The following is a 144,179-nucleotide window of genomic DNA, read 5'->3' on the forward strand; positions in this document are numbered from 1 at the left end:
ACTGTTCCGCCTGCGCTTACAGAGAGAAGCACCACACGGGGTACTCAAATCGGACCAAGAGCACTTCAGAAGATGCAACATTTAATTTAGTTGTGCATGCTAAGGCAGACGTCAGCACAGCGATCCATTGAACCATTTCCATACAGACATAAATCATATCATATACAGTATGTGTTTAGGTGGGCTGTTACTTTTCTAAATGATCAGACCAGAACACCCTAACAACCTTGTGTCCCACAACACTTTAACATCAACATGGCACAAAATGCTAATCTATAGCTGTAAATAAAAGTAGGTACAGAGTGATTTACATATATGCATTCTTTGCAGCGCACGGCAATGATGGACAGTGATGACTTTGTCCTTTAAGCAGTGGATACGGGTCACATGAAGACCACCCGAGCTGTTCACAGATTCACTGAATCATCAGATTGAGGCGCCACAGTCATTATGGTGCAAGGTGAGCCCTGAGCGAGTCAGTGAGCCTCGCTGGTTTTAATGAATTCAAGTTAAATCTATAGTCTGGCCCCCGGCGTGAGCCCAGAACTGGTTGACTTGTTTTAACCCGGGCCTCAGCTTTATTTCTAAACAGCCCGTCTGCAAGTAAACAGCCGCATGATGCAGCACATAAACAAGAAGACTGATTACTTACATCCAAAAGAGATGCAATACATACGAAACCCAAAATCGGTTTCTTATATCATCAGAATAAGATACTTGCCTTATATGTTTCAGTAATGAAAAATGAATATATAGAGGAAGATATATGCAGCTTGGCTCGGGGTGTGTCCCGGGATGAAGGAGGGGGAGGCTGTGACCCATCAGAGTTATGAAAGCATGCCTGAGGGTGCCAGCGACATTTTATTCATGCTATTTTGCCACACTGTGAATACGTGGCTTGTTTTCAGCTTGGCCCTCTCTCTTCCTGACACTTCACCCCTGTAAAGTGCATCTCATCACGGTTACAGCTGGTTTCTTCAGACACTCTTATTGGTAACGTGTCTGCTGTCTATCAGCGCTAAGTAGCATCACAACCAAACAAGTGTCAGAGTGCTAATGTGCAAGAACGGACCAAAAAGCAAGCCATTATATTTTATATATGCATACTTTTACAAATATGGAGAAAACCCTATTTAAACGCAAATGTTTAAGCTGAGATTTTAAGGCCTTAACTTTTGTGTAAGGTTGAATCTTGCATCACCCAGAAACACACTAAATAGTATTTTGCATTAAAAGATTAGGATTTCGGTCCAACGTGTTTTTTATGACCAATGAATAATGTGTTACAACATTTCTGTTTTGAGTTTGCTTGCATTTTTCGTCTTGTTCTCCGTAAAAGTAATAAACAAGACACATTGTTTCTCTGAAAAAAACTCACAATGTTATGCGTTTATGCTTAAAGCAAGAAACAATGTCCAACAAGATACGAAGGTATTCAGTAAATTTGATTTAAGTTTATTTACTCTTAGTTTGGGTATTTATTCTAGTTTTTAAGCATAGACAGAAAGTAAATGTATCTTGATCTAGGACATTTTTGATATTTGTTCTGGAAAACAAGAAAATAATATATAAGAAATTATTTGATTGTATTTTTTATTTTATTTAATTTTTTATCTAATTAAATTTGGGTTTGGTTTAGTTTTTTATTAGTTTTACTATGGAAGTATTTTAATGACATTAGTCTTTGAAGCAAAAAAGGTTGTATTTTAAAACAAGTAGAATTTTTGGAATGAAATTTAAAAGGTGAATTTTGATTATTGAATTTATAAACGGTGAAACTGTTTCAATTAGAAATATTCACATCTTTATTGTACAACCATATTGAATTGCAGACTCTAAACATCCAAGCGCTGGTAATGCAACAGGTTTATTTTTTATAAGGGGTCATTCAACATGCTTTTTGCTTCAAAGACTAATGTCATTCAAATTCTTCCATATTATTCCAGCGTACACTTCTGCAAAACACTTGTGTTCTCAATATGTATTAACTATTTAGATTTTTTAAATGTATTACTAAATGTTAAAAACTTATTATAAAGTCTCACATATCTGTTGTATGTTTTGGGACACAATTTGACCTGAATATGTTCTTGACAGTCTTTATGAATTGCTACGGTAAAACATCAATAGAACATAGTGCATTGTGATGAAAGTCCTCTGTGCTGCCCTCTACTCTAAATAGCGTCATATGCTGGGATAGGGAACCAGCGCTCAAGTGAACGTATGTAAGATAAACGGTATAGAACATTTTGGGGATAGTTACATTTCATTTTCAGTGTCAGTCCAATGACATACCACACCTGCATTTGGTTCTTAAAGACATGACACCAGCACCAAAAATATCATTTCAGCAAAATAAATGAATGCATGAAAAACAGCTCTGCACGTTTGATATTAATATATTTTTAGGTGGCATGCACAGGCAGAGCCAGTACAGCAGAGGACTCAGTAGGTATGCTTATTGCCAGTGTTTCATAAAAGGACACAAGCTCTTGAGACTACCAGCATACAATTCAAGCAAAAAAGAACAGTGTCTATCTCCCCAATGTTGAAGAAATCCATCTTTGTACGGAATTGGAATTAGATACACACAAACACATCAAAGCTATGATGATTGAGCTGGTTCGTCTCCCAGAAGATAAGTGTGGGAAAGGCAGGAAGTATAATTTCAGATGTGAATTAGTTTCACAGTTACTTTGAAACCAGCTATTGCGCGATATCTTGGGAAATGACAAAAGTGAGCTGCATAAGCACAATACGAAATGGGTTTTTTTGTTTGATTTTAAGAATGTATAGTTTTTTGTCTTTCATTTGCGACCGTGAGCAGTGTCTTGTTCTCTTTGTCAAGCGAGTAACCACGTAATACCTAAAAAAGGTCTCGTCGGTTCAGTAAACATTCAGTTGGGCTTTTTGTGCGCGCTGATGTTAAATGTGCTTCATTTTCCTTCCGGCATTCTTATTCATCTCTGAGGGGAATTCTCCTCTGCGGCCAATGGCTCTCATTGGAAATCAATGTGAATAAAGCATGAGGGAATTGAGAGGGATCAATGATTTCAAAAATGTGTTTGGTGTGAGGTCATTGTGGTTGGGTTTTCTAATTTTGCTAATCAGTCTTAACCCACGGCACATACAGTACAATGTGTTGTACTCAAGCCCACTCTTTCCTTCATTTGTTCAGACTTCAGAGAGAAATTATTGTGTTCTCAGAGGAGAAAAACAGCGAAGCAGCTGGCTTGGAAGCGTATTAGTGTGTTTGGCATTGTGCTTGTTCTGACAGCTGTTTGTGTTTTCCTAAATTAAAGCTGGCTTCAATATAGGCCGAGCCTCTAAAACATACGTATAATGTCACATTTTTTATGTTGATTCCCAGAGGACTATTTTATTGCTTGGAGGGTTGTTCTGGCATAGCTTACTCTGTAAAAAATGTTGAGTTGTTATGTAAAATCTGAGTAAACCCAGCTGTTGGGTTTAAATGAACAAGGCTGGGTCAAATATGGACAGTTTCTACATTAGCGTTGGTGTTTTTGCCATATTTCTGTTATTCCTTTTTTTTCTATTTACAATTTTTTTTTATGCAATAATTCCTTTGTTTCTGTGTGTTTCATAAATTCCCATTTTCTTTAATGTCTGCATTATTTCTTATAAAGACTATGAATTCCACATTGTTGCAACAAAAAAAGTGAAATTTTAATAAGGTTATCTTATATATGTTGCTTTAACTATTGATCACATACATTTCTTGTATGTGATATTTTCTATTTTTTCTTCAAGAGAAACATCGGAGAAGCAGATTAAATGTCCATTTAATCCAGTCACTGACTAGGCCAAACAGGTAGGATATTTGTGACATCTCAAACAACTGGGATGAATAAGATCTCATCTGTGACTTGTCTTTCTTAAGTGTAGCCAGATGTAAAGGTCTAAAACTGATATATGATTCCTCCAAACACACATCGACGCAGTACACAGCAGATCATTTTTTTGTGCAAATTAACGTAATGTTCTCCATAATGGGAGCTCTTGAGGTTTATTTTTGATGATGGGCTGTCAGGACCTGAGGGTAAACAGGACCTTAGACGGCTTGCCTATAGGTCAGGCAGAATGTCACAACATCACAGATGCCACATCGATGACAGTCCTTTATTAATGGACAAGTACAACAAATGTCTGACAAAATCAGGCCACCAGAGAATTAAACCAAGTAGGCTAATGGGTTTGGAATTCGTATCACGCTGGAAATTCTGCGTTTTCTTGTTAATTCAGTCATGTATAGGTTTGTTTTTTGATATCATGTGTCAGAGGCTTGAGAGAGATGAAACACCGCAACCTATCATTATATATACGGTGTATACCCTGTCAAACCAGAGCACAGGCAGAATTCAAGCACAGGTGCACTGCAGATGGATGTTAAAGACATTTGGCAGAGGACCACCTGCTACTACAACGGAAAACATTTGGTTTCCAAATTAGATTCGAGGCATCCAGGATAATTAAGTTGATCCAAAGTGACGGATTTCTGACCTCATTTATAGCACGGGTTGAAAATGTTGACCTGTGGGAATTTTCTAACCTTTTAATGACACGTAAAACTGCTGCTTAATAGTAAAATCCTGCTTTTTTTCAGCTACGTTCTTTAGCTAAAGTAAAATCTATTTTATCTTTTAATTACTTTGAAAGAATAATTTATAAATTTTATAGTTATTTTCTGTAAGGATAAAGAATTGTTAATGTTTAATGATCATTTAACTTATAGCAAACTGTTGCCAGTAAATTACATAAATGTAAATCTTGTGATCACGCCTCCCTCATCAGAGCACAGATTCCCCAGTTCACAATCACCTGAGTACTGATTACACCGTCACCTGCACTTACGTTTTAAGTTTCGCTATCCAGAGTCAATAAACCTCTTTACTGGAACTCCGTGGTGTTCTCATCTGTCCGATCGCAAAGTGTTACAGAATAATCAACCCACCAACATGACCACATCTCAGAGTACCAGCACCCTCCTGCAAACCCGGACCCCTTCACAGAACTGGTACAGGCACTTCTGACCCACCTTACTCCTCCCACCTCCGGATTATGCTCTAGGCTTCCGCACCCTGGCCACATCCATCTGATGGAATAAATCTACCTTAAACTCAGTCTACCGACCAGGTTTGCAAAGTGGTATCCGCTCTTAGATGGCCATCTATGATGATACCATGATGAGGCCCTCATTCAAAGATCTGTCCGAATCTCTCAGCGCCTCTTTGCTTGTAACCCCCGCCGACCCGCTGCATCTCCTTGGTCAGCCTCGGGAGATCGTTTCACAGCCCCTCCAGAGCCCGCACCGATGCAACCTGAAGAAAGGGCTCGTAGATGGTCTCAGAATCTCGGTTTGTACTGTGGGGGCATCACATTGCCATCTTTTTCAAAGATTGATGGTCCCATACGCCCAGCACTGACCTCGGTGAGTTCCATTCGATTACCTGACGCAATGTCTTCTTTGGCCCACACTGATGTAGTTATTTCTGACATGAATTCGTCTCTTTATCACACTTATGAACTCAGGAGGCATGGGAAATTGGATCCCTCTTGGATGTACTGGGAATCAAATGGATTTGTTGTTACAGGAACATTCACATACAGAACATTCCGGGTAAACCATTGGGCCGTGGTAGGATTGGATTTCACTCACCACTGGTAACCCTGCAGATCACGTCGAATAAATTACATTTACATTACACATCCGTCATGTCAGTACGGTATTAAAAAGACTCCGAAAATTTTACCTCTACCCCAAGCTTGAAAAGTGTCAATTCCACCAACACACAGTTCAGTTCCTGGGCTATGTCATATCCCAATACAGGGTAACCATGGATCAGAGGAAGGTGGAAGCAGTCCGCAGTTGGTCCCAACCTAAAACCCTCAAGGTGGTGCAACGCTTCCTGGGATTTGCGAACTTTTACTGCCGCTTCATTGCAGGTTTCAGTTCTATAGCGGCACCCCTGACAGCGACGTTTGTTCCCCCTGACCTGACACCCAGGCAGTCAGCTGACCCTCTCGTCATTTCCACTCATAACTGGTGGCCAGGTATGACCCAGGATACCTTCCGTTTTGTCAAGGAATGCTTCATCTGTGCCATATCCAAGACCCCACGACCCCAAGGGTAAGCTTATGCCCTTGCCAATTCCCAATCACCCTTTGTCCCACCTAGCCATAGACTTAATCACGGATCTTCCTCCATCTGACATGTTCACCTGCATTACTGTGGCCATAGATCGCTTCTCCAAAGCCTGCAGACTAATCCCCTTGCCTCGTCTTCCCACAGCATTGGAGACCGCTGAGGCCCTCTTCACTCCCGTGTCTGGAAGGCTTTCTTCTCACTCCTGCAAGTCCCTGTGAACCTAACCTCCGGATATCATCCTCAGTCCAACGGCCAGGCGGAGCGTAAGATCTCTCTCACCAACACAGCTGGCATCATTACCTAACTTGGGCCGAGCCCTTTCAGTGCGTGCTCGGGTACCAACCTCCTCTGTATCTTTGGTAAGGTGAACCCTCGTCTGTGCCAGCTGTGGACCACTGATTTCGAGAGAGCGAGAGGGTCTGGAACTCAGCCCATCAACATCTCCAGCAGGCTGTCAGCCCTGCCGTAAACTGAGTCCCAAATATACTGGACCCTTTCCCATCAACCGCTAAATCACCCTGTCACGTAAAGCCTTCAACTGCCCCCACATTACCGGATCTCCATCTTATTCCATGTCTCACTCCTTAATCCTTACTCTCATCCTGTTTCTGTTTCTCCCTCAGGGTCGGGTTTGACTACCGATGTGCCTCCTCCTTCACCTCCGTTAGTTGTCTCTCAACAGATTTATCGGGTAGATCCTGAACTCCCGGAGGCCACATCCCCGATGTTGGCCTCCTCGTTTCATTAGGTTCGCTGGAGCGGTCCTTGGAGGAGGGGGGTACTGTAACCACGCCTCCCTCATCAGAGCACAGATTCCTCCGTTCACAATTACCCGAGTACTGATTACACCGTCACCTGCACCCAATTCCCCAAGGACTATATATAGTCTTTTGTTTTACCACCACCTTGTTGATTATTGTATTTCAGTAAATGTTCTAGTGTTTCTTGCCTGTTATCTTGGAATATTTCAGTATCTGTTTTTGGATGTTTTTGCGATCTCAAAATTATTGACTTTTTAGCTTATTTACTCTGGTTGAGTTTTCGCTATCCAGAGTCAATAAACCTCTTCACTGGAACTCGGTGGTGTTCTCATCTGTCCGGTCGCAAAGCGTTACAGAATAATTGACCAACCAACATGACCACACCACAGAGTACCAGCTCCCCGACTCCTGCAAACCTGGACCCCTTCACAGATCTGGTGGTGTTCTCATCTGTCCGGTCGCAAAGCGTTACAAATCTACAGTAAATTACTGGCAAACTGCTGCCAGTCATACTTTAATTTCTACAGAAATTTTTACAGTGCAGATTATGGAATGCATTACCCACTGCTATCAGATTTGCCTCGTCCATATCTGTTTTTAAATCAAAGTTAAAACCTACATTTTCGAGCTGGCGTTTTGTAAATTATTATTTTTATTGTTTTTAACATGCTATAGGTGCTGGTGTCATTTGTATATTTATACACATGTGTATATACAGTATATAATAATATATTGTATATTATTTTTGAATGCATTTTTTCTTTCTTTTTTTAATTGCCTTTGATTATGTTGTAAAGCACATTGGTCAACTGCTGTTGTTTTTAATTATGCAATAGAAATAAATTGACATTGACTTCATCACAATCCACTGATATTTAGGTTGGTCCTGCACTGCAGGGTGTTTTGTAACACACACATAGAACTGTACAATTATGGTTTTACATATACAGCCGCAGAAAAATAAAGAAAAAAATATTTTCATGTATGAAAATGTTAAGGTAAAATTATCGTATTTGTTTCATTCTGTGATCTACTTAACAATATATCTTCCACATTTCAAATAAAAATATTGTTTCTGTTTGCATTTATTTGCTGAAAATGAAAACTAGAGGAACAGATAAAAATGACAAAGTTAAAGAAATATTTTTATGTGATAACCTGGGTGACTTTGTCACTTCTGAGGTTTGATTTTGTTGAAAAGACACTGGACTGGAATGACCACAATACAGTACATTTTAATTTTTCAATGGCTGTATTTTTACAGTTATATTTATGCAGTTATCAGACACTGGACACAGTTATCCAATGACTTACAAATAAGGGGGAATTTAACATTTTGTTTTAGAAGCCAAGATTAAGCACAGTCAACCGTTTAATTTAACTTCAAATTTATTTAGATATGATTTTTTGGAAGTCATCTAAACAGATAACACAAAGGGAACAAAGATAATTATTTTGAAATAAATAAATTTCAAAATAAATAAAACGATTTGTTGTATTTTTCGCATCTTCAATGTTATCACCTTTTGCCTAAAATTAGCAGAAAGGTTCTCTTGGAGAAACATGCTTCTTGGGGTTTAACCCTGAGATACTTGTAAAATCACATTGATATATTCTGCCATTTCAAAGTCATTTCTGTTAAATACAATTTTAGTTTGTTATAAACATTATTGTCATTCAAGGATCAAAATCTTTTTAAGAAAAGGAAAAACATTTCACTCAAGTATTCTAAGACTTTCAACTGGTATAGAAAGATAGGCCTATAGAAAATTGACCAAACAAATAATTGAATTCCACCGTATTTGGTCTCTTCGCTGCATTGACATTCATTGTTGATCTCTGTGCTCTTGATAATAATACAATAAAATAGTTTAATGTAATACTGGTTCAAGCTATAGGTATACTCCAGTAAATTGTTTTTGCTGAGTGAGGAAAGGAAGTGTAGCCCACATGTGGGTGGACAGTTTTGATAAATGCCATCTCTCAGAAATAATGGCAGGAAACAAAAGCCATATAATCAGCTCATGAATAATTGATGGCGTGTAATGGAAGCCTATGAACGCCCATAAACCCCCATAAACCCATTCCCACAGAACTCAGATGACCTTATTACTTTAGTGCGGAGAAAACACAGATCTGAATGAGTGATTGAAAACAAAACAATAACATAAATAAAAACTTAAGTAAACTTAAATGATTAAAATAAGGTTATTTAGAGTCAATGGTCGACAGGTTTAAAGAGGAAATCTGGTAGAATCGGATGGTTGTGTATAAACTACTAAACTACTCCCTCTGCTGGCCAAGTCCAAAAAATGTCTCTGATTATAGTAAATCTACGCTGCAGTTTTTTCACCCATCAAAGCTCACATCAACCACAGTGACACGTTGAGCTGCTTTGTTAGGTTGTTAACATTCCTATCATTCATCTACGTGAAAATACAGCGTATCAAACATGTACAAAATAATCAGGCTCTTGAAAGGTCTCGAAAGAATCAGGAAAACATATTCTGCAGCCTCACGAACCAAATAAAAGATTCATCATGCGCCCTTAAAAATGAAAGTGCATGTCCTGAACTTGTGCAAAAGGCAGATGAATAATTAAACAGTGAGATGTTAACGGGACTTGGGGATTTCAGAGATGCGTGAAACGTAAATCCCATTGACTCAAAACACATTTCATTGCGACGTAAACCAGCCAATTATTCATGATCTCATTAATGCAACGAGAAATCTCATCACCTGTCAAGTCAAAGATTTTTTCTCAATAATCTCTGTATGTCACGTCGTATATATTTATGAATGATTTAAACAACTAACAAGCAATTTCAACAATCAAAAAGTTAAAGTCAAAACGTGCGTGAACGATAAAGCAATGCCACGTTGAAAACATTTAACAACCACAAGAGGGCGCTAGTGTTACACGGACTAAACGATGAGAGACACATTTATAACTAAGAGTGACGCAGTTTTATAACTTTTTCAACTTAATGCATTTGTATACAGTTGTTTATGTGCCCATCAGCCATGTTGTACAGTATGCATTATGTGCATTATATTATACACGAGCAATACAATGTTCAAACGTGTGTAATGAACTTTTTCAAAGTGTTTGTAATGTTTGTACAGTTGCAAACGAACTGCTCAGTGCTCTCATAAATCTTTCTTGCTGTCGCACAATCTCAGTCGTTGAAAGTGTAAGATTGACCCCTGGACGAGTTTAAAGCGGCTCCCTTCATCTTCTGGCTTTAGATCAAGGTCTGTATTTAATCGCGAATAAAGCCGAGCGTTCATATCCACGGCACATCGCGTCAAACAAGGTGCGATCACGTGCTACCTCGTCCGATCGTAGTGTCACACGTTTCCGTCCGTCATTCGTGCATATGTCATCGGACATCCGATTTAACGACGCATGCATACGGTAAATATTATTACGTTATAATGTGTAAGGTATGACCATCGTGTCTGACTGTACACCTTTTTTTGATACACAAAGAATTATACATTTACATTTCAATCACGAGAACAGTAACATTACTTTAGAAAATAAATGACAAACGGGTTGTAAAAAATAAATACAAAACAAAACACAAAAACAAAAAAGTGTCTACACCTGTTTACATGTGGGCGGAGTGCAACGTCATGCGCAGCGCAGGTGTTGACGGAAGTACAAAGTCACCTCGCGCTATTAGAAAGCGTATCAAATGAGATCATAAAGTGTCCGCGCGGTATTTATGACTATAGCAATTCTCGAAATTCAAACGATAATGCGAGTGATGATCGCGTTAAGTGAGCTCGTGATGTTTGACAGGTGAGCACCGGGAGCGTAAGCTCGTGCCTGTGTGATGGAGGATCTGGCAGCGCTCGACCTGTTGCAGTGTCCTCTATGTACGAAGCCTTTACACGCATCTGCCAAGGTTTTGTCGTGCCAGCACACATTCTGTAAAACGTGCCTCCAGCAGCACGAGGCATCGGTTCCTCAGCTGATGTGCTGCCCTGAATGCAGAGCTGCTGCTCCTGGATCAGCGGAGGAGCTGCCCACTAACCCTCTGTTGGTTAGACTACTAGACAGCCTCCAGGACGGGGGTCCTCTGGGCACACCCAGGGACAGATCGGTGAGATACGTGAGCTCGGGGGACGAAGAGGAACTTTTGTGCCGTTACATTCAGGATTTGCACCTCCAGTTGCCCAAAGAAGGCCAGAACACAAGGGGGGTAAGAAGAACTTCATGTTTTGTGCAGTAGACCGTGAGTAATGATATGAAATCTTCAGACCAGACACCTTTTTATGATTTGACTTTATTTAACAAGGAAGGTCCCATTGAGATATAATATCTCTTCCACCGGTGAGTCCTGGTCAAGATAGTCAGCAAAGGACATAGATTACAAACAAAAACACATCACTAAAAAACTAAAAATATTGTGGTTAACTGTTAAAACACGTGCACTTTTGCCTGAAAACTGATTTTAAATGGTTTTTAAACAAAGGAGATGGTGTAGATCCTGGAGATATGTAAGAACCTTTGACACACAATCCACACATAAGGGGCATCATTGGAAGAAGCAGATTTACCTAGTTCTGTGCGAGGGATTGGCACCATACGCAAAAAGTTGTCTGTTGACCTAGAATTATACATTTTTGTACAATATGTCAACAAGTTGGATATATAATGTGGTAATTTTACCCAACAACGCTTTTAAAATAAAATCAACATATATTCTTAAGCACAATGAAGTCCATTCTTTCGTTTCATATCATTTACAGTGACGTGTACGCACACTTACACCAGTAACAAACCGTAAAGCAGCATGAGAAACTACATCCGTTTTTTTCAATGCATATAGATTATATCACCATAGTCCAGGATTGACATCAAAGTGCTGTCCACTAAACGCTTCCGTACAAAAAAGGAGACTTTTTTTTAAAGGAAAATAAAAACCTATCCTTGGTCTGAGTTGTTTGAAAAGGCTATCAATATGAGAATGACCTTTGTCATCGTTCAAAGTTGCTCTTAGTTTTTTAGCAGGCTGTCTTCTCTTTTAGGGGTTATGATGTAATATAGTGTCGTTATTATTATGCCGCAATTGTGCTGAAGCTTCAAAAAAGGGCTAAAAGTGTCCAGCTGTATCAGATGTCGTTGCGTCTATACATCAAACAGAACTAGATGTTTGTTCTTGAGTCATTTCTACAATGGAAACACAAACCAGCATAGCAAGTATTAACAAACTGTTTATATTTTCAAATTGTTATATTCCAAGATTATATCAGTAGGATTTTTTGTATTGTCCTATATACTAAGATAACTACCAGTAGTAATGTGTAATATAATTGTTCTTTGCCATTTAAAGGAATCCTGTGTCCAGTTAAGTTTGATAAATTCCCATTGAAACGAACTGGGTCGGGGTTTGGCTAAAGTAGGTCGGTGGCTTTGAGTTTCAGTGGATTAAAAGGCTTTGCAGTTGCAGTAACAAACAGTAGCTCTGTTTAAAAGTTAGGGATGCTTTTGAGCACTAGGGAGACCACATGATGGTTGTGTAATAGTACATTTCCATTAAACAACCGGCATGTAGATTAATTGCTTGAATATAATAAAACTGTCACAAAGCAAAAATATCCTGATAATGCAGTTTTATGCGATTTCGTTTTTATACATTTGACATTTGTTTTTATCTTTTAGGTGCAGGCTCAAGCTTTATATGACTTTCAGGGTAATGCTCCTGGGGAGCTCACAGTGAAGTCAGGCGATGTGGTTTATCTGCGCTGGAAACTCGATGATAACTGGTATTATGGGGAAGCCGGTGAGAGCTGCGGTCTGGTTCCAGTCAGTGTGGTTCAGGTCATCGGTGAGTGGCCGCAGCCTTTGGCTCTCTGCAGAGCTCTGAGTGACTTCAATGCTAACAATCTCCATCCTGACGACAGCAAGGAATGTTTGACCTTCTTCAAGGTTAATCTCTCAGTCTTCTTATTTTATTATATTTACCTTCTCTTAAGGAACACACCATAACATTTCTATGCAAAGTAAACTTATAATACAGAATTTTGGAAAACTGAGGACTCGAAAGAGCATTTGAAAGTAAAAAGCTATTTTCTAATATGATGTGCAAAGAAAGGTTGCTTTGGGCTCTTTAATGTAGCTTCACTATTATTACTTAGCCTGCAGAACTTGAATTATATAACCGTTTTGACTCGGGCACAATGTTCATTAAAGTGCATTCCAGTGGAGTGGGTTTCTTTTGGTGAGCAGATGGCCCAAATGGGTCCGAAGCGAGTTTTGGGCCTGCAGTCACAAAGGATTGATGCCTGCAACTCTGAATCATATGAGCCATGTAAAACTCTTCAGGAACGTCTGTATACACAGCCTTACGTGTGCTTATCTCTCTCGCCCCACAGGGAGACAGCATTACTCTTATTAAACAAGTGGATGAAAACTGGGTCGAGGGAAAACTTAGAGACAAAGTTGGGATATTTCCCTTGCAGTTTACAGAGGTAAGAGGCTTTTCACTAATTGCTAAACATCTTACAACTTGGTAATGTCTTTGAGAAATGTGCAAATCCTAGTGTATTACACCACACAATAAAAAATAACATTGTTAACGGAACAGTTCACTCAAAAATGAATCATCATTTACTTCACTTTACTCTAGTTTTTCCAAATCTGAATGTATTTCTTTGTTCTGATGAACACAAAATTTGATATTTTGAAGAATGCTGGACAGCAAACAGTTCTGGGGCACTTTTGACTTCCATTGTCATTTTTCCTACTATGGTAGTCAATGGTGGCCAACAACTGTTTGGTTCCAAGCATTCATCCAAATATATTTTTCTGTGTTCATCTGAACAAATACATGTATACGGATTTACATTTGGAACTGCTCGAGGGTGAGTAAATTTACTTTTTGGGTGAACTGCCCCTTTAAGCAGTATTTTGTTTTGGAAACCTCTTTGAAGTCTATTCTAATTTGTTTCCATTGTGAAGTTATTGTAATGGCTATTGAACAAGTTTACGTTTATTTCTTTAGCAGAAACTTTACTATAATTCCCATGAGAATGTGAAATGTGAAATCTCATATTTACATTACTTTAATACATTTATTCTGTCCAGATCGAGTTATCTGAAAGTACTTAAATCAAGTAATTTGGTAAGTTTATGGTTATAAAACCATGAAGATATGCCGATGGGCCAAGAAAAATAAACTTGAGTTGATTCAAATTTAAGTTGATTATTATTACCCTATTGGAGGTTGTTTTGTTTTAAAAACAAACTTAATTCTTATTTTTTTTTCATAAAACAAGACAAAATATCTTAGGCCACTATACTTGTTAAGTAAATGATAAGAACTTGTAGATATTTGTACTACCAAGCAATCGTAAGAAATTCATTTTCTGCACTTGACAAATCGTTTTTGCGTTTCAAATGTGAATTTCTTGACATTTTTTGTGTTTGCCAGGGGTTTATAGATCACTTTGCAAGATGTAAACTCTGGTCCAGAGGCACTTCCTGTTTCATTTTTATTGAATCATTTTGTTAAATCTCACGTACATATATTTGTTTAACATTTTGATTCAGTTTGTTGGTTGTATTATGTTCAAACGTTTGTGTAGTGTAACTGAAACAGGAAGTTCCTCTGTACCAGCGCTAAACCAGCGTTTATGTGATCTGAAGTGGTCTATACCATAACGATAATCTGAGATTGCATCGAAAATTACTTTGGTGATGAATTCAGCATTATTTAGGATCATTATTTATTTCTCATAATCTTTTCTTTAATGTCACCGTTAAATTGAGAACAGAAGGACTTCGTCTCTTAACGCTCAGGGTGTCATTAGCTACTCACGATACGTGATGACGAGCTTTAAGATGTTGCCGCAGAGCGTGCCGCTGGAATCCAGTGGCTGACGTGCATTGTTCTGCTGCTGCTCTTCCTGCAAACAGCACGTGCAAGATAAGTAAACTCCGGATGGGAATGTTTTGTACTAGCTCATATCTGAGGTTAGTTTGATAAAACAGCCAGCTTCCCTCTCAGCACTTGACTCGGCCCCACTCTGGAATCCTAAAGCTGACCAGCCAGGCGTGAAGAAACAGTAACGGTGGCCGAGCAGCACAGGATGGGGAGGGATTGGGTCACCGGGGAGGGAGGGGTCACCGGTCCTTCTAAAACGCTGTGCTCCTCAGACCAGCAGCTACGCCTGCCACTTTCACTCAGATAAGAAATTTGGCGCAGCAGGTGGGATTAAAACCTCTGAGTTGCCACTTGTTTTGCTGCCGGAGACGCAGCGGGTGAAGAGTTTCAGGCAGGAAAACCCCTCTAATAGGCTTTGTGTCTCCCGCCGTAGCCCAATCCAGCGGCGCACAAGCTTCTGGAAAAACGCAGAAGGAGGTACTCGGTGGAATCACACCCACGGATCGGCGGTTGGGTTAACACGGACGCTCGTGCCCACAGGCGGCTCTCTGGACCATCTTACAAGTCAACCAGGCCTCCTAATGTCAGTCTCCTGAACAGCCTGAACTATCCTCCCCGCAGCCAGAGCCAGCGGCCGCCTCACTTCAGCTCCAGCGCACACTCCGCCTCCAACAAGACGCCACATCTCGGCACATTTAACAAGCCACATTTGAGGAGCTCTCGCAGAAATTTGCCTAAGGTGCGTGCATCTGTCTTTGCCTTGCAATTGTTTGTATGGGAACAATGGTTGTTTGTTCATCTTAGAGACTTGTTTGTCGTGCATGTGTTTTTTTATGCAATGTTATGATTTGGCGACAATTGGTGATGAGTCAGAGATTGTAATTTTGGTACGCCAAGAGTTTGTTTATGATACAGTGTGTGTGGTTTTCTGGTTAGAAAAGCAACTAGGAATCTCTCTGTCGAAACATTCTCGCTTGAATCTCATCATTAACAAGAAGTGTGTTCTTGCCAAAAAGCAAACATAATGTTTTTTGAAATCCTTGTTAATGTGCGTGATTCACAACTTTTTTGTCTGTTTTTACTGAATGATTTTTGCCTGTATGCATTTTCACAAAAGAGTTCTCTGTCTGTATAAGCTTGTTTTCATCTTGAGAGGGAGTTGGTGTAGCTCCAGAGTTAAAAATGCCCCATTCTCTGTCGCTGCTTAAAAGCTCATGACTCATGGGTTACATAACACTTTTCTCTTATCTGGTTGAAACGCTCATTCCCCTCCACCGAGCAGTGACTCTCCCACTCTCTATCTCTCCTCCTGCCATCTGATGTGTCATTAATAGAAGGCAAGGGGAACGTCACATGATGGAGTGAGGGGTCACGGTGCCATCTGCCCGGGGCTAGTTAAAACACTGGATGTTTGGATTGTTTGTTTTTTCAGGTGAAGTCATAGGAAATATGCCCACTGTTTCTGACTCAGTCTGCGTGTTAAGCAGGAAAATATAAAAAGCAGCAGTTTACACAAATGGAAACGGCATTTTCTCTCTTCTGTAGCCTAGTTTTGTCAGGTTCGGCGTTAATGACAATTTATGGGTATCTGTTTAATGCACCGATATGTCCCAATTTAATCATTCACTCTTGGCATTTCAAACTTGTTTGACTTTCTTCCACAGTACACAAATGAAGATATTTTGGAGAATATTGTTACTGGCACACATTCACTTGAACTGATTTGTCAGTACAATAGAAGTGAATGTGTGCCGGCGCTGTTTGGTTACCATCTTACTTCAACATATCTTGTTTTGTGTTCTGCGGAAGACAGAAAGTCATACAGGTTTGAAATGACAAGAGGGTGAGTAAATGTTGAATGAATCATTTCGACCAAAGACCAAACACCAAATAATAAAAAATTTTCACAATGTGTGAGATTAGCTTTCATCACTCGACAGAATAGTGTAGCACTCTCATGCTAAAACAATATTTATCCGCACAAGAATTGCATTAACAGATTTTGGTCCTTTTAGAAATGGTGCCATGTGAAAGCAAACTAAACCAGGAAGAAAATGGAAATTCGGACCGATTGGATATGTTTAAATTAAATAGTTTGCCTTTCAGTCGCCATCTTTGTTTGTAACATGAAAATACAGGTCATATGAAGTCAAAAGGCTGAAATTATAAATGATTTCTTCAAGTTTACCATTTTGCATTAGGGTAAGGTAAGGTTACATGTTTGACATTTTTATGTACTTGCACAGTAACGGATTTATGTTTATATTTAACCACCAAAAGTTACAGATTCCTCTAAAATGCCATCTGAACAATTTAATTCCATAGTCTCTATTGTTCTGTAATCACATGTACTCTCTTAGAAAAGTGTAAGCGAGACATGGAGATTGTCCAAAAAATATATGGCTCTCTTGTTTCATCATGCTTTCGTGATGCTCTAATATTAGATTGGATTTCAGTTTGTTCAAGATTAATGTGTGCACTTCTCCATCAGCCCACCTCTGTCTTTTCGTGGCCAATGATCGCAATCTTTGTGGTTTGTTTTCAGACTTCTCTTGTCTGTCTGAGTCAGCTCTGCATTGAATGTCAGAGATGTTTAATTTGGTATGATGTAAGAGAGCTACCAAACTAACTCTTGAATTAACCTCGAAACTTCATCTTAATTTATGGGACTGTCAACTTGTAAATGCAAAACAGCAAGAGAGTCTCAGGCTTTACGCTTATAGGTGATTAAAAGGTGAAAGCGCTTGACTGACTGTGGCAGTGTAATTACTCATATGTATAAATCCTTATATTAAAACGGTATTAAAGTCGCACAACACTGAAATGTTGAGGGGCATAACCAACAAGTCTTACTTTACTTTCATTACTTTCTACCCATTTTCTGAACTGTTTTCAAGGTTATACAATTTTTATGTACAAATACGATTCCATTTACACTAAAAACAGTAAATACCAAGTTAAATACAGTCAATTTAAAGTTAACTTGAATAAGTAATGTACTATAATTTTACAGTGTTTATTCATCTTAATTAACAATTAACTAACATGAATGAACATTAAAAATTGTGTTTACAATCTATAAAGATGAATACATTCTGTAAAAAACATTGTTTATTGTTATTTTGTGTAACAAATGTTAATGCACAAGACCTTATTGTATGGCGTCAACTTTTTGGTTTGTCTTACAAATATAATGCTTTTTTAAATAATTTTTATAAGTTTGAAGTTTTATAACTTCAAACTGCTATAGTAGTTACGATTACATAATGTTGTATAATAGCTATTTAGTTTATTGCTTGATTATTTAATAAGCAGTGTGTAATGTTATAATTAACCACAATGACATCGGTTCATGAAAGATTACCTACAATTGTTTGTAAGAACCTTGTTTGGATATGAGCCTGTTTTAAAGCAGCAAAATACACCGTGTTGTCACACACGGTAAATGCGTTGGGACTTTAAAAAAGCGTATGCAGTATTGTATTTCCACTCACTAGCATTTAGAAGATTACATGTTGTCTGCAGACAGGAAAATTACCACTTTCTTTCTCACTATAACAGAGAGACAAAAAAATGAACGGTGAAAGTCCACCATCCATCACCATGGCTCTGATTAACCCCCAGACCCCCCTCACGCCCTCTGAGAGCAAGATGTCTCCCACCCAGCAGCTCTCCATCAGTGTGTGAGTGTGGCACAGTAAAAAAAAACTAATCAAATATTTGCTATGGACCAAAGACATTAGTCAGAAAATGAATTTATGCATGTCATACGGCTTTTAACCTGGTGATGTGGGGTCGTGTTCAGGTGTGCGGCGCTGTATTCCTACACGCCCCATCACGCCGAAGAGCTGGAGTTGAGGAAGGGCGAAATGGTGGGGGTTTATGGGAAATTCAAAGAAGGTTGGCTGCGTGGACTGTCCCTCAGAACAGGCAAAGTAGGCATCCTGCCAGTCAACTTTGTCACACCTGTGCTCAGGTGAGGAGATATCTGTATATCCATGTTGTTTTTTCAGATCAGTGACTTTGAAAATGTGTCATACCTAGAAATATGTGATATAGTAAAGAAAGGGGGATGCGTAGATGTAGTTTTTCCATTCATTTTTGGTTATCATGTGTTAGTGGAACATGTGCATAGTCATTGTGACAACCACTTGTGGTTACTCTGAGAGGTCACCTGTGGGAACTTCAGGGGAAATGGTTTAAGCAAAAACCAGCAAACGTCACTGCTGACGTATGTGGACAGTACTAAGAAAACTTCTAGTTTTATTCATGTGTGGTTGTCACTTATTGCGATAATATGTGTGTGATGCACAGTACCCTCTTGCTTAAGCCCAACGAGGTTTCCCATATATGGTGAGCCCCACTTGCAAAAGGCCTTGGACAATTTTCCTGGTTGTCTCTAATGTGATCTAATGCAATTTTATGTCTATGAATAGTTTTAGGGTCACTGTAGATGTCTTGTTAATAGTATTTCCTGAAGTTTTATGTTTTAAGGCAGTCCTGTTTAAATCTCAAGGTTACAATAATAATGTAATGATTTTCTCTCAGAACATCTGCAAGGTTTCTTGAACAAGCCAAACCTGCCATTCCTAACACAAGCACAGTTTCAACAAAAAGACACACCCCACACAAGCCCCAGGCTGTTGTCCTGGCCCTAGACAAAGTAAACGCTGACGCCCCTTCAGCTACAATGACTGTGAGTTCATCTGCCGGGGCCGGGAGAGCACCGCAGATGGGCGGGAAGCAGGGTTGGACCACAGTAAGACGTGCCCTCCACACTTCACACAGAGGTGAGAAACAACAAGCCTCAGCACGCTGCATCTGTTCTATCGTGGGAAGCCGATGAGGTTTCCTCAAGATGGCACAGTTTATTTGAGGCCCGGTTTCACAGACACGATTTACGTTCAGCCGGACTATTCCTTAGTTGAATTAAGATATTTATGTCGCTTTTATAAAAATGCCTTAGAAGAAAACATTACTGGTGTGCATCGGTATACTTAACAATGGCACTGATATATTAAGGTATTTCAGGGCAAGTTATATTCAGTTAAGACAGGTCAAACATTCATTTTAGTCTGGGATTAGCCTTAAGCCTTGTCTGTGAAACCGGTCCTAAGTGTTTTTATGTAACACTTTTACTGTGTTTGTTTTTTGAGTCCTTATATATAAATACAAAAGTTAGGGGTTTCTCCTTATTCCCATGTGTTATTAGAACGTCTATTTATTATCATTCCTATAAAATAATAACTATTCCTATTTAAAATAATGGACAGTTCTACAAATAAAAACTAGTAATACCATCATATTTTTTAAAGCTAATGCTCTCTCTGTCCATTACATAGATAATTTGAATATGACTTAAATACAGTTTTACACTTTTGTTTTTATTTATATGTTACATAGAGTTATCAATTTGAACAACATAGAAAAAGTAAAGGGGCTGATGATGTTAACATGACCCTTGAAACAGTTTATTAAAGCACAAATGTAATTTCACATGCTTCACGCATAATTTGATATATTCCAACATACAGTATGATACAATTTAACTGAAAATTGAAATTCAGGATACAAAATAATTCCTTTTCTCTGATGTTCTTGACGTCTGTTTTTTAGGGTTGCCTCACCATGGAAGCTACAATTCAAGTTCCATCCATAGTCTTCACCCCCCTCCTCAGGATCTGGGGACGATCTATACTTTCGGACGTTCACCCGTTCTACCCAAAAAGAGAAATGGTTTGTTCTCAAACCCCGTCAAGACGCAGCATTGGACACATGAAGGTACAGCACCCTCAGGTGGTGGATATCAAACAGGAACCAGAGATCCCGTCGAGAAAGAAGCTAACAATGGTCCTCAGTCTATTCTGGTTAAACCAGATGCTCACAAACACAATCCGGAGAAGGTAAAAATAAGTGTATTAGGAGGAAGTGTCACTCTTTGTAAAGATAAATGTTTAACATTCTTCCATTCCATCACATATGCCTTATTTTGAATATGGGTGCGGTTTCGTTCTTTGTTTTTTAGTTTGTAAAATCAGTGCGGTTCCTGGATGCTCGGGCCACTACTCATGCAACATCGAAGATGACACATTCAGGACCAGGAATGTCGGCTGGACATTACGTTCCCACTTCTCAGCCTGGCATTTCAGGTCTGGAACACTGGAATCCCTCTGCTATTTTGGGTCGGGATGGAAGTACTTTAGTTCTTAAGGACACAAAAACACTTCCAACCAGGAAGAGCACAGGGCAAGATCATACCGCAATGGACTTCCACTCACTAAATATGAAACCAGTACTTATAAACCACCAGTCCAGCACTAATAGGTGAGTTTTCTTTAAATGCCATAAAGAGGAAGTATTGCATTATCTGATCAAATGTGCTCTTTTGTGACTTTCCCCTCGCATCTGAAATTTAGCAGCAGATATTGATAGAGATTTAATGAGCTATAGGCAATGACTAAGTGTTTTAAACAGAAACACATTTCCTTTCACAATTCGCAGAATACTGGCGATGCTTCAGGGCAGCACATCCTGGTGTTTGATGCAGTCTGATTGACTAATATTGTTTTCTCCAGATACAGGGTTACGAAGGGGTATAATGCGAAGACGGATGCAGAGCTCACGTTGACGGAAGGAGAGATAGTGATCGCTCAAAGACCACGTCCAGACAGAAGGGTTCTCATAACCCAGGAGATCAGTGGAAAAACAGGCCTTTTCCACTACAACATACTGGAGATAATGGACAAAGTCCTTTGAGTGTGCCAAAGTCTTTCTTTTGTGTAAATGTTATTTGGTCAGTGCTGTGTTTAGACTTGCACCAGCTTATCCTGTTGTGTAATAAATATTTTTAAAAAACGACGTAATGGTTGGGGATTCTACGGATTCAGTTTGGCCTGTTGTTGTGTATTCACATTGTGTCTCATCCACATCCTGACACAAAGATCTTCATCATCGGTCATCTCTGACAAGACGATTGTGCCTTTTTGTATGACTGTTGGACTTTCCCCCCTTATGATGATTTAAGTACCCAAGGTTGTCTTTTACCGCACAAAATCATATATCAAACTCAATATGTGGAATTGTTTCTTCGTGTTAAACCTCAGCAGCTCTTTCCTGAAAATGAAATTCCAAGTAACCATTTTATTTTTGAACTATGTGAAATTATTTAATGTATAATAGTAATAATGGACTGAAAGGATTCCAGTATATCTTTATTTATGCGTTTTAATTCAACAGGACAGTTTAAACAAAGAAAGCAGAGGGACAATGTTATTTTGTGACACGATGCCTGCTAGATTTATTCATTCTTATGAATGTGAATTAAAATATAATACAAAAGTATATTTGTTCATTCTCTGCTTACTCCAGCTTTAATCTTCTTTGTATCATGGCCTTGTAAACGAATGGTACTGTTTAGGATGCTGACAATATGTTTATCTGCTTTGCTGCTTGTATTGACAATGACACAGGACAAAAGCTTAAAAAATAATAGAAAATAGATGCTGTTAAACGTGAATGTCCACAGATATGTTGTTACGTGACGAATGAAATCAGGAGCGTGCCAACGCGCATGCCCAGTAAACACAGTAGCGCACAGTCTGGGATGGGCGCCTGTGCTGTGGGAACACAACATCTAACCGAATGATCTCATCCATTGCCACTGCACGGGTCAACACTCCTTTATTTCACCCTAAATAAGAGCCAAGTATCCAAATCTGAAAATGCCGGTAAGATTGTTGTCTCTTATCATTTATCAGCGCGTGTAATCAGTGTGTTGTTATGCCCCACCTTCCCATCATTCCATTGCTTTACGACCGGAATAGCACGCAAATATTTACTGTTATTTGATATTTGCCCATTATCGTGTCATGCTTGTCATATATTTAGTTATTACGCGATGACTGGTGTCCGTTAAATGGACACGGTGGCTCTGTGCACGTCAGGCTAGCCGATTAGCATCACGTCGGGTTTAACGACCGTTGAGGTTTATAACGATCAACTTCACGATATGATAAGAAATCACTTTACGACCCGCCGTAAATAGAAAACAAGCTATGTTATGTGTGTAAAAATAAGCAGTGACGTTAGCTTTTGGTAATTTGATTAGCTGTTAGCTTGATACAGGCCGAGCGGTCATATCCGCTGCCTAGCAACAGCGTTGCGTTCCCATCACCCCTTTCACACCCATAAAACGCGCTTGAAACATTTGCATTAAACACAGTAGAAGCTAAATATTTCACAGAAAATAATGGAAAATGTGTTATTTCTACAAACAAAGTTGCATTTGAACTACCATGGGGGTGAATAATTTATATTCATGTTAATCTGTGTATTAACCTAATGAGATCTGTATCATTTGTGGTTGTCATAGGCATTTTAGCACACCATAATGTATCCCTGGTGCTTCCGTGCAAACTAAGTTTTTTTGTCCGGTTCGATTTGTGACAGAGTAATAAGATGGATAAACCAGAAAGGATGGAGGTGAGTGATAATGTGAAGGTGGTGGTCCGGTGTCGACCCCTCAACGAGAAGGAGAAGATGATGGCGCACAAGCTAGCCGTCACTGTGGATGAGATCAGAGGCACCATTACTGTAAACAAACTTGAGACAATCAGCGAGCCGCCGAAGACGTTCACCTTTGACACAGTGTTCAGTCCAGAAAGCAAACAGCTGGATGTGTATAATTTAACAGCTCGACCCATCGTTGACTCGGTATTAGAGGGTTACAATGGTAATTAAAAGTAAACGTTTCAAAGAGTTTGATACACAATTATAGATTTATTACTGTGTTTACAATGTTGCGTTTTCCACAGGTACCATATTTGCATACGGTCAGACAGGCACAGGTAAAACATTCACGATGGAGGGCGTCCGGGCAGTACCTGAACTCAGAGGCATCATTCCTAATTCATTTGCTCATGTATTTGGTCACATCGCAAAAGCAGAAGGAGACACTAGGTAAGATTAGTTTTCATATTAGTCTGGTGGTCTATAGAGGTGGATCATGACTTGTCATGCCACTTAAGAGACACCTCAGCTTCCTCAGCAGCATGCCCAATATTAAAATAAACTGATGACGTGTCTAACCACAGGTTTCTGGTAAGAGTTTCTTATCTGGAAATTTACAACGAAGAAGTGAGGGACCTGTTAGGAAAAGACCAGATGCAGAGGCTGGAGGTGAGAAACATATATCGCAATAACCCAAAGGCCAAACGTCAAGGTGTCAGTGTCACTCAAACCTGCTCCTCTGGGTTCCCCTGTGTTTTTACTTGTCTTACTAGGGATGCACAACAAATGATCGGTCATATCGGTATCGGCAGATAAATGGTCATTTTTTATATTATCGTATCGGGTTGATAATACAATTTATGCTAAAATATTATAGCCGATAAATCATAAATCATTGCCTATGGTAATACTTCTTCAGCTGCTTGCTGCTCACAGTTAAAATACTGTACAGTATTGTCTTTCTGTCGTGATCATTCACTTAATAAAAATTACGAGTGATACATCCCTCTTAAACATACTCAAAACGCCAGAGTACTTTGCCAAGCCCTCTTAGCCCTCAAACCTTACACTAAGGAAATGCTTTGCCACGCCAGATTTAAAAGCAGGTAAAGAGGGGGCTGATCAAATGGCTAGCGGTAGGTTATTCCATACACGTGGCCCGGCTATTGAGAAGGCCCGATCACCTTTCCGCTTAAGTCTGGTCAACGGAACCTGGAGCAGTAATTTATCAGCTTTCTGTCTTGAGACCTGTTAGATGTGTGGCTTCTGCAGATATACATCAGATATATCGTTTATTATAATATACTGTGCAACGTGTCATGCTGAGCCATTCTGAATTGTAAACTGCAAATATGTGAATGATAAATACTAAAAATGTATTACAGGTGAAGGAGAGACCCGATGTAGGAGTTTATATCAAGGATCTTTCTGGTTATGTGGTAAACAATGCTGACGACATGGACCGGATTATGACCCTCGGCAATAAAAACCGTAAGTGTATTGTCATGATTTTATTAAGTGAATATGTAGAAGCCTGCATTCCTATGTGTACACATTACACAATATTAGTAAAATACGGGGGCACACCTACTTTTTTTGGTCACATTTTAGTATTAATGGCGAAGTACTAAGTAACACAAACAGGTTTCAAAGTGCAAGTTTTTGAAAACCACGTCTTTCTCATTTCCGTGTAAACCCCGCAGTACGCAAGAATGAGAAAATGACATCGTGCGCATGCGTATTAGGTGTGGGGGTGTGGTATACTTGTGTACACCCAAACACAACGAAGAAGAAGATTTTTTGTGCTGCGCAATAGTTTGTTTACTACACCAGTGCTAGAACCACCAGCAGGCACTAATTATTTACCTACAGCAAAATCTTAACACTCATTCACGGCGACGAAGGGTTTTTAAACGGCTCTCTTGGATCAGACTCGGGAGGACGAGAAGATGGAAGGAAAACTTTTGAATGTCCTTACTTTTCGGCATCTTGTTTGTTTGTTTGTATATGTGTGCACGCTTCTCTTCACTATAAATGAGGAGAAATGCAGCGCTCTGTATTGTATGGTCTCTTTAGCGATGAAAGTCCGCCTTCAAATAAACCGTCAAAAGTGACATCAAAGTGATGTTCTCTAAACAGGTCAAGAAACAGTTAACCCACATGTCATTTCTCCTTGTCCAGGTTCTGTTGGTGCGACCAATATGAATGAACACAGTTCTCGCTCTCATGCAATCTTCACCATAACTATTGAGTGCAGTGAGAAGGGCGTAGACGGGGATCAACACGTGCGCATGGGCAAACTACATCTGGTTGACCTTGCGGTAAGCAGGCGAGTCACGAGGAAGACTTTTACTTGAGCTTTAGTCTTTTTTCTATTATTGAGGATAATGTTTTGTTGCTCAGGGGTCGGAAAGGCAAGGGAAAACGGGAGCTACGGGTCAACGTCTTAAAGAAGCCACAAAAATCAACCTGTCCCTGTCTACACTGGGAAATGTTATCTCTGCACTAGTCGATGGCAAAAGCACCCATGTGCCCTACAGGAACTCAAAACTCACCCGACTTTTACAGGACTCCCTGGGAGGAAACTCCAAAACTATGATGGTACGTTCCCATCTTCTGATCAAAGACTTTTCATCAGTGTAGCACACAACTTATTCAAATGTAAACCCTAAAAGAACTGTTAGCAGTTGCTTTAGATGAAACCCTCAACTGAATACATGAAAATTAAAATCTTATGTATTTTCATATACTTCTGTTTTATAATTTCTTGCAGTGTGCAAACATTGGACCGGCAGATTACAACTACGATGAGACCATCAGTACTCTCCGTTATGCCAACCGTGCCAAAAACATCAAGAATAAGGCCAGAATTAATGAGGACCCGAAGGATGCGCTATTGCGGCAATTCCAGAAAGAAATTGAAGATCTCAAGAAAAAGCTGGAAGAAGGTACTTTACTTCATTTTGAGCTATGGGATGTCTAAGGATTATGATGAATCGAGTCTAGATGTGGTTAGAACTGTGATTGCTCCTGTTCAGGTGAGGAGATCTCTGGCTCTGATGGCAGTGGATCTGATGACATGGATGAGGGTGAAGATGAAGTGGGAGCTGATGGGGAGAGATGCAGGAGACGCAGAGGTAGGACCTTATACTTGTTTACCACTCGTGAGAGAAATGATCAAATCAAAGTCGCTGAAGTATTTGCAAGAAAGTGTGCCACATTCTACAGACGTTTAGCCGATATGTATAATTGTATAATGTATAATTGAATGAACAAATTTAGAAACAAATTCTTGACCAACTAAGTTGTAAGGTAAACTTACAGATTACATTGAAATAAATCAACCGCAAAAACCTTTTGATCTGTACATGTCCGTAAGGACAACATCAAGTCTCGCCCTACATTCTTTTTTGCATTCCAGACGTTGTATCACTGAGATGTACTTCACGATAGGGAAGACAAAACAAGGAGTTAGCAAGAGTTTGGCATTGTTTCTAAAACTCCAGCGCTGCATGATACAGCTGTTCTTGTTTGTGATGAAAATACCTGCTGCTCATCACCGCTGCTAATAACATCATCCAATGACATAAAATCGAATTATTGACAAGCAAGCCGTGTTGGTTAATATTCAAACGTTTATTAACCAACAGATGTACAGCATGTAGCTCTTATTATTATACACTTATTAAGTTAACATATGCTTGTAAACAGTGACAGAGCAGAAGTGGAATATAGGATGCATTTGCTCTGACATGAATTCCACAAATGGCTCACTTCTGTATCTGATTACATCACGGTTAACCGGTCCATCTGACAGAATCCATCTGCATCACCTTACTGTTCGGCGTCTGCTGTCTCATTTCACACTGACCCCATTATATATACGTATATTACTGCTATGTAGCTACATGTATTTAGATTTATGTAAACTTTGTCACTTGTTGTATGTACAGAATATGTGTTTTTGTACAAGTGTGTCTTTGAGGGTGCGTTAAAAGTTCCACAAGTGGGTTATACCTTGTCTTGATGTCTACCGCATGGGGTGCCATATCTCGACTTTCTTTGAGGGTGCGTTAGAAGTTCTACATTGGAGTTATACCCAGCATTTGCGACTAACATCTAGCCAAAAAGCAGATATTTTTGTAGCATTTTGGAGTTATTGACCCCTGAAGTTGGCATATTTCACAGTACTCTTCAATGGGCCGTTGCACTTATGGGACATTTTGAGGTGCTACATCTCGAAAACTTTTAAGGGTGCGTTAAAAGTTCTACATATAGGTTATACCCAGTATCCTTGACTACCACCTGGCCAAAAAACAGACAATTTTACTGTAGAATTTCAGAGTTATGGACCCCTGAAGTTGGCATATTTCACAGTACTCTTCAATGGGCCGTTGCACTTATGGGACATTTTGAGGTGCTACATCTCGAAAACCTTTAAGGGTGCGTTAAAAGTTCTACATATAGGTTATATCCAGTATTATTGACTACCACCTGGACAAAAAAACAGACATTTTTACTGTAGCATTTTGGAGTTATGGACCCCTGAAGTTGGCATATTTCACAGTACTCTTCAATGGGCCGCTGCACTTATGGGACATTTTGAGGTGCTACATCTCAAAAACCTTTAAGGGTGCGTTAAAAGTTCCACATAGTGGTTATACCCTGTATCCTTGACTACCACCTGGCCAAAAAACAGACAATTTTACTGTAGCATTTTTGAGTTATTGACCCCTGAAGTTGGCATATTTCACAGTACTCTTCAATGGGCCGTTGCACTTATGGGACATTTTAGGTGCTACATCTCGAAAACCTTTAAGGGTGCGTTAAAAGTTCTACATATAGGTTATACCCAGTATCCTTGACTACCACCTGGCCAAAAAACAGACATTTTTACTGTAATCAGTGTCCAGAAAGGGGCGCACAAGCGGTCTCTTGCACGAGTAGTATGTTTAAGAAGGTGTTATGCGCATATATCTATATATATGCATGTGCGCGGATTACTTTTCTCACGCATTACAAAGATTTAACGGCACTAACACAACATCCGTTTTTTCTGTAATCATTGTCAAGCACTACATTATACAAGGTTTACTGTAGCTCAGTGGTAAGATCATCGCGTTAACAACGCAAGGTTGTGGGTTGGAACCCAGGGGGATTGCACATACCTATGTATATAGGATAAAGCAAGTTAAGACACTTTGGAAAAAAGCGTCTGCCAACTACATACATTTTAATGTAATCACGCATTTATTCATATAAAGGTCTTTAAACTATTAAGGAGAGATTGAAAAATGGTTGCATTGACACGTCCAGTATGTTGACAGTTTCTGGCTGTGGGTAGCAGTTCCGTCTGGTAAACTAAAGGCTGCGTCAGAATCTTTCAGACAGCGCACCAGTATTAACTTCTCTTTCATCCTTGAATGAACAAAACAGGCAAGATTATACCAGAAAGCACATTTTGTATTCTGAAGTATTAAATGAATACAAAGAGTTATGAAAATAGGAAGCACATTAGACTTGCTTATGGCGGCAGTTCTTAAAGGGGCCGTATTGTTAAACCTACTGTTAAGTCACTAATGTTAAAATAAAAAAAGGGAATCAATGTGATTTAGATGCTTAAAGAGTATTCTACCACCTTTTTATATATTTAGAAATAAAGACTGTAAAGTGTTTAAGAACTTAATTGTGACCCTGGACAACAAAACCAGTCTTATGGGTAAATGTCTTGTTTTACAAATTACGCCTTAAATTAATGTATGGTTGTTAGGATAGGACAATATCTGGCTGAGAAACTTTATTTGTGAATAATGATATTACCAGAATAAATGTAATTGATATTGCCTTTTTAAGGCATTCTAATTCTTAATAGGCATTTCAGCACCTTGGGCATTGATAGAAATCACCATATCCCCTGTACACTGAACACTAAAACTAAAAGTCTGCTTTCTGGCATGTTGGTAGACAAAGAGACATGGTATAACACAGCTCTTTAACATTTATCCTCAAAGACAGTTGAGATATGGCACCCCAAAATGTGCTAAAAGTGCAACCACCATTGTACCGTTTTGTGAGATATGCCAACTTCAGGGGTCCATAACTCCAAAATACTACAGTAAAATTGTCTATTTCTTGGCCAGGTGGTAGTCAAGGATACTGGGTATAACCTATATGTAGAACTTTTAACGCACCCTTAAACGTTTTTGAGATGTAGCACCTCAAAATGTCCCATAAGTGCAACGGCCCATTGAAGAGTACTGTGAAATATGCCAACTTCAGGGGTCCATAACTCCAAAATGCTACAGTAAAAAGATCTGCTTTTTGGCAAGATGTTAGTCGCAAATGCTGGGTATAACTCCAATGTAGAACTTCTAACGCACCCTCAAAGAAAGTCGAGATATGGCACCCCATGCGGTAGACATCAAGACAAGGTATAACCCTCCTGTTGAACTTTTAACGCACCCTCAAAGACATACTTGTACAAAAACACATATTCTGTACATACAACAAGTGACAAAGTTTACATAAATCTAAATACATGTAACTACATAGCAGTAATATACGCACTGGCTAAGACCAACAAGAGTATAATAAATTGTATAAGAGCAGTGGATCAGAAGAAAATTCGAATAAGCTTTATTTTCCAATTGTGCACACACAGACAAGCAACGTGTTGTGCTTTCAGGAGCTCAGAAAGAAAAAATACAGTATAGAAAAACACAGGAAATGGAAATATATATATATTAGATAGATTAGATTAGATTCAACTTTATTGTCATTACACATATACAAGTACAGTGTAACGAAATGTAGTTTAGGTCTAACCAGAAGTGCAGTTAGCAAGTGCAGGATATACAGTTAGAATAAATACAGAATACAATAAGAGAATATAATACAGTGGGCATGGACTAGTACAGTGGGCATGGACTATATATATATAGAATAACAATAAAATACATCAATGATGAAAATAATTAATTTACATTAGATGTACAGTTAATTATAAATATGCAAAGTATTACAAAACGTCGTATACTATGCTTTTTACAAATATACACATCATTTACTTAATTATGCATAAACCGTATTGCAGGCTCTGCACTAGAATATTGCACTTACAAACATGTAGGTACTTTTGGATACGATTAATATTCTGAGGCTGCCTAAAAAACGGTCCTATCAAAGTAATATATAGAATGGTAGGGGGAGTGGGTGATGGAGGGTCCACGTGAAGTTCACGTTCATCCAAGGGGCATTCAGCATGTCATGACTTAGACAGCAAGCAGCATCCCATCCTCTGTGCACTCTCTCAAACACGCGCACGCAAAAAAGTTTTTATTTTAAAAACGTAAAAGAAGAGAAACGCGAGATGATCCCTAAGCTAAGCGTGAATAAGAAACTGGAAAAGCGGATTGCTTCGCGTTTTTAAGGTGGAACGGATAGCGTCAATAAGAAACTGCGAATAAGAAGCTGGATTCAGCCTCGTATCAAAACATGCCAACTGCAGTTTGATTGATAGAATGCACAATAAAACATGAATTTCGAAAACGCAGTTATCTGTATTTGCAAATGAATTTGTCAATTGTTGCATTGGTTCTGTAGAAAACCCATTCATTTTTATGTAGTAACTAACACTTTCCCAAATGTTAAGGGAGGAAGAAGGTGTCCCCGCATAAGATGGTGGAGATGCAGGCAAAGATCGAGGAGGAACGGAAGGCACTGGAGGCCAAATTGGACATGGAGGAGGAAGAGAGGAACAAAGCACGTGCTGAACTGGAGAAGAGAGAAAAGGACCTTCTCAAAGCCCAGTAAGATATCATATAATACCAGAACAAGCTAAAGCAAACTTAACGGTTTCTTTTATACACTGTAAAGATGAAGAAAGGGGTAATGTTTTCCATCTCCATCTCAGACAGGAGCACCATTTATTACTAGACAAGCTGTCTGCTCTAGAGAAGAGGGTTATCGTCGGTGGGGTTGATTTACTGGCTAAGGCTGAGGAGCAAGAGAAACTTCTGGAGGAATCTAACAATGAGCTGGAGGAGCGCAGGAAGAGAGCCGAGCAGCTCCGAAGAGAGCTGGAAGAAAAGGAGGTAGAACTAACGCACGCTGAATGAGGAGATTTACTCGTTTTGTCATAGCCCACGAATCATGCGTGTAAATGTGTTTTAAACAGCAAGAGCGCTTGGACATTGAGGAGAAATACACCAGTTTACAAGAGGAGGCTCAAGGCAAGACCAAAAAGTTGAAGAAAGTGTGGACCATGCTGATGGCCGCAAAGTCTGAGGTGCGATGAAGTGCACGCTGCTTACTAAACATACAAGAGCCTGTTTCAGGGTCACACACGTTAACATATCCTATCTGTTTCAGATGGCTGATCTGCAGCAGGAACATCACAGAGAGATCGAAGGCCTGCTGGAGAACATCCGACAGCTGAGCAGAGAACTCCGTCTGCAGATGCTCATCATTGATAATTTCATTCCTCAGGAATATCAGGTCTGTGTGTATTTCTGTGCACAAACACTGGCAGTAAACCGACCGCAGTGGGATGTGACATGACATTTAAAACAGCTAGTGTGTTATGACACCAGATAATAAACCAACATGCAGATTAAGTGCTCGGCAACTTACTGTATCAGATATTGGCTTTGTCATAGGAAGCCACAGTTTGTTTTTGTCCACAGCTTTTTAGCTTTTACGCAAACACTCTTTAGATGAAGAAACTTCATCGGAGGTCACAAGGAACAAAGTCAGTCCAATCTTAACGTTTTTACTACACCATTAACGTAATTTTCTACAGACTTGCATTTGGAAATGACAGCATTATCTACTGCATCTCGTTCACCCAAAAAAGTTTTTTGTCTTTTCCTTTTGTGATTCATCAGATATTTTTACTGATATTATGAATGTGTGAACCGCTCCAATCGCAAACTAAAAATGTAAAAATTGAGCTGGCAATAAACACTAAAGTCCTCATGATTTCCCAAACCGATTATTGTAATAAATGGTTATATTAATAAGTTTAGTATCTGCAAAAGGCACAAGTACCTAAATAAATCACTTATATCACTTATCGTTGACCTTTTTATACTACAAGTAGATTTAAATGAAACCAGAATGTAATTTCTTTCATCCCTCCCTTTTATTCTGCACAGGAGATGATCGAGAACTATGTGCACTGGAATGAAGACATTGGAGAGTGGCAGTTGGTGAGCTTTTCACTATTTCCATCTCACAAATCTCTTCAATCTCAGACGTGTTTGATACTTAGGCCTCATTTAAAAACTGTCATGTTTTCAGAAATGTGTGGCATACACAGGCAACAACATGAGAAAACAGACACCCATATCAGACAAGAAAGAAAAAGATGTAAGTATCCATTTAAAAGGCACATTCATCCAAAAATAAGAAATCTGTCTTTATTTTGGTTACCAAATGTAACCAAAAAGATGTGTTATCTTTAGTTTCCCCACATTCTTAAAAACAAATCTTCTTTTGTGCTCAACACAAGATTTTCATAAAGTTTTGTAACAACTTGAGGACGAGTAATTTTTTTATTTAAGGATGTTTTTGAGAGCCACTTATATTTGTCTGTTTCAGTGTGTTCACTTGCCATGTATTTATCTGTTTTTACATCTCAGCCATTTGAAGTGGATCTTTCTCATGTTTACCTGGCCTACACGGAGGAAAGTATGAGACAGTCTCTTATGAAACTAGAAAGGCCTCGAACGTCGAAGAGCGGGAAGTCCAGGCCTAAAACCGGCCGTAGGTGAGGTCTTTCTCATAAGTTCTTTTCGTTTTATGCATTTGCAGATACAAACAACGTATTTGAATCGGAGGCGCAGTCATAGTGTAAATACATATAAATAGTTTGTCGTAAGATATTGCTGTGTGATTTTGCATGTAGCAACGGTAAACTTTTGAAATGATGTTATCGTTTATAATATATATAAATCGCCTCGCATGTAGATCTGTCATTGCCTCGAGGTCTTAGAACTTGTAAAACAACCTGCTTTTTTATCATTTTTTTAGGAAACGCTCTTCCAAACCAGAGGCTGCTATCGAATCCCTGCTGCAATGAGGCATTTGTCTGATAAGGACCAGATTTATGAATTTGCAAAGCCCACTGTATGTCTTAGGAAGTATTAAGAGTAATCCAGGTGATCTAAGGGCAGTTTGACATACTGTACATCACACGTTTATGCAGGAACTTCACAGCTCCATAGCTAGATTTAGGTGGGGATACATCAACATGTTATGATAGTACTCCACAAGGCACCTTTAAACAAAACACTGTTTCTGTATATTTGACTTTACATTAATGGATATGCTGGCTGCCTCCATCAGGCAAAATGAAATGAATCCACTCTGTTGTTTAACATAATTGGCAGCGTGCAATTGCTTTAGCTCAATGTACACAGGCTATGCTATTCATTTTTATATACTGAGAATGTGCATGCCATTAGCTCAGTTCAATTATAATATGTATTTCCAGTGCACTGTAGTAAAACCGTATTTAAAAATGTTTACATTTTACTGTGTTTTGTCTTGTACTCTACTTAAATTATTAAATTATTTTACAAGGTATAATATAGTGGTGGGTTTATTGTACTGAAATTCCAAACTACGTTTTCTTTTGACAATACTTTATTGATAAATACTTCAAACGTTTCTATAAATATGAGACAACCAGTTATTCTAACAAATGCATGCTTGCAATAGGACATCTAGCGAGGTTTCTTTTGTCGTAAGAGGTTTTGGCAGCAGCGTTTTAAGTTTGACAGGAGATATGGCATGAAGTATTCATCTGCATTTTGCACGGTGCAGTTCTGGTGCTGTGGAGAAACACAGTCAAAAATGTTATATTGAATTTACAAATTAACAAGAGAGTAAGTTGTAACTCTTCCATTTTTGGGTGAACTACCTCTTTAAGGAGGTTACGACGTAAAGTAACATTATCAAGTTGCTAAATGTGTCTAAAGAAATGATTTGATGCTTTACCCCTATATAGGCTGAATAGGAATATAGTCGTCGTCGTAGCATGTTTAGTTCATTGTTTCGACGTGCATCTTTAAGAACTACTGCTGCTCGGCAAAGGCTTCCCTCCTATGTTGTCATAGAAATAAGACTTGTTTGTATTAAAACTGAATAAATGAGATCATTCCGAAAGTATTTTGTTTAAACATCACAAATTGGTGATTATATAATCTGATAAAAATATCAACAGAATTGGACTTACTGAGCAGGCTTGGTTTTTAAACACGTCTCTTACATTCTGGTGAAGAATCTGTAAAAAATAACGTTTGAAATATTGTTAACTAGTGTAAATAAACACATTTCCAAATTTTCTAGAGCGGTAAAAAATGAAGATAAACAAAAATAGACCATTCTTACCGCTTCCGAAGAGTTTTTTAGAATGCTATTTATGCTGTCTATACTTTCCTTCAAGAGAATGGTCTTGACATCCTCCGCTTTTGATTCTGTAACAGCTACACACGCAAGTGCAAAAAGCACGAAGCTCCTCATGTTTGTTAACTATTATTGAGGTGTCCAGATGATCAGGCGCACGTCTCTAACTACATTCAACTTCAGCACTGACACATCAATCTACTTATAGTCTTGAGAAAGGCTGTTGAAAGGTACTCCCCAGATAACAGATAAACTGATAAACATCAAATAACTCTCAAATACACCCCCATTCATCATAAGTGTGTAGTGTGTTGAAAGATGTGAATTACCCTTCAAAATTGAGTAGGGAGGACAATGATAATTCAAAGTTTGGCTAATAAATAGTGTTTAACTGCACATAATTCTTTCCATGTGGAGTGGGACGAGGTTCCATTAATGCAATGTCTTTACATCCTTTACGTTGTGTAAAGGCAATATTCATTGCAGGCCCACGTGGAATCTGCCTGACATTCAATGAACGCCCCACCTATTGTGTGTTTGTGTATTTGATATTTTGTTTTAACTGGTTATGCTTCCAGCTATAAATCAGTTTTTTTTTCTTATTGTTGTATTGAACACATACAGTACGAATAAGACCCAGAAATAAGTTGACCTTTTCGTATTGGGGCATGTTGTCACAAGTAAACCCGCCATTACATAGTATTACATTTATGACAAACTATGAAACAAAATTCCAAAAGCTTTTACATGAGTTTTGATTACATTTATGCATTTGGCAGACAAGCAACTCGCATTGCATTATACTACGCATATGTTTTTGAGTATCTGCAAGCCCTTGGATTGAACCCATGTCCTTGGCGTTGCTTGCACCATGCTCCAACCACAGAGCTACATACTAACTAACGAAATGTGTAAAAAGGATTCATTTTTGGGATCGTAAAGCAACATCACTTGACAGGGAGTGCTATCGATTCAGAAGGGCTTGGACTGGTTTCTGAAAATCTGGAGGGTAATGTCTGCCCTAGTCCCTCCCTAGATCCGGTGTGTTGCCGAAATTGATCTCCCTGTGAGATTTTGACTTCCCTACTTCTCATGGGGAGTCAGATTTTGATACTACACCGACCCTGGTTTTATATATGACTGGCTCACTTCTAAACAGACAGCAGGAGCTTAGGAAGCATCTGACCACTAATGGATGTCAGCAAATCACACAATATTTTGGGCCCTAAATGACACGGGGGCAGTTTCTTAAACCTAGTCTCAGACTAACTTAAATGTTAGAGATGTCCTGATTGAAAACGACTTGCACTGACATATCTTAAAACGTTATGTGCCATAATTTTGTCTCAAGATGCACACCAGTATTGTTTTTTTGTAAAGTATGTATTTGTTTATAACCTGGACCTTAATATAATCATTTCAGTTCAACGTTCATGAAATATGTTTGTATTGTTTTCAACGTAATCATCCGTTACAAAACCTGCAAAACTTTACCGTTATTACGGCATAAAGCTATGAGACATAACAAAGACAATCGTTTCGAGAAATCTGATCATCGATTGCACTTCATTGGACAAATGCAAATGCACTTTATACTGGATTTCTTTTTAATGCAAAATCTACCAATCTTCAAATCGATCTTTTATATGCAGGGGGCGCTGTTGCCTGATAGATGGTGTGTGTTACTATAAATGCATTATGGATGTATTATAAAAAATATGTTTTAATGTATACGTTTTATTTGTAATAATTATATTTTATAATCAAATCATTTTATTTCACTTCAATATCGGATGCTTTATTTTCATACTTCTGAAATTTTTGAACTTGTTTGAATCATTCTTCTTCAGGTTTATGGCCTTTTTTATTGCATTATATCCATGTAAATCGTTTTAATTAATGTATTGGGCATACACACATGCCTGATGCATTTATCTAACATGTACTGTGTAATGTGGTTTTCTAAATACATAAAAAAATATGGTTTTGAATTTTAAAAAGTTTGTTTTAACGGTTCACAAGCAAAGTATTGTTTCACAAGTTTCACAAGAAAATCCAAATAAATGATGTTTGCCTCATAAATATGTAAAAGCACAAGTTAAGCTTAACACACTTTAGCCATGTGCTTCTCTCACCTGCAAGATCTCTGGGGAACTTTTAGAGAAACTAGAGATTATGAGATCTGTTCAAATGAAGGATAACACAAAAACAACTGTATTCTTAATTAAAATGACAGTAAGAATAAATATAGAAATATGAAATGGTGTTACAACCACGTTGCTATTTCAATAAACATGGATATGAATGTAGCTCTGCAAAAACATTTGGTAATCGGAAAAAACTGTCAATCTCATCAAAGTCAATCATGCTTAAGCATTTTTAGTCAGATGAGTAGTACAGCTCTTGCTCAGATGTGGCTTTGTTTTGTGATTCTTATCACTGTTTCTAGAAATGCTCTCTGCAGTTTCCTGTGTGATCAGTCTGTCAGTTTAGCTGTCTGCCTAATACCCAGTAGTGAAACTGTTAATGTTCAGTTATTGAATCTAAACAGCTCTTATACTCGCAATGTTATGTAAATAAATCATTATATGACCAGCCGTAATCAATAAAGTATTAATAACAAATACTAACAACAATTAATCGGAAATGAATTTGAATGTGTGTCACTAAAGCCTCTTGGGTATGTGGTAGAAAAAACTTTTGCCACAGAGAACGACATCTTTTTTGACCAGTTGACCAGATTAAATCTATTGAATTTAGACTAGTCTCACTTCAAAGGCATTCAGGAGATGAGAGAACTGTAAGGTGGAAATAAATTAGCCTCTTAGATCTTGACTAAACAGCGCTATCTGGTGGAACCTTTAGAAAGCTTCAAGTGCATTGGTGTTTTAAGAGATTACCACAAACCACTTTCTATTTAAACCTTATTTGTTTATCTGAGTGACATGCTCAAGCAAACACAATCACCTGGAGCTGAAACATCAGATATAAACACAGGAGTTCTCCATGATAGCGTTAATGTTTTAAGTTTAGCGTTTACTCTTCAAAAAACAACTTTCTGCCAGGTTCACTTCCAGGAATTGGCAATTAGCATACAGTTTAGATTGGTGGTATGGTTCTGTTCTGGGCAAAACTCCCTGCCCATCCATACAGCCAGCACGAATAAGAGAAGGGAGCGCAGCGATAAACTACCTTAGGGTAAACAAACAGAACAAGCAGATTTCACTAGTTTTAAAGACATTTAAGCGTAACACATCAATTAAAATGTAGCTGAGTCGTATGAAAAGGAATAACAGAAGTCGAGTCCGGATGTAAATGTGAGGTGGAGCTGGGGATGGAGGAGGGTAATTTGCTCCTGAGCAACGGGATAAGCTGCTATTATCTGAATGAATTTTAAAACGGAAGCTGTGATTGCGTCGTATTTCGGTAACACTTTACATTAAGGTACCCTTTATGAAGCATTTATAAATGTGTTCATTAATGATACATAAGTCATTTACAAATGCATTATGAAGCAGTTATAACTGCATGAATAAAAAGAGGGATTCTTACCTGCCAAATAGTGAGCCATGTTCAACTCACATGTTATAAATGCTTAATACATTTATTTATTTATCATTTATTTGACTGGAAAGCATATTCATTATCTTGATGATGTTTGCAATATAGGCTGTCAGACTGGACGCTGTAGGGTGTTCTGTTGTTTTTCTTATACCTGCTCACTATTTGGCATTAAAACTGCTTTATAATGCATTTGTAAATTACTTATTAACACATTTATAAATGCTTCATAAAGGGTACCTTAATGTAAAGTGTAACCCGTATTTCTATAGAAGAGGCAAGGTGATGCAAGTGTGACTTGCGTGACTTGCCAGAAGTCTAAGGGTTATACGCTTGATTTCAGTAAAGGAACAGTTGATCCAAAAAAGAAAATTCTGTGTTTATTCACTTACCCTTTAGTTGTTTCAAATCTATGTACATTTATTTGTTCAATTAAACACAAAATGAGATATTTTAAAGAATGTTGGAAAGCAAATAGTTCTGGGGCACTTTTAACTACAATTGTCTTTTTCCTACAATGGTAGTCAAGAACTGTTTGGTTACAACCGATCTTCAAAATATTTCTCTCTGTGAGAAGAGCAAGAACAAAGAAATGTATTCAGACGGTGATGTCCATTTTTGGGTGAACTGTCCTTTTAAGCTAGTAGAAAGGGCGGGGTTAACCTTGTTACCATGAATGATGTCACCAAGCTATGCCAACAGTGATTGGCTGATAGGGGATGGGTATCTGTCAGTGACTTATGCTGCGTTCCATACACCTGGGATTTGAGTTATTTCCCACCTCAAACCCGAAAATAACAGCTAGTAACATTACAGGTATTTAGAAGCCTTAAAACGGCATCATTACAGAAATGATTTCCGGGTAAGGTTTAAAATATCCCAAATCGGAGGTGCAGCAAGTAGAAATATTGTAGAACTGGGTTTTATGTTTCCGTATTCAAGTAAAGACCTAAATATATAAAAGTGGCCATATTCTAATAAAGATGTTAAACTAAAAATGTAAAGTATAAAGTTACCATTTAAGATTTTAAAACGTAGTCCAAGTGTCACCAGTTTAACAAGTATAGCATATTTATATTCAGTTAATTGCAGATATTGGCAGTTTTTTATGATCAGACTAAAAGAAGATACTTTCAGAAATGTTTCAGTGTGTCTATACAATGAATTTAATGGAGTCTACATTGTTTGGTTGCCAGCCTTGATCCTTATATCCTCCATTAAGCAATTCCCATTAAAATTTACAAGAGGTTAGGTAAATGATCAACCCTTTATCAGGCAAAATATAACAATTTACACCCTAAAATTTGGTAAAAAGAAGTATATACGCTTTAGATGTCTAGGCACAACTGTCAAACCAAGAGTTCATTAAATGACACAAACACTCAGCAAAAATATAACAACAAAAATGTCTACAGAGAAGAATCGACAGATTTGTATGTAGTATATTAGGTACATGCCTGATAACGCAATCAATCACAGCGGTACCAAGAGCTGGCGTCTGAATCCAAAATAGGATTAACAAAAAGTGTTGCATCCTCACCAGATTCTTAGCCTTCCTGTCGTCTCTTTTCGGACTGTGAATAGCTCACACCTGCACACTAAATAATGTTGGGTTAAAAATAACCCAACTATGGATTGGTATAGTACCTTCCCAACTATGGGAATGAATTGGGTAAAAAAGCAATTGGGTTACAAGTAACCAAACAGTTGAGTTTACTGTACATTTTTATTTATGACATCATTTTATAAATACAGCATACATTTCAAATTCTGATTGTTTATTTGTACAATTTGTTTAAAACAATACAATGTACTCAATTTTGGTGGGGTTGGCATTTCATATATGTCTAAAACGTTCAAAATACACTAATTAAAAATAAAAACGTACACAGGACATAATAAACGAAAACATACATTACATTTGGAACACATGTGCATTTACAAATCACACAAGTACCAAATGTGCAGAAACTACGTACGCATTCAAATCACAAATGTGTACATACTGTACAACAATTCGGAACACAAATGTGCATTTACCTAACACAAATTCAAACAAAGTGCACATATATTAAGAACAAATGTGCACGTACCATAAACACATTAAAATCACAAACGTGTACATACACTGCACAAATTCAGAACATGTGCATATAATATACACAAACGCAAAACACAAAATATGCACATACCTTACACAAATTCAGAAGGCAAAATCTGTCTACACAGAGGACATACTGTATACAAAAAAAGCATACAATAATAAGCACTTTACAAAGTATGCATTGTGTCAGACACCTTCACCTTTATGCCTGCGGGCAACTGGAACTACTCACTGAATACAACGTGTTGAAGGAACTCCTCCAGGAAAATTATAGACTGAATGCTACAAGAACTCCCATATGGAAGCAGAGGGCATGGATACGTTATGTCATAGATGTAGAACATTTTGAAGCATCCACTGCTTTGAGTAAGTTCTCCTGTTCAACTGCCTCGCCTTAGAAAATGGTGAAAACCTGGGAGGAATTCTCTTTGTCCCCATGCACCAAGATATGTGGATCCTGGCATATTCGTTCCAACCTTAAGAGAAAAAAGAAACTACATTTCATGCTAACAATATAAACAGTGTTACACTGTCTTAAAGTAACACAGAAGCAGCACTGCAGAATCACAGAGTTTATGTACACAGAGCAGTGCAACAGCTGGCCCATGTTATTCCTTTTTGATTTGACCTACCCTTTGGGTAGTAATATAGCTGTTTGTGCATACAAAGAATCTGCAATTAAAGGCCACAAATAAAGGACTTTATATCCAACAAATCTGTTCCTGAAACACGTTATTTATAGTCCTGTCATTCTGTCACTGAGTAATATACAGTGGTTCTCAACTCCGGCCCGCAAGATCCACTCATGGAGAGTTGTGCCCCAATCACGATAAAACGCACCTGAACTTCTCGCTAAATCTATTGTGGTGTCTGACTGCTGCAACATGTAACTTGCTGGTCCGAGCGTCCGGCGTTACTCACTGTAAACCCGAATGTTCAAAGTAATGAAATAGTTAAAGTAATGTAAACTAATTTTATGTCTAAAAATGTACTAACTTCAATATTTTGAGTTCCTGTAACTAATTCTTACTTTTGAGTTAGTTTAACTTAGTTTAAATAAGTTAATTCAAGACGATTTGTGGAGAATGAATTTCAGAATGAATTTTCATTTTTTTAGAAAGCTAATGATGAATGTTCATCTTGGATATTTAGAAGAGTTTGTTGTATTTATTACTTTTGGAGTTACATCATTCAGAAGAGTGGCGCTTATACTCGCGATGTGGGAGGTGCCATAGCAGTCATGTGTGTTACATCACTCTCTGTGAAGACACTTTGTTAGTTGTTAAAGTAGCTGAAATGTTTAGGTTATCTTTCTTTTATTTAACTGTACATTTCTATGGTGTTCAAAATTAAAAGTATTTAGTACAACAACTACAAATTTTTGTTTTTTTTTGTTTTCCCAACTTATTAGGATTAACAGTGTAGTTGAGTGATTTTTGTGATGTACTTCCTGTATCGGTACACATTTCACCAGGCATTTTTATTAACATTGGTAACTGGTTAGAGAAGTGTTGCTTATAGTCTTTCTGGTAATGTTTTATCAATGCTAGCCAGCACCACTTGGGCAAACTTGGGTAACGTGAACTAGTATTATAGTCGGAAGTCGGAGGAAGAGAAAACTGACTAAAGATCACAACAAGCAAATAGCTATAGCAAAATTTAGGACATATTTGACGTTTCGATCAGTAACGTTACACATTAATGTTATAACAGTAATACACATTATAAAACGATAGTGCTTACCTTTCGTAATCATGCTGCTGTTGTTGTCTGTTGCCCAAATATTCCAATTGCATAAAAATGACCCCCGAAAATTTTAGACCGCAACCACATTTTCATTGGTTGGAGATTTTATTTTTTATAAATCCAACAAATTTGCCATCGCTGTAAGCCACTCCTTCCCGAGACGATTGTAAACTCCGGCCTCAGTTGTCAGTGAAAGTAACCCAACCTGTAACCCAGCGAACTTGGTTCCACAAAAAATAGCCAACGCTTAGATAATAACCAGATAAAATGCATTCCCATTCTGCTCAGCACAGCGAATGGGTAGAAAAAATAACCCAACTTTTTATCTGGCCTATTTTCCTGCTACTTTCTACTGTGGTTCACATCATATATTTACTTGTATGCTAATATAGAGAGCCGACACAGATCCTAGTATATCCACTTAACAGTGAACCATGAATGGCGACCTTATAGTCATCCCAACATATTAAGCTGGGGTGAGGGAGAGTGTTTTAGTAGAATAAGAAGAATTAAACACGTCCTCCTACCTAAATTTACTGACGCAAGTCTTTGCTGCTTCCTGACCTCTATTTCTGGAAAGTTAGTCTAAAGCACATAATCCTGAAACCGAAAATTATTCTCTCGGTTAATCTCCACCTTTTGACCTACTTTAAAAATTGTATTCGAAACATGACTGACTGTATCTGGTGTTTCACTTGCACAACGCTTTGGATTAAAATATTTAATGTTGTCTGCTGACATATGAATATGTTAATAGATTGTTTACATTTTTCATTCTTTATGCATCTTCAAGTCATTTCAAATGACTTTCTTCTGCAGAACACAAAAGATGATATTTTTCAAGAACAACATTGGCCCCCTTCACTTCCATTGTATGAACACAAAACCTCTGAAGCATTTCTCAAAATATCATCTTTTGCGTTCCACAGAAACTCACAGGTGTTGAGCTACATGAGGGGATAATCAATAACCAAATTGTTATGTGAACTATCTCTATTTCATATGACTTTATATATCTGCTGACCTCAATCGACCTCCAAACGCATCACACTCACAAAAGGTCTAGATCTGATCTCCACACCGCATCAAACTATAAATAATATCTTTTAATACTTCTCTTCATACGTCTGACCATATGTCTGACCCAGTCAGTGTTTCTTCCCCTGAACTCTCACCACCCACTCATGCCCCTGTGTCTTTCCATCATAATGGTAAACGTTATACTCTTTTACTTGTCATCCCCCCCCAAACTCAATTTTTAAGAAGTGACCCACATCCTGTCTTGAAAACCCTTTCACCTACAGGTCAGCATGTGCAACACTCTGCAGCCTTTGGCCTGCTGCAGAAACCATAACGTGACAAGCTAAAAAGATCAATATTTCTGTGGACCACTTCAACTACGACATCCCAAGTATAAATACATGTTATCTCACTCCCGAGGTTTACCTTTGTTGAAATTCGACAGACAATAGACTGGAATGGCCACAATACATTTAAAATGCTGATTAAATGACAATGTAGCGCAAAGGTCCTACATCACGTTTATAGGTATAGTTGTTGTCCAAATCTACAAAAGCTAATACTTTGAATAGAACATTAAGTAATAACCTCTGCTATTTATGACCAGGTTTTAAGACATTTTACCTGGTGGCCAGATCTGTGACTCATAAAACCGTGTATGAACACATTTTAATAAATATAAATGAAGGGTAATTCTTCACAGTACATTTCTCGTGTGAGTCATGTTTTAGTCTCAAGAGATACTGGTGGTAAGCTATTTTCTCCCCAATGTGGAGAAGCAGCGCAGCGTTAGAAACTAGGGTTGAAATTTCCTCTATTTCACATATCACCACACCATCTCTGTCAAGTATGCAGAAATATACACCCCCTCCCCTCCATCTTCAGAGATTGGGGCAACTCTCATGCTCGTCGCCTTTGGCCGCAAAGTCTTCTGGGGTTGGAGAAAGTAAATCTGGGGAAGTTCATCTGGTTCGGTACGGTTGAGTAATGTTAAATGGAAGGATCTATGGATTTTGGAAATTACCACACTGACATCAAGACGTGTCAATGAGGCCGAGTGACTTCAATGACTCTTCATCAAAAAAAGACACATAGGTGTAATGGTTTCGACAAACCAAATGTGTGAAACTCAAGATGAACGATGCACGAATGAGGAAACGTTTGTGATTGTATAGCAGTACTACTCTAATAAAGAAGGTTAAGCATGTAAAGCGCTGTTTTCGTTCTTGTCATTCGTAAAATCATAGAAAATTTAAAATCTTATTAAGCACTCATACATGTGTGCCTCAAAGTCACAGCAATGAAAATAACATTAAGGTAAATTCCACTGAATAGAGATTGTGGGTTGACAGAGGTATACCTCTTTATTTAACAGCTGATGGTGTTAAGACAAGACAAATGCTAGAAATGTTGAGTTATCACATTGTTGACATGAAATGAGTCATGACACGAACGTTTTCTAAATTCACTGGTATTTGCACCTTTGTAGCATGACATGCAAAAATGTGCACACTTAGCTATGACATTTAAAATTCATATCAAAAATATATGATTTACTCACTGGAAGCATTTTCCTGAGGTTGGGTTGATTGATATGTCCGAATGCATTCATTGTATGTAGATTTGAACACATAATAAGGTATAATCTGCACATGATATGTCAGGACTGTAAAATAGTGCAAATACTGCGTAGGAATTTAAACACATTATTACTCGTCCACCTCACATGACCCAGTTTTTATTTGGAGGGACACAGGAAAAATTGTGTTTTGCTTAAAAGTTATCATTTGTTTGAATTTCTTTACATCTATGACACTCCCTTGAGTAATAACCGTTCATTTTACTGTCCGTCACACCTGAGTGGCTTTTTGCAAAAGAACGGTTCATCCCAAAATAAAACTTGTCTGACAAGTGAAGCAATACGAATAGTTAAGAGTCACAGTGCATAAAACTAAATATCTTCACAATACACTGAAATTCAATAATCCAATATTACTAAAATACTACAAAGATTTACAGAATGTGCAAATGAGTAATATATTTTAAATGTTCATATACAGTTGCACTTTATATAACAGTATGCACACTTTCAGTGTACTTCTACAACAAAAAACTGCTCTAACTACAAGTACTACAGGTTATGTTTAGGTGCAAGATGGTTCTGGATGAGAACGTAGGAATTACAGTCACACAGGAAGTAAATAGTATGTACATGGGTAACAGGACTGTAAAACAAAGTGCTACCTTTTCTCGAAACATATTGTTCTGTAGCAGCTGTTTTCAAAGAAGCATGCCATAATGACAATGTAATATAATAATATGTGAAGTAGGACTGGGAACTACCTGTCGAAGGCCTCCTCTTTGGCACATATTTACACAAATGTATATAATGAACTGTTTCTTCCCAATTATATGCAGTTAGCGCGGCATAGGTTTGAGATGACTCTTGGTCTCATGTGTGTGATTATTCAACTGCACTGTTTTGGATGGGGTTTCAGTGAGAGACGCTCACCTACAAGGTTTGTGGTTGAGACTGGTGCAGTGGTGCAAGATGCTCTCTAATTTGCAGGTGTAGAACAAGCTGTTTGTGCATCGGCTCATCCCAAACTTCCCCAGACTCTTTTGCTTCTGTACATGTGACATTCACAGAGGAACGTGGAGCTACTGACCTTCTTCTCCGATCTTTACTGATCTTTTGTTGTCAGTTTGGCAGTGGTTCCCTTCTGAATTGAACCACTAGCCTATTACATTTATTGACTTTAAAGCAGTTAGTAATGAGTCATCATTTCAGGGGTCATGGTTGACATGGTTGTTTTTGTGTAGCTGGGGCTTCAACTAATAATTATTCTTAGCTCATCGACGGATTTCCCTCTGTGTGGCCTGAGAAACTGTTAGTACGTGCAAGCCTACAACTTCCTGATAAGCTTTTTTTAGCTGCAGCTAATTCCTCAATTGACGGGAAATAGACTATTACAAAATTTGAGTTTCAATTACACTTCACATATGCACAATATAGCACTGCTGATTATGTGTTCTCGTTTGAATAGAGAAGGTGGTGCTGACCTTATAGAGAAGGTGGTGCTGACATCACGCTGTGTTGCATGCTGGGTGTCGCGGCCATATTTGTAGGTGGTAGCGGCAAGTCGCACAGTCATTTAGGACAGAAACTAGACAACGGAATACGATCTTTTTGTTTTCCGACTTGTAAACAACACGAAGGAAATCACAGAGGATCACGTATCAGTTGCTATTAAACAACCTCTGAAGATGGCGGCGCCGCATGTGCAACGCGCCGTGATTGACAATAAAGTAATTTGTATGGCCAGTTAGACTTAACGTAATAATTTAAGGCAGCATTTGAGCCAAAGTTTTGATGTTAGAATGGGTGGACATTTTTAAAGTGTAGTCAATCTTACTAGCTCTGAGACAGAATCATGCATACACACATGGGTGTAGAATACGCGGGGGACATGCCCCCTCACTTTAAGGTCAAGATTTTTCTGTCCCCCGCACTATTTGACATACCGCTGCCACCATTCTCGCCCTCGTTCTCTGGTTTGTTATGTAAGGGATAATGTACCAGCAGCTGGTTGTTATAGCAGAAATAAGCCACCTGTGATCAGGTCTTGAATCACGCTGAACAGGTTTATTTCGTGATAGCAGCCTGCTGCTTGTACGTCATCCCGCTTATTACACACTTAGCAGTTGAAATTTTAGCCAATAATACATTTTTATGTTATTTCTCATACATATCCTGGCTATTGTTATCTTTTGAATGCTGCTCTGGTGAAATAGAGTCGCAATGTCCTGATGAAAGAGCAAAATCTACATTCTTCCACTATATACATATACAGGGTAAATGGGTTCACCCATATCCTAATTTGTAAACTGAAACCAACTGCGTAATTCATAAACATCTGCGCTTTGACCTTTTAATATTACTATAAAAAGGTGTCAATTTGTCAGTTCCACACTGAGAAAAAACAAACGACTCTGAAAAGCAAAATAACGTGACAGTTTAACAAGATAAAATCTCACCCGAAACCTTATCATCACTTGCGGACAGGAGACACCATTAAATGTGACCCCATGCATGTGGAGAAAACTGATCAAATAGTAGATTACATTTAGGTACATGATGTATATCACATTTTCTGATTTTTAAAGAATTTATTTTTGCAAATTATGGTGGAAAATAATTATTTGGTCAATAGCAACAGTTCATCTCAATACTTTGTTATATACCCTTTGTTGGCAATGACAGAGGTCAAACGTTTTCTGTAAGTCTCCACAAGGTTTTTACACACTATTGCTGGTAGTTTGGCTCATTCCTCCATTTAGAGTAAGATTATCAGTGGTCTTGTATGTCTTCCATTTTCTAATAATTGCTCCCACAGTTGATTTCTTCACACCAAACTGCTTATCTATTGCAGATTCAGTCTTCCTAGCCTGGTGCAGGTCTAAAAATTTATTTCTGGTGTCCTTTGACAGCTCTTTGGTCTTGGCCATAGTGGAGTTTAGAGTCTGACTGTTTGAGGTTGTGGGCAGGTTTATTTAATACTGACAGAGGAGCCTCTTAAAGAACAAGTTACAGGTCAGTGAGAGCCAGAAATCTTGCTTTTTTGTAGGTGACCAAATACTTATTTTCCACCATAGTTTGATTTTATAAAATTCACAATTGTGATTTCTGGATTTTTTTCTCATTCTGTTTATCATTCTGATGAAAATTACAGGCCTCTCTCATCTTTTTAAGTGGGAGAACTTGCACAATTGGTGGCTGACTAAATACTTGTTTGCCCCACTGTATATATATCTGTATATATATATATATATATATAAAATGTTAATACATATATTTAATATATAGAAGAAATTTATCATATAATATATAGTCCACAAAAAGGTAACTATTAAGACAAACAATACACTTGCTATTGTGGTAGTTATTACTGCAAAATATTTTAAATTAATTCAGGTTTGTGATTGATTTGAATAAAATAGTTTGAACAAAATATGATTGATAGTGTAAGAAGGAATGTGTAAACATAAAATGAAAGTGTGGGTTATAGCGAATTCGTACAAATTAGTCAAATACGAATCGCAAAAACATATAAAAACTCCTACCCCAACTCTCTAACCGTCACTGGCACAAAAGCAGATCATGTGACATGGCCAGCTTGTAAAATATCTGGTGTTAAATCGGGTCATGTAAACTAATCTTAATGTACTAAAGGTCAAACAGACATTATGCGGATCTAGACAGTTTCAGAGGCAAACACATGGGCTTTTTTAATTGTCATGTCTACAAAAACTAGGGATGCAACAATACAGCTCACCCAAGGTTTCGACTCAACTTGTACAAATTCCTGGCATATTGAATAAATGTAAAGATTTACACTGGCAGCTCACAGCAGTTTTTGGTTTACTGTTCATCAACATGCCAGTAAAATAAGCTTCTTGAAGAGGTTTTGCACATCAGAGTATTTAACTTTAATTAAACTTGCGATTGCTGTAATGGAAGTAAACGTTTGGTGCGTGTTTATCACTGCCGACACTAGCGCTCAATGGGAAAGGCCAAAGATAATATAGCAACAAGGTGCGCACTGCCATTGCAATAAATTGGAAGAAGCTGCAATGACCTAAATAGATGTCCGAAAGTCAGCCGAGTGGCATGACTGTCATTAAACGGACTTTGGGATGGTGCTATAGATGCTCTTTCTTCATGTGCTGGGTGAGAGCAACGCGAATGTGCTGGTTTCGTATGAGGTGTAAAAATACATTCTTGATGAGACAAAATTCTGTCATTATCACCTGGGCATACACTTTAAGCCACCCCGTCTCTGTTCATCAGCATTATACTCAACAGCATATTACTCGTGGGGATGGGTTTATCTTTCTCAGCGCACAGACATACAAACAAACAAACACAGAGCCAGTTCAGAGTGTAAAGAAGCTCACAGAAATAATTTAAACGCAAAACTGCAATTCACTTGGACGTATTGAACCATGGAGGTCGTACCGAATGGTTCAATATTACATTGAGAATGGTGGCATCGCTAGAATTTAACTGTGCCCTCACTGTCTCTTTTAGACAGATATCAACAGTTATATGAGTTATACTTTTAAATAATGTTAAAAATGACTGTCAATGTTATTGGTGCTGTGTTCTTGTTTTATTAGCTTTTACATCTCATCATGACGTCTGTTTCTGAAAACCATTGCTCAATTAAGAAACATAGCAAGACAGCTGGCATATTGAACCTCAATCTCCAAACAATTCACACAGGCAATATTACCATAATTTAAAGTTGCTATTGTTTTCCAAGTGGGCAGTAAGATGCTCAATGAAACCCCTGGTATTTCCCCCTGAAAAATCTATTTAGGAACTATCAGCTTACATCATGGCTATATTTGAGGTGTGATCGCATGCATGTATGTGGTATATACTTCCTGCTTTAAGGCCTATATAAATGCTAGAGTGCAGAACAAGATCATTATCTCTAGAAAGCATCCCTTTCAATAACATGAAAGTACTCATTCTTGTCATTCTGTTCACCATGTGCTCTGCACACGAAGACTTCTTCAACACAATTCTAAGAGAACTGGAAGGTCTTAGTAAAGCGACTCATTTCATGGTGAGTAAACTACATACATTTTGCAAACAAATACAGGAGAATATGAAACAGATTATTGAAGGATGTGTCATCATAGTGATGAGAAATGGCTGAACAAATGTGGTGCCTTCTTATATTGGATTACATTAATGGACTTGTTCTCAATTTGCAGACAGTCAATGACACTCAGCTCCACTCAATTTCATTGAATCATGTAAGTGCTTTACATTATTCTCTCATGGAAAATTGAATATTATAGAAGTTTAAATTGAATAACGTTTTGTTCTTTTGTGTTCTTTTCGAACAGTGTAAATGTGAGGAGACATTTGTTCAAAACCTTAATGAATCTATCAAGTTAATAAACAGTACAACCCATAAGGACCATTTGTATAACATCATAGACATGTTGAACTCCCAACGTCCTTCGCCTAACACTGTAAGTCCTGTTATATTACAGTATTATATTTTGGCTCAGCATTTTATTCAACTACATTATTTAGATACATTTTTGGCCATCTTCATATTTAGATTAATCGCTGATGATAAGTCTTACAGGTGCAATGCATAGGAACGATTTAAAGCGTATTTATTAAAAGACCCTTTAGTATTTAAATGTTTCTGTTCAGATAAAGGAAAATGATATTTTCAACTTGACTGCACTGTAAACAATTACTTTAACTATTTATTTGACTCTTCTAGGAGAAGCCAATGAACAACTGTGAGAAAAAAATCATCAGAAAACGAAGATTCTCTAGGGACCCGGTCAAGTCTTATATAACCTCTAGCATCACTTTTATCAAAAAGTGGAACAAGGCCAACTGCAAACTGAACAGTATATACAGCGTTCATCATAAACTGTAACTAATTAGAAATCTATTGGAATGTTACCTGATGTGAATGACAAGTTTATTTATTTATTTAAATGAGATGTCACTTGTTTTTGTACTTAATTTATTTGTCAAGCAATTTATTTATTTATGACGCTTTTATTCATTATTTATTATTGTTAATTTATTTAATCAGTGTGTTGGCTGTTTGTTGGTACACGTTTTAAAGGTTAAAATGTTAACGTTATTATCTTCATCGCTAGAAGAAAATCATTACCAACACTAGACTTTTTTCTTTTTTAAAGGTTTAGACTTTTATTGTAACAATATAAACATCATGTTACACTAGAAATAAATGTCATATTTTGAAGTCAACTTATTTAATGGTGCCGTGTTCATTATTAGCTCATGTCCCTTTATTGATTTTTGTTTCCAATCTACATTGATCTCTCCAAAATTGATTTTACACCATTTAAAAGCATTTAACAAATACAAAATGCTTAAAATAAATCCTTTGTTAATTTTGCATGCTTAGACAAACCGTCTGCTCTTCAATTAATAAATACTAATCTGATAAAACACAAACCAATGTACAGTGGTAAATGGTTAATGCTCATTTTTGGAGTTCACATGAACATTTAATCAGATATGCTGTATTTATCTTGCCGTCTGAGGGAAGGGCTCAGAGCTCAAATTTGACCAGAACCCAGAGTACTCTGCCAGTCTTTGACTATGATAAGTACCTGCCAAGTGTGAGGAGATGCAAGGCAGGCGAGGAGATGCAAGGCAGGCAAAGCGATGGTGCAAAGTGGAGGGGTAGATATAAATGCACCTGTTCTCGAGGCGATTGGTTGGATTATCTGAACTTGCCATTAACCGGTATGGGCCGATAAAAGCTATCGAGCATTGGGCCTTATTCTGTCCATCAATGATTATGCTACAGCGATATCTCTATCAGCATTGGCAGATATCACTATGAATAGACAAATATCAGGCAAATATCGTATTCTGTTTATGTGAGGATAAATGGGGACGAGATGGGAGGTTCTGCTGAAACATGCTCTATACTTGAATTTTTTGCTTGAGATAAAATCTATCAAAAGCCTCAATTGGTCAAACTATGATGACTGGCATTTTGAAAGAAATTATCCGCAAACAAGAGCAGCTGTAGGTTGTGTAAGCTTTTGTGGTCTTTGGTGTATAGTGTGCTTTGAAGCTGTGATTCATGCTCCTGCTTGCCACATCTATACAGTCATACATCAGTGTATCGTTGATTATTTCTAAAGTGTCCACATTCAATGTGTCAACCTGAGAAACCAGTAAATGTCTGCATTGATCTAGATCTGACCTCAAAGGACCATAAAAGGAAATATGGACATGTGAGAAGACCTTCTATGGCCATGTGCATGGTAAACCACATCCATTGGTAAACCCGTCCTGTGAAGTTTCTATTATTATTTGAGTTGGTCTAATATAGAATTCCCCGCTCAAACAATTTGAGAAAAGGTATCTATTTTTGACACGTTATTTGTATAACAATTGGATGGATAAGGTACAAACAGTGAGACACATAACAATAAATGTGTGTTTATAAATGGACTGTTATTTCACAATGAATTCATACTACACAAATAGTACTTTATTATTATCAAATATTTATGTAAAAAACACTATGTGAACATTCAGTGCTCAGTTGGAGTCTTTCGAAGCACTGCAAGATGAGCCAAGTTATAATAATGAGGTCGATTTCAATTCAGCTTTAATTTCATTGTAATGCATGCTTATTATTTGAAGCTTTGGTGCATCACACCCACCAACAATATATGGGTGACATGCCTTTATAATTTCTTGTATGTTCAGTTCCACTAACATGTTTTTGAGTATTTTAAGAGCAGACCTCTTTCGATGCAATTGTTCAATAGAGGAAGAACATAAAATACACCCGAATCGTCCTTTCACCCTTAGGCTTTTATTGCAACATCTGCTTTACATACAACGTCATGTCATTGGCTATCAAAACTATTAGAAATGTATGTTTATTTTATTTAAACGTATTGGTAAACACCGTGACTGCCCATTAGGGGGAGTCGTGGACTTGATTTAGAAGATTGAACCTTAAACCATCTAAATATGGGAGTTGTGTGACATTTTATTTTAATACTTTATTTTATAAACGCCTTTATAAAATGTTTTTATCCAGCCACACTTAAATTAAAAATGAGCAATTCATTAGTATAAGGAAAGTAGGCCTATAGCCTCACCATATACAAGAACCAAATATGTATCCAAATACAAAAAGCAATACAGACTATCAAACAAAGCATTGCGCTTAGTAGTCTGACCATAAAATACAAATTAAATGAAGATGAAAGCATCACGAATCGCAATAGTTGTGAGCACACGCGCACAAATGTATTCTTCTGTATTCACCACATGTGGTCACGTCTTTTATAACACCTATTGCAAGAACGGACACCCTACAGTTAGAGTCATTTCTCGTGAAGCCCCTCGGACACGACACGACTCGGTGTGAAGTGGGATTGTCATGTCTTTTGCTTTGGAGCGCGACGGCGCGCTCTTGTCTCCAGAAGGTCCTGCTGCGCTCACATGCCCTCCTGTCTCCAGATGGAGTAACACCTTCATTTCGACCAGATGAAACGAGTCATTTATCCACGACATACGCGTAAACTGAAGAGGACACTATAAACAAAACCGTACAGGGATCGATTCATGAAGTTTTTTCCTCTCTTGAAATGATTCGTGATACGAGGAATGCTCGAAACACGTGCGACATTTCGGTTGGAATAAGTGCAGAATACAGCTTTTATGACAGAGAAGTAAACGATGTTTTCTAACTTGAACGGATGAACAGTTATTGTAAATGTATGTAGCGCGGAAGCGGTGTTGTCTTATTGATTGTCTTATAATATAAGTTTCGTCCCTTGTTTTACGAAGTAACATGCAAAAACGGGAAATGCACAAACTAAATGCTATTGCGCGCGGCGATCCACGACCCTCATGTCACATAAGGACACGTAAATGCCTAAATGATCACCCGAAATACCTGAAATGTTTAAGGAGACGTTAACTGGGTGAGTAAACATCGTAGCTATACAGAATGGGCTACTGACTCCATTTCCATAATCACTGAATATGTTAGTAGTATAATGTTTAAACTTCAGTATTTAACTTGTTCTGAAAAAATACAATGCAGGACAATTTAATGTGCATGGGAACCTCTGACGTGACAAACTGGAAAAATGAAAGCATGACTTATTTTTGTTTTGGAGGAAGCCACAAACAACCAAAAAATAGACTTTTCCTTCCTTAGCGGACATTTATTTTGTCGCACGTAATGGCAGTGATGGATCTGAACCTGACAACTGTCATAGACAGCGGCTTGATGGAAAGTGACAAATCCACACGAATTCTCACAGGTTGCTTTCTATCTCTTCTGATTCTTTCCACCTTACTGGGGAACACGTTGGTTTGTGCAGCGGTCACAAAGTTTCGCCACCTGCGGTCTAAAGTCACCAACTTTTTTGTCATCTCGCTGGCGGTGTCGGACCTGCTGGTGGCCATCCTGGTCATGCCCTGGAAGGCTGTGGCAGAGGTGGCTGGCTTTTGGCCCTTCGGTTCGTTCTGTGACGTTTGGGTTGCTTTCGACATCATGTGCTCCACAGCTTCAATACTGAACCTCTGCATTATTAGCGTGGACCGATACTGGGCCATTTCCAGCCCGTTCCGCTACGAGAGGAAGATGACTCCCAGGGTGGCCTTCGTGATGATCAGTGTGGCATGGACGCTATCCGTGCTCATCTCATTTATCCCGGTGCAGTTAAAATGGCACAAGGCACAGCCGACAAGCCTTTCCGAAGTGAACGCTTCACACAGGGCGCCGCTGATGGACAACTGTGATTCTAGCCTCAACAGGACATATGCTATATCCTCCTCGCTCATTAGCTTCTACATTCCCGTCGCCATCATGATCGTGACATACACGCAGATTTATAGAATCGCCCAGAAGCAGATCAAAAGGATCTCCGCCCTGGAACGGGCCGCTGAGAGCGCTCAGATCCGCCACGACAGCATGGGAAGCGCTTCCAATGTGGATTCGGAGAGCTCTTTTAAACTGTCGTTCAAAAGGGAAACAAAAGTGTTAAAAACTCTGTCTGTCATAATGGGAGTGTTTGTTTGCTGCTGGTTGCCCTTTTTCATCCTGAACTGCATGGTGCCGTTTTGCAAGCACGATGTGAAAAGCAGTGACACCCTTCTGCCCTGCATCAGTCCAAAAACGTTTGATGTTTTCGTGTGGTTCGGATGGGCCAATTCCTCGCTCAACCCCATCATATATGCCTTCAATGCAGACTTTCGCAGGGCTTTCGCTATCCTTCTGGGATGCCAAAGATTCTGTCCGGGAAGCAATAGCATGGAGACACCCAGCCTGAACAAAAACTGAAAAGCACCCTATTTCATGGAGACATGAGGGAACCCCCAGCGTGCGAACGGATTGGCCATGTGAGCCTATGAAACAAGAAATAAGGCTGTTGAAAAGGGGGAAGGGATTTGGATTAGACTCCGGGGGGAAAAAGACCACTTGCTGTGTAAGAGAGCAAAGACAGCAGGTCTGATGTTCATTGAGCAAGGATATACATTCCAAAAAATTATGCATGGATTGCATCCGTGTTCCCAATTATCCACAGGCTATCCAGAAAAAATTGACTTTCCAGAGAAAGCGACTTGAGGAACATGTCAAATGAAGAATTATCACAAATAAACAAAATCTTCATGAGAAAAATTCACATTCAGTGAGAAACTGAACTGCTGGGGATAAATGCAATACATGTTATTTGTTGTTTTTGCTAGTGAGTGGAGAATGAGCTGGTAATGTATTATTCCATGAATATTTAAAGCATCACCAAATAACTGACAATTTCAGCCATTTACAATAAAATTTAGTTAGTCTAATTCATCGCCGCTTGATAAACATTGATGTCATCCTCTCCATCCATTTTTGAGTGTCCTTCACATCTTGCCTTATTCACAAGACTTTTTTCCAAAACAAGAGGGCAGATGGTCAGTCATGAAACGGCCGTCCCATTATTGCCATAATGAACATGTATGTTGTTATCCGGTACTTGTTCTCTTTAAAACACCTCATCCATTATTAAACTGTGAAAACCAAGCACCAAGACGAACCGAACAGATGGTCATAAAATAAAAATGCTGATGTGGGAATAGGCAATGAAGTGTCACTTACGGTTAACAAGTAATAGATCCGTTATTGTTGAGATTGTAATTATGTTCGAGTAGTCTGGGACCCTCATTCCCGCTACGAAGTAACACTGGATTGTTATTGTGTTGATGGATGTGATGCAATGTGCCATGTGGTGATCAAACACCAAGTGGTTGAAGTCTGCAGCAAACTGAATGTCATTAAATGTGATGAATCTGTTAATTGTGATATGATCAATTTCACAACATGTGCTGCTTTTACTTGTATTTACACAGTAGTGCTTTTCTTGTTGTGGTGTTTAGTAGTACACGGATTCAGTGATGACTGTGTTAAAGAACTAAATGTTATATATTTCACTAATAATTGATCAATCATGGGAAAGTGAACATGTGAACATTACGTGGTGTTATACTTTCATTCCATCGGCCTTTGCTACATTAAAACGTCTTCATTTGTTTTTTGTGTCTATTGTGTTTGTTTTAAAACTGGAGCGGCCTTTAAAAATGTAGATTTTGCTATCAGCGGGAGAGCTTTCTGTCTTGAAAAATTATTCAAATCCATCTCCGTATCCGTAATTCCTCTGCACTCCTGCTCATTCTTCAGCTGATGAAACTTGAATAGAAAACAACAACACGCAGAAGGAATCACGGCTCTCGGCCTCTTAAAGTTTTATTTGTTACTGTCAAGCTATCTTGACACCGAGCAAAGGCGGCATGAATAGAGATAATAAGCTCAAGCCCTGCTCAGACTAACTGGGAGTCGAATTGTTTTTCTTGCCAGCTTCCAAGAGTGAGAGTCAACCTCTCACAGCGGGGCCCTCAAAGCTGACATTACCACTCACCCTCAAATTCCAAACTCTCATATCACACACAATAGGAAGCATATTGGATGAGTAATTAAACACTAGATGCTGTGATCCAGAAACGGTCACGGTCACTTGATGCTGTACTCTACGTTGTGTTTGGTACGTGTCAGAGGACATGAAACAGTGGGAAGACCGTGTAATTAGTCTAATGAACAGAATTAGTGTTGTATAGCGCACTTGTGCATATTTCATGGGTGGATACCGGAGGAGTGTACATTCATTTTACCGGGTTCCTTTAAATTAACTCTACCTTTGCTACTTTTCCACAAACATGTTATGTAAGTTAAACAGCGGCCCAAAAAAGAATCTCCATCACATAAAAAAAGCACTTTGGTGTATTAGAAGCCATGATATCAAATTGCTCGAAGCATCTTTAAAGGGATACAGGGAAAACAACAATTCTGTCATCATTTACTCGCCCTCTTGTCATTTCAAATACGTATGATTTTCTTTCTTCTGCGGAACACAAAAGAAGATATTTTGAAGAATGTTGGTAACAGAACAACGGTAGTACTCATTGACGTGGATTGGTTTCGTGTCCATACAATAAAATTGTACATTCTTCAAAATATCTTCTTTTGTCTTTTGCTGAAGTCATACAGGTTTGAAATAACAAGAGGGTGACTGTGATGACAGAAGTTTCATTTTTGGGTGAACTATCCCTTTAAGATGTGCTCTCAGAACTGAGTTGAAGTGTAACATACTCTCAGAGAGACAACTATAATGTAGGCCACATATACGGTAGTCATGTGGCCAAATGTGACACCCAAAAAGCTTCCAGGTACCTTTTGACTTCATCTAGAACAGTGTATCCATTGTTTTAACTCAAACCGTACAAAGTGCATTGCAAAATGTTATGCCACCTTTAGTTGTCATATTGTTTGATATATTTTTCAGTATAAGATTTTCATATTTCTTAAACGTCCAAACACGTTGTGTGGCAACACATAAGAAAATCGGACAAATAGAGCTGTCCAAGACTGCAATAAACATACAAATTCAGAGCTTTGGCTTAGGTCTCCTGCTTCTTGCCTAGTACTTCTCATGATGGAAGTGCAATCAAACCTTTTCGATTAACTCTCTCCCCTCTCATTTAAAATGTATAGGTTAAATCACAACCAATACTGTATGCCTTACCCAAACTAATGCATTTCTAGCTCACGTACGATCGCTGTGACAGATTAATAAGTAAAGGGTCGGGAACTACGAGGGGCGCAGCGGTGAAGCATCAACAGATCCTCATGTCGACTGACAGCGCTGCACGTTTCATCTCGGCGCGCACCGTGACTGCTCTACATGCTGATATCTTAATGCCAAAGCACGGGTAAGCGATGTCTTTAACCATTTAACTTGTCAATGATGCTCTGTCGCTCAGTTTCAAGTCTGTTACGTGAGGATTAGATCCATGAGGTAGAAACAGGCACATACCAGCGTTAAGCATTACTCAAAACGTGTTGCTCCGAACATCCTGCATCCACGCTGTTCAGGCTGCAATAACACATTGTGCTACGATAAATCTCAGCGGACATCAGGCAAATTTCCCATTTAATCCGATTCCATCCTAATCCTTGTAGTCCATTCACATGTCAGGCCCAAATGTTGCAAACACTCTGCCAGAGAAGCCCCTGGGTGGCATGAGCAAAGTCCACTCCAGGAGGGAAAGGTTGCTTTAGATGTTTAAGATCTAGAGACATTATGGGGCTTATTCATGAAACGTATGACATAGTGATGAAGAGATATTGAACAAACAGTTAAAGCATAATGGTTAGATGAACTAAATATCTTAGTATCTTTAAACCTGTGTGACTTTCTTCCGCGGAACACAAAAGAAAATATTTTGAAGAAAGTTTGTAACCGAAAAGCACTGGACCCCATTCACTTCTACTGTAGGGCCACAAAACCAATGCAAGCGAATGGGGTCCAGTGAACAACAGAAAGAAAGTGATTTAAGTATATTTCCGAAAAGTACAATAAACTGAAAATATAAGTACATATGCTCATTAGCACACTAGAAAAATATATTTTTTGTGGGGGTAAGTTGATTGATCAGCTGCATGGTGCTAAGTGTGAGAATGTAGAATCAAGGCAGGCAGAACAAACGTAACGTAGAGGTTGATGCTTTGGCCTTTCAAAAATATGAATCCTGTGCCCATTGAAGGACAGTGTCAGGGAAAGCTGTGTCATGTTTGAATGGATGCAATGCACTGCCCTTTAGGCCTGTTTTTGAAGTGGGGCCTGTCCAATCTGACTAATCTCATCACATCACTGCCATTCCCAGACAGATGCCCTCTATCAACCACACAAGACAGTCACACTCCGAGGATGAGAGACTGAAGAACTTGGATAAACGAAAGCGAGGGGGAAAATTGGTTTTCTCTGCCCTCCCTCCTGGAAAACGCAAGCGTCTTGGTAGAATTGAAGAGCAGCTCAAACAAGGCGAATGGTACTAATTCCCAGATCGTGTAAGACCTTGTTACCTCTGGTTTGGTTTGGATGATGTTCAAAACCATGCAGCACAATGCAAGCGTGAGATTCCTACTCGCTGCCAACATTCAGACCTCCAACAAGGACACTGAGCTCTCACATGATGCTGCGGCACTTCCTTTGCATCGGCTCACCTTAGGGAACACCTGAATTCCAAAACCCATCTCCATGAGTCATACACAGCACAAAACAGATGCAAATAACAAAGAGCACAACAAAGCAAGATAGTATAGGGTTATAGAGTTCCCCCTGGTTATTGGATAGTGTGCCTAGATCTCCTATTCAAAATTGTGTAACTTGTTTTTATGGGATAATATTAAACCAGCATGTACAAGTGCAGCAAGCCTTTCCTTTGTGGTCGAGAATAAAGGACGAGATTTGAGCTGCCGAGATTCGAGGCGTCGCCACAGAAACAAACAGCGCATGCGAATGGACAGAAAAGCCTAATATAACATTGCACCGGGTGCCTTTTTACAAGTGCTTCTGTAGAAATTCCAGATTCACAATGGACGCAGCAAATAGCAGGCTAAATATGGCCCTGTTTAAAAAAATGCTTGTGTCAGATGGGTTTCTGTGAGCCAGCCGGCCCCCTCCGAAAAGGAAGAGTCGAATAAACTGTGTCAGGGTAGGCACATTGCATCCTGAATGTGTCCCATGTCCCAACATAATCCAGTAAATACAACTTAATTTATATCAACATGAGTAATATTAAAGCCTTCTTCCCTTTTACCCTGTAAGAGATGCTTTGACAAACAAAACAACTTGCCATCAATGCAATGTATTCCAAAATAAATGCATATAAAATGCTGATGCCATATTTACGCAGTGGAACCAAACTAAAAATTCATTATTTAAACATGATATACAACCCTGGACCACTTCAGGAGATGTCAACAACACTGGTCTGGAAGAACTTAAAAAATAAAAGAAACAACATTTATAACCAAATTGAAATGTTAAACGAATATATTTAAGATTTAATTATATATGTAAGATAATTTGATTACAATAAATAATATAAAATCAAATAAAATTTTCTTAAAATTAAATTGATAAAAAAATATTCAAATTTAATAAAAACTGAAACCTGAAGTGCTTCAGGATCAGTGTTGCAACATCTTGCAAAATGGCCTATAAAGTGCAGCATTATTTGCAAAAATTACAAAATCTTATTGCAATTCGTAGTTATTTGTAAAAAGTGGCTTTTGCTTTGAATTTGTTTGTGTTATGAATTCAAATCTGCTTTCGCCCCATTGACTTTCAGTGAAGGAGTGGGGCTTCATTGTTGCTTTTTTGCTAATAACTGTACAGCTTTGGATGATTCAAATCGTATGAAACATTTGAAATCGCCCTTTCGTAAAACAGCTGTTTCTATGGAAATTAGATGGAAAATCTCAATGTCCACTGCAATGCCGTTTCACAATTATCACTAACCTAAATCCTACAATCTGGGCTGTTCTCTTATTATATAACCTTATTTGAAAGAGCTGTTTAGGTTTCTCCAAATTCACTAACCCTCGTGTGGTGTTCAGATCTCGAAGACCCGTTTTAAATATCTACTTAAACTGTATATTTATCTAAGATAAACAACCTTATTTTAGTACATTGTTTACAAAAGCAAATAGCACCCTTATATATAAATGTGATAAAATAAAAATAAATAATATAAACCACATGCTCTCTGCGTTGTAAAGCTATTTTGCAAAAATGACAAGCATGAACTTCTATGGCTGAATTAAAAATAGTTTATTAATAAAAATAATGCTGTGGGTGAGAACAGTGGCTGAGTAACAAACAGGAGCATCTTACAAAGGTTAAAGGTCAAGTTTATCCCAAAATCAAATGTGTGTGTTTTTTTTCTCACCCACATGACATTAAACATGTTTTGAGGCCTCCCGGCGTCTTCGGAGCACAAATAAAGATATTTAGGTGACATGATCAGAGATATTTCCAAGGTCTCCTCATCATGGTTATAGTTGCTGTCAAGGTCCAGAAAAGTAAATAAGACATCTTAAAATTGGTCCATCCGCTTTTTTTGAAGCGACGACAATACTTGGTGTGAAAAGCAAACCAAAATAACGACTTTAATTGATAAATTCTCCTCTGTCTTGTCAGTCTATGGTGAGCATTCACGGGAGCACGCATGCGCATTCGGTAAGGGCAGGCGCTGGCGTTCTAACTGACAACCCGGAAGCGCAACTGTGTTTACAAGCAGATGCACGCTGTATATAAGTGAATCTTCGCAAAATGTCTGATGATTTCGATATTGAGGAACAATTGCACTTTTTTGCCTAAACGAATGCGCATACAAATTAGATTTCAGAATGAACTTACCCTTTAAGTGATTTGTGTAGTGTTTGCAACAAAACTTTTTGTTGTTCTGCCATGCTCATCAAGCTAGAAACACCGCCATTGTGAAAGAGATTGCTCTTTGGTTAAAGGAAGGAAAGGGGCTAAATCTTTGCATGTCACATGTGCCATAGAGTTCAGGTTAGTAATTGATGATTCACTCAAATGAGCAGCAACACTTTTTGTGCATAAATTCAAGAAAGCATTGATTCTATAACATACACAAATCAATGATTACCATAAGACGCTATAACATACACATGTTGAAGTCAATGATTACAGTAGAATGCATGGCCTAACACTACTTGCAGTGGCCTCTGATCAATGCAGTTTTATCCCATCAGTATTCACTGGATGTCACTTACAGTAACTGATACACATCTTCAAGCGGATGCTGTGGTATACAAAATGTCCCAGAGCATTCCCACAGTCATCAAATTCAATGTGCTGTACAAACACTGCCCTACAGAGAGGACAAAACACTATTATTATTCTGACCTCAAAGCACAGGCAACAAACCCTTGGGGACACATTTTGTTTGTATACATTGAATCTCCCTTAAAAACATGTGTCTTACGAGAGCTCGGTAAACTGCGTGTCTGAAAAAAAAGGTGTTTTATTGTGCATGAACTGATTTTGAGGACTGTGCACTTGGAATTACTTGCGATAGCGCGTCAGTAGACAGCGTCACGTGGGGTTGCCTGGAGTATCTTTGACTTAATTGACGACAGGTTGCAAAAGGAAAGGTTAGGCAGAAAGCCCTAATATGGAGATGGACTGGGTGTATTTTATGCAAATGACTTAACTTATGCATGCGGCCGTTCATTTAGAATAATCCAAATTCACTAACATTAGGGCTGTGTCCAGATACCCCCACTTGTGGTCTTGGCCACTTGAGAGCGCATGCATGCGACAGGAAGATAAGCGCAAGTCTGTCCAATCTCTTACAAACGCCAAATTGCTGTGGCCTTAACACACACTATCTTGAATACCGCTTCTGAGCGGTATTCAGGGCTAAGTGTATCCTATTATGCATCACGTTCTGGATGTAGCATGAGACATTTTACCCGGGTCTCACGAGATGTTGTGTAAAGCATTTCCAGTTGTGTAAAGCATTTCCAGTGTATATGTATATAATCCACACTCTCAAAGTCACTCTTAATTTTTTAACACTGGCAATTTTGCTGTGTAGTTGTATAATTTACACTGGAAACACTTTACACATCTCGTGAGACCCGGGTAAAACGGCTCACGATGCATCCAGAACCTGATGCATAACGGGATACACTTAGCCCTGAATACCGCTGGCTACAGCTGCTTTGATACAATTCAAATAAAGTGCTATAAAAATTTAATAGACTATATCATTAGATATTACATATTTCGTAGTAAAACGTAGTGTTGCACATTTATTGGCGAAAACTTAAGAGTTATGCATTTTGTAAAACTGCTTTTTGTCACATAATCAGAAATACCACAGTAATAAATGTTAGCATTTAGCAGGAGCTAGGTGTGTCCAATCGGTTAGAAATACTATATGCTCACTTGGGATCTTCATGCCCACTAGAACACATGGGACAAAAACAGGAAATACATCATGAAAGTTGTCAAGTGCAAAGACCGCAAGTTGGTTTTTTGGATGCAGCCAATGACAAGATTAAGAATAAATGAATGTGCGTACGCACGTGTTGTGAATAAGGCAGAGAGTTAAAATTTGGACATAAATACGAAAAATCTATGCAATTATTAGTGAACGAGACCAATGTGTTCTTCTGCGGTGCTGTGGTATATTAAGGTGCAACTAAAACCGCAGTTCATGGTTGAGGTTATTTAAAGCTGCTGTATTTTTAGCTCACTGGCTTTTTTCCTTTATCACTTTTAGCATTGAAATATTTATAATAGTACCGGGCTCTAAGCTAAGACCTCTTAACCTTGCACATACAGAAAAAAGCTGCACATGAGAACAAATCCAGCCCCGAGATCAAAGTCACTGAAGTGCAAGCTCTCGTTCAGAAAAACAATGCCCACACCATGCCACCATTGGCATTAGAAGGCTGTAGCTGGATTGTTCTACATCCTGTGATGGGGCGTTGTAGGCAGGCAATATAACATTCTTAGACAGCAATAGCCATGGGGGAAGTGCTGTGATCTGCGGCGTGCTGGACGAGCGGGTGCTGTCTCCAAATCTGACACACCTCAGCCGAAGGGAGTGCGTCTCAATTGGCTTGGCTCCAGGACCTATTTTATATCGGTGACTAGCATGGTACCAGAATGACTTCTTGCACTAAAGTAAACAAAAACACGTAACATCAAGCTTTCAAATGCATCAGTTTAATTGTTGGTTGTTAATATATTATAATATATCAATATAGAGATATCTTCTGAATTGTGAAGTTCAATTCAGTTTTTTTCGCGTGTTGCAAGTAGCTGTGTAATACGAGGGATGTCGGTTGTTATCGCAGAAATAAGCCTTCAGTGTAATACAAGACCCTCTGCATCGCGTCAGGTCATGATCACATTGTCCTGGCTTATTTCTGCAACAACAACCGGCCGCCTGTACATTATCCCTCACTTATCTTGTGTAGTTTTGTTCTTTTTAACAATTTCATTTAAAGTATATAGATCTTTCTATACCAAGTGCATCAACACACGACAAGTCATACACTAAATTTTTTTATTGTAGTGAACTAAACTTACTGCTCTGTAACCTATAAACTGCATTAACTCATCTTCTGGACTGCAACCTATTAACTGCATTAACTCGTATACTCCACCGTAACTTTAATAACTGCATTAACTCATCCACTGCACTGTAACTTCAACAACTGCATTAACTCACCTATTGCACTGCAACTTTAATGGCCAATGTCAATAATTTATGCATACCTAAGTCACTTGCACTATTTTAGTCTAAATTATTATCTGTTCATATCCACCTGTACATTAATGTTCATAGTATATAGCCATCTGTATATATTGTTCATAGTATATACCTACTGTCATATTTTCATAGAACATTCCTACTGCAAAATATTTTTATAGTCCATGCCCACTGTATTATATTCTCTCATATTGTATTCTGTATTTATTTTAACTGTATATCCTGCACTTGCTAACTGCACTTCTGGTTAGACCTAAACTACATTTCGTTACACTGTACTTGTATATGTGTAATGACAGTAAAGTTGAATCTAATCTAATCTAATCTAATCTAAACTTCAAAAGTTCTCTAAAATGAAAATTCTGTCATCATTATTTACTCCCCTTTTGGTCATTTAAAACCTGTGTGACTTTCTTAAAAAGTTGTTAAACGAACAGCAACGGGACCCATCACTTCTATTGTACGGACACAAAACCAATGCAAGTGAATGAGTTGGGGAGAGTGGGGTGGTTTGTGCCGGGGGGGAAGTAGTTCCACCCCTTGTTTCTGGAAAACCATAGAAGAAATTGGTCATGTGACCACATCATTTTCCTTTCAAAGTAAAATTTCAATGATCAAGGATTTTTATTGTAGTGTCAATAAAAAACTAATTTAGAAACAAATTTAGAAAAACATTTAACACGTTTAAGTGCCTTAGCAGGCTACACAATGAGTATATGCCGTTAGCATGATGTTAGCTCTTAACCGCTGGATCATGCTAGTTTTTCAAACTTGTGGGTGTGGGTTGATTTGTGCCAAAGGGGCCTGGGTTAAGTTGTGCCAGTGGCACAACTCGCTCCACTTACACTCATATTATTAATTTGTAATTGTACATTGTACTCTTACATTTTAGCACTTAAACTATGTGACATACACACACAACAGAGAAAATAATAGGGCTGAAAAACAGAAAATGAATGAAAATAAGAAGAGAGGTGCTCTGAAAGTGTCCAAACCCAAAAAGAAAGCGACTGTCAGTAGAGAGTGACATCTCCATTCCACTTAACGACACCTCTGATTGTGAGAGTTCAGATTGTCCAGAATGATGATGATGATGGTGACAAGGATCTGTCTGTTGGTGACTTTGTCATTGTGAGCTTTGCAGGTAAAAGCAAATCCTATAACTACATTGGATTGGTGGAGAAGGCTGAGGGTGGAGACATCAGCACAAAGCTTTTAAGGAAAAGTTGTAAGAAGTCTGTGGACGGAAAGCCCATCTTTACATTAAAAGAAAATGAAGGAGTCATCTCTAGAGGTGATGTGTTCAAGAAACTACCCACACCCCATAAACTCGGTAGTACAGCCAGAAGGGAGCAGAAGTTTATATTCCCCCAGCAGCATTGAGAAGTGGGATGTTAGCCAAGATCCAAACCACCTAGACGTACATACCCACAAGGGATAATCTGGAGAAGTGAGGAGATGGGCATGCCTCATCAGTGTTTGACTTACCTGCCATTTGTTTAATTTAGCTAACAGTTATAACAGTTAACAGTCTTATTAAAGAGACAAAAGATTATTACATACTTGACAGACAGCGTTCTATGCATGTCAACAGGCATCTATTGCCAAAGCCTTTTTGCCTGAAATGATTCACAAATAGCATATACAATTTTTTTGTGTTTTCCCAAAAACTACAAAATGTGATTTATTCCAACAGTTTAATAGGGTGACAATATCTAAATAAACCTTGAATGAGAAATGTTATATTTCATTTGTCTTTCTTTCATATAGCACTACAGGTCATAACATTAAAATGTTCTGTTTTACTTCAGAAATCACTGGCACAACTTACCCCGCATTAGGGTCAAGTTGTGCGACAAGACCACTTTTTCCCCAAAAGCTATATTTCTTAAACAATTGATTTCAGATCAAAAGTTATTGTTCTCAGGGGTGCACCACATCCTGAAAAATATGCACATTCTTAAGTTGAAGGCATTACAATCGTGGCCTCACTTTAAAGTCACTTTGAGTAAAAACTGGCACAACTCACCCCACTTTCCCCTACCGTTGATGTTTGCTTAACAGCATTTTTCAAATATCTTTGTTTTGTGGAAAAAAACTGTGATACAGGTTTGAAATTCCAAGCGGGTGAGTAAATGATGACAGAAAGTTAACTTTTGGGTGAACTTTCAAATCTATTAGTTTTGACAAAGTTATTTAAACTTTTGGGAGTCAGCACAACTCGATAAGATCCATGCAAAAAAGTAACTTATAAAATAGCTACAAAAAACTTCATCTTTTTGATGTACTCATATAAGTTTGTACGATCCCATATGTACATTTCAGTATGATTTGAATTATAAAGTAGTTAAGTCCCTTGTAATAAGGCTGAAATACTGGTGACTTTCATTGTATGCACAATGATATCCTTGACAAATGATATTGGGCTGCAAAACTTCAATTTGATGGAAATTTACTACTTTTTAAAATGCTGATGAAATTGTGAAATTACAGATATAAACTGCAAATGTACAAGGTGGTTGTATAACATGAAAAACGTGATATTACAGGATGCCAGAATACTACCGTTCTTTTTTACTATGCAACTTTCCCTTCATTTTTAAAGGTAATAAACATATATGTGCTATACATGTGCTAGCACAGTTATTGTAAAATTCACTGTATTCTTTTTTATTTTCAACAAGTACTTATTACTTATGTAATGTATTGTATTTTCCCCAAGCTTGCCCTGTTGGAATCCATCCTCGGCTCGATTCTGGGAGCATTTGCAGCTGGATGTATTTCAATTTCTTTAAGCATTTGACTTAGTAAGATTGAATAAAATGACAGTATTTGTGTCATAACATCAACATCACAGAGACATCTTCCAGGAGGACTGTTTTAGATGCTCTTATTCCCCAGCTGATAAGAGAGTGAATAAAGTGATTGTTTCATACAACACCTGCCCAAGTGCTTTGAAGGCGAGATAAAGGGATTTCCCATAATGACACCATCTGAAATAAAACGACTGCTTCACTCCAGCCTCCAGAGAACTGAAGTCACTGGCGGCACAAATATGACTCCTTTTGTGTTGCGTTTTAGCTGACAAATGGATTTCCTTGGTGTAAACATGTTCTCCATCATAACGTGTTGTTTATTCTTATTCGGGATAGTTAAAATGTGTGGTCTCGCCACACTGACGCAAAGCAGAAGAGAAAACATCAGTTTACATTCATGTGCATGACTTGATATATTTTAGAAATATTCTCACAGTTACTGATCAATAGTTTTTTTTTATCGTACGGTGCTTTTCATTTTCAATGCAACATTCAGATTCAACCAGCCTCTCATTTTGAGTAAACATGTTTTTGTAAACCTTTGTGAAGAGATAAATGCAAAGGCTGAAGTTTGTTTCTCTCACAATGGTTTTGCTCTACGCTCTGCTGAGCAGAGATTGCCGAGCCACTGGTCATGTTGGCAGGTGTGTGGAGCTCAACGCAGCGGCATCGGCTGGCTTCTCTTCCTCCCCATCAGAGCCATTGTGCTCATTGTCAATCATTTCTGCTTTGAACATTTACTGCTGTTTATCGCACTTCAGGCTTACCTCGCATATTCTCTGTAAACACTGCGGATTAAGGTTTTGTTCCTCTGATGGAAGTCCATTAAACAACTACAGGTATACAGGTGAGTGGTAGGCAGACGTAGCCTTGAGCATCTGCACGAGATCTAGTCGAGTGATTATAAATACATCTGGGGTCGATGGCATTGTGTTCATATTTCTTTGTCAGATTTCCCCCCCAATTATTTTAGTTTATAAAATGAAAAAATAAATCTGTGCAGGGCTTGTCACGTTTGGAAATTAGGCTACTGTACCCAGTGTTATATAATGTTTAAAATAGTTGCTTTAAATAGGTTTAAAAACATTATTAAAAAATGAATTTGATTCATGTCTCAGATTTGTTTGTTGTTACTACAGGTGGGGGCTGTGCAATTCATTTGAAAATTAATTGTAATCGTCAACTTTGGCCTCCATTTTGGAAGGATCCTCTCTTTTCTTGTAGTGTAAATTCACACCGTACACAGTTCCTTTACATCTGTTCAGCAGTGACATTTCTTTACATTTACTTTTTCAGTTTAAAAGTGTTTTTATTGTCTATGTTGTTTTAAAGGTTAATGAGTAATCGTGTTAAATAATCGGGATCTCAATATTGGCCAAAATAATCTAATCTAGCAGCCCTACTACAGGTGTGTTATAAATGGACTGCTTGACTTTATTTTCTTAAGAAATTGCTACATCTAGTGGACATGGTCAGCATATCAACACTGCAGGATCAACAGTGCAGTTGTGTCCCTTATTTTTGTCCACAAGGTCCTCAAGACCAACAAAACACCTACACATAGGATTTACCAGATAAACCATAGGATTTACAAATGAAATGAAATCAGCTTTAAAGCATTATTGACCTTCAGCGGCTGCTGCTTCCAGATTTTCAAAGTACAGTGTTTTTCAGAAGTGGAACTTTAAATACAGACAAAGTTTATAATTTTGGTCTTGGTTTTTCAGTCACAGACTATTGACTACTGTCATTAACACAGACTTCAAAGAAATTGTGTATCTGGAAAACACCTTATCTAATGTTACCAGACATGCTTAGATTGTCAAATAAAAACAAAATCAAGCAAAGTGACTGCTGAAATGTATTTACCATTACTGTATGTTGATAATATATTTCAAAGGATAAAAAAGTATTTACGGTCAGTGAGAGGCAATTTAATGACTCTGATTTTCTCCTTCAGAGGCTCAGTTCTAAAGTGCTGAATTTGGATGAATAAAAACAATCATAAAAAAGAAAAAATAGTCAAACCACCTTTGTAGACCTCCCCAGCTGCAGTCACGAAGGATTAAAGCTTTCCACTAAGTGGAAAAACTTGGCATGAAGATCTTTCAGTTTCAACTAAGGAGTCAAACTGCTCGCTTGAGCCAGAAGTAAATTATTGTACTACAAAAGATCTGTTATCAAACTAATGTTGCAGTTTGTTTTAAAAACAAAGGAATTGTAATGGAGTGTGAAATAACTCCTAATTGTTATGTAGTTGAAGAGAAACGAGAAGTCAGTGCCAAACAATGTTCCAGTCAAGTTAGCAAAAGAAGGTGAAGCCAGTCATGTAATGTTATGTGCATGTGTGTTCAGCATACACCATTTCACACTGGTGGAGTTAAACTAAGCTATGGACGATTAGGAAAGGGTCCGGTTGACATAGAGCTTGGCATTCGACATCAGTTAAAGCTCTGATTCACATCACAATACAAAGGCAATGGTATTTTTTAAAAGGGGTAGACAAGGCAGGGAAGGCAAACCCCTCTCTGTTAACTGTAACAGAAAAGCAAAGGACATTCGAAGAATATGCGATTTATCATATCGGGCTATTTTTTATTTGTTAACAAACTAGATGGTTTAATGAACCGCTAGCTGTACATCAAACACTGAAATCAATCATAAACTTGACAAAATACTGGACTAAGATCATTAGAGAATGCAACAGGTCAACACATTCCTCTGTTGTAGCACACAGAGAGATTTAAGAACCGACATGGCTGACCCGGTGTTTTCATGCGTCATGTAATGACACTCTTTAATTAACTTTCCCGGGACCACCAGCATGAAGAGCCACACAGGTCAACCTGAACATTTCCACTGATTATAAGCATGGACGCTTAAAAGCCTCTTTTCAAGAGCTCAATTTAAAAAGCATTAGCCATGCGGGAGGTTTAATTGTGAGCCAATCTCATTCCCTATAAATTTTCCCTAAAACAACCACATCTCACAAATCCAAGCAAAATTGTTTAACTTAATAGTTTTTTCTAAAATTTTAATTAGGTTATAGATTGTTATAGATAATTGGCCTTAATCATAGCTTAGTGTATATTACTCTGTTTATAAGGTTTTATAAATCATTTACATTTATTGTTTTTACATTGCCAAAATGTACAAAGCGCAAATTTTTGATTATACAGTCACTAACCCAATGCAAGGTTTATTAGAGAGAAACAAGGCTATGCTGATCACAGAGCAGTACGTCTCACTGTTATTCCCAGAGACTGCCCTCAGCCATGGTTTCTCTTTATCCTCAAACCATTTGAACAAAAACTTGCATTTCTCCGTTAGTCAACGATGTTGTTTAACAATCGGGTGTAAATGGACCTCCCACCTTTCGCCTACGCAATTATTAAATTCAGGCAAACTTTAGCATTTGACCTCTTAGGACGAATACGAAAAGATGATACAAAATGTAATACCTTGAAAAATGGAATTTAAGAGTTTTTAATTCTTTTTAAGGGCCTTAATTTTCTTAAAAATGATTAAATGTAGATAAATCAATTTTAAGACCATGTGGACACCCTGATATTGTGCTTAAAGTTATATTGTAACACATACATTTTGTACTTAATATACTAAAAATATAGTTGCACTCGTGTTCATTGCGTCTCAAAATAGCACAGTTGAGAACACTTGGATATTCTTTAGTTTATCTTAAAGGGGTCATAAGGTGCCACAGACCGCCCGAATGCGAAGTCGGCGTACTTGTCATCACAATAGCTTTGCTCCCAAATTCGACCAATCAATACGCACTGGTTAACTGGCCAATCATAGCACACCTTGCTTTTCAGAGAGATGAGATAAATAAAAAATCTGCGTGTTACAGAGAGGCGGGTACAAAAAAAGATGCAAACATGCCTGGTATTAACCTTAAATTATGTATACACATTGCATTTCATCTAAAACAAACGCTAATATTTGTTTTAGCATTGTCATACGACCCCTAAAATACTATATTTTTAGTATTTCAAGTACAAAAGTGGTGAATATAAATAGAGCGCTTTAAGAACATTTACGTGATTTATAGTGCACTTTTTTTTAAACCTGGGTTGACAAGATAAAAAATAGTGAAATGACTGGAACAAAAATGTCCAAAACACTCTCCTTTGCCTCCAAAGCACACTGTTTGCATTTGAAACTATAAACTAACTATAATCATATATATTTTAAAAATTATCTTTACACCGCAGTCTCCACCATTTAACATTTAGAAAATGTCAGTATGTCCAGCTGATGAACCAGGGGAATTTCCATGCTAGAATAATTAATGTCAATATTACCGAAGATCCTCTAGACGGGACCCATCTTTTAAGAGATTGCACATACTGTAGCCCACTGGTGTTGAGTATATTCCAACAGGTGGAATGGGCAGCATATGTCTGTGTAATGGAAATGACTGTCCACAGAACAGTGCTGCCGTCTGGGCTTGCGTACAAAGTTGGAATGGCAGAGTGAGGCCGGGATGCAAAATAGGTTTGGAGGTCATTTTGAGCTTTTCAAGCTCTGCTTCCTGCAGTCGCTTGGCCTTCGCCCTGCGGTTCTGGAACCAGATCTTCACCTGCGTCTCCGTCAGGCTGAGAGAACTGGAAAATTCAGCACGCTCTGCTATAGACAGGTATTGCTTCTGACGAAACCTCCGCTCAAGAGCCAAGAGCTGAGTGGTGGTGAAAGGGGTTCGAGGTTTACGGTTTGTCTTGTGTTTCCTGAGAGAGCATGTTGCGGGACTCTGTGCGCCTATAAAATCAGTACATTAGTTAGCTCATAAACTCTTCGTTCCATATAACAAAAGCTTGAACCTGACTTTAAATGGTGTTTGCACGGTACGGTAGTTTTTATTAAATAAATCATTTTCAAGCACATACCTGCTATAGGCCTACACCCTAAAAAGGCTGACCAAATATAAACCCAGATCATATTTGACCCAGAATTTTGAGACAAAACAACCTACGATGGGTTAATATTTAACCATGGGTTAATCGTTTTGACCCAACCAAAAATGGTTGAAAAGATTTTTGGGAAGAAACAAAAATCCCACTTGATTTTACAAGTCATTTGAATTCAAATTAATTAAACTAAACTAACTATCTAGTTGCATTTCATAAATTAAGTATAACTAAATAAGTTTATGAGCTGGAGTTTCTAAGTTTTTAACGGACTAATAAAAAAAACATTTGTTAAATTTACCTCAACTCGATGTTAATTATTATCATTATTCTCAAGCAAAAATTTAAAATATGAAAATCATGAATATAAAAACAATATCTATGGAGTAAACAATGATATGGATATTTACGTGGTGGTGTTGATAATCCAGGTTTATTAATCCAGGATGCACACTCCTCTTTAACAGAAACACAGTGTTCAGAAAAGTCCTCTGATCGATCGTCCTGATTTATAATGCATGTCTTTCGGATAGTTTCCTGACAGGTCGACGCATTTCTGGAGTCTTTCTTCGACATAAGAGCTTCAACGCTGAACGGGAGACATGACGCGCGGAATGCGCGCTCGACCGGTGGTGACAGTGAACCGCGACCATCATCATTATTATCAGACGACACTTCACCATTAAAATGAGCCGAAATCATGCCGACATATATATTCCACATGGACACGGAGGGGAAAGGCGTTATCCTAAGACGTGCTCTCTTTACTTTAACACTGATCAAAACGTTGCAGAAAGTTACAAGACCATCCAAAGTTTGAGCCAATCATCGCTCAGCCGGCAGGCTGTGCGTCAAAACCTTGCGAGTCACCTACTTAGTCAGCATCTTTGGGCATCTTTGGCGCGTCACCAACTGGAGCCTACGATGTTAAAAATGCTGTCAAAATAAGACACTCGATAGACTGAGACCGAGATTGTGCAGGGAGGTAAATGTGTGGTTGTTTTATCAGGAAGAGATCTGTAGGGAAGCTATTGAACTGCTTGGATAAAGGGATTGTACGTTAAAACAATAATATGGTGTTCATACACTGAGGAAATATGTCAAGATAAGATTTCTATTTGTAAAATTAATGACAGCATGTGATATAATTCTTAACTCGTTTAAAAGGAACATTGGGTAAAGAGAGATATATGGCTTCATATATTAACAATGGCATTGACTTTTTAGATATTAAAGATAAAACAGCATAGGCCGTGTTCAGACTTGACTTCTTTCTTTAACATACTAGCGTCTGTTTTACATTGTAATCCTGTGGAGTAAACAGTGTATTCAAAAAACGTCCTGAGCGCTTTGTTAGGCCCGATTCACATTCCGCGATGTATAAATACAGAGGGACAGTAGGAGGCGGTATTATGGGCTCGACACAAGTCGGCCAGACTGCCGTAAAAGAAGAATGCGTTCGGTAATCCTCGTCTGTTCAAGGTAAACACGCATTAAATCATAGCTTTAAACTACCGTATTTAAGACTTAAGACTATTTAAGAAACAAACATCCACCATCATCGTATACTTTGAGAATATACTGATAAACACTATAATAAGATGCTTGCGGTTTGGTAATTTATTCTGTATCAGAGCACACGTGAATATTAGCCCTGTCAGCTAATGAGAGAGAGAGAGAGAGAGAGAGAGAGAGGGAGAGAGAAAGACAATAACGTTCGACTCAGTCAAAATCTAGATAACATGCATTTATAATGGCTAAAAACATCGCGTATATATTCAATTCGAAATTATTATCTTTCTAATGTATGTGTGTATTGTTTTTGACCAACAATATTAAAATGTATGAAAATACACAAAACAGCGTTTTTATTATTTATATGTATATTTATTTTACTCTACAGCACCTTATATTTACTGAATAACCGACTAGTTTGTTCATTTTGACTGCCTAGCTGTGCGTCCAACCATTTTACGTAATCGAAAAAGAACATGGCGGCCTCCTTAGGTTAAAATTAGTTTTACATTAAGGATTTTTTTAAAGTATTGAAAATATTTGATGCATTTCTAACGACAAATGCTAGTAGTGTAAGGCTATTATAACGTATTAAGCCATACATCTCTCTGTAAACTGGGTTCCCTTTAAGATTTATTTTATACATAACACTCTACATCATTCCTCTAGATTTTTCATTCAAATAATTTACAGGCTGGTGCACATCATTTTTCTAATAAGGCAAAGGAGACATATAACATAGTTATTGTGGTATTAAGGTAACAATACAAAGCAAGCAATATGATTGATAAGGGTGCACAATGTTCTTCTCACAAATCAAATGTAACATTAATTTGGAGGGGAACGAAGGCTTTGGGCTAGCATGTAAATTACAGTAATTATATTGTTGCTACTATTAACACCTTGTAATTAGACCCCTGGAATCCGGTTCTTTTTACCAGGATTTAACTGTAATACCGGAAAATTACTACCCTCACAAAGTGCATGGCGCCCACTCTTAGTAGCCAGAGTCTGTCAATTTAAAGGTTGTGAACTTCTCTGTTTGTCAAGCAGGAGATCATAAATTCTGACAGCTGCATGCTGTCATGCCACATGCACTGTTACGAAAGTAAAAAAAAGTACTGTAAAAAAACTAGGGATTTTTGAAAACGCATTTAAAATTGAACTCTGCAAACATCAAGTTTATCTAAAAAGTTGAAACGAGACAAACTACATGACTAAACTTCCCTTGTCCCGTAGCAGGATTTGCAACGCACTGGGGTAATTATTTGATTCCTAGAGAATGCAGAACTACAAGTCAGTCCTGTCAAAACTAACACTTAAGTGTCTCCACCGAGTCTGGGCTCCTGCACCATTATTACAGCGCTTCAGAGAAGTCATGCTCTGTAATTGTGACAGGTTTAATTCTGTGGCCATGACCTTGACTTATGGCTTCATTAAGCTTGAATGAACCACTGTTTTCACATCACTTGTGTTCTGCACTTAAATGCTTTGGGAATCATTTTAGTATTTATCTTTACATATCCCTCCATGTATAATAACAGTGATTAGCAGAGGTGTTAAAAAATCTGAGAAATTAGTGTTCCTTCAGAGTCATTTAGTATACAAAAAATGAGAACATATGAGTGGATGAAAAAATGCAATTCAGGAAAGAGAGCAGTGCAGTGATTCTGCCAATACTGTCACAGTGTCCAGGGTCAACACTGGAGGAAAGTTAAGAAATAATCCTTGACAGAATTTGGCTGCTGTGGCCTGTGGACACTGCAGACAGAGCAGATGGTTATACCGTGCAAAAGGAAAGATTGTTATTCAAAAGGTACAAGGAGCATGGGAAAACAGATCTGGTGGATTGTAACAAAGGGCGCATGTGAAGAAACTGTTCAAATAATGGGTGATTATGTCTTCATTAAAGTGGAGAAGCCGATGAAGTCAAAATGTCCCGAATGTTGACATGAACTAGTCTTGCTAGGGCATTTAATGCTCACAGAAACCTCACAATTCACCCAACGTGATTGTTGCATATAAACATGGCTTAAACCAAAGCATGACAAACTAAAACACTAGACGTGCCAAATAAACTCAGAATTAAATTTACAGATTGGCTCCTAGGTCTTTAGGCTTATACAAGTATAGCAGTTTCACTTTTTAAGTTAGTGAGTAAAATGATAAAGAAACCATGGCCATGAAACGGGCGAAAAGTAAACTGTTTTTCCTGTCTGAGGGTGGGAAAATGTTCAAAAGTGAAGAGTAACAAAACACTGTATTCTTTTAGAGAGTCCACAGGATAATGGAGCGTAAGATTAATACCTTTCTCATAATGCTTTTTGGTTGCTTTGGCTCATAATTCTACAACCCGTTCCAAGAGAAAGACACTTTTGTAACATGCACTTCAGTCAAGTTGCTCAAATTGGATTTCACATGTGTTACAATGGTTTTAGGAGTTCTAAACTGTCTGTCTTTTATGAGCCATAAATCTTGTAACCACAAAAGTTATTCTGGTAACCTACGCTAATTAAAGTGTGTATTTGTACCTGATTCATTGCTAAATTAAAACTGCATGGAAACTTATTTTGCTTTCGAATAATTATTTGCATTCATTTTTTTATCGCATATCAAAACATTATTCTATCAGAAAAAAAATGCTGAAAAGTAATGATATTTAATCATAGAAACGAGAAGTAATAAAACACATCCAATTTGAAATTCTACAAATACAGTACGCATGAATGTGCTTCAAATCAGCATTACGAAATTTGGAGCCCATAACAATTTTACTGTTCAGTGCTCTCATTTCTCTTGGTTAGGCTACATTGAATGTAAGCAGACCATTACGCACAATTCAGGTCCACAGAGACTTAGCATTCGATGCAACCCACAACCCCACTTTAGGGTTGAACTGCACTACGAGAATATTCGGCTCATAGATGTAACACACTATCACATTTGACCCCATTTTTCTGATTGCAGAAAAAACAACGTAATAGATGAGGCCTTTTGCAACATAACGGTCATATTCCAACTCACGGCAAGCAAGAATGAGGTTCAGGACAATTGCACTCTGCTAGCATTTGTTTGATAATAAAGTTTTCCAGTAGACCCCATATGGTGAAATATGCCGTTACCCAGACATGCAGCCACTTTGCGCTTGGAATTGTGACTGCAAGTTCACAGACGAAGAGTTCACAGTAAGATAAGCCTAATGTTTCAGACCGGCTGGACTGTCTGTCTGTGTACCTCTTGGCTAGATGGATCCAGGTTCTTATTACACGCATCAGAACTTGCACAATGCAAAATGCTTGAAGGCTTCGCCCTGACACAATTCCATTTCCTCACAGCAATATGCAATTATACCTGTATGCTGTTGGTTTAGATGACAAAACTATTTCTAGTAAATGAAGTGTAAGAATTTCTTGAGCATCCAGTTTGAAGAATTCTCGATAGATTCATTATGCTGGCCATTTTCTTTTTTTTACTCAAGCAACTGTACCATGTGGATTGATGCTGGGAAGGACTTTCTTTACAACGTTTTATAATTCAAGAGGTAGAGGGAATTTTTACGACTCTCTGTCACAGTGTGAAATAAAGGCCATATGAAGCATTGTTTAATGAGATTGCCTCAACCGGGGTCAACTGTTCACATCTATTAAATAAAGTCATCCACAATCAGAAATTTGGCCCGGCTGGGCTTCACCACAACACAAGAATTGTCATATTTTTCTCATGCCATATTTTGATGGTACAATCTGTAACAATTGTAGGAGTCAATTATTATTAATGATATAACAGTGTTCTAGCAACAGATGCTCCTCCCGTATACCTCAAATAGAACCCATTTTAACTGTTCAAGGGGTGTCGTTTCATCAATTATGGATACTGCCATTAGGAGGAAACAAGCCACGAGGTGAAGGATGTGCAAATGCAAATTAAGGTGTGAGCAGTAATGTAAGTTCTGAGTCACTGTCATTGTTTCTATATGCATCCAACCATATCTAACCTGTGCAAAGGTGAAAGAGTTGAAGAAAAAGCAGATGTCGTCTCACTAGGGCTTTTATAGCATAATCTGTAATGTGTCATTAAACACAAAATATTGAATTTTATCGTCAGAGAAGCGATGGCTTTATGGTGATATAAGATGGTGAACAGAAAATTTGCATTGTATTGATGTTTTATGAGTTCATGGGTTCACGCCAAGTGTGGATATCTATTTCCTGATGGCAAGATTCTTACAAAGATACTAAAGAAATAACGCAAAATGCACAGATGTAACTAAAGTTGGTACAGCTGGAATTGTGTACAATGATGTAGTGTGGTCCATTACTATCTTATCCCCTGAGAGAACACTTGATGTTTTCCCTGTTAATCTGCACATTATTGTGAAAATTAAATTGAGCAATGCCTGCTTGTGGCTAAGGAGTCATACCACTGCTAAAGGGAAGGTGTGGTTCTACTTGCTCGGCATGTTTCAACACAAACTCAAATGAGCCTGGTGGTAAAAATAATTACAGCTTAATTCAGTGTTGGAATCCATTTCAAATGTGCATGGCCCTAATGTCACGCAGTCACAGAGAACTGTGGCGCATTGCTCTGTGCATGCTTAAAGCTTTCACCAAGATCAGAACAACGCCGTAAGGCAATTCAATTCACATTTGATATAATCCTATCTTTTAATTGTTGATTTGCAAGCCACAATTGTAGGCATTTAGAATTTAATTGGTGTTTAGACGGTTATTAATTAGCCTGAAACAAAACAACTTTTAGTTTTTACTCAAGTTATTTGTACTACTTTCAACAAGCATGTATTCATTCACTGTTGAATGAATCTGGGTTCAGTACATCTATCCAGTGACCTTTAACTAAAGTACAAAGTAAGGATATACTGTAAATGTAATCACCCAGAAGGGTGGCCTTAACTATATACTTTACATTAATGTCTATAATCAAGCAATTTACAGCTTCATTAAAAACACTTGACTTGACAACATGATTAACACATCTCAATTTAAATGCCAGTGAAATTAAAGTTCTTGACACCCACTTTATATAAATAAAAAAATGTTATAGGCTCCTCTTTAAATGTACTGTAGTGTTCTGTTCTGGTTAAAAAGACCACCTCTTAAAAACCCTTAGCCCAAAATGTTGGGTCTGATGCCAAATCTACCTTCAAGTTTAGATAAAGATCATGGGATTGCTTTGACATTATCAGAGGACACGTGATAGAAAAAATACCTACTAAGGGCATGTTGTTTTTAATGTTTAACATTGATATTTTAAATAGTATACAAATTATATCATATGTATATATATCTTATATATAGAAATACCTTTCTTTAAAGGTCAGTGTGTAGTTCTGTCTATTGACAATATAATATACATAACCATGTCTTCAGAGGTTTATAAAGACCTGATAATGAAGCATTATATTTTTAATACCTTAGAATGAGCCATTTCGATCTATACACCACAAGCCTCCTTGCAAGGATTTAACTCTGTAGTTTCTACAGTAGCCCTTAACGGACAAACTGCTCCACTGGAATTTGTGATCTGCCCACTAGATTAATTTAGTTAATTTAATTTAAACATCTTGTATATTTAATATTGTCTGTTCTTTAAGTTTTTAAACAACAAAAAATGGAAAACCGCTTAAATCTACATTAAACTATATGACCCAGTCTGTAAAAGGCTAATCTCAAAATCTTTTGATTTCAACCATTTATTTGACAATGATTTAATCTTTAACATGGCCACACTCAGTCAATATAATATGAAGGTTAGATTGGCACAGAATGTTTTTTTACATTATGTAGGTCAGGATGATTGAAAAACAGTAAATCACAAAAGGCTTGGGTTTCCACAGACTGGATGAGATTTTAAGTTCTAAAAGCTTTTCAAAAATTGCAAATCCCAAAGAAAATCACATAAACTTGATTTTGACCTCCTCCATGGTTGATGGCCTTCATATTATAAAGAGAAAGCACCTCCTTTCACTGAACATTTGTTGAAAAAAATGGCAACTCCTTGGGAATTTTAGGCTGTTATTTTTCTATGCAAATTAAGTCTCTACTAAAGTTTAATGCCGTTTTAACTTTTTTCAAAATCAATAAACTATATCAATTAGATCCATGATTGCCTTTCATGTGCCAACATTTAATGTTTTACGTTTTTTTATTAAAAGTTACAACATGCATGCACTGTAACTAAGGCATAATACTGTCACAGACAGATTTAACTGAAAATCAATAAAGTAAAACGATATATATACATATTATACATATATAAATGTACTGCTCAGTACACCAAGCCTAAATAACTGGCATGAATGTTCTCAAATCACTTTCTCCAGAGTCAATCTCTAATGTACGTGTCCACTAAACACAAATGGAGGGACGATCTTTTTATAAACAGTAGAAATAAAGCCTGTTTAACAAGATACAGTGTAAAATTCACATCATTTTACTTGGAAATACAAGGGAATAAGCAAAATATAAATCTCGTGCTAAATGAAAGTATCGCCATCTAGTGGTTATCTGTAACTCGTACCCTATTTCCTCAAAAGTTTGGTTTTCAAGTTTGTTTCTTTGAATCAGAATAAGTCGTTTTATATTTTAAGAATGCATATGGAACTTTCAGAACATGTATGGAACCCTAAACCTGTGTGTGGAACTTGTGTAAAGAACCCTAAAATATTATTAGCAATTTAAAACAACCATTTCAAGTGTCAGAAATGCACATAAAAACATACAACCAACTGCTGTAGAATTCATGGTGAATGGTATACTTCATTTGACTCTGTCATGTGAATAGCATTCTGTCCTAAAAACACTACCCGTGGAACCACCTGAAGGTTTAAAAGCAGGAAAAATGTAAATCGGTTACTAAAAGCTATCCAATACGGTGTTCCTCCAACATGTTGAATCTGAAGGTGTGCATGCATGTCTAAACTTTCATCTAAATGACACCGAGTAACCAATGCACTCGTGGAAATGCTGTAACTTCTTACGGTGTGCCTACCTCAACTGCTTTGGCTCATCTGGCTCAAGGCAAGTAATCTCTCTCTGATGACCTTGTTCTCTACTGTCATTCTCTCGATTGACCTCAACACGTCTTGTTTTGTTCGGGACTGAAACAACCATGTCAAAATACAACATCTTGACAATGAAAATGAAGATGTCTCAAAGGTCTCAGACTGTAGGCCTGCCAGACTCACCTTTTCATCTGTTGATTTGACATCTTCTGGTGGGAATTCAAAATAATCAGATGGGGTCCCTATGAAGAAGAGAGCAAACATATACAATGAGTATGATGAACTGTTCGTTTATGACTGGATGTATGCTCTGCAGTCACCTTTACTGGGAGCTGGCTGTGATTTCCCGCCTTCAGCTGCCATCTGAGTCTCTCTTTTATTCGCCTTGGCCGAGCCATAAAACCTCAAAAGGTAGTTTGTTCGTTCCTTTCTTGAATAGCATGGCGTTACTTCTGGACTTTTCCCAAATGTAAAGGGACTTGACTCACAAGTCACTTTTTTCGTGTTTTTACTTAATTTGCAATGGCGCACGTTATGCTTCAATGTGTTGTCGGTTTGGGATGACTGCGAGCCGAAACGTGGTGCGTTGAGTTGTCTACGTTGAGACGCCATTATTAACGACACTTTACGAACAGTATTCAGTCGACAGAATAAGACTAAAGGTAATAAATACCTTTTACAATTTTAAATATGTTTTTGCAAGTTGAGCTCAATGAAACTTCAAATCACCACAGCTCGAGCTCAGCAGGTCACTTCAAATGTGCTACGCGCGTGCGCAATCAATCACAGGACCCCTGTCTGCCCGTAATTGGCAGCCATGTATTTTGCATGATAATATTTGCGAAGTTTGGCATGTCCCATTATAGCATGTTTAAAAATTCGGAACACATTGATGTGTATTAAAATGATCTATTTTACATCGTAAATGACCTTCTAATCATTTGGAGGCCCTAGGCAAAATGTATTTTGGAGACCCCTCACAGTACCCCCTCCACCTTTTAGAATAAATAAGGTATTTTTTACACTGTAGAATTGTAAAAATTTTAACAAGTTAATGATATTATTTAAAAGTCTGTTTCAATTTGAAATTGTTTCAATATAACATTTTAGGGCAGCCGGGATTTATTTATTTTTGATATTTTTGCAACAATTTTGCAGTAATACAGCCGTCACTTTCCACTCTTTACCTTCCACTTTTGGATGAGTATGTATTTAAAATGATAAATAAATGACTTAAAAGTGTTTACTCTCTTTATAGCCTTCATTCAGAGACTGGACCAATGGGCTATAAGTTTATACTTTATAACTTTAACTTTCTTGCTGCCTGTCTTGGCTGGTGGACAAGGATACTGTAGGTGTGTTCCACTTTAAAAAGAAAGAAAGAATGACAGACTATTTAGGCCAAAGTATGCGCAGACTAAATCTTATTATTCATTATTAGTTTTAAGCTTTACATTTCATAAAACATTTAAGAATATTAATATTAAATATAAAACAACATTTTCATATATTAAAATAAGATAAATAAGCACGTATGTGTGCCTGCGTGCGTGGGTTTCTGTTTTTCTTTTATATTCTTAAAGCAAACCATAAACAGTATCCCAAAAAAGTTGAAAGTGTAAGTGTTTTAGATGTAGACTTCATTATAACGGTATTTTTAGACAGTAACGGAAATAATACATTTATTTTGTAATGAAACACAGTGTGTTAGTGGAATTGAAATAAATAAACAACGTTACCACCAGAGTGTGCTGTTTGTAGTGTGCTGCAGTATCCACACAAATGCGGATTTATCCATTTATCAGACCTAAACAGCTGATCATTTATTCGATGCAATCTGCATTGAGGGACTCTTAAGTAATGTGAATGCATTGCACGCACAGTTTGGATGCACTTCTGTGCATGAAATATTAGGCTATATTTTTTAACCAGCTCCAGAAAATGAGCATTCAATAATTTTGTAATCTCAAATCCATAAATCTCGATGTCCTGCTTGCAATAATAAATGCTTTATTTTAGGGAACATGTTCAATCTCAGTCAACGTGCACTGCATTTCCTTTCGTGCTGGTGAGATGTGTGATGCACTTTATTCATATGAAGGTTTACTTCATTCAAAAAGCAACATTTATTACACATCACAGATTTCATTGTGATAACTTTAATCTCATTGTTCAGACATCAAAAGAACCAAGTCATTTCCTGCAATCAAGTTTATTCATTCAACATTTCACATTACAAATACTTTAAAATGAAGCATTCTGTTATAAATATTCAACTGCAAATAACTAAGACTCAACTACCAAAGCACGCGTATGACTTACCCAACTATAAAATAATATTTTTCTTTACATATAACTCCATATGGATTTAAAATATAAAAATTAAAACTTATAAATGACATATAGCAAAAAAATCTTCTTATAAAAATCTATTGATAAATAGGCTACACCCTCCAACACACCGTTATAAACTGTCAATTTGAATAAGCAGTTACATAGAGAATATTTTGATATTTTTCTTATCCTTCTGTAGAGATGAAGCACAATATAGAGGTTATTAAAACTAGAAAATCTAACAAGTGTACCGATTTACTGATCAAAAACTCTAATCAAAATGACAATCAAAAATATATCAATAAATGGTTAAAACATTATTCACTTAATATTTACATTGGTTGTAATCACAGTAGCATGAAATCAAGTAGGAAAATATGTGAGTACATCAAAGTAAACACCTGTAATTGCAGTGGTATTTTTAAACATACGTATAAATCAGAGAATGATCAAGTTTATAATGACTAAAGGAAATTTGTGAGGTGACATAGGTTGGAATTCATGGATTTGCACTTATGTGGATACATAACACGTATAACAACTCTGGAAAAAAATATTGCACAAATCTCACTATGTGTGTTTAAAAGTGTGTTCAAGTAAACCCTGAATAAATATATTATCAACCACCCAAGTCCTGAATGCTTCATTTTTGTGGTACAAACAAGTGGAGTATGCGCAGCCATTGCATGGGTAAGGTACGTAACAAAAAAGCGTGGCAAAATGTCCCACACACCACAACACGGGAGAGAGGGCTGCAACAAAACTACCCTGAAACCAAGTGAAAATAATAAAACCCAAAACGTAATTTAGCTCATGCATACTTAACATAACCCTTGTAGCCTCTCAGGATTATCCATAAACATTGATATTTGAACATGGAACATTCATCACTGTGATACAAAGTGCTTCCTCACATTAACTTAATTTACATTGTTCATTATTTTATGATCTATGAGGGCGGTTTTATCATTCTCATAACTGATAGGTACGTACTGGATAGGAATATATTTCTACATGTACCACACATTTGAAGGATTTTTGTCATGCTAGATTCAATAGTTACGTTTTCTATTAAGACAGAAAAGAACACTGTTTGCATTTAGCAAATATTAGATATTCGTTTCAACAATACAGTCACCTAAATATATAAGTGATAATTTAGGGATTTTAGCATGTAAAAGCTTCAAAATTATATGATTTTTTTCTTTTCCTTAAGGTATGTTCACGTCATAACCAGATCTCTTAGTAACAAAAGGTACAAAATCTACATCCAACAAGTGGAAAACAAAACAAGTTATCACAAAAGGATTTTCCAATTGTGGAAAACAAAGTGATTTGAAAAACAATATTTAGAAAAGTAGTGCATAATGGTTTTTACGTCCATGACAAAATAATCAGCTATAAAACACAGTACAAAAATCAGCAGACCATGTATAAAATAATATTTTTCAAATTCGCTGAAATGTGCTCAGCTACTGCAATGCTCCGTTAGAACACCAATAAACCCATGGCAAAAACCCATGCACAAAAACACTATCAATGCAACACGTTATGTTCTCATTAGTAAATACTACAATATTGAGTTACCTGTAGCTTTTTAGCACAAAATCCCTGACAAATGAGCCCAAGTTACTGCCATAACCATAACAGGAACATATTTGAATATTTCTCCTCGTCAACCAAACCAGTGAAGCTTGTATGCTATCGCTCTCTCTCTCTCTCTCTCTCTCTCTCTATATACATTATCGTTCTCATTGATAGGACAGTAAGACATCTCAAAGGATCATCTTTGGTTTGCCTGACTAAAACCTGTGTATCGGGCAAGACAAATAGTTACAAACTGCATTACCGGGCCTCTACTCTTCTTAGTTGTTGGCCCTCAGGTCTTTAAGGTGGACATGCTTTATAACATCAAAGTTAGCTATTACTTTGCTTTATAGTGTATAATCTATAAATACTGCTTTAAGATTTGAAAGACTATATCTCAAAGCGCCTGAATATTGTTAGCGTTATAACCTCGATTTAGATACAGAGGCTTTTTTCTCTATTCACAAATATTTGACTCATGTTTTGTAATTCACAGAGACAAGGATCCTCAGAATTACTGTATTATTGATTAAATGCTCTGTGGTTTTCTGGTATAAGTCATGTGTCGATGTTTTCTGTTATAAGTCATGTGTCGATGTTTTCTGTTATAAGTCATGTGTCGATGTATTTTGTTGTCATGCAGCCATTTAGTGTAAATCAGTGTGCCTTGACTTTTAAGTCATATAAATGAGACTTGACCGTAACATTTTCAGCCTTCTCTTTGCCTATGGACTTCTACAGATTCAAGTGAAACGGTGACCCATTACGAACAGAAGTTCAGGACAATAAAGATAGAACAGTAATTCAGAGTCAAGTCAGGCTAGACATCTATATTTTAAATCTAATGCATTCAAGTCTTCATGCGCACCAATGTAGCTTTTAAACAAAAATCAAGATTACACAATTTCTCTTTTAGCATTCTCTTCTGCAAAAAAAATTAAAAACTTAAGAATAAATACAATTTTAGACTTAAAAAAGAACTCTAAATAAAAAGGACTTAGAAAAATGAAAAGTGCATGTATCCGAATAGCATGGCCTTGACCTCCCGGATCAATTCCAGCGGAAGGAGATGTGCCGAGGCCGATCTCCTCCCTCCTTCACCAGAGGCTTGTGAAACTCACGCCCGGCACGCGAGTGAATGGCTGCCCAGCAGTATTCACAGTAGTACTGGAGACAGGTCACGTTGGCACAGAAGAAAGGAGCGAACTTGCCTCCGCATCGTGTGCCTTGACACTCATCACACAGCTGGTCGTCGAGTACATATGGCTTCACTTCCACCTGGAACAAAACAGTTACCAAGGTTATGAACTAGTACTACCTTTAACAATAAGAGAAACTCCAAAGCATATTTTGCTGAACAGGGTTTGTCTAGATCACATAACTCATACCCGTTTATCGATTTCTCCATGTTGCAGTTGCACAAAGCGAGCGCTGATGGCGGCAATGTAGCTCTGCTGATTGGAGAAGGCCACCCGTCCAGCCCCTTTGGGATATTTGAGCTCAGGGTCAGTGTCAATGCCAGCATAGCACACCCCACCATAGAGTCTGTCCATAATCATTGCCAGCTCAACTGTCATGGGATAAAAATAGCAATAAAAAACTCATGCTCAGGATATCAAAAACAAATATTACTGCAACGTATATATAGAAAATCTAAAATGATAAAATGTTTTATTTATGCCTGGACACCAAAGTAACATCCAAACCAACCAGCTCGTAAGGGTCGCGGGACACCCCCAACAAAAATGGTCTTCCTGGGGTCAAGTGGCTGAGAGCCATCCATCACAAAGTCACTGTCATTTAGATTCCAAGGTCGTATCTGGACCTAGAGATGTATAAAGAACAGAGCAAAACCAACAGTGTTTCATTTGCGAACAGAATTTATTTTTTTAGTTTGCATTACTATGATCACTATATCTATGTGGGCTGTTATAGCAGATTATCTAACAGGTTATATATAACAGCACCTACTTTTGAAGTGCTCGATTTGGTCTTTTATGATTTGCACAGGAGGTAATAAATGGCACAAAGATACATCTTACTGGCTTGTCTTTGATTGTAGGGCTAGATACACAGAGATAGAGCTTCCCATCCTCCTCCATACAGGCATCAATCAGGGCCTGGACAGAGCTCTCGTCTTGAAACAAAAGGAACGCATACCCTGCAGAATAAAAGACATGCATGCAAGAACACCTTAACATGAAGCTTTAATACAGAAAGGGGTAATTGACTTCTGCATTAACCAAAGTAATTGAGAAATCATGTAATTGAATTTTAAAAGGCTGATGTCTGCACCTCTAACGTTTATAATTGTACAGTCCATGCAAATGGCTCTCAAACTCACCTTTTGGGGGAAAGTAAGATTTACTTTCTGCTTTGTGTGGCCAGTCTACAAACAAATGTCCAAAACGTCGAAAACTGGCAGTAATTTCATCTGAAATATGACAAATGCATAAATGATGATGTATAGGCCAAAACGAAAACTCGAAAGGAGAAGAGCAGCGCTTCAGTTCAGTCATCCAATCATGTCATTCCAAACCTGCGACTTGCTTTCTTGTGCAGAACACAAAAGATTATATTTTAAAGTACGCTAGTCACCAAACAACATCATCCCCATTACTTCCATTTTGTGAACAGAAAATCACATCTCATTTCTCAAAATATTCATTCATGCCCCAAACACAGAGTATCCCTATCCGACGAACCCAGTGAAACTTCAGACCTCCTCTTCCTATATTCATAGTCTTGACTGCTCCCTCTGTCATGCACAAGGCGCTGGGAATGTCCTATCGGGCAATTTCAACTGTTCTGAAATGGTGGGATTATAACACCTAGTCCTATTAAGCGAATCTTCTTTTGTGTTCCACAGAAGAAAGAGTCATATACAAGTTTTGAACAACATCAGGGTAAATAAATGAAAACTATTTTGGGCTGAACTATCCCTTTAATCTACCATTTAGTACCTTCATCTATATCCGGGGGTAGACCACCGACAAAGACTTTGCGTGAATAGCGCTCAATGCGTTCGCCGTTCTGGTGAGGGAAACCGTGTGGTGATCCCAATCCACTCAAGCTCTGATCAGACCGCTCGTCCTCTCCAAAATTACGTTCATCCTCCATGGGAAACAAGGATGAGTGACCTGTCACGCAATAACATTAAAAGCCATTTAGTCACACTCACTATAGCAGGTAACTGCTCTTAATATTCAGCATGGAGAGGCCTAGGAAGTCTGCTTTCATCTCGTGAAGTAGAAACTAACATCCTTGTTCAGTTGAATACAATGAGTTCATTTGAGAACGAGCAAAGTTTCTAAAAACAGAGTATAAAAACCTTGCCTGTCAACAAACACAAAAAGACCAAAAGAAAGTATAAACACACTTCTAAGATCTTTACCTCGTCGCCTTCCGTAATTCCTCGCTGCATTTGAAATAAGACAGAATACACATCAGCAAAGATAAAACACCATCATACAGTCCAAAGCACTCTTGGTAAAAAAACATTTACAGTAACCCCACATCATCACATACAGTGTGCTATTTAGCCAGATTCAAGCCTACAAGTGCTGGAAAACCATTTTTGGGTTTAAAAGGTTAATGCTGCTTAAACTGTTATTTATATATTATAAAACGTACAGTATACAATGCCTTCTTTGTTATGCATCTCATCAATAAACTAGAAGGTTATTATATATTATGACCATGTGAAAACAACCAAACCAGATCTGGGAAGAAACTACACGTCAAACTCTCCAGTGTCTGGCCAAGATTAGACTTCAAATCCCAAAGGCATCTTAGGTGATATATTGGGAGAGCATCTACATGCTCCACCTCTCAACCTTCTGTACACATCCATTCTGAAAACATCATTAATAAAGCACAAAGTCATCAAAATGGGTTTACAGTAACTAATGTAGGATTGTTTGTGCATCAGTTAAATGCTGGAGAATGTCAGTCAAATGTTGTTTGTGTTAAATATGTTATGATGAGACTGGAAATAGAACCAGTTGGGACTAACAGTGATTTGGATTTCTAATCATACGCAATAACTAATAATCACTAAAGAAAATGTTGTCTGGACATATTTCCCTCAGTGGATGAGGAAACATTTGGAATTTGGGGATGGAAGTCGTGCAAAACCTCAACTGTAATACACAGACTTTAGTATGCAGACCTGACCAGATTCATTATGAAACAAGCAAACATGGCCAAACACATTACAAGTAACAAAGTTATAAAGGTTACACGACCCATTCAACAAATCGTTTATTTAATACAATTATTATACAATATTATAATAATATAAATTAACATATTAAAAATAAACCGTGATATTGTTAGCAACTACCAGACCGATCAATAAACACACATCGGAAGTTATCTTCCGTTCAGGCTTGTGCGTCTTCTCTGTGCTATTGCCAAAATGTAATTTTTTTTAAGAGAAACACATATGGTTAATTTTGCATTCTCTGCCTAAAACATATTCAACTTTTTCATGCAGGCATTTTTGTGATGATAAATCTGTAAGAATGGCTGTAATGTACCTTTCAATGAATCCTGCTCGGCTCTCATGATGTCAATCAGTGAGTTTTCTAGAGAATGCATGCTGAATCCATCAAAAGACCGACTTCGCTCCTGCAAAAGTGACAGGGAAGACCTGTGATTAGACCCTGTCATTCTTTCCTAAACGCTAGAAGAACTGGCAACAATATGGTCAATTCTCTTTATCGTGCTTTTGCATTAACCACAAATTATTTTGAGCATTAAGGGCAATTTTTTAAATACTGGTTGAAGGTCACTCCTCATCCTGATAGCAATCACTAAGTGAAGTACTTTATAAATATTTACATGAATATAAATCATCTTTGGGAGTCACAGGAGCATAAAATGTTCATCCGATCATTGGATTCGGTCTGAATGCAATTACAGAATGTCCCGCTTGTCTGTCAAACTACCTATTTGCATACCGTCGCACAGGGAATCTTCTGTCATCATCACGTTCATGTGATTTGGAGGAGCCGTTGCTTTGTGAGCAATCTGAAGGGAAGGTGCGATCCTATGCTCAATGTTAGCTAGCTATATTGTTAGCCTCTCCGAAATTGCCTAGCCATCCTTTAACACAAGCACGAGTAAGAAAAAAAGCAAGAGACATGCCACTCCCTCCCCACCAAACTACAATGATCCAAATGCTCATTTGGTGAAACCGGGCTATGTTGGGCGGGCCAGTAGTTTTGTATCTTATGTCTCTAAAGTATTTTTTGTGAAGCTGCATTGTAAAGCTGTCAGAAAGCTCTATAGAAGGCAAATAGAATTGTATATGACTACTCCTATTGAATAAATAAAATGATGACACAACATATGCAATCCATAATCAACATCTTTCAAGGTTATAATATAAAATGGTATAATTAAACCTGTAAAATAAGCATCTATAAAGTTTAAGTTGAACAATGACATACACAGTAACATGGAAACATGGCTAAATAGATGTCTCTAGAACCTCAGGCAACTGTGGTTAGAAACCAAAAACTCCAGAAGGTTGTAACCTTGGAAAAAAACCAAGCCTTTCCTGGAAAGCCAGTTCTATGAGTATAGCACTATATAACGTACATTGAAAGTCCTACTACACAAATCAATTAAAGGATAAGTTCCCCCACAATTCTGCCATGAATTACTCAATCTCTAGTTATATATTACGCTACATACATATATACACATACATACACACACACAACTATTTCTTTGTTTGGTTGAACACTGAAAACTATTTGAAAGAATCCTTGTAACCGAACAGTTCTTGGACCCCATTGACAACCATAGTAGGAAAAATGACAATGGTAGTCAAACGTGCCCCGGAACGTTCTTCAAAATGCCTGTTTCGTGTTCAACAAGTAATTTTTCCAACTGTGGTAGTCAATGGGGTCCAAGAATTGTTTGGTTACAAGTATTCTTCCAAATATCTTTGCCAGTGTCCATCAGAGCAAAGAAATGTATACGTATTTGGAACAACTCCGGGTTTAGTAAATGATGAAAGTATTGAAATGTTTGGGGGAACTATCCATTTTAGGAATTGAAAGGTTGTTCTTAATCTAACAAAATCAGTATGCTTGTAAAAGAATATACGCCTCTCAATTCATAGAGGAGCACTAAGAGTACTTTGTTATCCTTCATACCCGCAGTGACCAAATATTTAGTTTTGACGCACTACACTACTGCATATGACCCAGAGTGGTGTTGTGGAACAACAAGCCTGCGCTTAGCGAGTAAAAAGCCTTGGGAACACAATGCAAGGTTTGTTCTTGGTATTAGGCTACAAACTGAACAGGGGAGGTCACGTGTGAAACAACAGTGAGTGTTTTCACAGTTAACACTGTTGACGTTATAATTCAAACAGGAACATGACCTCTCCATCTATGAGCATAAAGCAGTTAGATAAGTAGTTTATTCTAAAATTATATTTTAGTAGTAACTTTCAAAGATGATTTACTGTAGAATCAAAAACCGTCAGTATAGTTTCGGTGTCGATTGTAAGTGTTGATTGAATAATAAACAAAGAACTAAAGAAAAGTGTTTGACTACATTTGGTATACTCCCTTTAATTTATTTCACCCAGGAACAATTGATAATTGTATTGTCACGAGTGATTAAACACAAAACTTTCCAATTCCCCTCCAGTTGCCTGTGCTGCATAGTCATCCCCTGATTTTTGACTCACTCATGTATGTCTTTTTATATCGGTGACATTCACAGCTTGCAGAACTGGAGCAACAGCACCGCATTACTCATCCGAGCTTTGATCGAACACATTTCTCTAACAAACAGGCCACGTGAACGCTTTGCCACTATCCGATCGGGATCGGCCAACAAGAGAAAACGCAGAAACAAACGCAACAGATTTGTTTTCGTCTCATCTCCGCCCCAATAAAATAAAAAAGATAAAGCGATAGATTTTATTACCTGAAAAGGAAAGATGCTGTCATTGCGGTTTATGGTATCCTCCATCCACGGTTTAGAGTTGAAAGCGGAGTTGTTGCGGGAATATTTCTGTGTGGGGGTCTGGTTGTTCGGGAAAGATTTCTTTAAAGGTGAGATAGAGTTGAGGGCTGTCCCGCCTCCGTTCAGGCCCCGGCGATACTCCCGGCCTTGAGAGCCTCCCCAGCCTCCATATCCTCCACCTGGGCTCCAGGAAGTTGAAGATGGGGTGGAGGAGGGGCTCTGATAGCTTCCCCAAGGGGAGGGGGGCTTGCTTAGATTATTCCCCAAATGTGGCAGCTGGTTGAACGCAGCACTACGATGGGAAAAGGGAGGTTGGTGGGGGCTGGCCGAGGACCTGTGATGCTGATTGTGAGGGTGCTGGAAATGGGGGTGAGGAGATGGGTGGTGCTGAGATAGAGGCCCCATTTGGTGGGAGAAATCACCCCCAAATCCTGTACTGGTGTGATGGGAGAAACTTTGAAATAGCAGCGGAGGAGGAGCATTGTTAGTAGTAGCAGCCGGATTGAAAAAGCCGACCTCTTCGATCAAGGTGGAGGGGTTGGGTGGGATAGCAGTGGACCAGCTATTGAAACCAGTAAGGGATGATGACGAAGAGCTACTGGACTGTGCTAAAGTACCGATTCCAGGCGTCTCTTGATAGTCAAACCCCGATAACAACGGAGATTCAAGTCGCAAGCCCTCCTTCGCGTTGCCGTTCTCCACGGTCCCTTTCTCAAGCTGATTCTCCTCTGGCAAGGCGTTGTCCAACTCGGAAATAATCCCTGGCGTTTCTTGGTGACCCGGCGGAGAGAGCATCTGTTTGTCTTGTCCTTCTTGACCCTCCTGCTGCTGTTGCTGAGCTTTAGACGTCTCAGACTCCAAAATCTCATCTTGCATGTTAGCGCGATTCGTCACCGCCGGGAAAAGCCAAGCAGACCCCACACTTCCGCCATTGGTAGCATTGTTGTTGCTGATGAAGGCCGGTGGGCTCGGAGGGGTCGTCTGGTGGTGGACCGTATGCTGCAGGTGTGGATGAATTCTTACGGGGAAAACCGATTTGTTTGCAGCGTTGTTTTTAACCAACACTCCAAATCCGTAATCCCCCATTTATGTGGCCTAATGTAGCAAATCTTCACTTGTGTGCAATTCCCTCAGATTCTCCTAATACCCTTGTGGGAGAGAGAGGAAATACTTGGATATTAAAATACTGAAGCAGTTAATGACTCATTCACGTAAAGCAAACAATGATTTTCTCTTTGCGCTTTTACACAATCTATCCATCACACACAAGGATGTTACAACGTGGATTTATGCACTTTGATCTCGAATTAAATCGTGATGGGAAAACGCTGCAACGCCACGATAAGCCAAAGGGAGTGAACCGTTTTGAACGACATTTCACCAACAACATTTGTCGGATCGTCTTTCAACACATCACGACACATCACTGTGACACAGGCCACTTCACATTATAACCCACCGCGAGCGCTGCCGACATTTACGCGTTTTCAAAGAACTCTGACATGTTTTGTTTTTTTAAAGAAAATGTAATTGACCTACCGGCGTTCTTCCTTATTTCGGCAATGACCTCCTCTCTCTCGACCATTTAAATACAGGAAAATGTTGATGACGTTTCAGTCTATGTGCGATAGGGGTTGTGTCCCCCCTTCGGTCTTATAATAGCTTATAGATTCTCAGATTTACACCGACGTGTCGATTAAATCCTGCGCCCGAGAGGCCGAATGTCAAATGTACAAAGCATCGGTCTCATATGCGACGCTTAAACGTGTCAGATCGCTTGCTAAAGCCACATTGACAGTAAAAACGACAGCGTTCGTGTTCGGGTTGCTTAATGACACAGTGTATCGCGTTCGGCGTTATAAGCAAGACAGCTGTTGGCAACCAATACGCGTCATCGTCGGACAAAACGCGAAAACAACGTACGCTCAACACGCTTCGGCTGTCGTCGCTAAAGGTTTATCGCAATCTAATCCGAGACGCGATTCTGCTTTTCTTACGTTTCCAAGTTGCAAGGACAGGCTGCAGATGACCATGGTTTGGAGCGTTGCGACCGACCGACCAATCCAGTTGAACTTCCGTCTTTAACCCCGCCCTTGTATAGTAGAATCTCCGCCCAGGCTCGCGTAAACTCGCCATTTGATTGGACCCGAGATTCCAGATCACACCCTCGTCTCAACCAGTCACTTTCTTTTCCTGAGAGATGAGCGAGCAGTACCTGCACAGAATGTAAATACCTTACAGACCGGTTCTCAAATGTTAAATATTTACCGTATCCACTGCCTTTAAGATGACTTTGGTGAACACTAGTTCGATATATTACTTCAATAATAAACTGTTGGCAAACACGCTTCATTTGGTACAAGTGATAAAGCATCCTTTTCTCTTTTTGGTTGTCTCGTGTCTGGTCTGCAGCTGTGATGGTACAGGCTAGATAAACAAAATAGAGACTTTTGAGATGGTAAAGCCTAAAGCGTGTTCTCTGTGTTTAAGTGCTCATGCTTCACATCTTCCCTCGGCATGTTGCAAAAGTAACATTTTCAGCTTTAAAAGAGAATATCCTGTTTCACATTGATTCAGTCTGCTCGTTGCAAATACTTAATGGCAGTCTTAAATCATTTTAATGATAGGTTTCGCCCGGGGAAGCCTCCAGTGGGCCAATTCTAGTGCTCACTGCAGCCTGCAATCCCATTAAAGAAAGCTGCTGCTATTTTCAGCCTGTAATCGAGCTATAGTGCTTGATTATTCATGCCTGGACCAGATCAGAACCAATACATTTCTCTGCATCTCTGGGTTATAAAACGAAGAGAATCCTGGGAAGAATGTGATTTTTGTGTATGGACCTGTCTTATGTTCAAAAGTTACTTTTGAGTACAGTAATGGTTTTGTAACGACGGATGTCCAAAATTGACCAGGTCTGTACAGGGTTTACAACCTTGTTTTGGTCTGCAAATGTTGTTTATGTAGAAGCATTATTAGTTTTATAAATGTATACTTTGATCATTTAAGAATTAATGTCAGGTTATGTATACAATTCACCAAAAATTTTTTAAGCATTTATTACATGCAGATAACTTGGAACATACACTCGAATCTTTTCTCCAAAGGCCCCTTAACGTAACAATTCTTGCATGCGATTGTTCTGTCTTTGTTTCGTGCATTAAAACAAATGCAAATCATAGCAGTCTATCTGTCACACATGAATCAGCTTGTGTTTATAATGCATCCATCACTGACATCACTCACATTCTGTTTCCCAGAAACCAGGCTGGGCCGGGACCTGAATACCCATTTGTGGTCTTCGCATTCATCGGTTTGTCTGGAGGTTCCATGCGCAAGGTCATTACACAGAAGGACAAGGACAGGATGAAAAAGGCAGCCATCTTTACTTGTAGCCCAAATTGTTATTATGTCTGACACTGGTTGCAATATTTTGGATAAATGTGCACACTGTTCGAGGATTCAGAGAGATGATGGTGACAACCATTTCAAATAACAATTCAACAGATATGTATCTAAATTAAGTCTCCATGGCAAGAGAATAACAGACTACTTTTGCTTTGTATTGAGGGCTACAGAGAATATCACGCTATATGCAATGGCTCTCAAGGTTAAAATATGTGAAGAAAGTGATTTCCACAATCACATTCGGAATTAAACGTTTATCACATTCTTCAGAATAAAAATGAAGCTCTTAAGAGTGGCATGTCTTAGAAGCATCGTGGGGCAATCTCAGAAACCATTCTACCTTGATCCTACTTCTCCCTTTTGAACCCTAAATGGCTGATGGGTGGATGGTGAGCAGTGTTAGCACAAACTACAAGTACTGCAGTGTCATAAACCATTTGCAAACACTGCAACAGCTGGGAACGGATCCCTCCCTCCTGCTCCTACATTCTGTTACACTAACAAAACACACACACATTCCTCGCCCTTCCTTTCTGTGCATTTTGACGTGTGGCTTACAGCTAAGTCGATGTCAATGTATGTAGAGGGACAGCTGGAGAGATGACCATGCAATTCAGCAGCCGATGTGACAGCGAGGTTCTGCCTCTCTCTTACTCTGACCTTCCTCGGTTTCTCACATCGATTCCCTTGCAGTCCTTTTTCCAGCTTCTCGGTTTCAATTAAAATCTTCAAGCTCTGGCCTCAGATCTCCTTCTCTCTCTCCTGCTCTTCCTTTAAACCGTCCTTTAACTGTGTTGAAGGGAGAAGGTTTAGTGTCGGTCTGCGTTGACTGCTAGTGTTACGTGGCACATGGCCAGGCCATGTGACTAGCGGCTTTGGCCATGTGAAAACTTCTGCTTTGGCCTGACAGCACAGAGTCACAGTGCAAGAGGATGAACAATCACACACACACACACAGATGGAAACGCACACACTGAGTTCAATGCATCAAGACGCAGTACAATGACAGTTTTGTTCTCTGAATGAATATCCACTCCACAAGTCATGCACAGAGCAACAAAAATTTCCAACCAATAACAATGTGGTGACTTTTATTACAGATACGCACAATATTGTCTGGATGTAATCGATAGAATCCAGAATACTGTAGGTTTCAGGACGACAGCATCGATTTATATGAAAGAAACCCCCATCTTATACAGCTCTGCACAATAGAGCAAAGCGTTAGGATATTTAGTCAATGTTTCGGTCATGCATTGACTCATGAGGTTCATGCTTACTAATGTTTCCTTTTGTTTTTCAATTGGTTACTCTTTAGGAAATTAACTGTAAACTTCTAATTCATTTCCAAAGATTACAAAAATGACAAACTGGTTTCTTCACATTGAATACAAATAAATTGTAGTTGCTGAGCTAAATGCGATCAATCAACCTCATCACACACAAAAAGTCTTTCTGTCCTGGATGTTTTGTTAAACGTGAGCGCACATCTATACCTCTATCTATACCCGAGTGGGTTTCTTGGGCCTTGGGCTTCAGGCTGGCTAACACACAGTGGATTGATACATGTTATTCTGTGTAAACCTGGGATTAGCCACGTTTCAACCCTTCGGTTAGAATCCAAACTGAAAATTGAGAAAATGGGTTTAAGTTTGTTTAAACATTTTCGGAAGTGAAAAAGAAAGCGAGATTTGTGTTGTAATGTTTCAGCCTGCTTCAGAAAGTGCTGATGTTGTCTAGTTTCATTCATGTGGAATGCGGCGAGTGCTCACATAGCCACACACCTAAGCCCGGGGCTCAAACTGGCTTGGGTTCTTCTGTTTTTCCAGTCTTGCTAAGACTAGCGTGTACTTGTGGCCTCCGTACGCTGTTAGTGAGAAATAGTGGAGGAAGGAGAGCAAAAGACCTAGTTTAAGAGCACATTTAGCAAATTGTGGATTGAGATGTGACATGCCCTGCAATACTGTATGTGCACTGACTATCCTGAATGAAGATGGCGGGTTCCTGTAGCTCAACGGCTTAATGCTAGCAATGGCATACTAATGCAAGAAAATGCATGGATTAATAAAATGTATATTTTGAATCAGTTGTAAGACTCTTTGTATGAACGTATTTACAACATGCATACAGTATGTAAAATGACTTGTCATTCATAGCAAGCAATTCCAACTATTTAAATTCACTTTTTATAAGATGATATATGAATAAGAATTATAGCGGCATGCACACACAAAACATTTTTATGTGGACTTTTTTTAGACATATTGATGTTTAAATAAATATGGATCTTTTAACTCACATATGCAGAGAACAAAAAAATGCACTTATGCCGTCGACATTCATTTTGTGCAAGTGTTTATGCATAATCTGCTGTTTTTAAATAGTTTTCCAATTTGATTGTGTCAGGAACTGCTTTTGACTAGTTTGCATAGGATCTTTAAAGGTCCTGTGAATGAAATTTAGCAGCATCCCATGGTGAGGTTACGAATTGCAGCGGCTCATTGCACCCTTCCCTTTCGAAGCACTAAGGTGTCTGCACAGGACTAAGATGTCAACAAGTTTTGGTTTCTTTGACAAAAGAGAAAACTTTTGTACGAAACGCGCTCTGTAAAGCTATGTGTCCGTTTAGGGCTATTGTAGAAACATTTACATGTATACATGACATCCATTATACTATCCATTTGTTTTAAATTAATGCAATCCATTGGATCGAACCCATTACCTTGGTGTTGCTAGCACCATGCTCTAAGCCACAGGAAAACAGCATGGTAAATTCCACGCAAGGTGACCCGCTGTGTATGTAGATAGAAACAGCTCATTCTAAGGTAAGGCTATTTAGGTGGTTGAATTCTGGTTTGACATGCACAACAAACAAACAACACATCCTGAATGTGTTGAAGTGACTTAGGCAGCATGAAATACTGAACATTTGACGGTTCAGTTTTGAGTACAGTGGGATTCTGCAGGTTCCATATCTAAACCACCTTCATTATTCATCAGTCTTTCATAATCACTTATTCATGGCTTTGATTTCTATTTCTCTGAAAGGCCTTTGATTTTTATAGTGTGTGCTTTTTAGAGCTCTCTGTTTCAGTTTTGCTGTGTCATGATGAATGTGTGACATAACAAGAGTACACAGGACTTGTACCTCTTTATAAATTATAACTTATTTGACCTTTTTCTTGTAAAATCGAATTACTTTTTTGTAAAGGCACCCATACTTTTAAGGATTAACGAGAATATAGGGGAAAACAGCCAAAGAGATGAAACAGTTTCCTTGGAAACCATGTTTATTATTGTGAAGCTGCTGCTACAGCACCTCTGTATGAGCTCAGTAAAGTCAGAGGATAATTTAATAGGTTGTATTTAAAATGACACAGACGCCTGGTTTGTAGCAGAAGGGATATTTTGAGCAAACCAGGGCAAGTATTAAGCTGCTAGCTCTCTTGTAGGGAACATCTGTACTCTAAAATAGCATCCCCTGTGTACATCTTTTTACAGATGTACACAAGGGAAGAAGGGGGTGCGTTGGAAGCAGGTTTTTGTCAAGTTTATGGCTTTTAAGGGGAATGAGTGTATATTTATTATTTATTTGATGTAAAATTTAAAAAAAATTTTTTGTGTATATATATATATATATATATATATATATATGTATATATATATATACATATATATATGTATATATATATATATACATATATATATATATATATATATATACGTATATATATATGTATATATATATATACGTATATATATATGTATATATATATATATATATATATATATATATATATATATACATATATATAATATGTATGTTTTATTCATACATACACTATGCATATAATTTAAATTATAATTCACTTTATTTGGCACTTTACAAACACTCAAATTTTGGCTGAAAAAAACTCAATTTCTATTTTAAAGCATAATTTGTCACTTTTTGACATCCATGTCACCTTTAATAAATCACAACGATATCTCATTTAAAAATGTACAAAAAAATGTGTTAACTCACACCTGTATAAGAACTGTGATGGGACCGTGGCTGCCATAGCAACAGAGTCCCACATCTTATCCAGAACGGCGACAGGAGACCGAGTTTGATAAGCAGCCAAACAGCTGCCAACCCGTGCAACACACCACCCCTCACTGAAGCCTTATTGTTGGCGTGTCACTTTCTTCTGTTTTGACACAAAACTGATAAACACTACCAGGAAATGGCAAAAACATGCAGGTCCAGGTTTCAGTGTAATGTAAACTTCTTGATGGACAGCAGACATAGTAACTACAATGTGTAACACAGCATTTTATAAGTATTTTTTTATATTACGTAAATTAAAGTGCATATGTATACAGCTGAGGGGAAAATGTATAGACTATTCCATTTTCATTTAATCAGCATTTCTAGGTGTATTGTGGCCATTCCAGTCCAGTGTCTGTTGAATTTCAACAAAAACAAACTAAGGTTATCAAATTACTTTTCTTAAATACATGTACAGATATTACTGTTTCTTTGAAGTATTTAAGGTCTAAATTTTTTTTTACAGGGAATAGATTTTGTGAGTTTTGTTATTTTGACCTGTTTCTCCAGGGTTCCTTTTCTCCAAATGAATGCAAATAGAAACAATATTTCCATTAGAAATTGGGGAGAAAGACTTCAAAATAATTGTATAATATGTGGCTGTATACAGCCTAATATATTATATTTTTATATCATTTATAAATAACTACATATGTGTTTCCTAACTTACCCGGTAGCAGTATTCTGTAAAGGGTATCAACATTAAAGCACATAATCAATAGACAGTAATATAGAGTCATGTACACTGCATGCATATCAAATAAGACAGCATCCTCTAGTGGTACACATGATTACTACACTTGTTTCATTGGAGACTAGACTTTCTGCACATCAAACAACTAACAGTTTGCAGTCACAGTAACTGTTCAGTTGAACTTTCTAGCCTGCAAACAGCATAACAATAGTCTGGCATATTATGGAATGGTTAAAAATTTGCCTATTTCAAGAAATGTATGGTATATGTTAGTAAAGGTATAACAGCGTATTCACGCTATGGAAGACTTTAGGTTTTGAATTGGTGTTTTGGCACGGCTCATTGCATACATTTCTTTAGTTTTTACTGTTACATACTGTTACATTTACTGACCTGGATTATAAATCCCCCTCAACGCAGTAGTTCCTTTACTTACATGTGTTAGCGAGTAGAAAATGGCGAGAGCTGAGGAGCCACCAATCTGAAAAGTGAATGAATTAAAAATATCGGAAAACTGTGAGCTCACTTCAAGTGTAAGTGATTTAGTAACCAAGAAATGTATTCCTTGGTAAACCAAACAGTAAACCCTTCTAATGAGGACTAATTGATTGTATACAGTATGTGTGTCTGTCTATGTGTGTGTCCTTGGTTTTGTGTGACTGCCTGCGTAAGGCCGGAGTAATTATGTGTGAACGCAGAGCATCGTGTTGCCCTTTATGTCATATCCACTTAAGGTGGATTTGCATAATGATGACCTCACCATCTTTTGCTTGAGCTTCTCATTGCCACACAGACCATACAGGAGTCAGACAATTGCAAAGTTCACCAATCCAGCAGTAATTACCTCCGTCCTGCTATAGACCCACTCCAGACTGCTGGCAGGCCATTTACCATGATGACATGTTTCCATGCAATTCGAGTTAACCAAGAAATGAGGTAACCGCATTGCTAATAGGGGTAAATGATGAGCATTGTCACCAGGCTTGCCTACCAGGTCTGATGACCACATTTGACAGATTATTCATAAGGAGACAAAAGAAGGCTTGGAGGCAGCAGTGGAGATTGAGCACGTCTCTGTTTTGGGTCGCTAACTGACCTTCAGCGTCACACGGGGCATTGTTAACCACAATCCTCCCTGCGTGTGTGAACGTCAAGTCCTTGGCAGTTTTATTTGAGTTCCTGTCCAAAGTTTTCGCGCTGTGGGTTACGCCAGCCTTGCCTCAGTCACGCGGACACTCATCCACGTTCTGAGCGAGGAAAAAAATGTGTTGGATTGATTTTTTTTCATACATTGAAAGCAACACTGGGCTGATATTTAGCCTGTTACATTTATTTGTCCCACATGGAGTATTTCTGTAGGTTTATTTGAAGGAAGTGTTTTTTACAACCCATCACCCATTAGAGGCAAAAGTGTGTCAAATATTTTGAAATATACTGACAAATCTAACATTCAAGTCATTCAAGGAATGAATAGAGACTGATAGGAGCTAATTGAACATCAATTAAAGGTTTTTTCTCAAATTTCTAATATCATTCAATTTATGTGTAACATCACACACGAATTTAAGAATGAAGGATGATTTTAATGTTGTCTCATTTTCTTAACATATGCTTTAAAATGCATAAATATGTGTACAGTGCTTGACAAATTTATTAGAACACCAGTCATAAAACATCAATATTTTAGGAATTTGTGAAAAGAATATCAAACTAAACCTATACGTAATCTTTATACATGTTTTTAAATGCTAATTTAACGTTTTACTTTTCTCACAAGTTAGAAATGAATCAAGCCTTTCTTGTAAAACAGTCAAATTTGAAAATTCTAGATTGCAACAATAAATAGACATTTAGCATTGGAAATACTACTGTGACTAAAAAGCTCACACACACTGCTGGATTAACCATAACAGAAACACGAAAATTATTTTGGTAATCACAAAAACTGCCAATTGCAACCAACGGCTCACTACACCCCTCCCTTTCGAAGCACTACGGTAGCTGACACAGGGCTAAGATGTTGGCACCTTTCACTTCTTTGCCAAAGGAGCCAATGTACCAGTTTATCCATTTAGGGTGCTCTAGAAACAACATGATGAACTCCATGCAAACAGACCCGCGGCGTATGTAGATAGAAATAGCTCATTCTAAGGTAATAAAAACGTAACGCTCCGTTATGTAAGGTCTTTAAACATCATAAAAATGTCTAAATTCGCTATTAATGTCATAAATTACGTAAAAGTGAAAAACTAAATCACGATATAATAGATGAACAATAAAACAGTGCTGATGTGGTATAAGCCATCAAAAACATGACTGATCCATTCCAAAATCTTACTACATTATTTGAAGAACTAATAACTGAAATAGGTTTGGCAGGAGTCTTTGTTACATGGCAGAAATTTCTATTTTGGTAAAAAAAAGTGTTTTTCCAAGCTTGGAATTGTGTTGTAACCTAATCCAGTTAGTTAAGAATAAGCTTGCTAAATGCATTTGGCTAATAAAAAACACGGAGGCTGAGAGTAACTGTTGTGTTGTAGAGTCACTGGGGTGTTTTTGGGGTAGCACGTCCTGTACAGTAAAGTGTTGCACTCGCAGGGATCCACAGGGGAGCTAGTGTCCCTGGATCCAGAACTTCTCCCTAATGCAGCCTGACAGCATGAGAGCCGAGCTTGTGCTCCCTGTGCCGAACTTTCTAATTGCCACTGTAACAGAAGGGCCAGCACAGAGTGCGTCTGTGTTCCCAGCAGGTCAGGCATGCTGGAGACGCTCTGTTGAAGACAGAATCATCACTCAGGTGGTGCGGTCCAGACCCAGGCCGCATTAACGGCCCCACATAGAGCACAGCATTCATCAGCCTTTGGCTTCTGAGGAGGAGGAGATGGAGGGCTGGACCAAGTGTGATGCCGAAAGAGAACGCGACAGAACCACCAGACGGACTTGTATGCGTCCCGAGGTTTACTTGCCCTCGGGTGAAAGTCCTTAGCTACCAGTTCTCTAAGAGTCAAAAGCAGATAAAGTTGCCTGTATTTGCCTGATCCATTTACAACAGGACAATGCCAGATTTATACATCATCTGAAAGCTGAATAAATTATGGTTGATATATGGTTGATGGTTTGTTAAGATATTAGGACAATATTAAGCAGAAATACAAATATTCGAAAAATCTGCAAAAAATCTAAATATTAAGAAAATATTAATATATATAAAATATATCATATTGAGAAATTGCTGCACCCACTCACAAAACTAAAGTTTTTATAGAATATATTTAAACATCTTCACTTCTGATCTTTACTTAATATCGTAATGTTTTTTTACATTTAGTTATTTAGCAGATGCTTCTATCCAAAGCGACTTACAAAGAATTCAGTGAGCAATAAGCGACATGTCACAGGACCAATAGTACAATAGGTGCTAATACAAAGTTACTAGTTCCATCAAAAGCTTGACTGTTGAGAGAAAGAGAGAGGGTTAGTGAACAATTTGTGAATGTTCCACCCAGGAAGGAGTTGTGAAGGAGTTGGTTAGCTGAACGCAGGGTTCTTGATGGGGTGTAGGGGGGAGTGAAAGTATGCCGGTGCAGATCCAGTGATAGTCCTGTAGGCAAACATCAGTGACCTGAATCTGATTCGGGCTTCAACTGGTAGCCAGTGGAGAGAGATGAAAAGGGGCGTCACATGAACCTTTTGGGCTGTTGGAAGATGAGGGCTGCTGCTGCATTCTGAACCAGCTGGAGTGGTTTGATAGCCTTTGCAGGAAGACCAGCAAGGAGAGCATTGCAGTAGTCCAACCTTGAGATTACCAGGCCCTGGACAAGGAGTTGTGCGCATGCTCAGTGAGATCTCTGATAGGGTCTAACCTTTCGTATGTTGAATAAGGCATATCGGTAGAATCGCGTTGCCTTTGCAATGTGATCATTGAAGGACAGCTGTTCATCAAATGTGACTGATTCGGTGGGAGTTATTGTGGAATTGGCAAGTTGCAGTTGGATGGTGAAATCGTGTTGCAAACACGGGCAGTTCTGTCTTGGCCGGGTTCAGCTGGAGGTGATTTGCGAAACGTCTGAGAGAATGGAGTTGAGGTTGCTAGACTACTCACAGTAATGGCTGTTAGGATGATATGTTTTCATGTGACAACACTGAAGAATTTACACTTTGCTACAATGTAGTAAGTGTACAGCTTGTATATCAGTGTAAATTTGCTGTCCCCTCAAAATAACTCAACACACAGCCATTAATGTCTAAACTGCTGGCAACAAAAGTGAGTACACCCCTAAGTGAAAATGTCACAATTGGGCCAAATTAGCTATTTTCCCTCCCGGTGTCATGTGATTCGTGTTACAAGGTCTCAGGTGTGAATGGGGAGCAGGTGTGTTAAATTTTGTGTTATCGCTCTCACTCTCTCATACAGGTCACTGGAAGTTCAACAAAGCACCTCATGGCAAGGAACTCTCGGAGGATCTGAAAAAATGAATTGTTGCTCTACATAAAGCAGTGTAACTAGGCTAAAAGAAGATTGCCAAGACCCTGAGCGGCCATACAGGACAGGTTCCACTCAGAACAGGCCTCGCCATGGTCGACCAAAGAAGTTGAGTGCACGTGCTTAACAACATATCCAGAGGTTGTCTTTGGGAAATAGAAGTATGAGCGCTGCCAGCATTTCTGCAGATGTTGAAGGGGTGGGAGTCAACCAGGCGGTGCTCAGACCATACGCTGCACACTGCATCAAATGGTCTGCATGGCTGATGTCCCAGAAGGAAGCCTCTTCTAAAGATGGCACAAGAAAGCCCTCAAACAGTTTGCTGAAGATAAGCAAACTAAGGACATGGATTACTGGAACTATGTCCTGTGGTCTGATGAAGACTAGTTTATGAGACAAGATTATTTGGTTCAGATGGTGTCAAGCGTGTGTGGCGGAATTTACACTGTTAAACAAGCTGTACACTCTCATCTTTACATTATAGCAAAATGTCATTTCTTCATGGTGTTGTCACCTGAAAAGATGGAATAAAATATTTACTAAAATGTGAGGGGTGTACTCACTTCTGTGAGATACAGTATCTATTTATTTGTATAGACAAAACTTTATGTGCATAATGTGTTCATAATATGCATTTATGTTTTTATTTAATATTTCTCTATTATACAGAAGCTGTGCTATTCAGCTTTACAGAGCCCAGAGACAAAAAAATATTAATCTACAACAAAACATCAGAGGCTTATTACTTTAAGTGAGAAAATGCACTGCATTCAACGTTTTTATTCTTGAATAGTTGGCTTAATAGAAAATAATCGAGGAGGCTTTCTGAAGAGTCATGAGCGAGGATACACAGGTGTTTCCTTCGCGAAAATGTTTTATCCACTAAACCTGACGCACGTCATTTGATGTGTACAGTCCTCATTAATTGAGGACGTTTTAAAGTGACGCTAAAGGGAGCGAGGATATGCCATTTCACTTGATTTAATTCCTCCATCCTCTCATCTTTTCCTTGCTCCCTTCCCTCGCATCCTGAAGGGGTGGAGCTAAGAGAAAAAGGAAAATGCACAAATAAGAATAGAGAAGCATCACATGTCTGACATCTACACTCCTCTCATCCATATTGTGATTGGTCATTCACTGGGTAGGTAACTTCAGCATCGAGGGCACAAATCCAGCATGCACGATTTAATTCCACGAGACTGCAAGTCCACGTTAAGTGCCCCATCTGATTTGAATACACAAGAACAGAGAATGCATGAATGTACCCGGATGTGTTCTCGATATCAAGGATGCATCGAACGCAGCCTTGCATGAATACGGAACCCCTTTGAAGTCCCAGAAGTCAATGCAGCGTGTCCATCCAAGTTCGTTCGTCCAACGCTGCCCCTCAAGACCGGTCTCCACGAGAACACAAGTTAGTTTTTTAACCCTGCTGTGCTCTGATTGTTCAGCTACCCCAGTTTGTTGTGATTGGTCTTCCCGAATAGACGCACGACTACATTTCAGCTCTTGGAGACTTATCAATGTTGCCAACGTGGTGACCTAAGTTTTAGCGACCTTTCAGATCCCTTTAGGGACTTATTTTTCAAAAAGCGATGAGTGACAAATTCAGCTACTTTCTAAGCCATCGAAACATTCTGCTTCATTTCTACTGACAGTGTTTCCAAGAACTTATCACTTATTGACCTTGTTTGAGATTTTATGATTTAAAACACAATGACTATTTGGATGCATAAACATGAACACAGACGGAATTTAGCTGTTCAACGAAAGTGACTGCTGGAGTGTAGTTATAAGTGGTCGAGCTCACTCACTGTTACTTTTTGTTGTCTGCCAACAGAAACAGAAAAATAAGTCATTAAGAACCTGTTTATATTGTTTAATATAATACTGTTTACGACCACTCAGAGAGTAGAGAAATGAAGCAGACCTGAAGAATTAGCTTGCCTGATACTACGTGATGACGTTACGGACATGCAAATTATGAAAAAATCTGGCAACATTTGGGCAGGCTAGCTACTTTCCATTGAAAATAGTTGGCAACACTGAGGCTTATTAGTTATTTACGCAAAGACGATTATTAGTACACAGAGAAGGTTACAAAATGGCATCAAAGATACAAATTAATTATATAAGATAATGACACTTATGTAAGCGAACTGGACCCACAGCTAAACAGAAAACATATGGTAACTGTTACATACGTAAGCCGCAGTGCTAACGGGACTGATTTATGAAACATTACAGTTTATAAACGGAATCCGTGCACGTCCTTTATCATGAGTCCAAGTAATAAAAACTCTACATTAAACAACACATTTTTAGACAATAGTGTGCTCACACCTGTGAATAAGAGCTCCACTAGTTCTCTTACATCCTTTGGATTTGGAAGTAAAAAACAACTACATGCTTGATTTTGTAGCACAGAACACAGCGTCTGCTCCGCAGGATGTAAAGACACAAACTAGAAAGTGTTTGTGGGCAGATCAGAGTGCTTGTGTTTCACGGGTAGGTAGAAATTATGCAAATGTTGTGACGTTTATATATAACTAGTCGTTCTGGCGATTCATTGTCGATTTTTAGATTAAATATCTTTGTTTATGCTGGACTTTTATGATTAACAACTTTGCAGATAACATTGAAGGAGAGCTATGTAACACCTATTTTTGGAAAATCAGAGTAACTGGCACTTTAAAGTTGTAATACTTTGAGAATAGAACGGTCAAAACTATGAGAATGAAGTCATAGCGTTGCAAGATTAAAGTCATAACAAGGGTCATCATTTTGACATGATATGTTTGAAGTGCTGCGATCAATCAGGTAACAAATTCATACATTTTGAATAAAGCACACAGGCAAGCAGATGAGCCCAGTCATTTTATTAGTAAAAGTGGAGCTATCATGTTTTTTTTTAATACAAAAACAAAGGGATAGCCAACCCTAAAATGAAAATTCTGTCATCATCCTCAAGTTGTTCCAAACCTGTAAAAATGTCTTTGTTTAGCACAAACAAATATATATGGATGAACGTTACCGACTGACATTTCTGGGGCACCATTGAAAACAGTAGAAAAGAAATATAGCATTTTTTGGTTCTTCTAATTTCAACTATATTCTCAAAATATTACGATATCAATCTTGCGATCTTATTTCATTTTTATTTTATCATCATGCAGTAACACACTGATGTGTTGAGTAATGTGCAGTCATCATATTAGCCTCACCCTCTTACACAATCCAGTCCGATCCAGTAACTGAGATGCATGCTGTTACCAGGTGTAAACCGCAATGCGCCTTGCCTTCCCTCTCGTGATCGGATCACTCAAGACAGCTCAATACCTAGTTTAAACAGGGCCCTAGTGAGGGCAGACCACGGCCGTGTGTGCGTGTGTCTTTTGCATACTGATCCTTATGTTCCAGTGTGGATGGGAACAGAGTTCTGAGCTCATGGCAAAATGAACGCATTATAAAATCCACAGAGTCTCCAGGTTATGAAATCCTCAGCTACTGCCAGGGTGTAAAAACTCTCCTGTTGACAGATGGACAATGCATTCCTCTGGCCTGAGCTGCGCGCCACCCCGGTGTTTGGAGACGAGCTTGCGTTTTTGCACATACATGCCTCATTTCTGTGAGTGGCCACTGAACACGTACACCTACTTAAGAGCGGTTTTGCTTCCAAAGGCAGAGTGTAGACTCTCTGCAGCAAGGAGAGAATCAGGCTCAGCTATGTGAAATATGCCCAGAGGGGACAAGGATTGATTGGTGCGGCCGATAGGACTTGGATCCTCACCTTTCCGCCATACACAACATTCTCTGCAGCCGGGCGAGTGAAATACCAGCACTGTGTTTGACAGGGCTGATTTTGTACTGGCCTGAGAGTGACCGGTTGTTCATGCGCTAACTAAGTCACACACACAAATGTTAGGTTTCTATACATTCTGGGGATTTTCCGTAGACATAATGACTTTTACTGTACAAACTTTTAATTACAGTTCCTAACGCTTAGCGCTAAACCTAACCTAAAATCAATTTTAACCACTAGCCAGTCCCCACTATGTAGATTAGAATTTTCCCATCCTCATGGGCATATTGCGTCCCCCAAAAGGTATACAAATCTGAACACATTCACACATGTATTATGTAAATAACAGAGGTGTGATTTGAAATACTACAGTATGTGCGTGCCTTTAAAAAGGCCAAGGATTGTATTAAAATCCATTTTCCATTGTGTCTCAGTCAACAAAGCTAAATATTAGTAAGTGGTGTATGGTGATGCAAGCATGATATTCTTACGCTCATTTAAAGGCACATATTGATGTGTTGATATCCAACTTTAACCAATGTTGCAATCTTAAATACGTTTAACTTTATGTGGCATTAAAGCGATTTAAAATAGCACTGTCTCACGATGCTTTGATGTCACATGGCGATCGATCTGTTCAGCACTATATGCTCTCGAACACACCTCATAACAAAACAGCGAGTCTTCTGAAAAAACTTTTTTATGTCTAGCACGTTACTCTGTTGTACGAGTCACTCTGTATTTGTTATAACGTAACGGTAACTTAAATTCACTGATACATGAACATGATTTGTTTGGATTGATTTCTATCGGCAGTTGAGCCAAAGACTCCCATCATTTCACTCTGCTCCTTCACAGCGTCATCAAGCTTCAGGTACACTAATGTTATGCAATCTCACAAAATTACATATTGTACCTTTTAAGAACTCTCAGTCCTAGATATTAAAAGTAGGCAACACTTTATTTTGATATTTTACAAATTATAAGTAACTTTGCAACTTCTTGTCAACTACAAGTCAGTACGGTATTAGAGACTGCCTGACTAATATCTGCATTACTACTGTATGTTCATCCCTCAAAATACACTCTTCCTATTATAAGTAACTTGAGTTTTGCATGAGCAACCAAAAGGCTTAACATGATTGTCATACTGTATGATGGAGAGATACCATAAAGAAGCATCTAAATGTTGTCATTTTTACCAGACAAGCAGTCTGTTCATCATGAGAATATAACAGACGTTTCTTTGGATTCTTTGAATTGGAAGGCACATGCAGTCTTTACTATATTCTCAGGGGTCTCTGTGGTGTGTGGTTCTCTGGCTGATTGAGTACTTATCCATGATTCTATGATGCTGCAATTAAGAAGGTCAGAGGTGGTGACCACACTGACAGAGGGGTCCTTGTGTTCGAGAAGCGGGCGCTTGTGAGTTCCTCTCTGCACTGTATGAGAGATGATGCCATTTTAGGTGAAAACATGCTTCACGGACAATAGTCGTAATTAGGGGATGATAAACATGCATACTCTCCTCCCAGGCCCCCCCCAAGAGTCCTGAATAAAGCAAACAAGCTAAAAGATGACAATAGAAACATAAATAGGGGAAAGGGAGTAGATAATGATTTCCCATGTTTAAAGGGGTCGAGAATAGGTGTTTTGTGCTAGGCACAAAGCGAGCACACGGACTGGTGAAGGAAGTTGGAAAGGAGAGAGAGCACGTTGTGGTAAACCTCACTGTTTGGTGTGAGAGAGCATGGGAAATGCGTGGGACCGAACACGTTCACGGTAAGTGGTTCTGGCCTGTCACCTTGGGGTTCATCCAAATCTGTCTTTGTGACTGACACAGAATGGGAACCAAAGTCCAGCACGCTCCGATCGGCCTGACCGGCCACTCACGGCTGATTGACCTACACAGCTTTTCACAACAAAATCATCCCACGATGGTTCCTGAAAGTAGCTGACCTTTAAGTATTCTATATATTATATAGGACTATATATCTTTCATATGGCGACTGACACCGTCCACTACCACCGTAGACAATAAAAAGGCTTCTTTTTATGATAAATGAAACATTTCATGTTGAAAGTGGCATAGTCTGGTCAGCTTCAAAGTTGACATACAGAAATGCCAGGAGGATTGAGAGGCAGGAAAGCACACCTGGAAAACTTTATTTTAACTTTATGAAAAGGGCACAACTCATTAGACTTTTTCCCAAATGCAATGCCTTGCTTTCTTGTTTCACAGGCAGTCAATTACTTAACAGGAAGTGCTTTTGTATGAAGGTAAGGAACTGGTTTCACACTTCTAATGCATCTGAACTAAACTGGGCTTTAGAGATATTTATTTTTTACAATCTTTATCTCATATTCTATTCTATTCTATTCTTAATAGAAAGATAGTGCAGGAATTATGTGTAATAACAAATTTGATTATGAAAGTTTATGGCAAGTTGGTGGAGAAGAACGTGTGAATAGGAAGATGGTATAAGTGTAGCCACCAGGGGGCAAAATTATGTCAGTCACATAAAATGACAACATTTTATACATCCTTATTATGCCCAATGTGATGTAAAGTTATCTGCTAACCATTTGTTTACATATTCGAACATATTACATTATTGCCTTTATTGATGTCCAAACACATAAAATAATTTTCAGTCAAATAACCTGAAAATGTACTACAGGTGGTCTCTGACATCTCCATTTCTAGTTTCAGCAGTTTCCCTCACTGACTCAAAACAAATTGGACTGTTTACATACAACAACATCATCCGACTACTTACCTCATATATTTTATTAATTTTAATAATTCCTTAATGATTCAACTATTATTCTCTCCTTTGCTGTTTTGTTAGGCCATTCTATCACATGTGATGATGGTATTAAACGTCACCGATGGGGATGCCAAACCATTAGAAATGAGAAAGATGGGACCAATGAGTTATGACAAGTCGTTAACAAAACACGGAGTGCTTTTCGGAGTGGATGAACAAAATATAAATAGATCTTTTCGAGCACAACAAGTAAATGCTTCATCAGAAATGATTGGCATTACATCACTGCCTGTGTGAGAGAAACTGGAGGTACCGACTGCTCTCCGAGCCAGCTATTATGGTTTGTACTAATGTTCTGGTTTTAAAATCCAAACATTCCCAAAGCTGTTATTTGCGCTGCCTTTTTCCTTTTACTCAGAAATTCTGTCTCTTTTTCAGCAAAGTGCCTCTGTCTACGGAGAGAAAGATTTCACGGGGAATGCTACCGTGTTTGACGTTCATGGGAAATCAGTGCTGTGTACGTGGAAGTACACATATATGCACACAAGAACAGGGAATGTAAATAAACTGAGTGATATTTATGTAAATATCACATCTTGTCTGGCTTTTGTTGCATAAAATGTCAAGTGAACACGGAGTTAAAAGGCCTTTAGTGCAACACCAACTCTTCTTCATTTGTATGGTTTGGGACAGTAATTGCACATGTTGGACAAAACTTTTCTGTGTGATATGGAACTGCTTGCAAAAAAACTGGGGTGTGTGGTTTGGGCTATTGTGACCACTTCTGTGAAATCCAGGATTGTATTGCAAAATCGTATGAGATAAGAGCATCAAGTACATACATTTATGCAGTTTGTTAGACCATTTAACCAAGGCGACTTATACACTTTATCAGTATGTGTGTTTCCTGCAACATTTTGCCACAATAATACATACCGTAGCTCTTACCACGAAGTCACAGAAACACAAGTTGGCATTGCAATAAAAATGATGATAATATTTAATATGGTTTTTTGCTGATTATAATTTTACTGATTGATTGTTTTTTGTCCAAAAACTACAAAAAGTAAACATTGATTTCAATCTTTGACATGGTCTTACTCTGTCAATATATAAAGGTTATATTATATATCTTTACGTAAAGTGATGTTATGCTGGAAACAGTAAATCCCCAAAAATGACTTGAGCTGCATTGTGAAAACTGTTACTTCACAGAATTTTACTGTTTTAAATGTAAATTTACATGTCGGGTGTAAAATATCACACTGTAAAAAAATCCTGGAAAAATTTCAATTTACATACGTTTAAAAATGTAAAGATTTTCACCTAAAATTACACGATTTTCATATTTTTCTTGAAAATTTTCACCGTATTTTAAAAACACGTAAAACATCTGTAAAAGTACAGGTTTTACAGTGCATGAAAAACATGAATATTTCATTATACATAAATGTTATTTTATGTTTTATCTGCCACCCCAGCTGCCAGAATATTACATTTTTTCAGTGTGTTTTACAGACAGGGTCACATGTCAAAAATGTGAACATGGAAAAAATATTGGAATGATTGTGCACAAAACTAAAAAACTTGAAAAATCTTTACGGTGCATGAAAAACCCAAATATTTCATTATACATACGGTAAATGTTATTTTATGTTTTTCTGCCACCCCAGCTGCCAGAATATTACAGTTTTTCCCCCCAGTGTGTTTTACAGACAGGGTCAAAAATGTGAACATGGAAAAAATATTGGAATGATTATGCACAAAACTAAAAAAATAACCTTAAAGTCTGACAAATATTAAAGCCTGTGCAGTTCTTTTAACAAAGACACAGTCTGCTAAGAAAGAGCCACACACCGCTAGGAATGAATATACAGATGTGATCGTCAACACTCGCTACAGGCACATCAACACATCTGATGACTGTGGCAGAAAACAGACCCTCTGATTAAGCTCGAAACAATGCTTTGATCCCCGTCCTAGCATTGAAGTACCCAGACATCAAATGGAAAAAGTGCATGCTTTTGACATGCATTAAAACTAAGATTTTATGCCCTCATTATTACACACATGCCTCAACACTCAACATTTCCATACGACATACCTTCACTGCATCACGTGTGGTTCTGTTACCTGACCTGCAGGTTGATTTCCTCAAAAACCATCAAAAATCAATATAGGAACTGGAAATGCTGCTTGAGGACATTTCTACACGAGTTCACAAAATAAAATATTTAATATTCGACAAACGATTAACCTCAAAGTGTGCCATAAGAAGAAATGTCCTTGTGGAAATGTACCCAAAGCTCTCAGTGTACTGGCGGAAAAGAACTAGTTGAACTAGTTATCTAAACGGCAAGACATTACAATATTATATGACTCAATCATTCTTCCTTTGCCAGCACAAGGCACTGTAATTTTAAATAAAAAAGGTGGCAGCTCGTTCTCGTGGTGATTTAATGCATTTTGAGACATTCTACGATTTTGCTCTCCGTCCTAAAAACCACAAATTGAGCACTGGACATGTATAACACCATGTTACTTTCATATAATTGGTTCCAATGTCCTCATCTCTAACTACATCGTGCTTTAAAAGCAGCTCTAATAATACAATTATAAGTGCGCTTTAGCGGGAACAGAAAGAACATTGTGTTAATACGATCTTAAGACCATTCAAAGTAACATAAAGTGAAACAAAGTAGAGGTAGGAACTTTTTCATGCCGCTCTTCAGTCTCCAGTCAGGATGGGTGGTCTGTACGTCGGCAATGTTCTGCTGTATAACCAGAAGACCGGACAACAGTACAAGGCCTTTTATGGTATTAAGTTTGTCGTTCATCATACGAATAACATTTACATTTAGTCATTTAGCAGACGCTTTTATCCAAAGCGACTTACAAAGAGTTTGGGGAGCAATAAGCGATATGTCATACAGGAGCAATAGTACATTAGGTTACTAGTTTCAACACAAGCTAGACCACTACCTGTTGAGAGAAGAGATAGGGTTAGTGTACTTTTTTTCTCATTTGTCTAAACAAATGTCTTGAATAAACAAATGTTTCCCATTTTTGAGCCAAAATCTTTGACACTCACGTGAATTATATGAGGCAACCAAAATCTCCAGTACAATGTCATTGGTGACAGGTTCATTTAGACATAATAAATGATTTTTAAAAATAAAAACAAAAACACTTCATTTACATGCATGAAGAAACAATTGGGCCAACTCTACCTCAGAAGGCCTATTAGGAGCCTCAAGGAAGTACATTAAAATCGATCTATGATATTCTTGTCTGTTATGTATGTCCATTGCCCCAATCCTACTTGTGACCGCATGGCATATCTGTCAAGTAACATTATACCATCCAGAAACCTGTTAAATACCAGAAAGAAAATGTGACAAGTGATTTTATTTCCGAGGTCATCTCAATTCTACTCTGCTATTTTTAGGGCCGGTTAAATATATGCTGGAATTCGCCTGAGCATTTCTCATGGCGAGCCAACCGCATGCATGTGGGAAATCAAACGTTATTACAGCAATTCAGAGCTGCTGGAGAGAGAGAAAGAGAGAGAGAGAGAGAGAGATTTGAGCTGTCATTCCAGGCGCGGGGGATTCAGCACGGCGGGAGGTAAGGAGCGCCTGGCATCATTGGCACAGCGCCGCGCTGCCTGTTGAATGCCAGTCATTTCAAAAGCTCTCCACGGCCGGCTACATCCGAACCCATCACCCGTGCACATCTGCCTGTGTTTGAAGTCTGTGTGTAATTACGCCGTTTTGGCCTCGATACACATCTCATTACGGCCGACGGGTTTTCAGAAGAAGAAGCCCCGATGAGAGACAGAGCTTTCCGTGAGCTGAGAGCTGCAGCCCTGCACGACAGGTCCAGACCTCAGTCAGTCCCCCACAGCAAGAGTGGCTTGCGTGGGACGAGCAGCAGTTGTTTACGGTTTACTCTGTTCTCCTCAAAGCACATGTGTCACGCTCAATGGAAAAAGAGAAGAATCTATAGACACACACACACACAGATGAACAGACACTTGACCAAATTGAGCTGTCAGAAAGAAATGGTATGTAATCAATGGAAAAGAAGAGGGATTGATACGTTTCGATGTGTTCTTAAAGTCCCAAATGAAATAGTTTTAGTATGTCAACAAATAGCACCTTTATCATGAATGTGATTAAAAAGCTAATCGACAAACATTAGGCCCGCAATGGGGTTTGTAATTGAGATGAAGTGAACATATAATTGTTTTTGTCACGTTTTTGTTTCTGTCTTTGTCGAAGGAGATGTATTGAATAAACACGCTCTGTAGAGCAGTTTGTCCATTTAGGGCTACTGTAGAAACAACATGGTGACTTCTATGTAAGGGGACCCTCGGTGTGTGTAGATAGAAATAGCTCATTCTAACGTCCTAAAAACCTAATTCTTCATTGTATAAGGTCTTTATACACCTCTGAACACATAGTTATGTATATTATATTGCATTTCTGTCAAGATATCCTACAAAATATCCCACACAGCACCTTTAATACCTGAATAATGCTGGGGATCCATTAGAACCGCTAACATTGTCCGAATAACAAAAAAATGGAAGAAGATTTAGGCATTCAAAACATACGGTCACAAAAACAGGTCAATTCATCTTATGACATCATCCTGCACTTTAACTTTAACCCATCAGATTCCAGCCTGTGAGATAAACTAAAGGCTATTGGCTTTTCTTTTAAAGAGCGGGTGCTACTCAATAGGCTACTCAAATGTCCCGCCCTCAACTTCCTGTTTTAGTTGAACATTTGATCAAGCTGTACATTTCAAAACACTCAAGAAGGCCTTAAAAAAGAAGAACGACTTTCTTAGGCCAATTCACAATAAGCTCATAATAATGATTTACAAGTTGAGCTGTCAGGTACGATTTTGTGGGAACAACAGTTTGACTTCAATCCACAAATTACAGATTGCAGCTTTAATTTTGGGGTCCATATTCAAATATGCTAAACTAATAATCATTTTTTGAGGATAATCTGTGCTCAAATAAGCATTAAAGTCAAAAGGAAGTTGTCAAGAAACAGCTATGTCGTAAATTAAATACCTGATCATTAACGCCTCCTTCTCATAGACTCGATATTGGAATTATACAAACGTAACTAATACAGAATGTTCTTGTGTTATTTTTATGGTGTTGTTTTCCTCACATTTGGAGCTTAACAGTCAATCTTATTTATTTTATATTAGGAGGAAAAGGGCAGCCAATGCATCTCCCTTTGTGTTCCTTTGGGTTTGAATTACATGGGTAAGTAAACTAGTCTTGTGTACTTTGAGAACTAACTCTTTAATGAGCAGATACACCAAGGCATACCTTTAAGGGCTCATGGAAATTGTAATGACTGTAATATGGAAAAACGTCATAACGTCCATCAATTTCACCGCTGCTTGGGTTCATCATTATCTTCTCACAGCGAATCAGTCAAAAAAACATTCAGGGAATTTTTAGAGTCTCATAAGCTTTCATCCAGAACTGCTTTATGGTAAAACTAAGCAGGAGCTTTTTATGGTTTAATGGTGATATCAAAAGTTTCAGGCTCAGTTAGAGAGTTTGCTGCAGTGGGGACCTGTCTATCATTAAAATGTCTCCCCTCCCGGGTAATAGATGAAGAAATCATTCCCATTTCCAACAGCACATTATCGGCGAATCGAAACAGAACAATCCGAGCTGTGTTTTTTTAAAGGATATATGAGGTGTAAGCCTACGAACGGCATTCTAAGTTTAGATTCATTTCAAGCCGCAGCTTTGCTTACTCTTTCTTGACCATCGAGCTTAAAATTACATCATCTCGCAGACCGGAGGAGCAATTTAAAATAATAAGTCACTCAATGTGCCAGAGATTCAGATTTTTGCGTGGTCAGAATAAATTTCCGGCTGATGGAATTGGCTTGTCTTTTCCAATTTGTCTCTGATTCGCAAAAGTCCAACACCGTCACATAAACATCTAGACAGAACAGAGTGCTGTCGAAACATTGTAATTTCAATTTGCTGCTCCAAATCATTACACAAAATGCAGGTATTTTAGGTAAATTGTTTTATTATTTTTAACATGCTAATTGCAAGGCAAATTCCCTTAATTGTAACCCCAGACTTTGAAATAAACAATGCTGAAAAATGGAACCCACACTTATGGTTTTCATAGTCCTGATGTGGTATTTGTGAAGATTTCGCCAAGTCTGTTTTCATGTCAGTCTCAAGTTTCTGCCTAACATAGCCTCACTGAATCATTCATAAGCGCACAGACCTTAATGAATACAAACCTAAAACACTCCTTCATTGAGGTACGTCCGGCTCCAAATACAATGCTGTCCCCAACAACTGATATTTCTAAAAAGAACAGACTTATCACAATTTATTCACTTCCAAGCATCACTCAAGTCATGACATGTAATGCCCTCTATACGTTTTCCTGGAAAGTGAAAAACAACACGCAGCTCATTGATAGTTAAAACATCAGGTGTACCCATCAGTTTTGTTCGACACCCAGCACTGATCTCAGTCGTCCTGGCAGATCTACTTATCTACGCAGTTATTTTGGAGCCCAATTTTGTGTTTTTTTCAAGCTTTCCTTAGTCCAAGTGTGGTAAAGGGCACCAGGAGGAAAGTGTGCCATGAATATGCATTTTACACACACACATACACAAAAAAACATCATAGCGTGTTGTATAATGTATTTTTAGCACCACGTTTTGCTTTCTGCTAAAAATACCATCCACCGAGAACTCAAAACAACATAATTACATGCAAAATAAATGTGAAATTACACAGCTGTTTTTCCTCGGATGTCAGATGTACAAAATGTAACAAAACAAGGATTTTCACAGCTAATATTCTTCAGACATTGGCATTAGCGTCGTGGCATAACTGCAGTCCGGTTCATTTAGCGTCAACACTGACATGAGCCGGTAAAGACCCATATCACGTAGCAACGGAATGTGTTTTTCCGCGTAGTTTAAAAAGTAATTAAATAGTGTAAATCAATATATGCACACATATCAAGTCCACGTTACTATAAATAAGTCTGGGCTGCCTCTAAAAATGACAAACTTACAATAACATGCCAAAACAATGTCACTAGTGATTCAGTAATCATTTCACAAAGCTTCTATTTTAGTCCTACGTTCAATCTTTCGATTCCTGCTATAGGTTTTCAGCAAAGGCCTGCATTTAATACTGCCTGTGTGAAGGTTTTACAGTGCCTGTGGGTCTGAACTACCTGCAACCTTTCCCAATGTGCCGGCGAGGCCAGGTCCCTTCACGATCGCCAGCGCTGGTCTGGATGTGGGCGCACGCCAGCGCAGCAAACGGGTCCGGCACAGTGCCAGTGTTGTGTTTGGCCAGATGCTTCGAATGCTCTTGGGTTAGCAGAACACCCACTTTTTTGAAGAGCGCTGGCAAGCATCTGGCAGGGTTGTCACATGGAGGGGTAATGATTTAGGGGCCCAAATTAAGCTTTACACTGTACTTCATTTGTTGCTCAGTGTTTATAGATCATATGCAACCACCAGGGTCTCAGCACCTCCCTATACAGACCAACAACCTTCCCAGTCCGATCATCGTGTTCTGCGCTGCCCGGTACAGAAACAGAGCAGTGCTGTACATCACCTAAAACACGCTGTCTGTGGGAGGCACAAAAGAAAATAAACAACACTGAGGGTCTTTAACTCAAAAGCTGTGCGTAAATGATTTCTATGATGCTTAAAGAAGACCTAAAGAAGTCTAAAAGTCCCATTGAAATAAAAAATTGCAATTCTTATTTTTTCGCGAAATATTGAAGTGTTTAGCATAAAGCTTATCAATGTGGGTCATTTTCTTTTTAAAATCCATGTACACTCTTAATCTTCAGTTAAAATCTGAAACTGCACGTCGCCCTGAAATGACCATCCATCTCATATTATGTAAATTAGACGGCTTGGCTGTAGAATCCGTTAACTCACCTTCAACTGTCAGTCTGCTGGAAGTTTAATTTCAAAATCAATACACCATCTGTTTTTACACATCCAATTAATTCACAGTAAAAAACGGAAGCCACGGCCACTCATTTTCTCCTTTGATATTCCTTTTCACTCGAAAATGTGTCAGAATACGGAAGTAAAAACGATCGCAATTTCCGGTTCACAGCTGCAGTGTTTGAAATGTAGTGGCATCTACTGGTGAGGTTGTGCATCGCAACCAATGGCTCACTCCACCCCATCCCTCTTTAAGCACTACGGTGGATGGCACATGACAAAGTTGTGGTCAGGTTTATACTTCTTTGCCGAAGGACAATGCACAAATTTACAATGCACATCTAAAACGTCCTAAAACTTTCTTTCTCACATCATAAAGGATCTGGGATTAACAGAACATTCTGTACCCCGAAATAAACTGATACTGTAGTCCAAAGCTACCAAGTTTCCGCATAATTCTCACCAGCGTAAAAGCAGGGGGGGGTGCAGTTCTTGAGCTGAGGCGCTACCTCAGGTAACCCCTCGCCGCTCTCTCCCTCCCCTATTCAAACATTATACCAGAGATTGACATAAAAGCCAGAGACTCAAATTTCCTGCTCACAACTGGACGAAGTTCATTTTAGGAGAGCTATTTTAATGAGTTCGCACTGATCTGCATAAGCTAGAGGGATGGGGCTCTCCGCAGGGTTCCTAAGTTCCAGTGACTGTTTCTCAATCTCCACTCCAGGCAAATCATTAGATAATAAATGAATCCTCTGTGCTCTCAGCTCTTGTACATTTCTAATGAAAATTAAACTTCGTTTCACGGCGTGCTGAGGTGGTTGCATAATATGAGATAAGAAGATGGTTGTGACATGGCACTGCTACATTGAGAAAGCTATTAAACTCTGTGCATTTAATTTTTAATAGCTATTAGTAATAATATCTGAAGTAGTAGATTTTATGCAAGCGAGAAGAGAACTATGAAGTGTTAACATAAACATACAATTGAAATCAGATTAGCCGCTGTATGAACAATATTGGTCGCATTCTGTGTACTATTCTATCCCAATATTGTTCTTTTCTTATTTCTTTGCATTATCATTGCGATTTATTATGTGGTAATTATATAGCAAAAGCATTGTATCTGGCCAACACTTTAATTTAAAGCGATTTACATTCAGGGTCTCCGTTTGTGTGTTACCTAAAAACCAACAGTATGACCTTGGCAATGCTGGCACCATGTTCTGTTAGACTAGATTCCTTAAAGGGATAGTGCACCCAAATAATAAAAAATCTGACATAATTTATTCACCCTTGTGTTGTTTAAACCCTCTTTCATCTGTTGAACACAAACTAAGCTATTTTGAGAAATGTTTCAGTGGTTTTGTATCCTTACAATGGAAGTCAATGAGGGCAATGATGTTCGGTTACCAACATTCTTTAAAATATCTTCTTTTGTGTTCTGCTGAGAAAAGAAAGCCATATGGGTCTCTAATTACATGCAGGTGAGTAAATAATGAAAGAATATTTGTTTTGTTAAATTGTCCCCTTTAAAGCAGATCTTTTGGAGTATCATGAATGAATAGGTTTTCCGTTAGTAAGGATTCGATGCAAAGTAATTTTAGTAGTTGTTATAACACAGAAAGGCTAAAACTAGCAGTAGTGAAAATAAATACAGCGGCAGCGGTAGTAATATTATTAATGGTAGTGAAAGTAGTAGGATAAGTATCAAGAGTAGTAGTTGTAGCATTATAAATAGCGTCAGTGGTTATCGTGGTTGCTGCTGTTAGTGGTCATAAGGCAAAGGCCACTGGTACCAGACCAATGTGGTCAGCTGAAACACAGTACAAAATTTGAGGCTTAAATGTGGCCTGCCAGAAAAAAAGTTTTTTAAAGCTGTTCTTGGCAACCACACAGAGCACCTTTATGGCCATGGATAAATTATTACTTTTTTCCATAACAACCAGGTTTACCCGACATCAACTGACAGAAGCAGAACACGAGAGCTCTCGGTTACATCACGTGAAAAAGTTGAGAAATATGTTCCAAAAGTCTTTGTGAATAGTTTCAGTAATTCCTTTATTTAGTTTCACACTCTCCTTGTATCTTTGATCCTTTGATACGGGGTATGTCGGATAACGAATGCTACCCCAAAAATTCCTGCTCACCGCTCCACTAATCCACTCGGCCGAATACTTATATCTTGGCCTGGATATCCAGACAGTGTGCAGAGTTGAGCTCCTCTTTGCCACCATCTCCTGGCACAGGACCGTCTCATGACTGCACAGGAGCCATCCGAGTCTCTACTTTGCTTCACATAAGCTGATTTTGGAGTCCTGCGGTTGGCAAAAGAAAGCCATTAATATCAACTTTGGTCTCAACGTAAAGTGAAAAATGTAGTCTGTCTATGTATGCAAAAACCTGATGGAATGAAAAGACCGACCACAAAAGGATTACGCTTGGCCTAACATCCTAAAATGCCATTCAGGCAAAAACAATTTGACAGGAAAAACCAAATTCCACAAGGATTTGGTTTCTACTCCTCACCATTGTCACTCCCAGGTTTTTAAACACTCTTTCATTACCCAGTATTCCGGTTTCTGAAACGGCACTGGAAGATGAACGGTTTAAGAAAGTGAGGGAAAAATTCAAGCAAATACGTGTAAACAAATGACCTTGATCAAATTATGGTGTACCAAATGATTATTTTGGTCTAAATGAGTGTACCCCACCAAGCTACTGTTACATGCATGAGCCACTTCCGGTTGGTCAAGGTGGTGGTGTCGCAACAATCTTCAGAGACTTTCATACTGTAACTTAGTGAACAGAGCATACATTTAAATCATTTGAAGTGCTTGCGTTGAACATAATTGTTCCAAACAAAAGTAAAAAACCATTGCTTTCCTTTACATTGGCTACTGTGTATAGACCCCCGGTCCCTACACAGAGTTTGCGGCGCAATGAAGCGCAAATGGAAACTCACCCAATTAGAGTTCTTTAAAATTGCGTGTAAAGACTGTAGAAACTGTTATAAAAAGGCACTAAAAGCAGCAAAGGCTGAGCACTACTGTAACCTCATAGAAACTAACAAAAACAATCCAAGGTTTTTATTTAGTACAGTTGCCAAATTAACAAATAAACAGACATCACCTAACCTGGTTATTCCGCCGCACATTGGTAGCAATGAATTCATGAAATCTTTTACCGAGAAAATTTTGACAAATAGTATAATTAAACTTATTGCAACATCTAAACCTACAACTTGCTTATTAGATCCCATAGCAGTAGAACATACTTCTAGATCGCTTACACAATTATACTTATTGTACTCAGGGAGAGGCACTACAATGGTCCAGATCTTACTTATCAGACAGACATTAATTTGTCCATTTAAATGGGGAATCATCAAATCTAACGCAAGTAAATTATGGATTACCTCAGGGATCGGTTTTAGGACCCTTGCTATTCTCCATACACATGCTGCCCATTGGAAACATTATTATAAAACATGGAATTAGCTTCCACTTTATGCAGATGATACTCCGCAATATATCTCATCAAGACCAGATGATTCCATTTTAGCTATTCACATTGGCAGAGTGCGAAGATATAAAACATTGGATGCCTTGTAATTTCCTTCTTTGAAAATCTAATAAAACAGAAATATTACTTATCGGACCAAAGACACATGAGCAGAATATTTCGGATTAAAACCTGCAAATTGAAGGCTGCACTGTTTCTCGAACAACTACAGTTAAAGACCTATGTGTTATATTAGCCAGCAACTTCTCATTTCTCAATCAAATCTCAAATGTCACAAAAAACACTTTCTTCCACCTTAGAAATGTTACCAAAATTTTCCTATGAGTTGTTGACGCAGAGAAGCTTATTCATGCATTTTGACCTCAAGTCTTGACTACTGTATTGCACTACTTAGCGGTTGTCCTGCATCATCAATAAATAAACTACAGTGAGTTCAGAATGCAGTTCTAACCAGGTCCAGAAAATAACCCCAATGTTATCAAACCTTCACTGGCTTTAGAGTTATTTTAATCACTTATAAACAGTTTAGCCCCTACCTTCATAACAGAGCTTCTATCACACTACAACCCATCAAGCTCTCCAAGATCTCAAAACTCCAGACTTTTGATAACAGCTAGAATAACTAAATCTGTCACGACCCGGGGTCAGACACAAGGATAGCAGACCTAGACAGCAGGTAAGGGGTTTTGACAGACATTTATTAATAAAAAGACAAAACAAAAACCTTCGAGGGGGTAAAATATCAAGGATCAAGGGAATAAACATGACGGGTAAACAGGAACACGGACTAAGACTAAGACTAAATAACTAAACTAGACTCACTGAACAAGATGCAGGAAGTCACCCACACAATCAAAGGGAACCAGCACAGTACAGACAACACAGGGGCATTAAATAAGAGAGACAGCTGCGGGGCATGAGGTACTAATGAGGAGACGAGAGGGTGGGAACAGAGACGAGACCGGAGAGAGCATATGGCAAGCTGTAAGGGACAAAAATGCCTCTCTCCACACAAAATATAAGGTTCTGGCATGATGCTGCCACTAGACCAAGAGAAACATGACATGATGCGGCAGAATCATGACAAAATCCACCAAAGGAGGTCGAGCTTTCTCATACGTAGCACATAAACTCTGGAATAGCCTTCCGGACACTATTCAAGGGTCAGACACACTTTCCCAATTTAAATCTAGATTAAAGACACATCTTTTCAGCCAAGCATTCACTTAATGCTAAATATGCTAAATAAACCACAGGGAGCCTGCTGACATTAGATATTATTTACTAGATTAATTTAGCTTGTTCTATAAACACCTGTGCTGTGTTTTACCTTTTTTGTGTTTTTCAGTGTTCTTATTTTCTCCTGTAAAGCTGCTTTGGAACAATGCACATTTATATAAATAAAATTGAATTGTATAAAAGACATACACCAGCTCTACATAAACACAAACTTTCCAAACCTTTCTGTCAATACAGAGAACAGGATTTATGCCATTCCAAAATAATTTCTCAAGCAATGGAAATAAATGAGAAATTTCACAGGTTTGACAGGTTATGGCAGTGCAACATCCAAAATTTATGCGATCAGCCTTGTGTCTTATTATTCCGCTTGAAGCGGGCCATAAGAAAGTCATAAAGACCCTCTCCAAAAATACACTTCTACGCTGACCAGCAGATAGATGAGACAGGATTTACTGACCACTCCGTTGATTTTGTGGAGTTGATTTTCATTTGTTTTTGTTTTGCCAGTTTTAATAAAACCCAGATTCATCTTCCAAGAATATATCTCAAAACTGAGCAAAATCCTGACACATACCCAAAAGGTTGCCAAAAAAACAGGCATTCTTTTATTTGATTATGGCTTTGTGGTGAAGGCGCTGAGCCTTAAAAGTGTAGGAGATCCTTTAACAAATCAACAGATGGTGGAAGACATGGCAACAGGAGGGCAATGCGGTGTGTCACGGCCTGGCACCAGAGCGCAGACCAATCGGCAGCTGTGACACACACACAACACTTCAATGACCCGGAGATGTAAGCGTGACTAAAAATACAAACATGAAAAAAGAACTGTTAATAACCTAGCCGTGAGAGGAAGGAGAGAATTACAGCAACAATAAGCCACTAGTCAAACACATGCACTTGGACCTTGAAGTGACTGGGGTACCAAAATTGGTACCAGCTGTCTAGCCTGCAAATATTTTGCTGCGGAAAAGCAAAAGTGTCCAAATGTGAGGAATTAATAATTTACTCATAAAATCTGGCCACTTAAGAAACCTCAGGCACTCCATATATTTGCTTCCATTTATGTGTGGGGGTTCTGGCTCATCCCACGTCTTCTGCATCAACTTTGCAGTCCAGTCCTGCATGAGAATGCCGAGGTGATGTGAGAGCTGTGCCGTAGACTTCCCAGGTGTTTTATCAGCAAGTGACAGCGAGGGACCATCACGCAGTATAGTTTGTATCTGGGGCGTGACATCTTTTAAAATGATAACAGACATCGCTGGATGTTCTAAACAATATTGAAAATAGAGTTGTGTGAATTAACTTTTGGTCTCCTTCAGAAATATTTTAATAATTTCCACAACAATTGTTTCCATATCTAAAACAATGTTAGTTAAATTAGCATTAGAATAATAAGAATCATCCATTCATATAGGATCTCTTTATATCCTTAATTCGTTTTCTTGAAAACTATAAATTTTATTAATATATTGAAAAAATATAGATACATAAATAAGGTTGTATTTGTCAACCTTATAGTATCTGCACATGCATTACATGTAAGCGATAATGTACAGGCAGCCGGTTGCTATCGCAAAAATAAGCCCTGACGTGTGATCAGTGTCTTGTAAGGAGCTTATTTCTCGATAATAGTACACTATCTCCCTTATTACACAGCTACTTGCCACATGAGAAAAAAACTGTACATGAAATGTCAAATTGAAATATATTTGGCTCATTTTTACCGAATGCAGACTTTCCGCAAGGAAAAGCCATTTACTTTCGGTTTAAATGTAAGAAATTATGTTTAAATTTCACGAACATGCAATTTGGTTTAATAATTTGTAAATATAATTTAATAAATGCATTTATATTAAAGTTATCAAAAACTGTTTTGGAGAGGTTATTATCTGGGAATTGGGAACCTGCAAATGTCGCGACTGGCCAATCAGAATCAAGCATTCCAACAAGCCGTGTAATGAGAATTAACAATGAACGGTGTAGATTTCAGCTTTAATTATTATTCTTTGTTACTGTAGTTAATGCCAAAACACTTGTTAATGTTAACATATTTAAAATGTTTTGTATAAGTAAATGCTGAAATGAACAAGATTTAAGAAATCTCATTAGCTAATGTTAACACAACCTTAATGTAAATTGTTACCCACACAGGAACAGTACATTTGCCATTGTCAGATTTTCAATGTCATTTTAAGCAGGTGAAATTTTAAATCATGGCATTTAAAGTGTATTTTAATAAAGCGCTGTAGTCAAGTGAATGACTTTCTTTATAGTCCGAACTGTAACAGGTCACTGTGACTAGATTCATGTCACAAGTGTCAAGCTCTCTGAATGACTCAGAAACTGTAAACCAGGATTTTCCTCCTGTGTCATAATCAGAACTACCCAAAGCCTTTCATTTCAAAGCCGCTGGCTTGGCAGACGTTTCAAACAAATACTTTACTGTGGCATGAAAAAGTACAAAAAGGCACATTTTACACATACAACTAAGACACAGCAGCAACTGATTATGTCATTAAACAGTAACACAGTGCTTTATGGTGAATATAGTGAAAACATGACATGGTCTCAAATGACTGAGTGTTCCCAAAGTTTTTCATTACAGGAGTCACTAGACAAGTATAATCTTTCTCAAGAATATTTTTCAATAGAAATAAAGGGAAAAACAACCATAGACTAATCACTAACACAAGGCTATAAACTAAAACTAATACCAAACATACTTTACAGTAATAAATCAAAACCACAAAAAAGCATGTTTCTTTCCCAATTGTGAGGATACGTCCAGACATAGATTTTCACGTGTATTTCTGTGGAGAATCAAGTTCATTTAATGAACGACATCAGTCTGTCATAAATACTTTGGGTTATCGTTAAGTCGGCATGAAACAGAAGTTGACAATGGTGTTTTCGTCCAAATGGTAACGTTGAAGTGAGCGAAACAGCTTTTGGAATAAGACAAATATAGGTTGGTGCTTAAGTTCGTCCTTCGGAAATTGATTGGATGAATGCCTGGCCATTGAACAAACAATATAGTCCCGCCCTCAGACCAAAGGGATTTTAAGTAAAGATTATAAGGGCACAAGAAGAAAGAACACAATGACCTGAACAGACAGGTCTTTTATAATAAGCCTTGCACTATTACATGAACAAAATAACATTTCTTATTTAATGTTGACTTAAACTAAGCACACGTTAACCTAACAATTTCACAAGTTCAATCTACGTGAGCATCAAGTCAAATGAGTTCAGTCTCATCAATCATATTTAACTATATCACGTCACCCCTCAATAAGTCAAACTGGGTCAGAGCCAAGTAGCTACGGTGACCTGATGCCTCTGAGATCCTGGCAGGCATTGCAGTTATATCTAGTGACTTACTCCCAAACATTCCAGGAAAAGCAGGCCTGACTTCGAAGAAGTACGTGTGACACGTCTCTATTTAACACAGTGTGGGGTGACATGATCTCAACGTTAACTGCGGTGATTCAGTGCTTTCCCTTGACAGAAAAAACACTCTCATACACACATGCAAACACAGTAGCGTCTGCAGCCCTTTGGTTTATGGGTCCGCAGTCTGTGTAACTCAGAGAGGACTCTATTGACACTAGCGTTTAATAAGTCCATAAAATATTATTCTGAATCACTGGGCTCTTGTATAAAAGAAAAGCCACATCTGTGGACCGTTGATCTCTCATATGAGACCCCATAACCTGGATTTTACCTGCAGGTTCAGGGTTTGGTGGTTTGCAATGAAAACAGGACACGTTGGCTCCTCCAATCTATTGTTATTGAAATCCAGTGTTGATCACATTCAGTTGCATTGAAACTAGACATAAAATCATCCTTACATCGAAGCATTATTATATGCAACATATCGAATCACACATAGTTTGTTTACTGTACATCAGAAGCAATGTCTCAAGATCTGAGCGACATGCCTGATACCTGCTGTCTCGTAAATCTTGTTTTAATGCATTTCAACAAAACATAAAAGTAATTTGTGTGTTGCTAGAGCTGCCGAGACAGCTACATAGCATAAAAAACAAGTGCACATTTATGCAAATATCAAATTTGACGGCACCATGCCCTTCGGCATTTGGAGCGTTTTCAATTGTCTTATTGAGGAGCATGAACGTGATGCAAAAAGTAACACTTCTGAATGTAATGCATTTGACTACACATTCTTGCCAATGTTCAGACTAGCATGAAGATTTTATGTCTTGTGTTGATGTTTGGGTTTCTTGTAAGGTTTCCCACTGGAGCTAGAGGAACAGGGCATGTTTTTAAAATTTGAAATACAGCATGGATTTAGTATGTAAATATTTTCCAAATTTACCGCAGCTTATAAATAAATAAAATTGTCTGGTTTAATCTTTGATGCCATGAAGAACCTTTTGTGGTTGACCTTACTGTAAATTGTTACCCCCAGGTAAGGTAAAATGCTTGATTCCCCACCGTATCCCCCACAGTCCCGTCATCTCTGTCACTTCACACACCCCCAGTGTCAGGCAGGACAGTGATGCTTATCCTCACACCAATGTCCTCCTGACACCACAGAGAAACAGCATTGAACCCCAACAAATCATCTCTCTCACCCAGCTTCACAGGACCAAGAATGTGGGAGCAGCAAATAGCTGCAGGGGAATAGATGACAGATGGCCATTCTGAAGATAATAATTACCACATATTTCTCACTGCTATGCATGTCTCTGACGTGTCCCCCTCCACAACACCAGGACTCCCACAGAGAATGAGAGCAGAGAGAAAGAACGAGAGAGAGAGATGAATGGACACATGCAGAGTTGGTACAAAAGGGAAAAAGTGAAGAAATGGTGATGAATATTGATTTTATTCTGAAATTTGTAAATAGATAACCAAATAATTTAAAGGGATTGTCATAATTTACTCACCCTCAAGTTGTTCCAAACCTGTATAAACATCAAGGTATTTAGAATTGTTTTAGCAACTGACCATAGAAGGAAAAAGAATTGTATAAATTTGTTTTGTTGACCACAAAATGAGATATTTTGAAGAATTCAGGACCTTAGACTACCATTTACATTTTTCCTAACATGGTAGTCAATGATGTCCCAGAAATGTCAGATACTAACATTTTCCCAAATATCTTTCTTGCTGTTCATCAAAACAAATACATTTTACAGGTTTGGAACAACTTATTTTTGGGTGAAGTATCCCTTAAAAATCAGCAGACTTGGCAATACAATATAATATCGATATCTGGGTCATAATGTGTTAATATTGTGATTCTTTATGTTTCATTTCATTTCTGTTCAAAACTGCAATATATTGGGAACAGTCTGTTTCTGACTAAATCTTTTTGGTACGGAAAGAACATGGGTTCATCTAATGCTACAATATATTTTATCTTCTCACAGACTTCCTTTGAATAGTGTCCAGTCTTCCTTTTCTCAATAATATTCATGTGAAAAAAATACTAAAGCCGGGCGTGAAAATTAGCAATACATTATCTTGAGTTACAATGTCATTTTCCTGACACCTCTAGTTCTAAGATTTGTGGGAGGAAAGTATTCGCAAAAGCCTGGAAATAAGATCTCTGAAATCAACCTGAGCTTTTGTATCGGTGGTGGTGGTCTGAGCTGGATATGCCTCACACGCCTGCATTGTTTCACAAGACAGTCTCGTAGTAACGTTGCTCTGCTCATGGCCAGATGAGACCACCTATGTGAACTTTCACCTCTAGGTCAGGAGGCCAAGTGACTTGGACATGTCAAACTTGCTACGCTTCATTCATGTGGTATCTGATATCACAGTTCTCTTTTATCTCATCCCTTTCAGAAAGATGTGTCATGGTCTTGGCAGTTGAGAGAAAAAAAATGCTACATGACCAACAAGCCTCAAAGCAGATCTGTTTATAACTGCCCAGTAAAAACCACAGACGAGATTCCATACATAGACGGGTTCTCTCGTTATATTCTGACACTGTGAATTGGAACGCAGCTTTCGCCTGTCATCCTGTTTGCATATTTTGTTTCCCTTTTTGGGTCTGCGATCGGACCCTACTGGACTCGTCTGTACAATGTGGTGAAAATGAGGAGACAGAGTCAAGAGCACCTCCGATGTCATAATTATGAGGTAGCACTCCCCGAATTCCTCTGGAAGCTTGCCTCTCTGGGATCTTTGTATCTGTCTCGATGTCCGAGCTTGCTGCCTTCGGAAAAACACAACACGTGCCAACAGACAGAGAGGAAAAACATATACAAAGGTCTGGGAGATCAAGATTATAGAGTCAATTTCCTTAAGCCGCGGTGAGGAACTCTGTAAACAACATCATCGCCATTGCAGCAAGGATGCCGTCTTTATTATGTCATTAGGGTGTCTTGCAATACATTTGTGAATAAGGTTGATTTGACTGACCTATCATTATCCAGAGCCAGTCTGGACTCTTATCAGGACATTTAGCCCATCCTGAATTTGAATACATTTGATAAATTCCCGTCCATTATGAAATTACAACTCTGTGTGGAAAACATTCTTGAAAACTGTCTGGTCAGAGAGCTGATGTGAAATGTAATGATTGTACCAGCACATAAGTGTGGCGAGCTGCAGGGCCGTAATATGCTTCGCTCCCTTTTGTATGCTTTTGTGAAAGAATTGGACTTCTGTGCGTCTAATACAGGATAACAGGATTGACTTTAAATTAGTCACAGCATTGATGCTGATCTTCGGTAAGCAGTCGGTGGAGTTCTTTGGTTGCAGGCCACGATTTTGGAATGATAAACCAGTGAAGTAAATTATAAACAACATATTTTTTACAAGGAGGCAAACAAGGGTATATTTGTTCAGAGAGTAAAGAGAAAAGTTAAAGTCAGGTTTGGAATTCCTGGGCTCAGCTGAACAGCACAGAAATGCTGGTTCGGAGAGACAAAAATAGAACTGACCAATCTCGGTCACACAAGAATAAAGTGTGACTAATAATAATGATATTGAAATATGGAGATTGAATGTTTCAGAAGGACAGTGGTGATATATAACAGTTAAGAGGAAGTTTTACTGCTGCTTAAAAAATCATTCTAGGAACCCCATCAATAAAGAAGTTGTTCAATATTTTGATATTGTTCTCATAAAAAAATCAATGAATGTAATTCAAATGGCACAAAGAAAATGTTTGATGCACTTTCCAAACCTGATTTTGCACAGACCCGAACAAACGATTTAAATACGACTTTAAGTGATGCTTCACCCCAAAAAAAAACAATTCTGTCATCGTTTACTCGCCTTCGAGTTGTTCCAAATCTGTATAAATGACTTTGTTCTGATTAACACAGAGAAAGATATTTGTAAGAATGCTTATAACCAAACAGATTTGGACTCCCATGGTAGGAAAAATTACTGTTATCATTTTTTTGTTTTGTTAAACATTTAAACATAAGACATTTTGAAGAATGTAGAACAGCAAACAGCTCTGGGGCACTTTTGACTACCATTGTATTTTTTCCGCTATGGTCAATGGGGGTCAAAATCTGCTCGGGCATCATTCTTCCTTTGTTCATCCGAACTAATGAATTTATGCATATTTGAAACAACTCGAAGATGAGTAAATGATGACACAATTTTCATTTCTGGGCGAAGTATCACTTTTACAGTATATTTGTGGTCATTGATATTTTATTAACTTCTTTGCAATATATGTAGTCCTAATAAAATCATATTGTCAAACTGAAATGAACATTCTGTGTTAAAATTTAATTAAAGAAAAGGCTTTAAGCGGGGGTTTAACAAAAGACCTGTGAACTTATTTCCAACCCTCCCCACAAATCCAGGCAGGAAAAGTAAAGAAGGTGTCTAATGCTGCCCTTCCTGTCCCTCAGGCAGAATCAGCAATATAACCCCCCCCAGTCTTCACACACCCTCTTAGTCACATAGGCCATGGTGGCACATGAGAAGGCATCTATGTTTCTTTGCAAGCCTTTGCGGGGGTGAAGGGTGTAATCATGTCTTCAAACAACCTCAGTAATGATTTCTGTATAGTCAGCTGCTAGATTAGCAAATTTTCCATGTTAAGAGTTCTTTATGTTACTGTCGCGAACATTATAAACCTTGTTTGAACAAGTTCTGTGAAAAAACCCCATTGAACTTTTCTCTATGTTTGCAACCTATGCAGAAAATGAGTGAAGAATTACAGTTTTACTGTTTGGATTCATGTCATATTGTTACTAGATAAACATGAAACTCAAGCGAGAAAGAGAAACTCCCTTTTTCCATTGTCAATTCTTTCCCCATCGGGTGGGTACACATCGATGTGGGTCAGGAGGCACCCGATTTTTTTTCTCGATTGACAAAGAGCAAACACAAGCTCTGAGGAAAAGTTTTAATGAACTTTTGAGATCTCAGACCCACCACAATGTGCTATTCATCGCTAATGAGGAGTAAGTGTGTCACAGTGTGTTGGCTTGTTGTCTCCGGCTCTCCACAGTAATAAATTTAGCATCCTTCATTACGCAGCGTTACAGGATCAAAACAGTATTACCCAGAAGTGTTTTCGGATGAAATCAAAATCTTCGCTTACATAACAAAAGCTTTTCTCTCATTCATGACACGGACCCAAATCGGCCAATCTCATTTTATTTCCAGCTCGCCAGGTTCAATGCTCATTATCCTGTCCGTCGTCCCACACCGAGAGCGTGTCCGTTCCAGAGCGTTCCAAAACAGAAATAACATCAACCCCTTTTCTGATCAATAGTGCAACCAAGGTAAAGGGTCACATGGAAGCATCAGCGGAGCTCATTCTTTTCTCACAAAGTCTATTGTGCTGCAGTGGGAAAGCCACATGGACTGTAATGAGCTGGAGGGCTTGGCTGTAATCTGCCAACACTGCTGCAATATAAATCACAGTATAAAAAACACTCTATAATAGCACATTGTTCGAGGCCAGTAAAAGCGGGGGTCCAAGGCACTTTTTTCACACATTTGGAGTGAACGTGCATTTGTGGCGCATTGTGCTCGCCTTGTAAAAATACTCTTTTCACGAGTCAGGTGAGTTTATGCACTATAGCGCGCTTTCATGTTTCGAAAACACGGCATCTCTATCCAGCACGCCGACATGCTTCTGCGTTAATATATAACGCTGTCACCGTTCCTGGAAGAAGCTCTTGAATGCCTGGTCTTCTTCACTTGGAGCACCCTTCTCTGCTTCCTGTGCCCTCTCCATTTCCCCCAGGATCACTCAGAGCCCCCTGGAATGTGGGATTAATGGCCCTGCGCATAGTGCAGGCAGTTTGGGATATGTGAGATGCCTCTAACTCTCCAGCTCCGCGCAGCACATGTTCATTTAATACTACCCAAATCATCAGGGTGTCAGCGGTCAGCGACACCACATTAGGAATACGGAAATCACTCTAACTTGGTAGAGGAGCAGAGATAACATCGATGATGAGAGAACGTCATTAGCAACGTCTGCGAAACAGGAATCGATGCATTTCAATATGATGCATCGTGTTTTTGCGCTGCCAAGCACTCTTGGTGACAAGCCCCGTGCAATCTGTGAGCAAAGCTGGCTTTTTCAGTGAACGCAAATTGCAGCATGATGAAAGACCTCAGAGATGTTTATGGATTTCGTGCGTGGTTTGCGTCTTGTCCAAACATCTCGGTACACGCGGATGCGATTGCATTTAATTGCCGAGAAGCATCTGATAATGCGGGATGACTGCGCTCTGAAATGATTGAGACGGCATTAACATAAATATATCATTTCGGGGTGCAGCTTTCTTGCGTTTTTCTCCCCGAGACGCGCTCGTAAGTGCAAAATGTGAGGGTAAATCATCAGCACTTTTTCGGCGCTCCAGTCGTCTGTGGTGACACGCGTCATTACGAGGTTGCGGTCTGTGCACGCGCGCTGATTGGTGGAGACTGAGGGTGTGCGCGCATCATGGGCTGGATTGCCTACATATCCTGATTCGGTAATAGGACAGTCCACGCGGAGAGGTAGGCTCAGACTATCCACCGCACCAAAAGAAACCTACACTTTCTTAGAGGGCTTCACTCTTTAAATGCCATACATTCTCTGTTTAATGGAGAACTGGCAAGTCGAGTGCCTTTCGAAGCCGTGATTTTATTCCTTCTCACATTTCCTGGAAAGCAACGCTCGGGGAACTGCAACACCAGATCTTGTGGAGCTCTTGACCGTCCGGTGCTGTTTTATTCTGCTCGCAGCACGACGGCGTGTTGATCTATTCGTCTTTTTTTCCGCCTACGGGTGGCCGCACAAGAAACCATTTCAATTCACAGTTCCTCAGTAGGTCTAAATCTACAAGGATGGTCTGCGTGTAATTCAACCCATATTTGTCCCATGCGATGAATTCGCACGACTTGAAGCGCATCCCAAATAACATTGTAACCGAACAGTAAATCAATATTGTTATTCTGTGTTATTCTGGTCGAATGTAATAAATGAGAGGACTTGTGGTACGTTCTTACTCACAATGCGACCTCCTCGTATAAAACCATTTCACGTGGATATAAACGTAGCTACGGCGCACTGTGACATTTCACCTCTCCTGGAAGAAACTTTTAGATGAACAGAGTCGACATATGGCTTCTGATTTAATCGTTTGTCTGTGTTAGATTTGTTCACATTGTATGTCTTGCTTTGAGGGCAGCTGCCTTGAGGGGGTCGTTAGAATGATGCAATCCCTGCCATACATTATAATATGTGTCCTGTTTTCGGAGCTGTGCGCATCCTGGCATATTTATTATGTTTAGGCCGTATTATATTATGACTAATATGAAATATAGTTGGCTGGTATAAAAATGTTTCCGTCAGTATGATCATTGGTTACCAGCATTCCAATATTCATTCATCAAAACCATATTACATTTGATTTTTATTCATTTATTTTGGGAATCTTGAATCCTTTATGAATGTGCAAGTCATTACAATATTTAATTTCAAAAGAGTTATAGCTGCATTCTACTGAATTAACAAAAAGCCAATAGAGAAAACCAATACTGATAACTATTGCAAAGAAAAATGACATTCACACACGGATGGGGGATAAAATATTTACGTTTTACTAAACAGACATCATCTGAAAGATATTGTTAGATGGTTGTGCTTTATAAATTGATCTACGGAAATTAATTCTAACAACCTACTAAAAATGTGAACAATAAATAGTCACTTTTGGGAGAAAACAACAAACTCAAAGACACGATGGGCTGAAGAACATGTCCACTCACACGCCGTCGTGCTTCCACGGACATGCGGATGCCTCGTATTATGCACTTGTAGAGAAAATACTCACCCACATTTCACATTTTACAAGTTTAGTTTATGGCAAGTAGAGACAACTTTCGCCAGACACACCCCTAAAACTTGGACGTGGTGGTCTGCGTCTCTGATTGGTCGGAAGGCACGACTGACAACACCTGCTTAACTCCTTCATCCAAATTGACACCCAGACTCTGGGAAATATATCCAGCATCCATCCCCGTTCCCACTCTCACTCACTCACCCTCTCTCTCTCTGTCATCTCGGTCAATATCCAGATCAGATACCGGGGGTGACAGCTTATTATTTATCGACAAAATTGACTGTTATACCAAGCCTCGAGATGTTCATCAAATGTGCACTAGCTCTGCTGCTTTTCTCCGTCTTGGGGGAAGTGGTGGGAACGGATAACGTTGATGTCCACGAGAGTCACCCCGAGAAACCGGCGAGCCAGAAAGGACGTCTCTCCTTGCAGAACACAGGTAAGCGCATTGAAGCCGTGAGCTGTTTATCACGCTCGAGTCTCGTAAAGCTGAGTTATGTGCGCGTGGGCACGTGCTCCGCCGATTTCAACGCAAAACGCACCAATTTACATCTAATCGCGCGCGGCGCTGCGCTTTCCGATTACGGAAGAACACGATATCTCGTAAATACTGAGCACGGGGAAAGAGAAATTCAATATCTTCGTAAACTATTAATAGCATTGCACAAGGTAGGCAAAGATAGGTAATGTATACCGTGACATTTCTTCCAGGTTTATGTGCGCGTACGTGCGTGCATGTCTCTTTTCGGGTGCGTTTGTGTTTACGCACGATGTCCTCAATTATCTTTGCGCAAAGTGGAGATAACAACGTGGTATAGAGAGCATCTAAAGCGGAACTTATGGAATTTTGCGGAAACATTTGAGTTGATTTGAGTGATGCAATGGCTCTACGTGTTGCAGGAGGTGGATATAACTTAGCCTTTCTCACGAGAGCTGTAGGCAATTCTCCTATAAAGACACTATTTACGGGTTAGAATGAAACGATAGCGTTCCAGTTATTTCTGCCGGACGTTTCGTTCATAATGGGTAAGTTTGCCGACACATACTGACCCCACAGAAGGCTTGTATATAGAATGACTCAGTGGGTCACACCGCTGTGTAATTCAATGCACCATCCAATGCAAACGCAAGCGCTGCAGACAGGGGCTCCCTTTTACCTGCTCACTTCTTCAAATGCATTGAAAAAATTGCGACGCAAGCAACGTCCTGAAGAATCATGTCTCGTAAGCTGTCCGATTGATGTGCTTTAAAATCGTAAGATAGCTTCTTGAGTGCGTTTCTCTTAATATGATACAATAATCATGATCCTAGTCCTCTAGTAAGGACACACGCGAGCCCCGTTTTTTTGGGGGCACGCATGTTACACAAATACAAACAAGAAGACTGTGTTTAATTTCTTATCAACAAAGATTTTCTCTATAATACCACAGAAGGGAAAGAGCTGTACTCAATAAAGTAGTCACCGAAACCGTATGCACATTATAAAGTTTAAAACTGTAATGTGCAATTCAATAGCTACAGAGCTGTTAAACTTTCATGAACCGTTTTTGCCTATTGCTTTGACTTTTCACTAATGTCAAGAAGTTTAAATTGCACACTGTATTTTATTAACCACCGTGCATTCGGATTGTGAACAAAAACCTAGTTTGGCTCATCTCACCTCATTTGAGATGCTTTAGTTACGTTAAATGAAAGTCTTTAAATCACCATTATGCCTTATTTACCCTCTGGTTTCAGCTGTGTAACTACAAATGTTTTGTTAATGCAGTTAAAATCGACACTCACTTGGGACAAACTGGCAACTGGTCTTTTGGCATGGGACGTAATCCGCAGACACATCTCTGAATGTTTTGTAAAGGCTGCTATCCAAGTTCTGTCCAAGCATTTGCCCATACAAAGTGCCAGAATGTCTAAGCCAACGCTGGATAGCCTACATGTGGTTTCATGAGTTGATCTGATGCGCCTAAATATCAGTGCACTTAATCAGCAAATAGGACTTTTGCAGTCCTCCTCTGCAGTTGATCAGATTAGATTCATGAAAAGCTTGAACAGTTTATTTAGATCAATTGCGTAAACAGAGGATGCTCTTGAGCATCATATTCGAAGATCTCTGAAACACAATGCAACCTTTTATTCTGTTTATTGTGTCGCAGACATTCGGTGGGGATGTTTTATATTGCTTTGGTTTTCCTCTGATAATCACCTCAAGAGAGCAAGGTAAAAGCAATCTCCTCCTGCCCTATATACAGTTAACCATGCTTTGCCACATCTCATGCAGTTACTGCGAGACGCCTCGCAGTCTGATGGACTTTAATAGCATACCTTAATCGCCACAGTGCTCTCTCCGCTAAATTTGTCCCCTAAATACAGTTCTTCAATTTTCACAGGAGAAACACAACCGAAAATAGTCTTCCGCATTCATGTGCATGCACGATGCATCAAGTATATTTCTCTTTGCCATTGGGAGTCTTGGACAAAGAGACCTTTCCTTGTATTTTGTCCAAAGTTTGCAATACGTTGGTAATTTCTAATAACGGATTGTCTCCTTCTGTCTTTCATTTTGGGGCCACAGCGGAGATCCAGCACTGCCTTGTAAGTGCGGGAGACGTGGGTTGCGGCGTGTTCGAGTGCTTCGAGAACAACTCCTGTGAAATCCGGGGCCTTCAGGAAATCTGCATGACCTTCCTGCACAATGCTGGCAAGTTCGACTCGCAGGTAAGCACCGCGCAGCACGTGTCTCCCCCCACTCTCCCACGGTGTTCATATACCTTAAATGCAGCCAGAGGACGGCCTCGCAGCCAAGCTCAGCTAACTGGCATCGCTCTTAATGCAGCTCCTGTTTCATGTGGTGCAGGTGAATTTTAAGCCGAGGGTTTTAAGCTTGTAACACAGTCTTGAGCGGAGTATCTCTGCAGTCTTGCTTCTGGAGATGAAGCTTTCAAACACTTCTAACACACCTGCCTTTGATCTCTCGCTTGAACTAAAGTTCGTTTGGGTGTGTTTTATTAGAGTTGAATCTCTGCAGGAAGGGGCAGGACTGAGCATGTATATAATTCCATATATAACAATAATCACTTTGTTACACAAATCTTACAAGTTCATGATATCCAGAGCAGAAATACTAAGAGTTACGACTGCAGATCTAACAAGACTTTGTTTTACAGGGAAAGTCTTTTATCAAGGATGCCCTCAGGTGCATGGCACACGGGTTAAGGCACAAGTTCAGCTGCATCAGCCGAAAATGCTTGGCCATAAAGGAGATGGTGTTCCAGCTTCAACGCGAGTGCTACATGAAACACAACCTCTGCTCAGCTGCTAAAGACAACGTCAATGTCATGGTGGGGATGATACATTTCCAGGACTTGTTTCCTAAAGGGTAGGTATCACGCTCGACGTATCACCTTTCCGCCTTTGTTTGCAAATACCACGGCACAGGCTATACAGTTACCAGCTTGTGTGCTTCTTTAGAGCTTTGCAAGTGTGCATGTACGAATTGAGTTTGACTCAATTATCTTAGTTTGCTTTTGTTAAGCAGCAAATGTACTTTTCCATTAAGAAACATTGCGTAAACTGTGCACAATGTTTTGTCATTTATTTATCCAGCCAACGCAATTTAAGAATGTTCAATGTAGTCCTTTAGAAGCAGCTGTGAAATGCCATTTTACAGACTCATGAAAGGTTGTTGTATTTACATCGTCGCCGTATGGTGACCACCTTTCATTGCTGTTGCTCGCACTCTTTTCATTTGGCACCGAACTGGCTAATAATAATTAGGCCATGTCAGCAATAGGTGCTCTTTGACGGGTAAAACAAGACAAAAGGGATTGACATTAAAGACTCATTTTACTCAGCGTTTGTAAGTAGAGCAGCAACAGAAGGAATGAGGTTTGGCTTTCCACGACTGATCGCTATCATGCCATTTCCCTAGGCCATACGTAGAGCTGGTGAACATATTGCTGAGCTGCGGAGAGGAGGTGAAGGAGGCTATAATCAGGAGTGTACGACTGCAATGCGAGCAGAACTGGGGCGCTTTGTGCGACAGCCTGAGCTTCTGTTCGTCTATCACCACGGCTCCAGCGTCAGGGCCCTCGGGGGGCTTTGAGCGACGTCCAGGTTCCTCTCATTCAGAGGGGGAGTCCCACAAAGGCTCTCGACAGGGAGACAAGGACAAACCCGGTAAGGGTGGGTTCAACTCGCACACAAGAAGTCGGAGCCAAAGTCCTCGGCGCGCTGGGTTAGACGCCGCCGAAGATTCAAAGATCAGCGACATTCGGAGGTGAAATGACAGGATGTCACGACCACGACAGCATTAACCCGGTCGCCAACTTAACAGACTGAGCAAATGAGAGCAGATCACCCAATTCAACCCACCCACTTTGTCACATACAGTATACACACACCTGTAACAGTCATTCCAGAATTCCCAAACTGTACATTTCAAAGGGTATATGTGGTGTAGCTTTTTTGATACGACAGATACTAGGAAAGAATGTTTATTTTGTAGACGAGCAGTGCTTATATTTTAGGTCTAATGCAGCATTTCCCTTTGCAGATACAATCACTTCTATTATTTATTTTATGCTTTATGCAATGTTTGAATATAAAACATGTACATATAATTCTATGTATATCTATATTTATATAAACATGTCTAATTATATCCTCCATATTCAGTACTGATTATGTAATATAGTTCCACGAATGCTTGCTGTTGTATTAGTTACCTTATTGCACCAATAACGCATCTGACTGTAGATATGTAAGATACGATTGTTCATTGAATTGTTTGTTTCAAAGTCGGAAATGTGTGTGTAATAATTATTTGAAATACTTGATTAAATTCAAGCTGTACAGGATTAAAGTCCAGGTCTAGCACATGCAATGGTTTGTGCTTATTTGATGGGGGGAAAAAAGTGACAAAAGAATGTCTGAAGTTAAGCTATTGGTCCCTGAGAGTATTACATAGGGGCTTCACCACAAAACAGACTGTGGCAAATGATACAGTATATAATACATAACAATGTCCAAATATACTAGCATCTATATATAGGAAGTTCAGTTATATATTAAGATGTGTGCTTTGAAATATATTAAAATATAAACGCAAGTATCCTAGAATACTGATTATATAATTTATGTGTATGCTTCACATTGCCCAAACCGACTCAACTTTAGAGCACAAAAAGCCGGCCTGCCTGTGTTCTGACCAAGTTTACAGATGGTCACTGATGTTTCCAAGTAAAAGTTGTTCTCTCAGAGCCGCTGAAAAGACCCAGAAACCAGGTTCCGGTCGTCAGAAGGAGCTCAGGATATTACTGACAACGACGTCTATGAATGCAATGTTGTTGGTCGATTATTAGGATGGTTGGAACTTATAGTCGGTTTACGAAGACACGATGGCTTATGTAGTCGTGCTATTCGTCCACCTAATCATGACAGTAGTTAAATTGACCAATCATATTTTTTATTTACTCAGGAATTGTTACGAGAATGGAAGGAAATGTGTGTAAATCTATTTTAATGGCATTATAGATTCCATGTCCATACAGATAGCATGTGTTTCAACTGTTTTAGAAAAATAAATACTAAAGCTCATTTTTGTAATTTTGGATTTTTTATTTCAATGACGTAAAATGCCTCAGCTTTAATGTAAAGTGGACAACATTGTTTGTGCTATGACAACATCTATATATTTTGACATTTGTCATAAATCTAACATATAAAAATATTTTTACAACAGTTTGAAGCGCTTTTCGAATTATTTAACATAACATTGTATCAAAGGATTACAAATTTCCTCTTTTAAAATTATGAAATTATCTGCATTACACTTCCAGTTACTTTCTCAAATTAATTAAAGGGACAGTTCACCCCAAAAACAAATTCTGACATCATTACATCACTTTCCAAATCCAAATCTGTGCAAATGTCTTTGTTCTGATAAACAACTGAGAAGATATTTGGAAGAATGCTTGTAACCAAACAGTTCTCGGTCGCCATTGACCACCATGGTAGGAAAAATGACAATTGTAGTCAAAAGTGCCAGAGAAAATATATATTGTGCTCAACTGAGCAAAAAATTACTTAGCAAATTTTCCTAATGTGTTGGTCAATTGTGTATAAGAACTGTTTGGTTAAAAGCATTCTTCCTAATATCTTCCTCAGTGCTCATCAGAACAAAGACATTGATTTACACCAACAGGGTGATGAGCCCCAGAAGACTACACGGACATTAACCACAGAAAAACTCAATCCAAACATCCACGAAACCCCAAATGTCTAAGAATCTGGTTGCTCAACATCAGTGTTGCTTAGGTCCATGTTAACTATAGCCAGCACTGATAATCTGATGAACGTTCCTCTTGACTGGCACATTAAGCCGCCAGGACGTGTGGCATGAGGTTGGCGCCGGGCTGAGCTTCAGCACTGGGAAAGCACTGGGAAAAACGCTCTCTCTCTCGCCGGAGTTGAATGAGACCACCGCACCGTAAACAAGCTCCCCTACACTCTGGCTCAGACTCTCCTGTCATAGGGCTGAAGATCTATAAACAGGCTTTATGAGGCCCTGGTGGCTGTGGTCAAGCAGCAGGCGAACCAGTTCTCAGGCTGGGGCACTACACCTAATATATGACAGCCGAACGCCACAACAAAGTGGCCATTCTGAATGCTGATGAATTTACTGAGCCGAAGGTGTGGGTGATCTGGTCAAGCGTTCAAAGACTTGGGCTTCCAGAGATCCCCGGAGGCCAGTTTCGGAGATGGCTGGCATGGTGCACTGTAAATTTCATACATTATATTACAGCTGTACTCTGTTCATTATGACTAAGACATCATAAAGTCTCTGTGCTGTTTCACAGAGGAGCCCGCTGCCAAGCTACCACTATTTTCCATCTGAAAAAAGCAAGAGATGCTAGGTCTCACTCAAGGTGAAATGTTTACCTTTTAAGGATCTATTTATATAGTCTTTATTTGTTTGTTAATTTTTCATCTTTATTTAGTCTGTTAACTTGCACAAGGCCCAGGATGCAACGGTGGCTGGAAGCAAGAAGGAATGAATATGGAAATGTATCAATAGCCTAGACACTTGAAAGATAGGCACAATAATTAAATGAAATAATTCACCAATAGAATTCAATTTTGAAGCCTATTTAATTTCATTAATATACTCGTATGCATCACTATACATTTAAAATAATCACGGCACTTTGCTTGGACAGACTCTTTCCACGAAACTGAGTATTGCTGCCCTCTAACGGTTCTATAGTTAATCGCTAGTCGTTTATATCAAATTATTGTAGAAATTATTGTAGCAAAATCGAGAATTTGGGGACATTTGTATTTGTTCTGTTTGGTATTTGTTCTGCTTCATATTGAGAGCAAATGTTACAAACAGCCTTGTATAAATAGGCCATAATACGTGGTTCTTTTGGGCACATCTGATGATCTTTATTAAATAAAGTGCTATATCTGATTTCTACTGGTGCAAGAAAAACGAGATCGGGAGAGTTATTTTGTCTCCTTTAAAAAAGACTTTCTTGTACACTACATAATAATGCATTAAACGGTAACCCCACCCAAAAACGAAAATTCTGTTATGAATTACTCATCCTCTAGTTGTTCCAAACCTGTATACATTTCTTTGTTCGGTTGAACACAAAGACAGATATTGTCGGATTAATGTTAGCAACCAACACTTCTGAAGCACCACTGACTGCCATATTGGGAACTTTTTATTAGTAAGTTTTTAACTTGTTCCTACTATGACAGTCAGTGGTGCTTCAGAACAGTTGTTTACTAACATTATTCTAAAATATCTGTCTTTGTGTTCAACCGAACAAAGAAATGTAAACATGTCTGAAACAACTAGAGAGTGAGCAATTCAATTTGTTGAGTGGAGTATCCCTTTAATGCGTGAATTTATCTGCAACTGCAGTAATATCTAATCAGCCAGCAGGGGGCGCACACAACTCAGGGAAATGGAGCTGAAACGTAAAGAAACGTTCACGCATATACATTTTTTTAAATTAATGCAAAGAAATATAGCAAAATCAAATAACATATTATATAAAAAATATTCGTGTAATAATAAGTATGATATTGTGTATTTTTGCCAGAAGTCTTAAAGGTTGTATTATTTGGGAATATACGCCGTCTCGTGCTTTCCTGAACAGGGAATGGTCCTCGGGACACTGACTGTCACTTGTCCAAAAAACAACTTATTCCACATCCAGAGGCATTCCGTGAGCACAAGTGCCGGGAGCTACCAGCTGCAAAAGTCCTTTTTAATTATGATTAATTTAGAGACAAACCCTTTGAGAAATGTGAGCATATGAACATCGTTTCAATGTGAGCAAGTAGTCAAAACTATTCCGAGACATCCAAAAGAAAACGGGTCATCTGACTCCCATAGGGAGCAATCATGTTACTCTCTGGCCCCGACTCATCCGCTGCCAAATCTCTGAACGTGAGTTGACAAAGAAAACTGTTATTCCCTGAGAAAGGGAAGACAAATGATGTGATGACAAAAGGCACTAAATATTTTAAGGATTCATTTATGTTAGTTTGCCCAATTAAAATTTCTGCATAACCTATTTTCAACATAATTTCATATGTTATCATATTCTGTAGCGTTTATGCTACAAAGTCGAATTCCTGTATTGAAAGGATTTCTTATTGAATTAGACTAAATATTGTGATAAATTATTGAATTGGTTAAATACAACACTTTTGAAAATATTGTTGCAGCTAGTCGTAAAAAAGTGTTATTAAAAATGTTCTTCTTTCTGTTTAAACAGCCTTATATTTAATAGACACGTTTTTACACTACAAAGAAGCGTTTGTGCAATAGAAAGGTAATGTCCTTTAATATAGATGACGACTAGAGCTTTCTAGGAACCTTTATTTTTAACAGTGAGTTTTTTGTAGGCATAACACAAATGGCTTATACTGTGGCCTAATGTTTTAACCAGAAATTAATACTCTTTATTAATATACATTATATTTAATGTATGATAAATGCTTAGATTTGAACATCAGTTAATTTGACACGAAAGGTGACCGGGTGTTGTAAGAGTATGCACCAGTAATAAATACACAGAACACAGATTTTTAACATTGCTTCTGTGGTTATCGAAAAGGTTAGATATATATATAGCGTAATGCAACAATAATGTAATATATAAATAAGCGTTTGAATAACATGTAGGGCTCTAATACAATTGAATATTTTAGAAGATATGCATGTGACTGTTTCACTTTTAT

At 38.5% G+C, this 144,179-nt stretch overlaps 7 protein-coding genes across 14 annotated transcripts; 4 read left to right on the forward strand and 3 right to left on the reverse strand.

Moving 5' to 3' along the window:
• The first annotated feature begins 10,229 nt into the window (after positions 1–10,229).
• Positions 10,230–22,284, forward strand: sh3rf2 (SH3 domain containing ring finger 2). The gene is made up of 11 exons (XM_079479699.1): positions 10,230–10,345; positions 10,736–11,138; positions 12,602–12,868; positions 13,315–13,410; positions 15,259–15,564; positions 18,387–18,508; positions 18,631–18,801; positions 19,374–19,615; positions 20,442–20,728; positions 20,851–21,149; positions 21,401–22,284. The coding sequence occupies exons 2-11, from the start codon at positions 10,770–10,772 to the stop codon at positions 21,579–21,581; spliced, it is 2,340 nt and encodes a 779-aa protein (XP_079335825.1). The 5' UTR covers positions 10,230–10,345; positions 10,736–10,769; the 3' UTR covers positions 21,582–22,284.
• A 95-nt stretch (positions 22,285–22,379) lies between these two features.
• Positions 22,380–33,921, forward strand: kif3a (kinesin family member 3A). Of its 2 annotated transcripts, none has more exons than XM_079479701.1 (17): positions 22,380–22,552; positions 23,274–23,556; positions 23,639–23,783; positions 23,918–24,002; positions 24,719–24,824; positions 25,515–25,654; positions 25,737–25,934; positions 26,107–26,281; positions 26,372–26,470; positions 30,985–31,141; positions 31,246–31,426; positions 31,510–31,620; positions 31,704–31,829; positions 32,489–32,542; positions 32,634–32,702; positions 32,975–33,102; positions 33,366–33,921. In XM_079479701.1, exons 1-17 carry the CDS (start codon positions 22,547–22,549, stop codon positions 33,412–33,414), a joined length of 2,112 nt encoding a protein of 703 aa, XP_079335827.1. In that variant the 5' UTR covers positions 22,380–22,546; the 3' UTR covers positions 33,415–33,921. The 2 variants fall into 2 exon arrangements, with proteins under 2 accessions (XP_079335827.1, XP_079335828.1); XM_079479702.1 differs by lacking the exon at positions 22,380–22,552 and adding an exon at positions 22,694–23,125.
• Positions 33,922–33,971: 50 nt separating this feature from the next.
• Positions 33,972–81,512, reverse strand: LOC306907599 (uncharacterized protein). 2 transcript variants are annotated; one of them, XM_079479809.1, is made up of 5 exons: positions 81,027–81,512; positions 80,890–80,948; positions 34,573–34,620; positions 34,335–34,439; positions 33,972–34,168 (listed from the first exon to the last, which is right to left on the reverse strand). In XM_079479809.1, the coding sequence occupies exons 1-5, from the start codon at positions 81,316–81,318 to the stop codon at positions 34,061–34,063; spliced, it is 612 nt and encodes a 203-aa protein (XP_079335935.1). In that variant the 5' UTR covers positions 81,319–81,512; the 3' UTR covers positions 33,972–34,060. The 2 variants fall into 2 exon arrangements, with proteins under 2 accessions (XP_079335935.1, XP_079335934.1); XM_079479808.1 differs by lacking the exons at positions 33,972–34,168; positions 34,335–34,439; positions 34,573–34,620 and adding an exon at positions 61,733–63,832.
• On the forward strand, positions 53,266–56,250 carry drd1a (dopamine receptor D1a). The gene has a single exon (XM_079480490.1). The coding sequence runs from the start codon at positions 53,970–53,972 to the stop codon at positions 55,071–55,073; it is 1,104 nt and encodes a 367-aa protein (XP_079336616.1). The 5' UTR covers positions 53,266–53,969; the 3' UTR covers positions 55,074–56,250.
• Positions 69,816–72,941, reverse strand: msx2a (muscle segment homeobox 2a). Its single transcript, XM_079479378.1, has 2 exons — positions 72,581–72,941; positions 69,816–72,021 (listed from the first exon to the last, which is right to left on the reverse strand). The coding sequence occupies exons 1-2, from the start codon at positions 72,891–72,893 to the stop codon at positions 71,564–71,566; spliced, it is 771 nt and encodes a 256-aa protein (XP_079335504.1). The 5' UTR covers positions 72,894–72,941; the 3' UTR covers positions 69,816–71,563.
• A 1,340-nt stretch (positions 81,513–82,852) lies between the features above and the next one.
• cpeb4a (cytoplasmic polyadenylation element binding protein 4a) lies at positions 82,853–93,709 on the reverse strand. Of its 6 annotated transcripts, none has more exons than XM_079480466.1 (10): positions 93,618–93,709; positions 91,582–92,768; positions 89,169–89,259; positions 88,022–88,045; positions 87,591–87,767; positions 86,972–87,061; positions 86,670–86,788; positions 86,338–86,452; positions 86,016–86,197; positions 82,853–85,905 (listed from the first exon to the last, which is right to left on the reverse strand). In XM_079480466.1, exons 2-10 carry the CDS (start codon positions 92,704–92,706, stop codon positions 85,678–85,680), a joined length of 2,151 nt encoding a protein of 716 aa, XP_079336592.1. In that variant the 5' UTR covers positions 92,707–92,768; positions 93,618–93,709; the 3' UTR covers positions 82,853–85,677. The 6 variants fall into 6 exon arrangements, with proteins under 6 accessions (XP_079336592.1, XP_079336590.1, XP_079336591.1 ...); XM_079480464.1 differs by having other exon boundaries at positions 88,007–88,045; positions 93,618–93,690; XM_079480465.1 differs by having other exon boundaries at positions 93,160–93,690.
• Positions 93,710–135,218: 41,509 nt separating this feature from the next.
• On the forward strand, positions 135,219–139,794 carry stc2a (stanniocalcin 2a; the record flags this gene model as incomplete). Its single annotated transcript, XM_079479488.1, has 4 exons — positions 135,219–135,357; positions 137,491–137,633; positions 138,083–138,294; positions 138,847–139,794. 4 exons carry the CDS (start codon positions 135,219–135,221, stop codon positions 139,196–139,198), a joined length of 846 nt encoding a protein of 281 aa, XP_079335614.1. The 3' UTR covers positions 139,199–139,794.
• Positions 139,795–144,179: the final 4,385 nt, after the last annotated feature.

The sequence above is a fragment of the Barbatula barbatula genome (genome assembly GCF_947034865.1).
Source record: "Barbatula barbatula genome assembly, chromosome: 18".
Classification (NCBI taxonomy): domain Eukaryota; kingdom Metazoa; phylum Chordata; class Actinopteri; order Cypriniformes; family Nemacheilidae; genus Barbatula; species Barbatula barbatula.

Excerpts from the sequence above, each read along its gene's own strand:
- sh3rf2 (XM_079479699.1), top strand. The coding sequence starts at position 10,770 with ATGGAGGATCTGGCAGCGCTCGACCTGTTGCAGTGTCCTCTATGTACG. Across the intron at positions 13,411-15,258 it reads TTCCCTTGCAGTTTACAGAG|CCCAATCCAGCGGCGCACAA; the intron begins GTAAGAGGCTTT and ends CTCCCGCCGTAG. Across the intron at positions 15,565-18,386 it reads CTCGCAGAAATTTGCCTAAG|AGAGACAAAAAAATGAACGG; the intron begins GTGCGTGCATCT and ends TCACTATAACAG.
- kif3a (XM_079479701.1), top strand. Across the intron at positions 26,282-26,371 it reads CAAGAAAAAGCTGGAAGAAG|GTGAGGAGATCTCTGGCTCT; the intron begins GTACTTTACTTC and ends GCTCCTGTTCAG. Across the intron at positions 26,471-30,984 it reads GAGATGCAGGAGACGCAGAG|GGAGGAAGAAGGTGTCCCCG; the intron begins GTAGGACCTTAT and ends CCAAATGTTAAG.
- drd1a (XM_079480490.1), top strand. The coding sequence starts at position 53,970 with ATGGCAGTGATGGATCTGAACCTGACAACTGTCATAGACAGCGGCTTG.
- msx2a (XM_079479378.1), bottom strand. The coding sequence starts at position 72,893 with ATGTGGAATATATATGTCGGCATGATTTCGGCTCATTTTAATGGTGAA. Across the intron at positions 72,022-72,580 it reads TGGATTATCAACACCACCAC|GCGCACAGAGTCCCGCAACA; the intron begins GTAAATATCCAT and ends CTGATTTTATAG.
- LOC306907599 (XM_079479808.1), bottom strand. The coding sequence starts at position 81,318 with ATGGCGTCTCAACGTAGACAACTCAACGCACCACGTTTCGGCTCGCAG. Across the intron at positions 80,949-81,026 it reads ACAGCCAGCTCCCAGTAAAG|GGACCCCATCTGATTATTTT; the intron begins GTGACTGCAGAG and ends TCTTCTTCATAG. Across the intron at positions 63,833-80,889 it reads TCAAATCAACAGATGAAAAG|TGCAAGAAGTCATTCTGGTA; the intron begins GTGAGTCTGGCA and ends TGTTTACTTTAG.
- cpeb4a (XM_079480464.1), bottom strand. The coding sequence starts at position 92,706 with ATGGGGGATTACGGATTTGGAGTGTTGGTTAAAAACAACGCTGCAAAC. Across the intron at positions 88,046-89,168 it reads CGAGCAGGATTCATTGAAAG|CGAGGAATTACGGAAGGCGA; the intron begins GTACATTACAGC and ends TTTCAAATGCAG. Across the intron at positions 87,768-88,006 it reads ACGAGGTAAAGATCTTAGAA|GTCACTCATCCTTGTTTCCC; the intron begins GTGTGTTTATAC and ends ATTGCGTGACAG.